The following is a 144,179-nucleotide window of genomic DNA, read 5'->3' as shown; positions in this document are numbered from 1 at the left end:
GCATGCGATGCTCCCACCAAAGCCAAAGAGAGTAAAAAAGGCTCAGCCCAAGCCTAAGGCTACTGACGCCGAGGTTGAGGATGCTTTGCCTATCTCCCAGCTGGCAGAAAACAAAAAATCAACCTCTGCTTCCACCAAGAGGTCTGCTGGAACCCAACCCTCGGGGTCCACACAATCAAAGAGGCCAAGGTCATCGTCTGCGACGACCTCAGCATCCAAGAAGCCCGACGTTCCATGGGCCCCTAATCTAACACTGGAGGATAGGCCTATTATGGCTAGTGAAAGTGCCGACGATATTAACGTTGGTGTCGCCCTCAGCACTGCTCTTCTCCTTCCGAATGATTTGGAGCGAAATGCTAAGCTTAGCGGGTATGAGAATTACGCTCTCATGCTCCAACACTCCGTTCAAGTAAGTGTTCCTGTTTGCACTTGCGATTTTTCCTTCTGTTTCCTACTGAGAATATTTTCTAACACTTCTGTTTTTCCTTAGGCCATTCAGCATGCCCATTCATTTTCAATGCAATCTTTTGAAAACCGTCAAAGATTGGTTGATATGAAGAGGGAAGCATCTTCCATGAAGAAAGAGATCAAATCTCTTGAATCAATGATGAAAAAATTGGAAGATCAGGCCGAGGCGGCTACTAAGGCCCAAACTTTAGCTCTTGAGAAGGCCGAATCCGCTGAGGCCGTTAAAAAAGTTGCTGAGGCCGAGAAAAGAGAGGCTGAGGCTAAGAAGGCCCAAGCGGAGAAAGAACTTCAGCAAGCTCTGGCCACCAAAGAGGCCGAAGTCAAAGAGGCCGACGAAAAGGCCTATGCCCAGGGTATGGCCGACGTCGCAGAGGATTATAAACTTCAAGTTAGGCAGGCATGCAACAGGGGATTTTCTCTTGGTTGGATGTCCCTGATAAAGAAGCTTGATCTTCCTGCTGACTCGCCATTGCGCCAGGCCGACGCTATTCCTTTACCATTTCCTCCACCTCCACCTGAAGGCGAATCACAGTCTGAGGCTGATGCCGAGGATGAAGATAAGCAGATCAATGAAAAAGCCTTGGTGAGAAAACCCAAGGATGCCGTCGAAGCCAAGTCCCTTCATCCACCTGAGCAAGTTACGGACTTAACCTTGGATGAGGAGGGTGATGAGGTTGAGGAGGCAGCCAAGGAAATTGTTGTTGAGTAGCTATCGTCCGATCTTCTCTTGGTAGAAAGAACTGTTGAGAAAACATTAGCAGAGATTGATGCCGAGATACAAGCGGAAAAAGTGGCCGAGGAGGTTCTTCCAGAATCGTCCGAGGTCCCAATCCCTGCAGCTGCTAGTACTGAGGAGTCTTGATAACGTCTTTTGTACTTTTTTCTTCTTTTTTCTACACTTTGTACTTTTGTACTTTCTTTTAGTTTCTAGACAATGTAAAACTCCTTTTTATGGCCGACGCAGCTTTTTCAATATGTAACTGCAACTGTGCTTTTTACAGATGTTTTTAATCCTGTGATGTTCTGTTGATTGCTTCTGTCGATTGCTTCTGTCATGGTTCTATATTTAGAAATTTTCCTTTGTGCAATCTTCTCGGGGTTACATACCTCGGGTATAACTGTAAAACTTTTATTTCGGCAAGATACTGACCTGCAAAATTTTAACAAGTATAAAACATATACAACTCAATGTAAACTTTGCAGGCTTCTTCTCAAGTTTCAACAAGTATTAAACTGTGACTTCGGTCTGACTTACTTGTAAATTGCTACAAATTTCAACAAGTGTTAACATATAATGTAAGCTTTTCTAAGTGTTAAATAAATTTCAACAAGTGTTTGAACAATATACTTAGCCTTTACTTCAACTTGTAAGTTTCTGTATATCTCGGCTGGTGACCATATGTCGGCATAACATAAACTTGTAAATTGCTACGAATTTCAACAAGTGTTAAGCATCTTCCTTAAGGTTTAAACAACCCACATATTGCTATGAGAACTTAAGTAATAACCTCGGCTTAACTTCAACTTGTAAATTGCTACAAATTTCAACAAGTGAAGATAAGGAATCAGCTTGATTCCAACTTGTAAATTGCTACAAATTTCAACAAGTGAATTAAGGAATAATCTCGGCTTAACTTCAACTTGTAAATTGCTACAAATTTCAACAAGTGAAGATAAGGAATCAGCTTAATTTCAACTTGTAAATTGCTACAAATTTCAACAAGTAAATTAAGGAATAATCTCGGCTTAACTTCAACTTGTAAATTGCTACAAATTTCAACAAGTGAAGATAAAGAATCAGCTTAATTCCAACTTGTAAATTGCTACAAATTTCAACAAGTGAATTAAGGAATAATCTCGGCTTAACTTCAACTTGTAAATTGCTACAAATTTCAACAAGTGAAGATGAGGAATCAGCTTAATTTCAACTTGTAAATTGCTACAAATTTCAACAAGTGAATTAAGGAATAATCTCGGCTTAACTTCAACTTGTAAATTGCTACAAATTTCAACAAGTGAAGATAAGGAATCAGCTTAATTCCAACTTGTAAATTGCTACAAATTTCAACAAGTGAATTAAGGAATAATCTCGGCTTAACTTCAACTTGTAAATTGCTACAAATTTCAACAAGTGAAGATAAGGAATAATCTCTGTCTTTTCTTTGCTCCCAATGTGAACCTGAGTTTGACTTGGGTTCACATTAATTATGTCTTCAATAAACATCAATGCATAACTTTCTCAATCATATGTGTTGAAAGAATTCTGAAATGACTTTATTGATGATATCGGCCAAAATATGATGCACATCTAATGATAGAAAAATTTCAAATTACAAGTATTCCAAGGTCTGGGCAATGCTTTGCCCTCATTGTCCTCAAGCCGATAAGCTCCATTGCCTAATACTGAAGTAATTCTGTAGGGTCCTTCCCAGTTTGGGCCAAGCTTGCCTTCCCTGGGATCCTTCTTGTTCCCGACGACTTTTCTCAGGACTAGGTCATCGACTTGAAAATCACTTGGATTGACCTTCTTGTTGTAAGCTCTGGCAAGCTGTTGCTGGTATACTGCAAGCTGAATTGCAGCTTTCTCTCTTCGTTCTTCCAACAAATCTAGATCTCGGGCTAAGAGTACGTCATTGGTGCCATTCTCTACTCTCTGGGTTCTGATCCCTGGGATGCCGATCTCCAATGGGATGACTGCTTCTGTGTCATAAGCCATGGCAAAGGGGGATTCTCCTGTCGATCTTCTCGGTGTAGTCCGATATGCCCAAAGTACGTTAGGCAACTCGTCTACCAACTTTCCTTTTGCTGCCTGTAGCCTCTTCTTTATTCCATCCAGTATTACTTTGTTGGATGCCTCTGCTTGCCCATTGCTTTGAGGAAAACTTGGTGTTGAGAAATAATTCTTGATTTTGAATTTTGCACAAAAGTTCTTGATGAGTTTGTTGTCAAACTGTGTTTCGTTGTCGGCAATTATTGCTCTTGGAATCCTAAATCTGGTGATAATGTTTCTCCATATAAAATTCTTGACGTCCACATCTCGGATTTTGGCAAGAGGTTCTGCCTCTATCCATTTTGTAAAGTAGTCTGTTGCTACTAGCAAGTATTTTCTCTGTCCAGTTGCCTGGGGAAGTTGTCCAACCAGATCCATGCCCTATTGGGCAAACGGCCAAGGGCTGGATACTGGGTTTAGGTCAGCAGCTGGCTGATGTATCAAAGGTGCAAACCTTTGGCATTGTTCACACTTCTTCACATAGGCTTCGGCATCCTTTTGCATGTAGGGCCACCAATACCCCTGGGTAATGGCCCTGCGGGCTAATGATCTGCCCCTAACATGGCTTCCACAAATTCCTTCATAAATTTTGTAGAGAAAATCTTCAACCTGCAAAGGGTGTACGCACCTTAAAAGCGGCCCAGTGAAGGACCTTCTGTAGAGATGGCCTTCTGCTGTTAGACTGAATCTGGCCAACTTCAGTCTGATTTTATGTGCTTCCTTATGGTTTTCTGGCAGCTTCCCCTCTTTTAGGAATGCAATGATTGCATCCATCCAGCTTGGTCCCAAGTCTACGCACATTGCTTCTTGTTTGGTGCTCTGTTTATCTATGCTCGGGGCCGACATGTAGTCGATCATAATTGTCCTTGTTCTTCCAGTTTGAATTGAACTGGCCAGGTTAGCCAACGCGTCGGCGTGGGTGTTGTCATCTCGGCTAACTTGGAGTAATCTGCAGTTCTGAAATAGGGCTGCCAGTCTGATGACTTCCTTTGCATATGCCGACATTCTTTCGTCTCTGGCTGCAAATTCTCCTGTTGACTGGTTAACAATGAGTTGTGAATCACAAAAAACAATTACCTCGTCTGCTTCTGCTGCTGCTGCCAGTTTTAGCCCTGCAATTAATGCTTCGTATTCTGCTTCATTGTTGGAGGCTTTGAACCCCAAACGGATGGACTGCTATACTATTTCTCCATCTAGAGATATCAGCAGTACTCCTGCCCCTGCTCCCTGGCGGTTTGAGCTTCCATCGACGAATAGTCTGAATGAATCGCCGATGTAGATGCTGCAGGGTCTGAGCTTCTCTTTCTCTTGCTTTTTTGTCTTTGGCTGGGATTCTTTTTGCTTGTTGGGACAATGCTCATCTTGGCTCGACGGAGCTTGATGTGCGATGGCTTCAGGTGTGAGTTCTGCGACGAAATCGGCCAAAACTTGGCCCTTTATTGTTGTTCTCGGCCTAAACTCCAGGTCAAACTGGCCCAGGGTTACTGCCCATTTTGCTATCCTTCCTGTTAAGTCTCCTTGTTGCAACAAGGACTTCAGTGGGTGCTCTGTTAGGACCACAATCTTGTGTGACTGAAAGTAATGGCTCAATTTCTTTGAAGCCATTACTAAGGCCAGCATTAATTTTTCCAGTGGTAGGTATCTTGTTTCTGCGTCGGCCAAAGTTTTACTTACATAATAAACAGCCTTTTGTTCTCCTTTTTCCTCTCGGATTAGCACTGCACTGACTGCGTGTTCTGAGACTGCTAAGTACAAAAACAGTTCCTCCCCTGGTACTGGGTTGGAAAGAACCGGAGTTGTGGTCAAGTACTTTTTTAGGTCGGTTAAGGCGGCTTCACATTCTTCTGTCCATAGGAAGTCCGTGGCTTTTTTCACCAGGTTGAAGAAGGGTCTGCACTTATCTGAGCTTCTGCTGATGAATCTGTTTAGGGCTGCGGCCCTTCCAGTAAGCACTTGAACTTGCTTTGCCGATGTCGGACTTTGTAAGTTCAAGATGGCCTTGATTTGGTCTGGGCTGGCTTCAATGCCCTTTCTTGTCACCAGATATCCTAAAAATTTACCTGATCCAACTCCAAAGGCGCACTTTGAGGCGTTGAGTTGAAGCCGATATCTTTTGAGTATGTCAAAGACCTCTTTTAGGTCGGCAAGATGACCCTTTGATTCCTTGGTCTTCACGACCATGTCGTCGATGTAGACTTCTACTGTTTTGCCAATCAGGTGCTTAAACATCTTTGTTACTAACCTCTAATAGGTTGCTCCTGCGTTTTTCAACCCAAAAGGCATTACCTTGTAACAGTACAGGCCTTTAGGGGTGATGAACGCGGTCTTCTCCTCGTCTGGAGGGTACATGGCAATCTGGTGGTACCCTCTGTACGCATCCAAAAAACTCATCCTTTCATGTCCTGAAGTGGCGTCTACCAGTTGGTCGATTTTGGGCAGAGGAAAGCTGTCTTTCGGGCAAGCTTTGTTGAGGCTGGTAAAGTCTACGCAAACCCTCCATTTGCCATTCTTCTTTTTTACTACTACTGTGTTGGACAGCTATGTTGGGTACTGGACTTCTCGGATGGCCCTGGCCTCCAGGAGTCTGTCTACCTCTTCTTCTACTGCTTCGACGTGCATCAACGTCGGTCTTCTGGCTCGTTGAATCACAGGTTTTGCCGATCTGTCGACATTCAGTTTGTGGCAAGTGACCTCGGGGTCAATGCCTGACATTTCATAAGGTGTCCAGGCGAACACCTCTATGTTTGCCCTTAAAAAATCTTCTAGTTCTTTCTCTTCTTCTCTAGCTAAGCCTGAGCCGAGAAGAAAGAAACGCTATTCGTCGTCCTCTTGGACGAAAACTTTTTTTAGCGCCTCTTCGCTCTTTTCGGCTGGTTCCTTCCCGACGTCTTCTAGGACCTCCATGTCCTCATCTTCAACTTCTGCTTTCCTTGGCTCCCGTATACTACAGGTGGATTTCATTGCTGTCATGAAGCAATTTTTTGCTTGCAGTTGATCCCCTCTGACTTCTTCAATCCCATGCTCTGTTGGGAACCGCAGTAGTTGATGCAACGTTGAGGGAACTACCCCCATTGCGTGCAACCACGGCCTTCCCAAGATGATGTTGTATGGTGAGGGCGTGTCAATTACCAGAAATTCCGTCTGGATCTTCTTAGTGCCGGCTTGTACCTCCAAGCTTGTTGCGCCCAGTGGCCATGTCGGCGTTCCATTAAAGCCGACCATCGGGCCGCTGGATTGTTCTAAGTCATCAGGGTGAAGGCCCAGCTCCTTGTAACATCTGACATACATGATGTCACAGGAGCTGCCTTGATCTATTAAGATGCGTTTCACTTGGCACTCCCCAACCTGGAGGGATACTACCAAGGCATCATTATGCGGATGTTGGACCAATTCCAGGTCGGCTTCAGTAAAGGCTATCATCGGCCCTTGGCATTCTTCTGGCCGATGTCTCTTCTCCCTGACTTGGTAGATATGCTGTAAATGTCTTACCCTCTGGGTCTCTCCTCTGACTTCGCTTTCGTTAACCCTTGAGTGGATCACATTAACTACCCTCGGTCCTCCTGCTTGTGGTAGTTGTACTGGGGGAGGCGGTGCTGCTGGTGCTTGAGGCAACCTTGCCTGTTCTTCTCTTGTCCTGGCCTCATCGACCAGGTCCCTCAGAAGGCCTTGTCTTACCAGGTCCTCCAAGTGTGCTTTCAAGGCTCTGCAACCTTGAGTTGGGTGCCCTTCTTCATTGTGGTAGGCACAACGTCTACCAACGTTCCTTCCCATGAATTCCCCTGGTGCTCTTGCCGGAGCCCTGAAATAAGGTTGATTTCGAATCTGATCTAAGACTTTATGGATTGGGATCCGGAATACCGTCGTTACCGCCTATTTATTTCTCAACTCTGTTTCTTGTTTGGTCGGCCCATTGTTGCCTCGGCTTCGCTTCGGCGAGCCGTTTCCCTTTTCTTGCTTTATCTCTTTGTTTCCCGATGTATCTTCTTCGGCTCTGGCATACTTCTCAATTCTTGCCATGAGTTCTTCCCTGCTTTTTGGCAATGTTTTTGCCAAAGACTTCCGTAGCGGGCAGTCATCTTTCAGGCCGTTCTTGAAAGACACGACCGCTACCTCTTGGTTGCATTCGGATATTCGGTTGAACACCTCGTAGTACCTCTTCGCATAGGCCCTAAGGCCTTCTACCTTGGTGATTCTTAGAGCCATCAAAGCATCAACCCTCAGGGGTTGCAGCTTGTTGGTCACGAACCTGGCCACAAACATCTCGGCCAGGCCTTCCCATGTCTTTATGCTTCCCTTTGGTAATTTATGGAACCAATCAGATGCAATTTCCCCAAAGGATGAGAGGAATACTTTGCAGAGCAACGGCTCGTTCCCGCTATATAACGCCATTGAATTCAGGTATAGTCCAACATGAAAGTTTGGGTCTGACTTACCATCATAAATTTGAAACCTCGGCATACTGAATCTCTTTGGTGGTTCGAATTTGTCCAGTTCCACCGAGAAGGCTGTCTTCAGTTTTACTGGGGAGTTTACCTCGGCTTCAACATTCTGCTGCCTCCTTTTTAGGTAGTCCCTCAGGTCTTCTTTACTCCTCCCTGGAGCTCGGCTGTCTATGGATTTTAGTCTTTTTGGTACACTGCTTTCGGCCTCATGGTGGGCCCGTTTGGATCTTTCTCCATGGGTTGTGTCAAAGCAGAGTGCTTGCCTTTGAACATGCCGATGTTCTTTGGGCTCTGGATTCTTCATGTGGTGCGTCCTTCGGGACTCCTCTTGCATTGGCTCTTCTTGTCCGACTTCCCTGGAAGGCCGGTGAGAATGTCTTCCGCTCCTGGTATGTTGCGGGACGTCGGGGATTGTTTTTCTTCCGCCCTTCTGGGCGTTGGTTGCTGGCATTGGCATATCTTGCAGCGGGTATGGTGGCTGCATAACATTATTCTGCATCATGAAGTTGACGACTGACTGAAAGTCTGCCAACTTGTTTGCCAATTCTTTTACTTCCTCATCCCTCCGTAGGCATCTGTCCCTCCATACCTGGAGGTTATCTTCATTGTAGTACTTTCCTTGGTCTGTCCTTTTTGACGTGTCGCCTTCCTGGATGACGTTTTTCTCTCTGTGACCCTGGTCACGGGCTTCTGTATTGTGGTTGTCTCCTTCAATGTCAAGGTCAATTGGTCTGCCACTCCCAGCGGGAGCGTCATCCCCAATATTTTCCTGCTCTCCGTTACTGGCCATCTATTCTTCCTTCGTTCCCACAGACAGCGCCAAATTGTGTGGGTGAAAATCTGACCACACTGCCTGCTTAGTGATCAACTGGAGAGCACAAGCAGAATAGATGGCTTTAGCAACCTGAAACAGAAAGAAAAGGCTTCGGCGGTGGTTCTTCCACCCGGAGGCACTCCGACGATCAAGTCAGTATATCTCTCAAAGATAATCAAGTGCAAAACTTAATACTCAAAACATAAATTGCATACCTTAGACCCACGGGGGTGCCTCTCTTTTATAATATACTCAATCCAAGTCCTACTAGAAGTATGACTTCTATGAACTCCAATTTAGTGCTTACTCTGGACTCTTTAAGAGATAAAGATAAACTCCCTAAGAGCTTTATCCTTTTCTTGGTTAAGTCTCCTCTTCGTCTTAGGACTCTTGTTCTTTATTCGCTTTATCTCGGATTCCGATATCTGCGGAGATAACCTCGGCCTTGTCGAGATCACCTCGGCGTTACGACCAGGACACGTGGCACCTCGGCTGACACGTCGGCGTCACCTTGCCACGTGTTGGTACTCAGAAAATATATCCCCACAGTATAAATCTTCATAGGTGCATATTGTGAAAAGTATATATACACAATGGGGAAGTGTTACTATGTAATGCTACACAAGTGTTAATCTATTCACATTTTATTGTTGTTAAAAAAATAGCATGCCAAACAAAATATTGGTATATTAAGTGTTAGGAATTTCATACATACATCTAATTAGGATTGATGAAATGAAAAAAACAGATAAGAAAGACAATACAGATCAAAACAATTACATTCAAGAATCTTAGCTCAAGCCTGAGCCCAAGCCCTAATGAGAGAATTATAGGCCATCCTCTAAGGACTATACTTGGCAAGAAATCGGGGTTGGAAGCAAATCGAGATTGGAATAGATTATCGCGAAATAATATGTCTCAGTAAAGAACCAAACTCCAACCATCTGGATCACAACTTAGCTCTTCAAATTCGGATGATCCTAGATAGAGATTAGGAGTGTCATATAAGCCATATTCCTTGCGAGGCAAATGGCTATGCAGATTAAATGGCAATGGAGGTAGTAAGTATAAAGTGATCCTCAACTTAGATTGGTAGAAGTTACGTTGACAAGTCTGAAGCAATTTTTTACGCAAGAGATGCCTGATTGATAGGTCTTATAGTTTGTGTGTTTGGCTTAAGCCCCCCATTGTAACCGAAAAACAAAACAAAACAAAAATCGAAACAATCATATTATGTGGTTCACTCTAGATGTGTTCAAGATTGCTACAATTTTGCTACAAAGCATGATTTGAAAATGATTACAATTCTCTCACTCAATACAAAAGACACCCCTTATATATAAAAATAAAATTAAAGTAACATGGAAATAGCAAAGAAAATTACCAAAATATCCAAAAAAATGAGGGTGAGACTCCCGAACCCCCCCCCAATTGAATTAAGGATCTAACATCTCGTACTTATTAAGATTCACAATATTGAAAAATTTGAGATCAAAACTATTGAACTCCCATTAAATTAAGGATCTAATATTACGTACTTATCAAGATTCATAATACCCAAAAATTGAGGTTGAAACTTTCTAATTTATATTGAATCAAGGACGCAGGGGTGTTTTGGGAAATTGGTTTTTGGCCACTTTTTTAGGTTTATAACAACAGTCAAAAGTTGGCTTTTTTGTATTTAAAGACATTTGAGAAGTTGGTTTTCAGTCACGGGTGAAATTACAATTCTATTCCTCATGAGTCAAAATGTGCTATATGGATGAAGTTGTAAATATTTTAAATTGAATGTGGGTAGTTTGGTTATTTTATTATGATTTCATATCATAAAAAAATATTAATCAAAAAAATCAAAAATAAATTTGTACCAATTTTCTAAATCATTTATCTAAAAAAATCAAAAATTTAATTAAAAATCAAAAAAACACTTTTACTATCTTTTCAAAATAGAGCTTAATATTCCGTACTTATCAAAATTCACAGTACCAAGAATAACTTCAACCACTCATACATTTTTTATTCAATATTAACAATTAAATTCATACATAACAATAATAAAATAGATAGAATAGTAAAATCGGTGGTCATTGTAATATATTTATTTAAGGATTGTTTAGATATTTTAAATAAATGTATTTTTTAACTTTTTAGATTAAAAAATTAAAAAAAAAATATGATTATTTGGGATAATTTTTTGACTTTTTACAAAAAAATGTATATTAAAAAATTATATAATTTAATGTATATGAAAAGGGAGAAAGAAATAGGCCATACGCTGGGCAGAGCCGTGGCAGACTAGCATATAGGATATACTTGCCTCCTTTTCGGGCATTGAATTAGAAGGTGATGTCAACTTGTGGGGCCATCACGGGACTCGTTTTGGTAATCGGAACCGTTCAATGTATAGAATTCATCGAGTACTATATGTTTATAAAATATCACGTTGATCGAATATTGATAGTTATTTGATCGCTTTAAATTTTTGTCAACCGTTAACTATAATACCATCTTTTTTTATACAAAACTGATTTGATCATGTAGTTAGCAATATCCGATCAACGTGATTTTTTACAAGCATATAGTACTCGACGAGTTTTACACATTAACAGCTTATATTATCAAAATGAGACCCGTGATGGGTCCCCACGGGCCGAACAACATTATCCTTAAGCTTGCCTCCGCCTATGTAATTTGTTCTCACCAAAATCAACAAAAGGCAACTCCCGTCAAACTTGATTTGTACCTTTTTTGTATAAAAATAATTCTTTTATAATTTTTTTATGAATAGTAATCAGTGTGTTTGGTTTGAATTTTCTAGATTAAATTTTTTGAAAATTAAGTTTTTTGGTTTTCGTATTCTTTTGTTTTTAGTGAATATTTTTTAAATTTTAAACATTTTTTTTTACTTTTTTAGATGCACCTTAGTTAGATGTATTTAAAAAGTAAAAAATTTGTGAAAACATATTTTAAAAAATTAATAAATACATAGAAATACAAAAAATATATTGAATTCTTGTATTTTTTTATATTTTTGGTATTTAGTGAATTTTTTTACTTTTTAGGTATATTTATGTTAGGTGTGTCTAAAAAGTGAAAAAATTACTTAAAATATTTAAAAAATCAGTAAAAATAAAAAAATATGAAAAATAAAAAAGTAGAATTTTCTGAAAAATATTTTCTGAAAAATAAAAACAAGCAAACTGAATAATTATTTAACTTTTTATATTTTTTTAAAGATTCCAAATCAAGCCTTAATTAATTATTTGGATTTGGACGAGGGTGATGGGAAAACCCGGAGCGGGAATGCGGAACGGCGGCGGGATGGAAGAAGTTCGCATCCCTAGCGGCATAAGATAGATAGCCTGAAAAATTAATAAATAAATTTTATTAGGCTAGTTTATGAAACATTACTTAAAATTTATTTAAAATACATATTATTTTTTATACTTTGAAATTTTTTAAATAGATCATTGTTAAATTTTTTATTTAATAAAATTAATTAAAAAATAAAATTTTTAATTATTTTCATATATAATAATAAAATAATTTAAATTATTAATTAAAATAAATAAAAATTATTAATTATTTTCTTAATTTATTAATAAAAAAATATTTATTATAAAATTAAAAATTTTAAAAGATGAAATATTATTTTTAAAATTATAAGAATACGAAATATTATTTTTAAAATCATAAGAAATAAATCATATTTTAAGTAATTTTAGGGGTATGGTTGTAATTTATCCATTTTATTTATTTTTTCTTTTTTTTTTATTGAATTTATCGCTACAAAATGCATTGTATATAAACTCAGCATGGTCGAATTCCTTACTCCCACCAATTCCCATTCTTTCCCCCCATAAACCCTAGCAACCCAATTCCCATTCTTCGCTCACTTTCCATCTCTCTCTCTCTCGCTCTCTCAGACTCATACGACGAGACTCGAATACAATACACAACAGCACACGGTAGTGATTCGCCCCTATCAAGAAACAACAACAACAAAGAAACAAAATACAAAAACCAAAGTTTTTCAGCTGATAAAACCACGATTTCGACAAAGAAGAAGAAGTTAGTCTTCCTACTCTTTTGTTTTCTTTCTTTTTTACCCACTCTGTTTATGTCGAAATGCCCAATGCTCGATTTTTCAGTTTAAAATTATAAATCTTTGTTAAAAAAATCCATAGGTGTACAATCAATCATCAGCGGGAAAAGGGGGCTTAATTTGAGTTGGGTTTATCAGATCATCATCATCATCATCATTATCGTCGTCGAGCAGAGAATCAAAATCATTATCATCTTCATCTTCTGCATCTAAAAAGAGAGAAAAATGAAGTATGTGTTGGTGACAGGCGGCGTAGTTAGTGGTCTTGGTAAAGGGGTGACTGCCAGTAGCATTGGTGTCATTCTCAAGGCTTGTGGGCTTCGTGTTACTTCTATTAAGATTGGTCAGTCACGTTTAGTCTTTTTACTCCTTGAATGTGGGTTTTTTGAAAAAAAAAAAAAAAAAAAAAAATAGCTCTTTTACACTGTTGTTACTTTGAATTATGTACAGAACTTAGCTGGGTAATCTGGGTTTTCTTCTTGTTTGTAATTTCTTTGAAAGAAGCGTTTTGTTTCAACTACCCTTGTGAAATGTTCACAATGTTGTGTCTTGTTACTAGTGCTTCCATTTTTGTTAAATTACAAAATCCAATTTGAGAAAACAAGAAGTAGTTATTGCTATCTCACAATTTGCTCTTTCATTCAGATCCTTACTTGAACACTGATGCGGGAACAATGTCCCCTTTTGAGCATGGGGAAGTGTTTGTTCTAGATGATGGCGGCGAGGTAAAATAGGTGCCCTTTATATTACTCTTGCGTATCCACTTTTCCATATATTTTTATTGTAATTTCTTATGTTCAGTGTATCGGGTTATTGTTTTCTTGCTGTTGCTGGAAGTTCAGACCTCTTGAGTTCTCAGCAGGAAGATTTGGTAATTTGAGTTGTCAATTCTATGATATACTGGAAACTTGGTCACTTTGGTGGTGTTGCATTACTAATTAGTTACTAAGGATGTGCTATGAAATTTGAGTTATTTTTGTTTTTTAATTAAACATTTGATTTTCAGGGAACAAAAACAGAACTAAAGAGTCAAATATTATGAAATGTGGAATTTTGGCTTTGGCAACATTTGATTTTCAGGGAACAAAAACAGAACTAAAGAGTCAAATATTATGAAATGTGGAATTTTGGCTTTGGCAATTGCTGTAGCTTTGGGAATTTTGGCTGAGATGATATGTGGGCTTCTGTATGGATTTCCTTATGAAATAAATTAAATGAACTTGATTGGGACACACAGATTAGTTTGGTTTAATAGTTTGCTACTATATGTGCATATTGTCTTGCATCTAAAACGAAGTTTATGTTTTTGCATGAAATGGAGTTGGAGAATGGGGAGTTTTCATGTAATGCTAATTAACTATGATACTATATTGTTTGAAGGTGGACCTGGACCTTGGAAACTATGAGCGGTTCCTAGACATCAAGTTGACACGTGACAATAATATCACTACTGGAAAAATTTATCAGGCAAGTGGGTTAAATTGGGCATGACCTTATCTTCATATATAACTGTTGCTAGAGATTCTTTTAAGTTCCTTGCTTACTCTATTGATTACCTTTTTCATCTTGTGTGATAGGCCGTAATTGATAAGGAGCGAAGGGGAGACTATTTGGGGAAAACTGTTCAGGTTATTCTCTGCCGCTGAATACAAATTTTAACTTTGGTCTCTTAAGAATTTTTGAGAACTATTTTTGCACAGAAATGAAAATGATGGGTACATTCATACATTTTATTGTTTTTAGTTTCTGAGAACACAAAAACAAAAATATTGAAAATGAAAGCAATACCAAACAGGCCCTTTGCATCCATATTCCCTGTTTTTGAGATTTTATTTACCTTGGGCAGGTTGTTCCACACATCACAGATGCCATTCAAGAATGGATTGAACGCGTAGCCATGATTCCAGTGGACGGTAAAGAAGGTCCAGCTGATGTTTGTGTCATTGAATTGGGTGGTACTATAGGTAGATTAACCACTAAGTCTTGATGTGGCAAAATTAGTTGATTTACTGTTTTGGTTAGCTAAAAGTAGTTCTCTGATGCAGGGGACATTGAGTCAATGCCATTCATTGAGGCTCTGGGACAGTTCTCCTACCGTGTAGGTAAGAATGCTTCAACTTATAACACAAATGCAACCTACTACTTGTCAAAGCAAAATGAGTTGTATGATCAACTTACTTTCAGATCTTTAAAGTGGTTAATTTCTTTTCAAAATTTCTCCCCTTTTCAGGTGCAGACAACTTTTGCTTGATACATGTCAGCTTGGTACCTGTTTTGAGTGTCGTTGGTGAGCAGGTAAAGTTGTAATATGCATACTTTATGCACTATAGTTATCCGGTTGATGCAGGGGTGTCTCTATATTCAATTAATAAAATAAGTGAATAATGTTGTCATAATATGACTGAAGTTTGTGTCACATTTAGAAAACAAAACCAACTCAGCACAGTGTTAGGGGACTAAGAAGCCTGGGATTGACACCAAATATTTTAGCTTGCCGCAGCACAAAGGTCTCTCTCTTTCTCTCTCTCTCTCTCTCTCTCTCTCCTTACATGTGTATATTGTGTTGTTTACGTCCATACTCCATACCTTTTTTGTGTGTATGTTTTTGACCCGTGATACCTCAATGCAATTTTCAGGAACTTGAAGAAAATGTGAAGGCAAAACTTTGTCAATTTTGCCATGTTTCGGTATTTTGGTCTGAAGGATTTTTATTTAATTATTTAATTTTGGCTGGCACATTCCTCGGCATATTTATTTATCTGTCTTGCTAGTTTCTACTTTGTTAAACCTGCATGTTTTCCAGGCAGAAAATATCATCTCACTCTATGACGTGTCCAACATCTGGCATGTTCCTTTGCTTTTAAAAGTAAGCAATTCGGTGATAGATTTGAAGCGTATTCTCATCTCTAATTTCCATTTCTTACAACAAGTCTTGGCTATGTGTTTTTCATCTCAATTAGGATCAGAAGGCACATGAGGCAATCTTGAAAGCGCTGAACCTTATAGGGTTTGTCTAATAAGCTTAATTCTTATTTTCATCTTTTGTGTTTGCTTGATTTTTTGGGATTTGATTTGTTGGTCTTTTGCTGGCATGGTGATGTATGTGTTTATTTCATGCAGTGTTGCCAATGAACCTGCATTGGTAGAATGGAAATCTAGGGCTGAACTCAGTGACATGTTGCATGAGCCTGTACGATACTAGCTTTTTTTGGATTCAGATTTGTCTACTATTTGCTGCCAAAATATAAAGAGATATGTCATTTAATTTACAGGTCAGAATTGCCATGGTTGGAAAATATACAGGCCTTTCAGATTCTTACCTATCTGTCCTAAAGGTGAAATCAGCTATTTGTGTCTTGTCTTATTAAGTGTGTCTCATTATCTGGGTTTTAGTTTTGAGAAGTGATAATAACTGTTTGGTCTCTCTCTCTCTCTCTCTCTCTCACACACACACACGTGTGCTCGCGCACACAGATATATTCACTATGTTTGTTCTAATGCATGTCTAAAGATCTCCAAAATCACATTCAGAAATAAATGTTTAGGCTTTGTTCTCTAGTGTTCCATTTACATGTAAGATATATGGATACGTGCATGTTAATCTAATACATTTCCATACATGGTGTAGCTTGTGAGTTTGCAAGTTTGATGTTGTTGCTGATTCATCTATAAGGTATGCTCTTTGTAGGCTCTGTTGCATGCTTCTGTTGCTTGCCACATGAAACTTTTTATCGAATGGATTCCATCCAGTGATCTTGAAGATGCAACGGCTAAAGAGGTCATGATCAATTTCAAGTTCCCAGTCATGTTTCTATGTCTCATATCACCTGACAAATGTTTTCTCTGTGCAGAATCCTGAGTCTTATAAAGCAGCTTGGAATTTATTGAAGGTTTGTATAGATTAGGGTTTAGAAACCTTGGATTAACCGAGTGCAATTGCTTTCCTAGGGATCTAGTTGTTCATATTTCACTATTATGTTGCAGTAGGTTTCTCTATTAGCTCTATAATAAGCCTTTTATTTTTAGGGTGCAGACGGTGTGCTTGTTCCTGGGGGTTTCGGCGACAGAGGGGTGCAAGGGAAAATTATTGCCGCAAAATATGCCCGCGAAAACAAGATTCCATTTCTTGGAATATGCCTTGGAATGCAAATTGCTGTCATTGAGTTTACTCGATCTGTCCTTGGGCTGCAAGATGCAAACAGCACTGAGTTTGATCCTAACACTAGCAACCCTTGTGTTATATTTATGCCTGAGGTTTATATCTCTTAGCACTTGATCTGTAGAGTAGGATAGCTCTAATTAGTTATCTCATTTTACCGTTTGTTTCATTGGAATTCTGATCTTTGTACCATTAACAGGGTTCAAAAACTCATATGGGTGGCACTATGCGTCTTGGATCAAGGAGGACTTATTTTCAGGTTGCAGATTGCTTGTCTGCAAAACTGTAAGTACACTTGGCTATAGTGGCATAGAAACTTACACATGTGCGCACACATACATATATTATGCATCTGTTGAATGTTGTTGGAGTTAGTGTAATGTAGTCAAGTACATAGAAAGATACACATGCTTCAAACAATTCCGTTTTGAATTGTTATGAAGTAAGATTTTTTAAGGGAAAATTGCACTGTCCTCTGCTGAAGTTTGGGATTCAGCCAGCTGGACCCCCTTGTTTTAAAATAGTCAGGGGCTTACCCTTCCGTCGATGACCGTTGGTGGAGTTTTAAATGTTGAGTGGGTTGACTGTATTATTGGTTTTACCCTCAAATGAAATTAAGTTGCATTAATGACCTTACAATGTGACCTTAATGACATTGTTTATTTCCAAAATCAGTACAAGCACCAAACTTCACAACCATTTAAAGAAGAGCTTGCTTTGAAAACAACTATTATTATTCTTTTGATATCAAATGCACCCTTAGTGACCAATTCACAGAGCAGGAGTGGAAGTGAGTGCAAAAGCATGAATAGTGAAAGTATTATGAGAGCAAGAGCATCTCCAGAGTGTCTTTATATATATGAAAGTTATTTAAGTACAGGTGTGCTGAATTAACATGCTCACTCTTAGCTAATTGATTTAATATGGATTCTGCTAGATATGGCAATAAGAGCTTCATTGATGAGAGACATCGACACAGATATGAGGTATTTTCCATTCACAAGTAGTGTCACAGAGTCATTGTTTACTTATTGTTCCAATCTATTCAGTATGTATTTCGGCTAGAGAAATAGTTTTGTTTGTGTAGGTGAATCCTGATATGGTAGCACAACTTGAAGACGCTGGCCTCTCTTTTACTGGCAAAGATGAAAGCGGTCAACGCATGGAGGTAGATATCATGGTCATAGAATTGACCGTGGTAATTGTTGAATTAGTTTACTTTTGTTGGTTTAAAGTACATACTGGTGTATGGTTCTGCAGATTGTTGAACTGTCTAGCCATCCATTCTATGTTGGTGTTCAATTCCATCCCGAGTTCAAATCAAGACCAGGGAAACCTTCGGCTCTTTTCTTAGGTATTTATCTGTCATCTTAAATTCATCTGACGAGGAAACTATGTGAATTCACTAAAATTTCCTTCTGTTATTGTGCATTCATGTTAGGCTTCCCATGTGTATAGATTGATGGAATTGTTCTTGTTTCATCTGATACTTGTGTGATATTTTGTACCGTCTGTTACGGTTTTTACCACTGGGACACTGATTAATGGTCATTAATATCATTAGGCTGCCATACTGACCAACAGAACATTCTGAGATACATTTGCTTTATATTGTGTTCTAAGAAGCGTAGGCACATGACATGACATGGACATATCAACACAGAAATTTTCAAAAAATGCAGGACATGACACTTGGAGGACACATGCAAAATATATAGTTTTATATATTTATTATATGGCATGTGTAAGAGATAAGCAACTATTTTCACTTGAGAGCAGGTGAACCTTGTAGGTTGTAGCATTGATTCAGTGACCAAAGGTCTGACTTTAATAGCTGGTTGAAGGACTTAAAAGTTGTGTGCATACCACATTCCACAAGGATGACTCAAAAACGAGACCTTGGGTTTATTGTTATTGTCCCTTGCACCATCTAATCTGTAGTGATTGGTTATTTTTCTTGCACCAAGTTGCGCCCTCCCAACCCAATTAAATTTGTAGTCCTACGCATAAAGTACTAACCAATAAGCTAAACCAGTTAAGTTCTGCCCATGACATCTTTAGTTCGAGCTCTTTCATGTCATCGTGAATTTTTCTAATAAAGGTCAGAATTTTAGTCCATGTACAATTTCTAGTGTAGTTATGGTGTTTTCATTGAAAGTGCTTGACAACAAGCTCTGAGGATTATACCCTAGGTATCTTTTATGTTTGAACTGCATCCTGCTTGGTTTGGTTTGGTTTGGTTTTATCTAGTCTTTGGAATTCAAAAGTATTTTCTAGTTTAAAATTTTACAAAATTAAGGCAAGGAATGGCAAATATGAAAATAAGAGCAATGTTGACTAATCCGTAGGTGGGGACGAATTATAGTAATTTGTTTCAACTTGAAACATAAACAAAGTCAAAGGATCATCTAAAAGAGACTCTCTGAAAGACCAGATAATACAAATAAAGGATCCATTTTGACAGGAAATGGTATTTTGTTAGTGACCCTTTGGGGCCTTGGCTTGTTACGCGAGTCTGACTTTCATATTTCTGTATGTGAAAAGAAATATAAATATCTCCATATACAAATCTCAAATGAGTACTGCGACTTCATAATTGTAACCTTCCCATGGCATATAAACTACTAATGCTCATTTCCTCAATGTTGGTCATTGACATTGCAAGTATTTCTCACAAATTCTTGTATATGAAATGTTTGTTTTAAGTAGGGCTTATAGCAGCAGCATGTGGGCAGTTGGATGCTGTCTTGAAGAAAAGTGGGACAAAGACAACTGCAATGAGCAACGGTACTTCAGCAATAAAATCTCACCAATATGGAAATGCAGACAAGACTCCCAATTGGTCATTAGGTGTTGTATATAGCAATGGGAATGGTGTTCACTGTTAAAAGGGTAATGGATTTTTGTGTTCGTTTTACTCTCTCGGACCTCTCTGTTTCCGAGCGGCCTATCAATTTTGCTAGGAGCTTTTTTGAGTTGGTATTGGGTAGGTGACTAGGTGTTCTAGCTCTCAGATGAACTCAGTTCATAGAATAGAGCTTGATTCCGGTCTTTTTAAACGGAACAGCCTGTTGTATGTACCAGCAAATTGCAATTTTGATGAGGGAGCAATGAACTTTTTATTAGTTTTATATTTTATATATATTATCACTGTTTTGATTGTTTAGGTCAACAATCTGGCAAGTTTAGGTTGTGACTTTTCTTGTGGGGGGCTTGGTTTGACTGGGGAAAATCTGTCCAACGGATCACGCCCATGAAGGGAAAGTATTTTGTATTGGTTCTACTTGTAATCACATGAAATTTGGTTTGTAGTGGCATATGAAATAACAGAACATAAATTTAGCAATACTTTTCCTCCCTGGACTACAAGTTAATTATATCCTTAATGAAAAGAATAATGATAATTATCAATCAATCATCTTTTTATACATTACTGAGTTTAAAAAATGGGTCTAACTCAAGGGCCATCCCAACAAAATAAAAAATAAACAAAAAAAATAAAAAATAAATTGGCCAAAAAAATAGTTATGAGTCAAGAAAAATTATCGATCTTTGTAAAGATGTATTTTGAAAAGTAGGATCGGTTTGAAAGTTTATCGTCCTTGTTGATGTTGTCTTCATTGTTGTTACTAATTCTGCCGTCGGATATTGAAAGCTTATCGTCCTTGTTGATGTTGTCTTCATTGGTGTTACCAATTTCGCCGTCGGATATTGAATACCGTCAGAAACTAGAGTTAAGAAGGAAGTATACCCATAATGGTATGGGAGAAGATTTGAGAGAGAGAAGAACCATTATGAGTCTCAAAAAATTAAAAATCTATGCTAAAATTTGAGGAGAAAACTTTTAAAACTCTTCTTTTGAACATAAAAAGTCGAGATCTATACTTTAAAAATGTAAAGTGGATTGTCGAAGTGTCACCTGAAATCACCGAAAGAGTGGCTCTTTTGACTCTTTTACCTTGCTTGAGAAAGTAATTATATTATTATTAATAAAACAAAAATACAGATTAACCAAAAAAAAAAAATTAAAAAAAAACTTAAAAGGCCAAATAAACAATCTAATAAAAACTACAAGCTATAAACCCAAAAAAAAAAAAGAAAAACAAAGTTGTCAAAGAAAAAAACTACAATTTGGGAAAAACAATTGATCTACTTAAGATGTAATTGGAAAAACAAGATCTTCATCAAACCCGTAATCTCCGTCATCGTTGCCAAACTCCGAACACTGTCAAAAGCTAGAGTTAAAGAAAAAAAACACCCACAATAATACGGAAAAAAGAAAGAGAGAAGGAACCATTGTAGGTGTCAAAAATTCAAAAATTTATATCAAAATCAGGAAAAAAACACTCAAAATTCCTATTTCCAAATATAAAAAAAAAAAAAAAAAAAAACCTATATCTACACTTTAGAAGTGTGAAGGAGGTCGTTGCAGCTCGGCCAGAAGTCTCTTAGAGAGAAGCTCTCTTTGCTCTCTCGCTTTGAAAATTAACATATGTTAGAGCTAAGGGGTTTACTTGGCCATGTATCGTTCCATTCAATTTTCATATTCTGGATTGTGTTAATCCCTACGGTAAGTAGATGAATTGAGTTGTACTATCTTCATATTTGGGATTGTGTTCATCCCTATATTGATCGGACGAATTGATTTGTAAATATGGACTATCTCACAACCCCCTCCAAATGCAAATGTACCCAACAATTTCACATCCTTCTCAACAATGTACTTTTTCAACGACTTACAAACTGGCCATTAATAATAAAAAAATATACTAACTCTCAACAACGTATTTTTTCAACAACTTACAAACTGGTCATTAATAAAAAATGCCAAAGGAAAAGTAAAAAATAAACTCAACATGATACAAGGAAATTCTTCTAAAAAGTGCTAGAGCCATTCCTTCGGATTGATGCAAGCATCCAGTAGTTTCCATTCTTCGCTTCCTTCTTCTGGTTGCTGCGCGCAAAAGAGGAAGAAATCCTTTCAATCACGATCACAAAATTTCTGTTTTTCAACATCTTAGATTGTACATTCACATAGAAAAATGGACACAGTTGAATAAAAGCTTACATGGTTATATTCCCACCGTGCTGTTAGTGGAAGAGAAACAAGAATACTCTCAATTCTACCTCCCGTCTTGAGTCCAAATGTTGTTCCCCGATCATAGACCTTTACAAAAACAAGACGTAGAAAAAATAAAAACAGATTAGAGAGTTCTTAAAAGAATATCTCTTTGGAACTTTGAAGTTAGTTTTGATACCAAGTTGAATTCTACGTAGCGCCCCCTCCGTAATTGCTGCCATGCCTTGTGTTGATCTGTGAAAGGCATATCTTTCCTCTTCTCTATTATAGGTATGTAAGCAGGAACCACAGAATTTGCACATTCTGCATAATATCACCAATAAATATGTAAATGACCAAGTAACCTTTTATTTCCTTTATTTATTTTATTTGTGCGTGGACCCAGGAAACACTTGAAATTCTCCAACAAGGATGATAGCTCTCTAGGGTTTAACAAGTGAAACTTCCATGATCCTAGTGAAACTACTTCTACAAACACAGAAACAAAATAAATTATATTTTAAGCAATTACCAGTGGCAAAGGAAAGAAGCATTTCCTGATCATAGTCATTAAGATCATCAAAAAATATTCCCCCAAGCCCTCGCCTCTCACCCCGGTGCTGCATACAATGCAAATAGTCAATATAACGCTAAAATATGCAAACATTCTAATAATTTCAAGTCGCAGTCAAGTACAGGAAGTAATCAGAATAGGACATATGGCGAATTTTATACACCATTTTTCCACTAAATGGAGTTGGAAAAAACTATAATGCCTCATGTCTGATTGCCAGTTGGAATTTGCACAAATTTATGCACACAGCTTCATAAAATAGCACAACAGTCAAAACATGTAATAAGAGGCATACCTTGATGTAGAAGTAATCATCACACCATTTCTTGAACCGAGGATAGAAACTAGAGTCAAATTTGTCACAAGCCCTTTTTTGAACCTGCAAAAGACGGCCAACGTTAACATCTCTCTTGGTAAAAATTATTCATGCATCACCAAAGAACAAAGAATTTGGTTTGTGTGTATATGAGTGCAAAAAATTGATGTAAATCGATGTTGTAATTCTTTTTATGGCTGTTATGAATGCATACCACAACTTCAGTTGCAACCAGTTCTTTTACCTTCTTCCACAAACTTATGAATGCATACCACAACTTCAGTTGCAACCAGTTCTTTTACCTTCTTCCACAAACTTAGTTGTAGAAGGTCTAAGAAAGAGTAGCAGTTTGAACTCCTAACACGTGCTATTGGGGAATCATGTTTTGTTCATATGAGCAAGAAAGAAAAATTGCCATGTGAACATGGAAAACTAGTAAAAAGGAGCTTAACATCAGCTTCAGCACAAAAAAACAGAATTCAAGATTGTGATGTGTGCTTATTATACCAAATGGAAGTGCTTGACATCCTCCTCGAAGATGTAAGCAGGTGTCAAATCAGTACCGCCGCCAAACCACCATTGTCTTGGTGCTCCCTGAGAATCTGCAAGCGTAGAAAATAAATAAAAACTTTTTAAACTAATATTAAGCACAAAAACTTAAAAATCTATTACAAAAGATTCTTATGTAAACGTTGATGAGTTCTCATCTTTTCAAAGCTTGTATGATAGTATCATTATCAATGCCATAAAAAAATACCCCTCTCTATGTGTAAAACCAAACTATTGCTCTTCCATTCATCAATAACCAATGAACTGATGCGGTGATATTGAACCTCAACTCTCAGTTGCACATTGCACTAGAGAGAGATGGATCAGATGCTGTGAGTGAGAAAGAGAAACGAGAGGTCCAGCCAGAGCAGGAGGGCTTGTGCCCCTTTAATAAATCAGCCACCGCAATAAACCAATGCAAATTTGCAAGAACCATGTGTGATTTATAATTGAGGCTGCGTGAGTACCTTTTGGGGTTTCAGTCTCAAAATACCGATAATTAAAATGCAATGTTGGGGCAAAAGGGTTCTTTGGATGTAAAACCTGAAAAACAAAGGGAAATTTAAATAATAACAATAAAATTTACATGGCATATGTACAAGGATAACAAAATGACAGCTTGCAATAGTGCATTCAACAAAATAACAAGACAAGACAAACCAAGCCTTGTTTCATACTTTGTATTAACCTTTTTTTATACACAACTTGAGTTAGATGTTGTGTTGTGTTTGTTTGTTCTACGAAACTACAGTTCTGCATCTTTCACATAACTAAGACAAAACAAACCAAGCCTCGTGTCCCAATCAATTGGGGTTGGCTGTCAAGGTTATATGCTCTTTTGCAATCTTCACAAATTTATAATTTTTCGAGCCTTACATATTCTCAATGTGAAGAAAGAATAGGGGTCACATATTTTTATAATTCATTGAGCCAAATGTTGTTGCATATGTGGAGAAAGAATGGAGTTTTAAATCCCAAATAATTAAAGGATGATCAGATAAGTCATTTTCAACAATATCCTAATCAATTCATCCACCAACCTAATCTAATTCGAAATTGGAGTGTCAAACCATAAATTCACAAACCATCCATATCCAAATTACAAGAAGTAAAGAATCACAACCCAATTGATTGCAAATTTGAGAGAAGCAAAAACAATAAATTGACGGAGGATTTACCGAGCTGATTCCAGTAGCAAAAAACGGAACAGGGACAGATGAATTGGCATGATGGGCATGAACAGGGCTGGCGGCTCTATAGGCTTCGGGAGGCATGACTCCATAAACCACAGAAACATTCACGCCAGCCTTTTCCCACACGGCACCGTCCTGCAAAACCCTACTGATACCGCCGCCGCCACCGGGCCTCGACCAGACGTCTTCTTGGAACTTTCCGCCGCCGTCGACGGCCTCAATGGCGGAGCAAACGCTGTCCTGCGCCTCCCTTATCATCTTCTCAAACCGAGCCCTCACAGAAGAATTTGAATCGGAATCGTCGTTCCATTGGCGGAGAAATGTATGGGGGCGTTGGAGCTCCGGTGTCTCCTTGTCGATCATGGACATGGAGGATGAAGAAGATGATGCGTGAAGTCGCAAAAGGCGAGTTCTTTTTGGTGTAACGGTTAGGGTTTTAGGAAAAACTAGGGTTGATGAAGAAGTAGGAGTATTGGTAGAAGAAGAAGAAGAAGAAGAAGAAGAAAAGAAAATTGTAGCAGAATGATACGTGGTGGTGGTGGTGGTGGAAGCGGAGATAATGGTGGTTAGCATTGCGGTTAGTAGAGAGAGAGATCAGAATTTCAGAGAGAGAGAGAGAGAGAGAGAGAGAGAGAAGGTTTGTTGAGAGCGAGCGAGTCTGTGCATGGTCGGGGAAGAAGAAGAAGAAGAAGAAGAAGAAAGGCGCATTGATTGACTAAACAACACAATTGCCAACACTCCCACCGTTTTGTTTGTTGTATATCTATATACGAGGGGCGGGGATTATCGGCCTCATTTAACTTGTGTGCGCTTTTTTAATGATTTATTTATTTTTTGGTACAGGAAAAATAAATGTTTGAATAAAGTTTGAGACCTAAGTGGGGGTTGGAGTCTTTTGTGATTGGTCTAAAAAATAAAATAAAAAAATTTCAACCAACTCTAGGTCGACATGTGGCATTGGGGGGGGTCATTGGGGGTCTCCAACATTGCTGTAAATGTTTTGAGAGGGGTGAAAAGGTTTGATCAAAATACAGCATGTGATTTCAGAAGAAAATTACTAAAAATTACCCAATATATACTCAACATTTTGCAACTCCATGAGTCAAACTTGACTCACCATTAGAAAGGCAATGCCTTCAACACTAGACTATCATTCCAATGATTTTTTAATGATTTATTTAAGGATTAATTTTACTTTAATTCTTAAATTATTAACAATTATGTTTTGGAATTTTTTTTTAGGGTCCCTGATATTAAGATTTTATATCATAAAGGACATTCAATATTTTCATAATATCTAAGATTTCTCAACATTGACCCAGAGAAATTTCAATCCAGATAAATTCTTTCCAAAGAAATTCTGTGATTTAACCAGGTCATTAATAGACTGACTTTTAGGGTGACTAGGTTCTTTGAAAAACAGATTAGTAGTAGTGGATTTAACATAATCAGATCGGGCTGATTTAATAGAATTATGAGGGTATGGAGTAACTGCTTGGCTAGATGAAGCAAAAAGATCAGTAGCCAGAGTAGATGTGTAACTGGGTTTAGGAATGTTTCCAAGAACTTGGTAACGGTTAATCATTTCAATGGGATGGTATTGGGTTACTAGTTCCAAAGGACAAACAAAAGGTTGACTAGATGGGACCAAAGCTTTGGAATGAGGCCTAAGGCGAAACATCTGTTGAATAAGACAAAGGTTAGCAGCGAAGATTAATAACCAGTAAGGAGATCTAAATAAACTTGATAGTAATCCAAACCGTTGTAATAATCAGCAAGTAAATGACGACGAGCTTGAATTTGGTGATAGTTAATATACTGAGCACGTTAAGTAGTTTTCCGAGCAAATTTTAAACGGGCAATGCGATAAGCAGTTTGGTGAATTAACTCACGGTAATGAGAAATTTGGGTTTTATGGTAAGCAATAAATGGAGTGGTCATCTCTCATCTCTCAATCCTATCCCCCTGTAAAAATTCGCGGGTAAGAAAATCAGGAATAGAATTTTGACAACCAGGTATATATGTAATATCAAAATCAAAAATACTTAATATAGATTGTCATTGGGCAAAAATCTACTTACTAGCAAGATTTTGAACATCTTTTTCTAAAATGTATTTAGCAGATTTACAATCAACACGAAGTAAAAATTTTTGATTTAAAATATCATCTTGAAATTTACTGATACATAAAACAGTAGATAAAATTTCTTTTTTAATAGTACTATAATTTAATTGTGCTTTATTCTAAACACCAGAGTGATAACGAATAATTTGTTCAGATGACTGAGGAGTGACTTTCTGAAGAAGAATGCCACCATAACCAATATCAGAAGTATCAGTTTGAATAATTTTGAATGAATTTTCAGTAGGGATACCAAGACAAGGGAGAAACTTGACATATTGTTTGACTTGTTGAACAATAGTAGTATGAGTAGAAGACCAAGGAAGAGGATTGTCTTTTAACCGGTCAAACAAAGGTTGATAAGTTTTCCTAAGGTCTTTATAAAACTCAGCAATATAATTTAATGATCCTAAAAAATGTTGCAACTAGGTTTTATCTAAAATTTCAGCAGTAAACTTAGACGCAAACTCAATGGAACGACTAATAGGTAGGATAGTATTTTGGTGAATATCATAACCTAAAAATCGGACTTTAGTTTGAAACAATTTAATCTTAGGAGCAAAAATGACTAGACCATGACTCTTAATAGTGTAAAAGAAAGCAGTTAAATGTTTCCAATGTTCATTAATAGATTTAGAAAAAATAAGAATGTCATCAATGTAAACAATAGAAAAATGACTAAATTGGTTAAATATATCATTCATGATATTTTAAAATTCACTAGGAGTATTTTTTAATCCAAATGGCATGACATTCCATTCATAGTGACCAAAATGTATAGTAAAAGCAGTTTTATATCTATCTTTAAGATGAGTTTGTATTTGTCAAAAGCCATTTTTTAAATCAAATTTACTAAAAATAACAGCTTGACTAAGCCTTTTAATCAAATCTTTTTTATTAGGGATTAGGTATCGAATCCATTCTAGAACTTTATTTAATGGTTTATAATTGATAACTAAGCGAGGGACACCTCGTTCTAATTCAACATTTTTGTTAACATAAAAAGCAGAATAAGACCATGGTGATTTACTAGAACTAATTATTCTATTTTTTAAGAGTTTATTGATTTCTTTTTTACACATTTCAAGTAATTCATGATTCATTTAAATAGGGCGAGATTTAGTAGGAATTTGTCTTTCATTAAAATCTTTAATGTATGGTAATGTGACTACATATTTTTTCCTATGCCAGAATGCAATAGGTAAAGTAGAACAAACAGTTATTTCTAATTTTAATTTAAATTCTTCAATCTGAGATATAATAATAGGATCAATTAACTGTCGATCAATTCGTTTATAATTGACGTCTTCTTTGAGATATCTTAAGTGTCGAGTTAATCGATTAATAGTTTGAGAAATAGAATAATGTAATAACCCTCATCACTGATCACTGATAACGTTACTGATTACTGCTAAACTGAGACTGATTATGAAAAGTAATTGAATCGACTGAAATACTGAACTGACTGATTGAATGTACTAGTTTAAATGCATTTCTATCTGTTTGACTGTTAAATTATCTGTCCATGTTTTATGTTTAAATTGCGAATTGAAGGCCTTATCGGCGGCCGAATTCGGAATCGATTGATGTTTTCTGATCATTAGAATTAATGTGATTTTATGGCATATTTAATTAAAATGTGATTTGGTATGTTTAAATTAGATTAATTACTGATAAATTGCAAACTTGGACTTAATCACAACTTTGCCATGCCTAGTGACCCACTAACTAAACACTTTGAGCCTCATACACACTTGACTAAAACATTTCATCAGCCTCTTTCCTTGTTATTGCCGACTAGAGAGAGTGAGATAAGGAGTTGGAGTGAATTCATCTTGTATTGCTTGGAATTTGGGAAGATTGGAAGAGTTTATGATCAATTGAGCTCCTAGACCTTGAATACAAGACTTAAGGTAGAACATCCACCTTCTTGAACTTGTTTTTGAATTGATTCTCGCATGGTTCTTGAGCCTCTAGTGATTTAAGCCTAGAATTGGTCCTTATATGTTGAATTGAAGCTCATTTCATGCATGCATATTTCCATTGTTGAAATTTGAGTTGTTTTCATGGAAAATTGTTACTTGTATGTCCAAGGTCTAGCTAAGGTTCATGAATTCATCTTGTTTTTGGAACAATTGGCTCATTAGAGCAATTATTTGAAGCTTGATAGTTGTTTAAAGTCTTGCATGTTCAATTGAAGTTATGTTCTTGAAATTTGGTTTGATATTGAGTTGAATTGATCTTCCTTTGGGAATTTGGTTTTACAATTGACCTTTGAAACATGTTGTTCCATGAGTTTACAAATGTTTTCCAGCAAATTAGCCCAAGAGGATCAAAATTCATGTTTTAAAAGTTAAATTTGAGCTTGAGGTTCAAATCTGGGAATTCTAGATTTTGAACTCATGCTCGAGCGGGTGACTGGCGCTCGAGCGTGGAAATCGTGCTCCTAGCATTTTGTTCTGTTTTTAAGTCAGCTCGAGCGGGGTAATTTACGCTCGAGCGTGGTAATTTGCGCTCGAGCGGGACATTGTGTCTTACGCTCGAGCGGATGTCGAGTGTCCAATCGAGCGTAATTTTCACACATCCAACACTTTTGACTGTTTTGCAGTACGCTCGAGCGGGTAAGTCTACGCTCGAGCGGAAACCTTTGCCTGCATGTCCGCTCGAGCGGAGTAACATACACTCGAGCGGGACCCCTGTTTTCTGAAAATTCTGAAAATGCTTTTAAAGTGCATCTTTGCATCCTCATTTCATCTTAAGTATTCTTAGGCCTAGTTTAAGGCATCTTAATGAGGATATAAATGTATAACCACACCGAGTCAAGATAGGGATTAAGTTATTATTTTTCCAACTGTGAACTTAGTGTGTGTTCACTCTGTAACTGTGTAGGGTTGGCATCTGAGGACGCACTCTAGCTTAACTGTAGCCCAGAACTCTGTGAGAAACAACTGTGTAAAGATATATTCAAATATGATTATCTTCTGAACAATTGAACTGTACTGTTTTCTGAAATGATACTGTTACTGAATGAATGATGTCCTAATTATGAACTGCATTGTGGCATCCTTAGCAACTACTGTTACTGTTACTGCTACTGTTACAGAGATCTCTGTCGATTCCCATGTTGGAACCACTACTGTTTACTGATATGATGGCCATCAACTGACTGTTCGGTCTGATAAGACCTGCTGTACTGTTTTGCTACTCGATGTACCACATATGACTGTTATGAATGAATGACTGATATACTGAATCAATTGACTGTTTTCAATATTGAAAGGACATTCATTCTTAACCTCTTTACGCGTTATGTTATTCACTGGGCTTTAGCTCACTGCTCATATATATATATATATATATAGGTGTACAGGAACCAGACCGTTGCTAGAAGCGTCGGGATAATCTCCAGTTTTGTCAAGCCAATCTGTGTGCCTTACTGCAAGGTTCCGAGCCTGCCAAGCTATGGCTTATGGGTGTTTTAATTTCCCCCATCTGTCTCTGTATCTGTTTTTGTAAGGTTGTATAGACTGATAACACTGTACTGTACTGTCTTAATAGGGATTAAGTCCCTGACCTGGATGATTGTAAATGTTGTACAAACTGTTTTGCACTGATTATATATATGTATGAAAAGTATTTTTGCATATAAACTGTCACAGTTCATTGGACACCTTTTACTTACTGTTTTGGCTTCCGCCATGCCCCTGTACTCTATATTACTGTACTACTGTTAAGCAGGCCTTCGGTAATCTCAGATTACTAGCTGGTTACGGTGCTAAACCCATAGGGGCGGGTTTGGGTCGTGACAGAGTGGTATCAGAGCGATACTTAACCATGAGTTATACCGCACACACGTGTCCAAATGAGCTATAGGGTGTCCTAGAAAAGCAATTAGGGCATCACATGAGCATGAAAAGTGTGTGTGGACATGACATGAATATGTGTTAATGTGTTGAAACATATAACTGCTTATGTTTAAATGTTTAAAGTATGCAACTTCCTATGTTTATTATTATAATGTTGCACATAGTGAAATGGATAATGCAAGCACTGCTAATGAAACTGAATCCTCTGAGGCAAGAATGGCGAGGTTGGAAAGAATGGTGAAACTACTAACCGCAAGACTAGAGCAACAACAGAACCAACAGCCCCCACCTCCTCCAGTACAACCAGAGCCACCTGTTAATGATGATATCATAGCTCTGACACATAAATTTAGTAAGATGAAACCGCCATCCTTTCAGGGAGGCCTTGAACCCTTAAAAGCTTAAGCCTGGGTTCTTGAAATAGAAAAGTTATTTGAAGTGTTCCCGTGCTCTGAAGCACATAAAGTATTGTTAGCTGCTTTCACCTTGCAAGAAAAGGCGAGAAGATGGTGGATGCTAATCCGTGATACCAACACTGTTGTAACTTGGGCTCAGTTCAAGAAGTCCTTTTTCGAAAAGTACTTCCCTCAGTGTGTCAGGGACAGAAAGGTGACTGAATTTGAATAACTGAAACAAGGTACCATGTCCGTGGAAGAGTATGAGACAAAGTTTATAGAACTTGCCCGTTATGCACCACACATGGTTGATACAGATTATAAAAAGGCCAGAAAGTTTGAAGGTGGCCTTAATGTAGAAATACTCAACAGGATTAATGTACTGAAACTGCTCAAACATGTAGATGTTCTTGACCGAGCCATTATGGCCGAAGCAAATATCGAAGCTGTGAAACAGACTGAAACACCCGTAATTGAGTGGCGCGGGAAGAAACAGGGTTTTAAATTCAAGAAAGGCAGGAACAATCCACTGAACAAAAAGCAAAACTCAGGGTTAACTACCAGCTCCAGTCAGGGAAGTGGTTCCATACTGCCCTGCTCCGAATGTGGTAAGAAACACAAAGGGGTTTGTTATAAATTATCTGGTGCTTGTTACAGGTGTGGCAAGGTGGGCCACATGGTAAAAGATTGCCCCTCTGCTCCTCAGGGCAATAGTAAAGCTGCAGCCAGCGGCGCAGCATCAACTGCTCCACCAAAACCTAACCCCAAAGCTACTGGAAAAGAGCCTATAAGGCAAGGCCGAGTGTTTGCACTCGTACCGGGAGACGTACAAAATACCGAGACCGTTGTGTCATGTCTCCTCTCAATTTGTACTCAAAATGCTTATGTATTGATTGATTCGAGGTCTACACATTCATACGTGTCGCATGCTTTTTCGCGAAAATTGAATAGACCATTAGAACCCATGAATTATCTGTTAGCTGTATCTTCACCTGTTGGGGGATCTATGACTTGTGCTTATATGTACCCTGCATGTAAAATTATTGTTGGGGATATGCATCTATATATTGACTTACTGCCACTGAATATTGACCATTTCGATGTAATATTGGGGATGGACTGGTTACAAAAATATCATGCTACTATTGACTGTATAACTAAACAAGTGATTTTCCGTCCACCTGGCTTACCCGAATTTGTGTTTAATGGGGTTGGAGTAGTACCTCCCCCGTATCTGATTTCATCCATGAAAGCCTGTAAATTGATTAAGAAATGATGTAAAGGGTATCTGTGTTATGCATTGACTGTACCTACTGATGATAATGCTAATGTGAACAGTATTCCTATAGTCAGAGAATTCCCAGATGTTTTCCCAGATAGTCTATCAGGGGATTTGATTGATAGGGAGATTGAGTTAACTGTTGATGTAATTCCGGGTACACTGCCGGTGTCTAAAGCTCCTTACCGAATGGCTCCGACTGAACTGAAAGAATTGAAAGTGCAACTGCAAAAACTGTTAGATAAAAGGTTTATCAAGCCCAATACTTTACCGTGGGGCGCACCTGTCTTATTTGTGAAAAAGAAAGACGGCTCACTGAGACTCTGTATCAACTACCGTGAACTGAACAAGGTAACTGTGAAAAATAAATATCCATTGCCGTGTATTGATGACTTATTTGATCAGTTACAGGGTGCTCAAGTTTTCTCTAAGATTGATCTCAGATCTGGATATCATCAGCTGAAAGTTAAACCAGAAGACATTGATAAAACTGCTTTTCGAACGAGGTATGGACATTACGAATTTTTAGTTATGCCTTTCGGAGTTACCAATGCACCTGCTACATTTATGGACCTCATGAACAGAATCTTTAAATCATTCCTCGATGACTTTATTGTTGTATTCATTGACAACATTCTGATTTATTCTAGGAGTAGAAAAGAACATGAATATCATCTGAGACTTGCCCTACAGACCCTAAGAGAACAGAAACTTTTTGCTAAACTATCTAAATGTGAATTTTGGCTTGATCATGTTATATTTTTGGGACATGTTATTAGCAAGGATGGAATTTCAGTTGATCCACAGAAAGTTGAAGCAATAGTGAGTTGGCCTAGACCAACCAACGTTAAAGAAGTCCGAAACTTTTTGGGATTAGCTGGATATTACAGAAGATTTGTCAAAGATTTCTCCAAAATTGCCTTACCGTTGACTCAATTGACTCAAAAGAGGATATCATTTGACTGGACTGACCAAAGGGAATCAGCATTCCAAGAGTTGAAAACTCGACTTGTGACTGCATCGGTTCTTACCCTACCTTCAGGTACGGATGGTTTTATCATTTTTAGTGATGCTTCTCATAAGGGTTTGGGATGTGTTTTAATGCAGAATGGGAGAGTTATTGCCTATGCTTCCTGACAACTGAGACCGCATGAAAAGAACTACCCGACCCATGATCTAGAACTTGTTGCAGTAGTATTTGCATTGAAAATCTGGCGTCACTACCTTTATGGGGCGACATGTGAAGTATATACCGACCAAAAGAGTTTGAAATATTTCTTCACACAGAAAGAACTGAACATGAGACAGCGGAGATGGCTAGAATTGATTAAAGACTATGACCTATAGATTTTGTACCATCCTGGGAAAGCCAACACTATTGCCGATGCACTAAGTCGGAAATCGATCAGGAACTTAGCCTGTTTACTCACTGGACAGAAAGAGTTGCTTTGTGACCTTGAAAAGTCTGAAATTGAAATTGTTTTGCGAGAACAAGGTGGAACAATAGCTGCTATTTCTGCTAAACCGGCACTAATTGAAGAGATTAAAGAGAGGCAGCAACAGGATGACTTCTTGAAGAAGATCATTGATGAACGAGAATCTAAACCGAGATCGGATTTCAAATTTGAGAATAATGTACTGAAATTTCAGGAAATATTGTGTGTACCGAATGACTCTGAACTGAAAAGGAGAGTTTTGCATGAAGGTCATAATTCGAAACTGTCTATCCACCCAGGAAATACAAAAATGTATCAAGACTTTAAATTGAATTTCTGGTGGCCGGGAATGAAGAAGGAGATTGCTGATTTTGTATCAAAATGTCTTCATTGCCAACAAGTTAAAGCTGAACATCAACGACCCGCAGACTTACTGCAACCCTTACCTATACCGGAATGGAAATGGGAACATATCACCATAGATTTCATTGTTGGTTTACCTCGCTCCAGTAAAGGTATGGACTCAATTTGGGTTATTGTTGATAGGCTAACTAAATCTGCTCACTTCTTACCTGTTAAAACAATTTATAATGCGGACAAATTAGCTATACTCTATATTGATGAGATTGTTAGACTACATGGAGTGCCTGTGTCCATTGTTTCTGATAGGGACTCGAAATTTACATCGAGATTCTAGCAAAGCCTACAGACTGCATTGGGTACCGAATTGAGACTGAGTAGTGCATACCATCCTCAGACAGATGGCCAGTCAGAAAAGACTATCCAGACTTTGGAGGATTTACTGCAGATGTGTGTTCTTGATTTCCAGGGAAATTGGAAAAGTCATCTACCGTTAGCTGAATTTGCCTACAATAACAGCTTCCATTCAAGTATTGGTATGGCGCCTTTCGAGGCATTGTATGGCAGAAAATGTAGATCTCCGATCTGCTGGGCAGAAGTTGGAGATGGGCCTTTGCTTGGGCCCGAGATTGTGTATGAAACTACAGAAAAAGTAAAACTGATCTAACAGAGACTGAAAACCGCACAGAGCAGACAGAAAATTTATGCGGATGTCAGAAGACGAGACAGAGAGTATGAAGTAGGTGATCACGTTTTTGTGAAAGTGACACCGATGAAAGGCCAGACTCGTTTTGGAGTCAAAGGCAAGCTAGCACCGAGATATGTCGGACCGTATGAGATTATTGAGAAAATCAATCCGGTGGCGTATCAAGTAGCGCTTCCTCCTGAAATGGAGCATATGCATAACGTCTTCCATATTTCTATGTTGAGGGACTACCTCCGAGATCCTTTTCATGTGATAGAGCCGACCCGTGTAGTGCCAAGTGATGACTACACTTATGAAGAACGGCCTATTCAGATTGTAAATAAACGGATCAAAAAGTTGAGAAACAAAGAGATTCCGTTAGTGAAAGTTGACTGGCAAAACCATGGTGGCGTGTACGCCACTTGGGAAAGGGAAGACGACATGGCCAAGAGATATCCTGAACTGTTCCCACTGAATCCTGTTTTCTTCCAAACGAAGGTAATTCGAGTTTGGAGGACCAAACTCTTTATAAGGAGGGGAGACTGTAATAACCCTCACCACTGATCACTGATAACGCTACTGATTACTGCTAAACTGAGACTGCTTATGAAAAGTAATTGAATCGACTGACATACTGAACTGACTGATTGAATGTACTAGTTTAAATGCATTTCTATCTGTTTGATTGTTAAATTATTTGTCCATGTTTTATGTTCAAATTGCAAATTGAATGCCTTATCGGCGGCCGAATCCGGAATCGATTGATGTTTTCTGATCATTAGAATTAATGTAATTTTATGGCATATTTAATTAAAATGTGATTTGGTATGTTTAAATTAGATTAATTACTGATAAATTGCAAACTTGGACTTAATCACAACTTTGCCATGCCTAGTGACCCACTAACTAAACACTTTGAGCCTCATACACACTTGACCAAAACATTTCATCAGCCTCTTTCCTTGTTATTGCCGACCAGAGAGAGTGAGATAGGGAGTTGGAGTGAATTCATCTTGTATTGCTTGGAAATTGGGAAGATTGGAAGAGTTTGTGATCAATTGAGCTCCTAGACCTTGAATACAAGACTTAAAGTAGAACATCCACCTTCTTGAACTTGTTTTTGAATTGATTGTTGCATGGTTCTTGAGCCTCTAGTGATTTAAGCCTAGAATTGGTCCTTATATGTTGAATTGAAGCTCATTTCTTGTATGCATGTTTCCATTGTTGAAATTTGAGTTGTTTTCATGGAAAATTGTTACTTGCATGTCCAAGGTCTAGCTAAGGTTCATGAATTCATCTTGTTTTTGGAACAATTGGCTCATTAGAGCAATTATTTGAAGCTTGATAGTTGTTTAAAGTCTTGCATGTTCAATTGAAGTTATGTTCTTGAAATTTGGTTTGATATTGAGTTGAATTGATCTTCCTTTGGGACTTTGGTTTTACAATTGACCTTTGAAACATGTTGTTCCATGAGTTTACAAATGTTTTCCAGCAAATTAGCCCAAGAGGATCAAAATTCATGTTTTAAAAGTTGAATTTGAGCTTGAGGTTCAAATCTGGGAATTCCAGATTTTGAACTCACGCTCGAGCGGGGTGACTGGCGCTCGAGCATGGAAATCGTGCTCCCGGCATTTTGTTCTGTTTTTAAGTCAGCTCGAGCGGGGTAATTTACGCTCGAGCGGGACATTGTGTCTTACACTCGAGCGGATGTTGAGCGTCCAATCGAGCGTAATTTTCACACATCCAGTACTTTTGACTGCTTTGCAGTACGCTCGAGCGGGTAAGTCTACGCTCGAGCGAAACCTTTGCCTGCATGTTCGCTCGAGCGGAGTAACATACGCTCGAGCGGAACTCCTGTTTTCTGAAAATTCTGAAAATTCTTTAAAAGTGCATCTTTGCATCCTCATTTCATCCTAGGCATTCTTAGGTCTAGTTTAAGGCATCTTAATGAGGATATAGATGTAAAACCACACCGAGTCAAGATAGGGATTAAATTATTATTTTCCCAACTGTGAACTTAGTGTGTGTTCACTTTGTAACTGTGTAGGGTTGGCATCTGAGGACGCGCTCTAGCTTAATTGTAGCCCAGAACTCTGTGAGTAACAACTGTGTAAAGATATATTCAAATATGATTATCTTCTGAACAATTGAACTGTACTGTTTTCTGAAATGATACTGTTACTGAATGAATGATGTCCTAATTGTGAACTACATTATGGCATCCTTAGCAACTACTGTTACTATTACTGTTACTGCTACTGTTACAGAGATCTCTGTTGGTTCCCATGTTGGAACCACTACTGTTTACTGATATGATGGCCATCAACTGATTGTTCGGTCTGATAAGACCTACTGTACTGTTTTGCTACTGGATGTACCACATATGACTGTTATGACTGAATGACTGATATACTGAATCAATTGACTATTTTCAATATTGAAAGGACATTCATTCTTAACCTCTTTACGTGTTATGTTATTCACTGGGCTTTAGCTCACTGCTCATATATATATATATATATATATATATGTAGGTGTACAGGCACCGGACCCTTGCTAGAAGCGTCGGAGTAAACTCCAGTTTTGTCAAGCCAACCGGTGTGCCTCACTGCGAGGTTCCGAGCCTGCCAAGCTATGGCTTAGGGGTATTTTAATTTCCCCGGTCTGTCTCTGTATCTGTTTTTGTAAGGTTGTATAGACTGATAACACTGTACTGTACTGTCTTAATAGGGATTAAGTCCCTGACCTGGATGATATTAAATGTTGTACAAACTGTTTTGCACAGATTGTATATATGTATGAAAAGTTTTTTTGCATATAGACTGTCATAGCTCTTTGGACACTGTTTACTTACTGTTTTGGCTTCCGCCATGCCCCTGTACTCTATATTACTGTACTACTGTTAAGCAGGCCTTTCGTAATCTTGGATTACTGGCCGGTTACGGTGCTAAACTCACAGGGGCAGGTTTGGGTCGTGACAAATAATCTTTTAATTGATTTAATTCCAACACTTCAGGTGGAGATAAGAATTTAAAAGTAACAGGTTGACCTAAAACATGAGTAGTTATCCATTCACTAGAGGTCGTAAAAGGATAGAGTAAAAATATAAATGGTGTGCCTAAAATAACTTTATCAGTCATGTTTTTTACTAAAACAAATGAGGTTTTAAAACAAACATTATTTTGACATATATAAGCTTTGGGTAATTTATATTTAATATGCATTTTACTACCATTAGCAGAAGTTAATTTTTCTTGACATTTTTCATAATATTTAGTAGAGAGTAATCCTTCTTGAATACAATTAAGATCAGTACCGGTATCAATTAAAGCAATGATATTTAATTCAAAATCATCAATTACAAGTTTGACCTTTGAATACCATTTTTGAATATGAATTTTATTGAGAAGATTTAACCTTCTGTTTTCATGATTATGAGATTGATGTGATCGATTATCAAATAAAAGATTATCAGGATTAATATGTTGAGATTCATTATTAGATTCTTCGGGGGAAATGGCATCATTAGCTTGGAAATTATCTAAACTTTTATTAATTTTTAAAACAGTAATCTCATCTTCTAATAATTTATCTTTATTTTGTAAATCTTTGATGGTTTGTTTAATTTGATTAATTTCATGTTGTAAATCCTGTAATGTAATTTCTTTTTGTTTAGTTTTAAATCTTTCTAAGGTTTTAGATAAACTAATAATTGGTTTATCAAACTTAGGTTTCTTATCATGATTGGTTAGAAAAAATTTTAATTTATCAGTATATTTTTGTTTTAACTCCGGATCTTCTAAACGACTAATTAATTCAATAAGAGCAGTCTTTTCTTGATTTTGTTTAGTAAGAACAGTGATTTGTTTAACTGGTTTACAACAAACATCATTACATCTTAATTCAATATTATTATCAGAAGTATCACTAGGTGAATGGTAATCAGATGAAGTATCAGGATTATCAGAAGAGGAATTACTAACAGATTGGTTTAATTGGAAGATTTCAAATAATTGGTGTTTGGATTCATCATTAATTTGAAGTTGATTAATTTTCTCTTTTAATTTTTATTTTTCTTTACATTTGTTAGAATAATGACTTTTTTGACCACAGTTATAACAAGTAATATATTTATTAGATCTAGATTTGGGATGTGGTTTCTTATAATTTTTCTTTTTTGATTTAGTATAGAATTTATCAGTTGATTTGGAAGGTGAATAATTCTTTTTATATTTATTAAAATATTTGTAAGATGATTTATTTTTAGTATACTTATGTTTTTTACGGCGAGAAGGTGCTACTGGAGGTAAACCATATTGTTCGCAAATGTTACCTAATTCATATTTAGCCTTATGTTTATCTTTAGTAGCTTTTTGACTAAGTTTAAGATCAATACACATTCTTAGACCTTTTTTTGAATGGTACTAATAATATCACCATAAGTTAGATTATCATATTCAATAACACCAGTAGGTTGACTAAGGACATCTCTAATTTATTGAGCAAAGAGACTAGGTAAACCATTAATAAATTTTTCTTTCCAAAAGGATTTAGTACAATCTTTTCTTAACATAACTCTAGAGGTAAATACATCTTTATACCATCTAAAATCGCTTAATGTTGGACAAGTAAGGTTACTAAGTTGATCATGTATGCGAGAATATATATTAGTAGGGATACCTATGAAATGTCTGACTATGGTGTAGATAAATGTATTAATATCATCGGGTTTATAATAGCAAATAGTTTCATCAAATATAGGTAAATCATTTTCATCTTTTTGATTAGCATGTAAAATTGATTCGCATTAATCTTCATTAAGATATTTTTCCCACCAAGATTTGAGCATACCAGTAAAACCAGAGGTAATTAAGGAAACAATTTCAGGCTGAGTATAATCAAGGTAGTTAATAAGATAACTATTTGTAACCATAGATAAATGATTTAATTTTTACAAGATTTGATATTCACTAAGACCATTGATATTCCATTCGTATAATTTTTTAGCAGATATAGAAAATTGATTATTAAGATTAGTTTCTTCATATTGGGGATCTGGGGGAGTAGACCGTGAATAGCAATTTTTGGTAAGAGTAATAGGATTAGGTTTGAGACAATGAATTTTATTAAGAGTAGAGGGTTGAAATTGTTGGGCTAATTAATTAATATCATTATCAGTTGTATCAGTGTTGGATTGATTAGAAACAATGTTTACAATAGTGAGAGGGAGATTTTATGAGCTGAAATGGGCCATGGCAAAGACCGGACAAGTTGAGTGCCAAACATGTTTGGGTCGCGGTATCTTGGGCTTGTCGAGAGAGGTTTTGCTTGGTTAAGGCACAAGGCTCATTTGTGCAGAAACTGGGCTGCTTGAAGTTGCTTGGCCGAAATGACTGCCTGCCATTCCGGATTCCATGGTTCATGTGTTCAGCTCGGCAAGAAGGCCTACAGCTAACCGGTTCGACCTACCTCGAGCTCGGCTTGCCGGAATGCAACCAAGCTTGGTCGTTCTGGGGCTCGGTGAGTGGATCAGTCAGATACGCCGTGCAACACGGTCATAAGAAGCTGAGGTGGTTCCGCCGGGCTCCGCCAAGATATCCCGACAGTTTGGTTAGGTGGAGATTGCTGGATTTGTGCTGACAGATGGGATAGCAGAACCACGTGTCGATGACTAATGGGAGAAAATTTGGGGCGTAGAAGGTATATAAGCGTGTATGCGCCCCCCATGCTGAAACAGATGATCATTTGGTGAGATACACTTAGACATTCAACTCTCTCCTCTCTCTCTCTCTCTATCCCTAAGTGTGTGCTAACTTGACCGTCGGATGGGTTTTCCGGCCACACACCGTCGGGTAGCTCACCGCCGTTGTGTTCGCAGGTCGATCGGACAGACAGGGAACTTGGAAGAAAGGAGTACGGGCTTGCCGGAATATTTGCTCCCCGTACAAATAGGTTGTTGGTTTAAAATAATAAGACCTTTTTGAATAGAATGTGAAGCTTGTTCAGAGGTAGTTAACTTGGTAAGTAATTGTTCAATAGCTTTAACAGTAGAATTATTTGGGTAACTAAACTATTTCTTTTGGAACGATTACTAAGTAAGTTAAGCAAAGGTTGATCTAAAGATTTAGTTGAAGTCTGAGTAATGGAGTAATCATCTAAATGAGTTTCTATCCTATCTAACTGTTTACCAATTGTTTTTAAACATTGATTAGTATAATTATTTTGTTCAATAACTTTTTTGATTTCCAGGTCAGTGCCAGGCAACTTAAATAGAGAGGCTGGGACATCAGATCCTTTATGTTCAATAATTATATTAGATAAAGGAGGATGACTAGAACTAACAGTAGTATTAGGAGAAGTTTTCCATTTATGTTTTGTGATTGTATTAACATTTTTGTAATAATTTTCTAAATATTCAAAGAAAGGAATTTCCATACTATATTCAATCATAAAATTATACCATTTGCGAGTAATTGTAGATTGTTGATTCGAATCATATTTAGAACAATAATTATGACGTTTAGTCCCATTGGCTTTGGATTTAAATTCAACATGTAGTGTATCAAGATCACCTTCTATAAAGAGCCAAGTTATGATATTCACCAAAATACTATCCTACCTATTAGTTGTTCAATTGAGTTTGCGTCTAAGTTTTCAGATGAAATTTTAGATAAAACCCAGTTGCAACGTTTTTTAGGATCATTAAATTATATTACTGAATTCTGGACTTTTCAAAGAATTTCTCTGGGTTCATTTTGACCAATTTTCTCTGGGTTCAAATTCAAATTCAAATTTCTCTGGGTTCATTTTAACTAATTTTCTCTAGATCATAGAGAAAATTCAAATTTCTTTGGATTCATTCTGACAAGTTTTCTCAGGGTTTAAATTCAAATTCAAATTCAAATTTCTCTGGGTTTATTTTAACTAATTTTCTCTAGATCATAAAGACACAATATTATATTATGAAATCCAGAGAAATTTCCGAATACATCCTCAAAAAATATCAGAGAAAATTAAACAAGGCGTTGCCACAGCCCAGACCGTTAAACAACAAACCGGTGTCGGAAAAAAAACCAGACGTTCCTTCTATGATCTTCACCATTAAACCCACGATCTTAACAATTGAAACTCTAATTAGCAAAAGCTTTTCCCAAGACACTTTTAGCATCTTGTCTAAGCACCAAATATACTTAGAACTCAACCCAGGACAAAACACTTAGGAACACATCAAGCACAGCCGGTTGGACGTCTACTAAAAGACCATAAACCAAACCATACTAATCGGCACTTCACTCTCTTGTACAAGAGCTTGAATCACCGACCGACAACATAACTAGACCAATACCATGGACGGCAAGATTTCCGAGATAGAACAAAAGAACCAGAAACCTCCAACTTATCCACGATTCTTGATGTTAACTGGGAGTTGAGATCGACGAAAGAGAGAGAGAGAGAAGAGCAGTGGGAGAGAGATATTAAATTTCTCTGTGAGTGACCTTAGACATTAAATAATAATATTGTGGATCTCTTTCATTATCAAAAATGGGAGAGGTACCTTAGACTAATTTTTCCTTATATTTTTTTAAAAAAATTTAAATTACCATTTTTATTTATTTATTTAAGTTCCAAACTTTTCTCCACGTGCCTTAATTTGACATGATTATATAAATTAATAATTATTAAATTTTAATCTAATAGTTAAAACAAAAATGATACAGACCCTCTTTTTCCTTGACTCCCACAACTCTCACAGACACATGTTCGTGAGTGATAGGAGAAAAAAAAACCAAAAAATTGACCAATCCCAATACATTGGGGGTAGTGGGGGTCAAAGAAAAAAGGGTCTCAACTTTTTTCCTAGTTAAAATGTTATTTTAAAATTTGAGTAACTTAAATTATATAATTAAATATGTAATTTTTTTTGTTACTATTTTGTACCGACTATACTTTGCCACCAATTTAATGATTGTTTGGTTTTATAATAAAATTGTTCAAATTCTAAAACGACTTGTTTAACTACAAATTAGATTTCCATGACTATTAATTAATTATCTCTAATCAGACTACTTCAAAAACTAAAATCCACAACTTTCAAAAACTAAATAAAATAATAATAATTTATTAAAAAATAATAATAATAATTTAAGAAAATAAAAGTAAAATTAATTTAAGAAAAATAATAAATTATACTTTTTTCATATCCTAAATATTTTTTACACATTCTACAGTACTATAAAAAGTCCTAAAATTATTTTTAACATTTTTTTTTATCTATCTATACTATTATTAAGTGAATGTTTAAATTAGTTTAGTGAAACTTTATTTTTCTCATATTACGTGAAAACTCTATAGATACTAAAATAAAAAAATTACTATACATAATGATGATTCATCGGGTTCCAGACGGAACGGGTCGGACTGATCCACGCTTCTCAAGCCGCTGTCCAAGTGACCAAGCCCACAGAGGAACCTGCGCAAGAGTTCAACGGGGAACGGAGAGTCCCCCAGCGAACCCTTCGACGAGGAAATTAGAGAGAGAGAGGTGGAATGTAGAGATAGATTGGAGTTAGAAAGCTTAACCTTTTTCTTATCTTCGACGTCTGCTTATATCCTGTGATAATCATTTCGTTGTCCCTTCCGACCTGTCACCTTGGCCGAAAGTCTATGCTCTAGCTTACCTTGTTCATGGTGAAGGCGCTCTGTGTCGATGGAGAGGGGTTGTCGCAATAAATGCTGTAAGGGGCTTCATTAATGGCGATGTGCAGTGGCAATAACTTTGCAGATCTTTGTCTGCTTATGTGACTTGCCTTTCTCTTGCCATGTGTCTTGATGTCATTGGTTCTTATTGCTACGTGGGGCATCAGCAATGCTGGGCTTTAGTATTTGAGTTATGTACTGGGCCCTAAATGGTGGGCTTTAATCTTTATGGGCTTACCCATCTCAGTAGTCCCCCATTCCCAAGTGCAGCTTTAGTCCAACGAAGGGAATAATGAAGAAAATGAGGGTTGTGAGAGATTGGCAGGGTAAAGGTCGACCGAGAGAGGTGACCGACTATAAGGAAGGCCGACCGCGAAGGGCGGTTGAGTGGAGGGACCGACCATGAGAAGGGCCGACCACGAAGGGTGGCCGAGTGGAGGGGCAGTCCATGAGGAAGGCCGACCACGAAGGGTGACCGAGTGGAGGGACCGACCATGAGAAGGGCCGACCGCAAAGGGTGAGCGAGTGAAGGGACCGACCATGAGGAGGGTCGACCGCAAAGGGTGACCGAGTGGAGGGATCGACCATGAGGAAGGCCGACTGCGAAGGGTGACCGAGTGGCGGTGTGCGGGGCTCGAGGGGTGGCAAGGCACATGGTGATTTGAAATGGAAAAGACAGGGTAGGATAAATGGATAGTGGATCGTGGGCGTATACATGGCGGAATCCCATGATGGGGAAGGCTAGGCGTTGAGCAAGAAATGAAACGATAGGTCAATATAGGGTGTTGAAGAGACAGTTTTGGCAGATTTTTGAAAATTTTCGAATTGGCGAAATTTAATTGTGACCCTTAAAATATAGGCAAACCTTGGGCGTTTGGTATTATCCGTTTTATATATCTCTTTGTAAACAACCAAAATATTCCAAGTGTAAACTCCTTTGTGTCAAGTGATACCCCTTTACAACATTTTGTGGACTATCTCGCACCAGCATCTAAAGCTATTTGCAAACACACAAGAGGGATGACCCAAGAAGAAGCAACAACTGCGAGGGTTGATCCATTGGGCTACGACGATGCGGTGGATTTGGTAGAACAATACCGGATAGAGAAGCGAGTGAGAAGTGAAGGAGAGCCGGTGGGGCGACCTCGTTCGTTCACAATGATAGCGGCTGCGCAGCCAATCAGCCAGGTTGAGCCAGATCACTGGCATACGAAGGCCGACAAGTTGACTGTTACTGCGGAGGAGTTGGTGGGTATATGCAAGAAATACCAGATTCCCGCAGAAATAGAGTTAAAGCTGCCGATAACGAAGGAGAGGCCATCCGACGCCCGACTGGGGGATTTTGCCCTCTATGAGGAGGCGTTGAAGGGAGGGTTGAGGTTGCCGCTTCTGCGGGTGGTAGTGGATGTCCTAAACCGGTTGGAAGTGACGCCGGGTCAACTAATGCCCAATGCGTGGAAGATTGTATTGGCCCGTGCAAGCGCGTGGCCGAGAGCGAACGAGGGGGCGGCTATGACAGTGGACGAGTTTTTTGCATGCTACAAGGCCTCGGGGCAGCAAAAAACTTGGGTCACTTTGCAGGCGGCGGAAGGGAAAGGCCTGGTGACGAGGTTGCTATCATCAATAAACGGGTGGAGGCCGCGGTGGTTCTACGAGTCCGCAAATGGAGGAGTTGGAGTACGCACGGTGTGGAGAGTGCCCACCAAGTCTGTGGAGCCAAAGCTGGGGGCAGCAGCTGAGGAGAGGGTGAAGAAGGTGAAGACATAGAGGGAGAAGAATGGCACCAAATGGGACGAGCTCGTTCAGCCGTCAGCCTTGTTTGTCGCAAGGTTGGGCCCTCAGCCGACCGGTAGAAACCTGGAACCGGCGGAATTAGAGGTGAGAAGAAAGGCGCAAGAGGCGGAGGATAAGACCATTCTCGCCAAGGCCAGTAAATTCAAAGAGTCACAGGCAGACCGGCTGCCGAAGCCGATCGCGAGGGAGAGGATCTGACCGCGCCCCAAACCGCTGGGGGAAAAGGACTTGGGTGAATTTGAGCCACGACTGCCCCCAATTGATCCTTTGAAGGAAAGGGCCAACAAGGAGGTGGAGGCTGTGACGAAGAAGAATAGAAGGGTAAGGGGGAGGGAGGAGGGGCCAGCCCTGAAGAGAACAAATGGGGTGGTGCTAGAAGAGACCTCTAATGTGGGGCGGGAGGAGGGGGCGAAGGGGGGAGAGGGTTGTGTGATTATCCCTGAAAGACAAGTGGAGGGTGAAGAGACTGGCCCCTTGGGAGGGGTGGAGCAACAGCCCAAGGGGGGTCTTGCGCCCCAAGGAAAAGAAGGGAGGGCCAGGCTGAAGACCACTTTTTACCATGCCTCTGCAGTGTTTGGGCGGCTGGGAGGAGAAGGAATAGAGGCCAGAACCGCTGCAGATCACCTCTTAGGAGTAGTGGAGGATGCAGCCGTGCACTCAATGGCCAGTTTCACTAAGGCCGAGCTACTAAGGGGGTTGTGTTCTGCCCAAATGGAGGCGACTGCCCTAGCAGGGGCCCTACTGAACAAGGCGGCGGCTGCAAGAGGCAAAGTGAGGCCACTGAAGGTGAAATTGGAGGGGGTGGAGGCTTAACTTGAAAGCTTAAGGGGGGGGACTGCAAGGTGGCGTAGGGCCACGCGAAGTGCGTGTGCTAGAGGGTTGGAAGAGGCTCAGAAGGCCAAGAAGATGGAGGTGTTAATGGTAGTGCAGGGCAATGTTGCCGATCGTGCCCATGTTAAGCTACTCGCGGCCAAGTTAGAGTTGGAGGACGAACGCCGCAAGGTGGTGTCGCTCGAGCTCCAATTGGTTGGCGAGTAGAAAAAGCTGGAAGAGGCCCAGAAAGCCTGCACCGTCGCCAACGAACGGTGGGATGAGGCGATGACTTGTAACGAGGATCTGCGCGCCCAATCGATCAAAGAAAAGGAAGAAGCAGATCTGAAGATCGCGGGGTTGGAGAAGGATCTGGCAGACGAGCGCGCCAGGGCAGCGGCAGAGAAGGCGAGGTTGGAGAAAGAGTTGGAGGAAGAAAGGACCAAGGCAGCCTCTAAAAGGGCAGCATACCCCGACTTATGCATCGCAGCAGTAGAGCAGTTCAAGGGGTCTGTTGAATTTTAGATGGCTGTCGATGCCGCGATTGCAAACAACTTGGTGAGAGAGGGGTCTGGGGGGCTGGCCCGTCAGGGGCGATCGCTGGGAGTAGGAGTGAAAAAAAAGTGATCCAGAGCTTCCAGCGGTCAGATTTCTATAAACACGAGATGACTGAGTTCTGGGACAGCGGCTGGAAGATGTTTAAGCGCAAAGCAGAAGAGATGTTCCCAGACTTAGACTTCAGCAGTGTAAAGATTGATGAAGACGACGTGGCCCAGACCCCCTTAGATGAGGGTGTTGAAGAAGAAGACCTCGTCTCAAGTGAAGAGGAATGAATGGCGTGAACAAAATTTGTACTCAGAGTTTTGGTTGTTTTGTTTTGTTTTGTTTTGTTTTTTTTTTTTTTTTTGGAATTTCTGTAATAAACTTATGTATAAGTTTATGAATGAATAAAATTATGAGTTGTGTTTGTGTTTTTATGCTATTGTCTATATTGTTGAAGGATCTGCAAAGAATGAAAGTGGTGACTTACACAGGGCTTGTGTATAAATTATTGTGAAGTTTAAAATGTAAGAAAACCTCAACGCAAAGTGAAGTTTAAAATATAGGAAAACCTCAATGCAGAGTGAAGTTTAAAATGTAAGGAAAACTCAATGCAGAGTGAAGTTTAAAATGTAAGAAAACCTCAATGCAGAGTGAAGTTTAAAATGTAAGAAAACCTCAATGCATAGTGAAGTTTAAAATGTAAGAATGTTAAAAACGTGAAGTTATGAATCATGACCCAGCGAGGAGCCATTCTGACTTGGAAAACGTTAAACTGGAATTTGACTAAGTATGGCAACTATGCCACAATCATGAAGTTGCAAGAATGGCCTTGGCTGAGCGCTTCATTCGTGCTCAGTTCGGGTTGAGCCATGATTAACTCGATCGGGCTATCTCTTCAAGCAACTTAGTCTGGTTGAGCTCTTCATGCTCAGTGTGACCGAGGCTTTAAGTGACTCAGTCTGGCTGAGCTCTTCATGCTCAGTCTGGCTGAGGCTTGTCGTGCTCAGTCTGACAGAGGTTTTAAGTGACTCCGTCTGGCTGAGCTCTTCATGCTCAGTCTGGCTGAGGCTTTAAGTGACTCAGTTTGGCTGAGCTCTTCATGCTTAGTCTGGCTGAGGCTTGTCGTGCTCAGTTTGGCTGAGGCTTTAAGTGACTCAATCTGGCTGAGCTCTTCATGCTCGGTCTGGCTGAGGCTTTAAGTGACTCAGTCTGGCTGAGCTCTTCATGCTCAGTCTGGCTGAGACTTGTAACTGAGTGCTGCAATCAAAACGTTATTGAGATACCACACAGATAATTGAGATATAAGATTGTTGTTGTGTAAAGTGTAGCCCATTTGATCAGAAATTTACAGCATGTGAGAGAAGAAGAAAAACATTCAAGGGTGTAGATTGTCAAGAAGGAAAATATAATAACTGATCAATACAAAAATAGAGATTTATTGAAAATAACGCTTCAAGTGTTCGGCGTTCCACGGATGGGGGAGGTCTCGGCCTTCCATGTCCTGAAGTCGGTAAGTGCCCGGACGAGGTCTGGCTTTGACAACGTAAGGTCCTTCCCGCTTGGCTTCCAATTTGCCCTCAGCTGGATTTTTGGTGGCAAGGGTTAATTCGCGCAAAATAAGGTCCCCTACGGCGAATTCCCTCGGTCGAACTTTGCGGTTGCAATGTGTTCTCATTTTCTGTTGGTATGAGGCCCGTTTCACAGCAGTGGTTTCTCGAAGCTCTTCAATTAGGTCTAAGTCTGCCCGACGCAGCTCCTCAGACAGTTCTGGATTCGGATGTAGAATTCTTGGGGTAGGCAGACCGATTTCCACTGAGATGACCGCCTCAGCGCCGTATGTTAAGCGCAAGGGGTCTCCCTAATAGGGGTTCGAGCGGTAGTATGGTAGGCCCAGAGTACATTCGCTAATTCCTCAGCCCAGAGTCCCTTAGCGGCTTCCAACTTAGTTTTGATGATCTTAAGAAAAGAACGGTTGGTAACCTCAACTTGGCCATTGGATTGGGGATGACCTGGAGAAGAGAAACATGGTTGGATTTGAAGTTCTGCACAGAATTTCTTGAACTTGGCATTGTCGAATTGTTTGTCATTGTCGGAGACGATGGCTTGAGGGATGTCAAATCTGCATACGATCGACTGCCAGATGAATCTGGTTGTGTTCCGCTCGATAATTGTGGCAAGGGGTTCTGCCTCCACCCATTTAGTGAAGTAATCAATGGCGACAATGGCGAATTTGATTTGGCCTCGGCCAGTGGGCACTGGGCCAACTAGGTCGATCTTCCATTTGGAGAATAGATAAGGACTGCAAAGTGTGATCAATTCTGTAGGAGGAGCATGAGGGATGTTGGCAAAACGCTGGCACTTATCACATTTGAGCACGAAGTCTGTCGCATCTTGATTGATAGTAGGCCAGAAATAACCAGTGCGAAGCATTTTGTGGGCTAGGGCCCGGGCGCCCGAATGATTACCACAGATACCCTCGTGGACTTCCCTCATCAAGTAGGTTGCTTGAGTAGGATTGAGGCATCGTTGGTATGGACGTGAAAAACCACGTTTGCACAAGAGGCCACTGACAATAATGTAGTTGGACGATCGGGCCCTGACTTTTGGCGGCCTGTTGTTTGTCGGCTGGCAATTCCCTCATTATCAGAAATAGAAAGATGTCAGCCGCCCATGGAATAGGTTCATATTGGAGGAAATAGACTTGCTGCTGAGTTGGAGAAATGACAGGGTAGGCCAGGTACTCGAAGCAGACATCGTGGCTGAGGTCTGACTGGTCTGCCGAAGCTAACTGAGCCGTTTCATCTGCTTTGGAGTTTTTCGTCCGAGGGATGTGTTTGATGTGAAAATTATTGAAGATGCGAGCAAGAGGGAGTGCGATATCCCTATAAGCCCGCATTGTGTCTTCCTTGGCATCGAATTCCTCCGTGATTTGTCTGACAATGAGCTGGGAATCGCTGAACAGTTGGATGTGGCTGACACCAATGTCTCTGGTGAGACGAAGACCTGCAATCAATGTTTCATATTCAACCTCATTATTGCTTGCGTTGAACTAGAAGCGGAGAGCACATTTGAAATAACCAACCTCAGGGGCGGTGAGGATGAAACCAGCCCCACTGCCTTCTTTGCGAGATGATCCGTCGACGTTGAGGGTCCAAGAGTGGGGGTCTTCTGGCTCAGTGGGGGTGGCGGGGGTGGAGGAGTTGTGGTTGGAGTGGGATTAGTGAATTCCAGGATGAAATCTGCTACAGTCTGCCCTTTAATCACTGTTCAAGGCCGGTAGGAGATGTTAAATTAGCTGAGCTCAACCGACCATTGCATAAGTCTGCTGGAAAGCTCTAGTTGTTACATTATCTTCTTCAATGGTTGGTCAGTGAGGACCACTATGGAATGGGCTTGGAAGTAAGGACAGAGTCGTCTGGAGGCAGTGACCAAAGCCAAGGACATTTTTTCTAACAATGGGTAATTTTGTTCCGTGCCTCTGAGAGCTCGACTGATGTAGTAGACCGGTCGTTGGACATAGCTGTCTTCCCTTATGAGTGCTGCACTAACTGCGGTGTTTGATACGGCTAAATAGAGGAAGAGGGGTTCGCCCGTGATTGCCTAAGAAAGTAAGGGGGTTGGCCATGCATTGTTTCAACTGCTAAAAGGCATCTTCGGACTCTGCCGTCTACTCAAAAGTTTGCCGAAGAACTTTGAAGAATGGGAGACACTTGTCCGTTGCGCGGGAAATGAAACGGTTGAGGGCGGCAACTCGGCCAGTAAGCCTCTGAACCTCCTTAACCGTTCTAGGTGACTGCATTTCAATTAAGGCCTTGATCTTTTCGGGGTTAGCTTCGATGCCCCGCTGACTGACTATGAAACCTGAGAACTTTCCAGATGCTATGCCGAAGACACATTTCTTCGGATTGAGCTTCATTTGATGCTTTCATAGGGTGGTGAAGGTCTCCCGCAAGTCGGCTAGATGATTAGTGGAGAGCTTGCTCTTGACTAGCATGTCGTCGACATATACTTCCATGTTCCGGCCTATCTGGTGATGAAAAACGGCATTGACCAACCGTTGGTAAGTGGCTCCAGCATTTTTCAACCCAAATGGCATCACATAGTAATGGTAGGTGCCTCGATCGGTGATGAAGGAGGTGTGTTCCCGGTCAGACAGGTGTATCAGAATTTGGTTGTTTCCAGAGAAGGCATCCATGAAACTGAGCATTTGATGGCCGGCCGTGGCGTCAACCAGCAGATCTATGCGAGGAAAATGATAACTGTTTTTGGGGCAAGCTCGGTTGAGGTTAGAGCAGTCGACATAGAGTCGCCATTTACCGTTGTTTTTACGAACCAGAACTATATTCGACAGCCATCTAGGGTAGTCCACATTTGTGATAAACTATGCCTCAAGGAGCTTATCTACTTCAGAAGCAATAAGGTTATTGCGCTCTGGGTGAAAGATACGCTGCTTCTGGCGGATGGGTCGAAAATGGGGCTCAATGCTGAGACGGTGGGTGATGAAGGAGGGGTCAATACCTGGCATGTCGGAGTGGGTCCAGACAAATATGTCGTTGTGCTCAATCTGAAGAGAGGTGAGGTCGGCCTTGGCCTGGAAGGATAGTTGGCTGCCGATCCTGGCAGTTTTTGCTAGGTTGGTGAGATCAATGAGGACCTCGACAAGCTCTTCCACTGGTTCTCCCCTAACCAGCTCGTCCTCGTCTCTAATGTCGAGTCCTTCAATGATCATGGCCTCCTTGAGCTTGACCTCTTTAAGTGAGGCAACATAACATTCCCTGGCCACAGTCTGCTCTCCCCTGACCGTGTCGACCCCAAGATCGGTGGGGAACTTGACGGCAAGATAGAAAGTGGATGTAATAGCTTGGAAGACATTTAGGACGGTGCGGCCGAGGATGATGTTGTAGGCGGAGGGACAGTCGACGACCAAGAAAGTAAGCAACTTGGTGGTCTGCCGTGGGTATTCTCCGATGGTGATGGAAAGATCGATGGAACCGATAGAGGTCACCCGGTCTCCAGTGAAACCGACCAACAGGGTTTGGAGAGGAGACAGACTTTCTTCCCCGATCTTGAGCTAGTGGAAGGCATTTAGGAAGATGATGTCTGAAGAACTGCCATTGTCGACGAGGACCCGTCTGACTTTATAATTGGAGAGGAGGGCAGAAATGACGAGGGGGTCGTCATGGAGGTAACGGATGCCTGTGCAGTCGGCTTTCGTAAAGGTGATGGGCTCCATCCACTGCTTAGGCTGTTTGGGAGGGCGATCTAATGTGGCAACTTCTTTGTTTGAGCCCTGTCTTATCTTTCTGAGTTCTACCCGCTGAGCCGAGCGGGATGGACCTCCACAAGCAAGCCCGCCAGTTATGACTCTGATTTCTCCGACAAGGGGGGCAGGGCTACCTTGTGCTCGGGGTTACTGTGGAGGGCGATCATGGCCAGGGTTAGGTTGTGCTGGCTGCTGGGGAGGAGTGCGCCGACGGTTGTTTCTGATGGGTTCGGTCCTTTGCCTTTGCTGAGGGCAGGTGTCCGTGAACTGACTGAGACGTCCCTGACGTATCAAGCTCTCGACCTGATCTTTGAGGTTAACACACTCCTCAGTATTATGACCGTGGTCCTGGTAAAAACGACAATATTTGGACTGGTCTCGCCGATTGAAAGGAGACTGTGATGGTTGGGGCCATTTCAGGGGGTAGTCTCTGTTGGATCTGATTGAGGACTTGTTCCATGGGGGAATTAAGGGGTGTGTATCGTTCGAACTGGCCGGGCGGTCAGGCTGGTGCCGACCGGTCGGCTCTGGGGGGTCGGTCGGTATACTGAGATGTTTGGTTATTGTATTGGGTGTTTCTGATTTCTGAGTCCTTTCTCTTCTCTCTGGGGGTCGGGTTTTTGGCTATACGGTCCTGGCGAGCAGCTAGGGAATATTTTGCATTCATGTATTTTTAGGCTTTGAAAAGAAGGGTTGCCATGGAGGTCGGGGGATTTTTTGAGAGGGAGAAAAGGAAATCAGATGATCATAGGCCGGCCATGAATGCCATGAGGATGACCTTGTCATCGTTTTCCGCCACCTGCAGGGCTTCGGTGTTGAAGCAGGTGACAAAGCTACGCAGCGACTTCCCCTCAGTCTAACGGATGTTGAAGAGCTGGGTTGCCGGACGCCGCTGGCGCTGGGCTCCAATGAAATGGCTGAGAAAGGAGTCACTGAGATGCTGGAAAGTGGAGACAGAGTCTGCTAGCAGTTGACTAAACCAGAGTCGAGCTGACCCCTTGAGTGTCACGGGAAAAGCCCGACACATGATTTTCATCGGGGAATGCATGGAGGATCATGAGGGTTCTATAGGTCTCCAAGTGATCGACTGGGTCCGTTGTACCGTCAAAAGAGTCGATCGTGGGCATTTTGAACTTATGAGGTAGAGGTTTGTCCTTGATGGAGGCAACAAATGGGGAGTTGGTTGTAATAAATGGTTTATGTTGTATGTTCTGCATGACCCCTTGGAGTTGGAGCTTCATGGCTCGAAGTTCTGCGTCCTAGAGAGGAATGTTGTCACCACCGGAAGGCAACAGGGGCTAGACGCTACTGGCCTCTCCTTTAGGGGTTGGTGCCGGGATCGATGGATGCGGTCCCTGGGGCGGCAGGTTTATACCTGGAGAGGGGGTTGCAAGCCTTCCAAGTTGAGTGGATTAGGCTGCTAGATAGTATGGCTCGGGGCTCGCTTTTGGTTGGGTGGGATATCTGGAGGTAGTGGAGGAGGCATAGAAAGGTTTCTTTGCAGTAGAGTATTAATCGGGGCTTGATTTTGCTCGGCCAGGCAGTTAATGCTGTTGGTGGGCTCGGTGAAATACTGTGGTAGGTTGTTTGGATTGGGAGGGTCGACTTGATGATCGGCAACATTGGGGTGAGAAGCCATGGATCTAGTTGTGACCATCCACCTTCATAGGGTCTTCGGCGATAATGAGCACAACAGGCGCGCGGAACAAAACCTTTCCCACAGACGGCGCCAACTGACGATTCATCGGGTTCCAGACGGAACGGGTCGGACTGATCCACGATTCCCAAACCGGTGTCCGAGTGACCAAGCCCACAGAGGAACCTGCACAAGAGTTCAACGGGGAATGGGGAGTCCCCCAGCGAACCCTCCGACGAGCAAGTTAGAGAGAGAGAGGTGGAATGTAGAGATAGATTGGAGTTAGAAAGCTTAACCTTTTTCTTGTCTTTGATGTTTGCTTATATCCTTTGGTAATCATTTCGTTGTCCTTTCCGACCTGTCACCTTGGCCGAAAGTCTATGCTCTACCTTGCCTTGTTTATGGTGAAGGCTTTCTGTCCCAACGGAGAGGGGTTATCGCAATAAATGCTGGAAGGGGCTTCATTAATGGCGATGTGCAGTGGCAATAACTTTGCAGATATTTGTCTGCTTGTGTGACTTGCCCTTCTCTTGCCATGTGTCTTGATGTCATTGATTTTTATTGCTACGTGAGGGTTCAACAATGCTGGGCTTTAGTATTTGAGTTATGTACTGGGCCCTAAATGGTGGACTATAATCTTTATGGATTTATCCATGTCACATAATATAAAGTAAATTTTAAACCTAAGATTTTAGGTTTATTAAGAACATACTTATCATTTTAAAAAAATATATATTATAATATTAAATTATTTATTATTAATTATCTAAATTATACGTTTTGCTTGTGCTGATCGCTAATACTTTGAAGGGCAAATTAAATTAATGGTCTCTATAGTTTGAGTTTTGTGTCATTTTAGTCCCTGACTTTTCAATTGTGACATATTTGACCTTGAATTTTGAATTTTGTTCTAAATAAGTACAATTAAAGATATCATTGCTTAATTTCAATGGCAAAATTGCCAATTTGATAAAAATATAAACTAATTTGACAAAAATAAATGTCAAAAACATATTTTTTAATTTTTAAAAATTATTTATACCCACTACAGATAAAATTATGTAAAATTGACAAATCTTTTATATATTTATTTATTTATTTTACCAAATTAATTTTTATTATGTGTTTGGATGATGATCATGTAATAGGTGATTGTTCTTATTTTCATTAAATTAGTTTCTATTTTTTCAAAATTCAAATATGGAGACAACTTTAATATCATTATTAAATCAACCCATTAAATCAAAAATTTTAAAATTAAAAATATTTCATATATTAAATATAAGAAAATGAGTGGGAGCACTAATTAGTGCCACCACTAATGATGTGACAATGGATCATACCCACTGTCACAATATTGTTGTGTGTGTTTTTTTTTTTTTAAATTTTTTTTTTTATAAAAAAGGTGGATGCCACATCATTAGTGGTTATTTTAGAGCACCACTTTTAGTGGTCTTTAGGATTGCATTTAAATATATCGATTACACATTAAAATTCTAACTACTTATTACATGATCATTATCAAAACACATAATAAAAATTAATTTGGTAAATAAATAAATAAATGTTTAAAATATTTATCAATTTTACATAATTTTATTTTTGGTGGGTAGAAATAATTTTAAAAAATTTAAAAATATTTTTTGATATTTATTTTTATCAAATTAGTTTATATTTTATCAAATTAACGATTTTACCTTTGAAATTAAGTAATGATATTTTCAATTATCCTTATTTGAAATAAAATTCAAAATTTAAAATCAAATATATCATAACTGAAAAATCAAAACCAAAATGACATGAATCCTAAACTATAAAAACTCTTAGGGGTTGTTTAGAATGATCTAAATAAGTGCATTTTTTAACTTTTTATGAAATATGGGTTGAGTTTGAAGTGATGTGTCAAAGAGGTGATGTGACTAAGACTTGGTTTGACATATTCAAAAAAATCAAAAAGTCACTATCCTATTTAAGTCACATCACCTCTCTACCACATCACTTCAAATCCAACTCATATTTCATAAAAAGTCAAAAAATATATTTATTTATGATATTCTAACCAACCCGTTAAATAAGATAATAATTTTTTAATTTTTTTTTAAACATGTCAAACCAATCCTGAGTGTAATTCGCCCACTTTTGAAAGTAAACCGTGATTAATCGGGCGAAAGGGGCCCCAAAATCTAGAGCCCAAAGATGATGCAATGCACCCAAGAAACACTACTCCGACCGACCAGGGCTCGTTAATTCAAAACCCAAAAAAAAGGGCGGCAGAGAGAGAGATACACCCAACACAGAAGAGACACTCCTCCATTTTCTCTCTGTGATAAGGAAGGGGTTCGAACTCAGAAGATGTCGGTGGGAGTTAGGGAGCTCACGGTGCTCGGCGTGTTCAAACCCTTTGGCTTAATCGCCGAAGCTCTCGACGGCAAGCCCACCCATCAACTCCCCCATAACTACTCTTACTTTCTTTTCCATCCCCAACTCACCAAACAAAGAGACGAAGCCGATGGCTTCAATGCTTCGTCGTCTTCCACCGACCGCAGCGATCACGAGCTTTTCTTCAGAGCAAATCGGTATTCTTATGTTTTTTTCATTTGGGTTTTCTGTAGCTGAAATGGGTCCAATTGGGGGGTTGGCATTGACGAGATAGCTTGTTCGGTTTCTGCATTTTCATGTTAATTTAACTTTAGTTTACAGTGGTGGGATAGTGGACAAGTGGTGATTATAATTTTCAACTGTTTTATTTGGAATATGGTTTCTCAAGCTATGCTATTAGGGCAACATTGGTTGAAGTTATTGAGAAGTAGGCAAGTATCAATATTTTTTTGGGTGATCTTTAGGCTTTAGCAGTGTTCATGAAGAAAAGATTGGGTTTTAGCCCTGAATTTTTGGGATGGTTTACACGAGAAGTGTTTTATTTTAGCCCTACATTCCATTTGGGAATCAATGAGTCAAAATAAAAGAAAGGATTTTTTTTTTTTTTTTTTGTTGGGGGTGAAGAAGAAAGGATTACTTCAGTTAGGAGAGAAAAGAAAAAAAGAGACATTTGTGTTTTCTCTCCAAGAAATGTCCCATCCCCCCATTTCATCACCCCCAATTGCACCTCTAATGAGGTGGCAAACAATATCAACCAATCAACTTTCTTCAAACTTTTCTCTCTCCTTTCAAGATTGTTTGCTACCTCATTAGAGGTGTAATTGGGGGGATGAAATGAGGGGATGTAGCAAAACTCTCTCTCCTATCTTATTTGGTTAAAGACTACATAAGAGAAAAGGAAAGGAAAGGACTTATATTGTTTCCCAAAATAATTATTTTTTAAAATTTATTTTGTATTTAAAATTCAATATTATGAAAATTCAGCATTAGCTGGCTTCTTTTCTCTTCAAATCTTTCTACTTTTGAAGAGATTAAAAAATTGGGTTTGAAAAGAAAAAGCATTTGACTCCATTTCTCTCATCTTTTAATTATCCAAACAGGTAATTAGGGGCAAGAGATTTCTATTTATTTTCTTTTCTTTCCAAATCACCTAATCTAAACGGGTGGCTAATGAAGATTTCCATAATGTCCGTTAGACAATCATTGGGAGGGTTTGGGATTTAATCCCCTTCAAACCTTAAGAAGAACAATTTCTTCTTTTCCTTAGATACACGTTACGAAGAATAAGTTGTCAAACATTTTTCAAATTAAAAGTATATTCTAAAATCTTATTTTGTATTAGTCACATAACTATTTATCATATTCACCAAGAGGCAAACTCGTGCAGAATCATTGGCAATCCATTTCGAGCAGCTTCTCTAGTTATAAGGAAAACCAGAACTATAGTTTCTATCGTAGGATTAGAAACTTTGAAGTGGAGTTTGCACTTAAGAAGATGAAATCGAATAAGGCTTTAGGATCCGATGATATTTCTATTGAAGCGTGAAATGTTTGGGTAAGAAGGGGAGTTGTTTGGTTAATTAGGTTATTTAGTAAGATTTTGTTGACTAAGAAAATGTCAGAGGAGTGGAGGAAGAGTATTTAAGTGTCAATATATAAGAATAAAGGAGATGTCGAAAATTGCAATAACTATAGAGGAATTAAGTTAATGGGTCATACAGTGAAAGTGTGGGAGAGAGTGAGGGAACGTTGATTGCGAGATGTAACAGAGGTGTCAGAGAATCATTTTGGGTTTATGCCTGGTAGGTTAACAATGGAAGCGATATATCTTTTGAGGAGAGTAATAGAAAGTATAGAGAAAAGAAAAAAGATATTCATATGGTTTTTATTGATCTTGAAAAAGCATATGATAGAGTGCCTCGGGATATAATTTGGTGGGTGTTAGAGAAGAAATGGGTGACAAAAGATTACATTGATGTGATTAGAGATATGTAAGAAGGTGTGGTGACCTCTATTAGATCGCTTGTTGGAGAGATGAGTCAATTTTCAATTACTGTAGGGTTACACTAAGGATCAAGTTTAAGTCCTTATCTTTTCGCTCTAGTTATAGATGAGTTAACGCGCCATATTCAGGATGATGTGTCATGTTGTATGCTTTTTGCAGATGATATCGTGTTAGTGGATGAGATTAGAGAACGAGTTAACACTAAGTTGGAGATTTGGAGAAAAACACTTGAATCTAAAGGATTTAGGATAAGCAGAACTAAAACAGAGTATATGGAGTGTAATTTTAGTAACAATCACAATGGAAACAGAGGAGAAGTGGAGATTGAGAAACGAGAACTACTTAAGAGTGAACATTTTCGTTTTTTAGGATCGATTATCACAATGACTGGAGAGATTGGAGCGGATGTGGTCCATAGAATTAAAGCGGGGTGGCTTAAGTGGAGGAGTATGTCTGGAGTACTGTACGATAAACAAGTATCCATTAGACTAAAAGGAAAGTTTTATAGAACTGTTATTAGATTAGTGATGTTGTATGAGATGGAATTTTGGGCAATTAAGAAACAACGTGTAGATAAGATGAGTGTTGTTGAGATGAGGATGTTAAGGTGGATGTGTGGCAAGACTAGAAAAGATAGAGCTAGGAATGAGTATATTCGAGAATGGGTAGGAGTAATACCGATAGAAGATAAGTTGAGAGAGAATAGATTGAGATGGTTTGATCATATACAACAGCGACCAATAGAGGTAGTAGTTGTTAGAATATATGCTGGAATCTATGAAGCACGGATACTTCAAATAGGAAGACGTATCCATATCGTATTTGTATCGGATACCGATACTCCTCGGATACTTACGGATATGTATCAGATACTTATTAAAAGTATCGGATACTTCTTAATTAATTTTTCATTAATTTTGAAGTATCGAATACTTAGTTTTGAAGTATCGGATACTCTAACTCACATATTATCGGATACTTCTTAATTAATTTTGAAGTATCAAATCCTCCAAGGCACGTATTACTCTTTTTACGAAATTAGAATTGTATTATTTCTTGCATAACATCATGATATAATATAATTGCGAGAATAAATAAAATATTTTTACAATACTTTGCTTAGTTTTTTTTTTTTTATATAAAAATAACATAGTAAGCTCAAATAATAGAATTCATCAAATTGGCATATCTTCACTATATAATGCGTGTCCCCTATAACTACATAGAAGTAAGGATTAATAAGATAATATAACAATAGTAAAATTAAATATCAATAAATAAATAAGAAAATAAATAAGAAAATAAACTTGCATAGAATATTTTTGATTGGTGCAAAAGGAAAAAACATAGGGTCAAGTTATGGATTGTTTGGATATTATAATATCAACATATTAGACTTGATATTGAAATGAAATATTTGCAAGACCTATTGAAAATTTAAAAACTAAACTAGCTATTAGCTTAAATTAATACCTAATTCTTAAAGATTAGTATTTTGCATTATAAAGTTACTGTGATTTCTCAACATTCCTGAGCTTATGCGTAACTTATTGCTAATAATTTATTTATTTTTTATTTTTTACAAACGTATCCTAGCCGTACCCGTATCCTACTTTTTTAGGTTTTGCTGTATCGCCGTATTCGTATCGTATCGTATCCATATCTCGTATCTGTATCCGTGCTTTTTAGGCTGGAATCAATCCATTCTTTTGTTTCCTTATTTAGATTATATTTTGATTCCTTAATTAGGGCCTTAGGACTTCCTTTGTAACAGTTTTTGGTTGATTATTATAAAAGGGAGTGATATCATGATCATACCCTAAGTCAGTTTTCTCTCAAACAGACATGGTATCAGAGCTACAGAATTTTTACCTCATCGCCGATCCCTTCCATCATCATCCGATAGCCATCCAGGTCCAGCCGACTACTCACAGGTGTTTTCGGCTCTTCTTCAGTCCTTTTAGGGCAAGCCGACAACCTCTCTAGGACTTTCGGACCTCCTAGAGACTGCCTAGGGCAAGCCGATAGCCACTCCAACTCATTCGGACCTCCTAGAGACTAATTTAGGCAAGCCGACTGCTCGTCTGTGTGTTTCGACTCTTTCTTAACTACCCAGTGCCAAATAGGACATTCTATGGTTTGAGCATCCTTGTTTGGTATTTGTCTCTCATTCCAGTGGCAATCGTTGTTGATCTGGACTCTAAATTCTGTTTTGATTGGCCCTGAGTCTCTTAGTTCTCTTTTATTTTATTTTTATTTTTTGAGTCAATATATGGCCTGCTTTCTTGGTGTGCCTATCCCTCCAGGATTTGTGTTTGTTTTAGGTGACTTGATCCCAATTATTTTTCCTTTTCCTCCAGCAGCGGTGATTATTGTAGGGTGTTGTTTTGATAGTAGCATTTTAAGATGGCTGAAATTACCAGTGAATCCACCACTAGTTCCCAACCACCTATTGGGATGTGTTCCATTATGACTACTACATCCGAAAACCTCAACCCTAGCCTTAAAATCACCACCTCTCTATTTAATGGTTAGAATTGTCTTGCTTGGTCACAAAGTCTGACACTTTTTAAAAAAAGTCGGGAAAAGATGGGTTATGTTGATGGGAGAATCACAGCACCTAGCATCACTGATCCTGGATATGATTAATGGGAGATTACCAACTCTTTGATTATGGCTTGGCTCATTCATTCCATGGTTCCTGATATTGGTGAAGGTTATTTAGCTATGGAGACTGCCCAAGATGTTTGAGAAGCAGTAGCTACTACATATTCTCGGAAGGGGAATTTTTCTCAGTCATTGAATTGCCCTGGTCTATTGAGCGCTCAATACAAGGGGAGCAGACAGTTCTTCAGTATTACACCTTTCTGACTAATGGTTGGAAACACTTAGATCATCTCCTCGACTATAAGTCTATGCTGGAAATTGTGTTCATGCATATAATATGATAGTGGTGTTGGTGGTAGATAGTGGCATGTATAGAATATGATAGTGGTGTTGGTGGTAGATAGTGGTATGTATAGAATATGATAGTGGTGTTGGTTGTAGATAGTGGCATGTATAGAATATGATAGTGGTGTTGGTGGTAGATAGTGGCATGTATATAATATGATAGTGGTAGATAGTGGTAATATATAATATGTAAGTGGCATATAATGGGTTATGATGATGTTTGTAATATCTCCTATATAAGGAGTGTCATTTGGTCTTGTAAGATAAGAAGTTTTGAATATAACAGAAATATATTCCTTCTTCCTCATATTTTCGGAGTTCTTCTTCTTCATATTTTCTAAGTTGGTATCAGAGCAACAAAAAACACAGCAGCCCTAAAACCGTCATAGCCATGTCGGAAGTCACGTCCGGAACCACTTCAACCCCTGCCGCTGCCATTCCGGTGAAAACGTCCAACTCTCGCTCTGTCCAAATCACCACCATCCGCCTAAATGGTGATAATTTTCTCCGCTGGTCACAATCTGTCCAGATGTATATCCGTGGGCAAGGAAAGATCGGTTACATCACTGGTGACAAGAAGGCTCCTGCTGTGAATGATCCGCTGTTCGACAATTGGGACGCTGAAAACTCCATGGTTATGACATGGTTGGTCAATTCCATGGAGGAGGATATAAGCTCTAATTACATGTGCTATACTACTGCACAAGAATTGTGGGATAATGTTAGTCAGATGTATTCTGACCTAGGAAATCAATCTCAAGTTTTCGAATTAACTTTGAAATTGGGAGAGATTCGTCAAGGAGATGATTCCGTCACCAAATATTTCAATTCGTTGAAAAGGTTGTGGCAGGATCTTGACATCTTCAACACATACGAATGGAAATCGGTTGACGACTGCAACCACCACAAGAAAACTGTGGAAGACAGCCGTATTTACAAGTTTATTGCCGGCCTCAACATTGAGTTCGATGAAGTGCGAGGAAGAATTATTGGCAGACCTCCTCTCTCATCCATTGGCGAAGTATTTGCCGAAGTCAGAAGGGAAGAGAGCCGAAGGAGCGTCATGCTTAAGAAAAAAGGTAATGGTGAATCAATTGAAATTTCTGCTTTAATTAGTGATGCTGCGGCCAACAAGGCTGCAAGTTACCAGCGCAGGTTTGATGATAAGCCACGGGTCTGGTGTGATTTTTGCAACAAGCCTCGCCATACACGCGAAACGTGTTGGAAGATTCATGGCAAACCTGCCAACTGGAAAAGCAGCAAACAAGGAGAGAAGAATCGTGGCTTTCCTACCGCTAATGAAGCCGATTCAGGTCCCTTCAACAAAGAGCAGATTGATCAACTCTTAAAGCTGATAAAATCCAACTCCTCAACCGGTACTCCTAGTGTTTTGTTGGCACAAACAGGTAGAAATCCTAAAACCTTCTCTTGCCTAAACTTCTCTCCGTGGATCATAGATTCCGGTGCCTCCGATCACATGACTAGTTTTTCCCATTTATTTAGTACCTATTTCCCTTGTTCTGGTCATGACAAAATCAGAATAGCCGATGGTAGTTTTTCACCTATTGCAGGAAAAGGATTTATTAAACTAACTGAGAAAATTAATCTCAATGCTGTTCTTCACGTCCCCAACTTAGCCTGTAACCTTTTGTCTGTCAGTAAACTATCTAAGGATTCTAATTGTCGTGTTACATTTTTTGAATCCCATTGTGAATTTCAGGACCAGAACTCGGGGATGATGATTGGGCGTGTTAGGATGCTTGAAGGTCTTTACTACTTTGATGAAGTACCTGTTAGTAATAAAAAAGCTCAGAGCTTTAATAGTACCAGTTCAATCTCTGTTCGAGAAAAAATAATGCTATGGCACTATAGGCTAGGACATCCTAGTTTTCTTTATCTGAAACATTTATTTCCAGAATTATTTAAAGGGATTGATTGTTCTTCTTTTCATTGTGAAAGTTGCATTTTTGCAAAATTTCATCGCTCTACTTATTTGCCAAAACCTTATCAGGCTTCAAAACCTTTTTATTTGATTCATAGTGATGTTTGGGGCCCTTCTAAAATCACTACTCTTTCTGGTAAAAGATGGTTTGTTACATTTATTGATGACCATACCCGCTTATGTTGGATTTATTTGATGAATAAAAAATCTGACGTGAGAAATTTATTCACAAATTTTTACAATATGATTGAAAATCAATTTCAAACCAAAATTGGTATTTTACATTCTGATAATGGAACAGAATATTTCAATGAGCAGTTGGGTGAGTTTTTGGAAAAAAATGGGATTTTTCATCAATCTACATGTCGGGATACCCCTCAACAAAATGGCATTGCAGAACGAAAAAATAAACATCTACTTGAAGTAGCACGTGCTATAATGTTTTACATGCATGTTCCTAAATATTTATGGGGTGAAGCAATTTTAACAGCCTCTTATTTGATAAACAGGATGCCTACAAAGGTGTTAACATACAAAACACCTTTTGATTGTCTCAACTTTTTTTCCTGACACGAGGTTGTTTTCTGATTTACCCGCCAAAGTTTTTGGATGTACTGCCTATGTTCATGTTCCCAGTCAATTTCGTTCAAAACTTGACCCCCGTGCTATAAAATGTGTTTTTTTGGGTTATTCCTCAAACAAAAAGGGGTATAAGTGCTTCGATCCTCAAAACAAGAAATTTCATGTGGGTATGGATGTGTCATTTGTGGAAACAAAATCCTATTTCCCCAACACTTCTCTTCAGGGGGAGACAAGTGGAGTAGAAGACTGTTTTTGGGATATTTCTATCCCGCTCCCCAATGTCATTTATCCTACACAAAAACCACATCTGTCTGATAATGATCACTTAGGAGAACCAAGTTCTATGGTGCCTAGTCAAGAAGATTCTTGTTTAGGGGGAGAAGTACTACAAAATGATCTAAATCCTGAGCTTCAGGTTTATACTAGGAAGCGATTTCATCTGAGGAATAATGACCCGAATGTCCATCCTAATGACCCGAATGTCCACCCGAGTTCTGACATCGAAATTTTAGGTAATCCTATTCCTTCTATTTCCGACCTTGATGTACCTATAGCAATTAGGAAAGGTGTCCGAAATTGCATTAAACATCCTATTGCAAATTACCTCTCCTATCAAAGACTGTCTAAAAACCATAGAGCTTTCACATCTAGGATTTCACACTTGTTTGTTCCAAGGAATATACAGGAAGCATTGGATGATCCGAATTGGAAATTAGCAGTCATGGAGGAGATGAATGCTTTAAGGAGAAGTGGTACTTGGGAGATAGTTGATCTACCCAAAGACAAGAAAACAGTTGGGTGTAAATGGGTGTTTACGATAAAATGTAACGCAGATGGAAGCGTTGAGAGATACAAGGCGAGACTGGTAGCTAAAGGCTTCACTCAAACTTATGGGATCGACTATCAGGAGACGTTTGCTCCTGTTGCTAAAATTCCATCAGAGTACTGTTATCTCTTGCAGTAAATTTAGATTGGCCTCTACATCAACTTGACATTAAAAATGCATTTCTCAATGGTGATCTTGAAGAGGAGGTGTTCATGAGCCTACCGCCGGGATTTGAGCAGAGACTTGGAAGTGACAGAGTATGCAGATTGAACAAGTCATTATACGGACTCAAACAATCACCAAGAGCGTGGTTTGAACGCTTTGGGAAGGCAGTTATCAGTTGTGGCTTCTCGCAGAGTCAAGCAGATCACACAATATTTTATAAACATTCAAAAAACAGTAAAATTGCAATTTTGATTGTTTATGTTGATGACATCATTTTAACTGGTAATGATGAAGCAGAGTTAGCAGCCCTCAAAGAGAAACTCGCAAAAGAATTTCACATTAAGGATCTGGGAGCCCTCAAGTATTTCCTCGGAATGGAATTTGCAAGATCCAAGGAAGGTATATTCGTTAATCAGAGAAAATATGTTCTTGATCTCCTTGGAGAAACAGGTATGCTTGGTTGTAAGATGGCGGAGACTCCGATCGAGCCTAACTTGAAGTTACAAGCTGCTAAGGCTGAAGAAGTCAAAGAGAGAGAACAATATCAGCGACTTGTAGGGAAATTGATTTACTTGTCTCATACGCGGCCTGATATTGCCTTTGCAGTCAGCATGGTAAGTCAGTTCATGCACTCACCAGGGGCAGAGCACTTTGAGGCCGTTTATAAGATCTTAAGATATTTGAAAGGAACTCCAGGGAGAGGCTTACTATTCAAGAAACATGGACATCTTCAAGTTGAAGTATACACAGATGCAGACTGGGCAGGAAGTGTTACAGACAGGAGATCAACATCCGGATACTGCTCCTTTGTAGGTGGGAACCTAGTTACATGGCGGAGTAAAAAACAGAATGTGGTAGCTAGAAGTAGTGCAGAAGCAGAGTTCAGAGCTGTTGTCCATGGAATCTGTGAAGTAATGTGGATTAAAAGAATTCTTGAAGAATTAAAGCTTTCTCACCCGACACCTATGAAGGTCTATTGTGACAACAAAGCAGCTATATCTATAGCTCATAATCCAGTTCTACATGATCGCACAAAACATATAGAAGTGGATAAACATTTCATCAAGGAGAAAATCAATGCTGGCATAATCTGTATGACCTACCTTCCAACAGGTGAACAATTAGCTGATGTGCTAACGAAGGGACTACACAAGAAGCAATTTGATAAGCTGACTAGCAAGCTGGCTATGGAAGATATCTTCAAACCAGCTTGAGGGGGAGTGCTGGAAATTGTGTTCATGCATATAATATGATAGTGGTGTTGGTGGTAGATAGTGGCATGTATAGAATATGATAGTGGTGTTGGTGGTAGATAGTGGTATGTATAGAATATGATAGTGGTGTTGGTTGTAGATAGTGGCATGTATAGAATATGATAGTGGTGTTGGTGGTAGATAGTGGCATGTATATAATATGATAGTGGTAGATAGTGGTAATATATAATATGTAAGTGGCATATAATGGGTTATGATGATGTTTGTAATATCTCCTATATAAGGAGTGTCATTTGGTCTTGTAAGATAAGAAGTTTTGAATATAACAGAAATATATTCCTTCTTCCTCATATTTTTGGAGTTCTTCTTCTTCATATTTTCTAAGTGTCTATCTGCACAGTTGACTCAGTTGATTATCGGAAGTTTCTTACCCAGGAGAGAGTTTTCAAGTTTCTGGAAGGCCTCAATGTGGAGTTTGATTTGGTCCAAAGTCGTGTCCTTGGCATGGATGTTCTTCCATCTCTTCAGGAGGCCTTTGCTTATGTCCAGAATGAAGAGAGTCGTTGGTTTGCTATGTTACCATCGCCTCCTATAGACCGTTCAACATTACTTTTTGTACCTTCTCGAGATGGAATTGGCTTGTCATTTCTTTCCTCTCATTCTTCCGGGAAGGATAATTTGTTCTGTGATTACTGTCGTCGACTGAGGCATACCTGTGAGACTTGTTGGAAACTTCATGGTACTCCATCAGGGGGTCGTGGGGATCGCTCTGGTCATAAAGGCGGTCGTTCTAGTCAGTCGAGAGGACGTGGGTCTCACTCTCGTGCTCATTAGTCCAGTGTTGTAGAGACACATGATTTAGCTTCGGTTATGCAGACTTCTGATCTGGTCTCTGGTATGTCATCTTCTGAGCTTGAGGATGCTCTATGCAATCTGTTTGATCACCGGTCTTCTGTTCCTCCAGATGCATCTTCTGCCTCTTATTCGTTTGCTTGTTCAGGTAACTTAGCCACATCTTCTAGTGCTTTTCTATCCCAATAAGGCTTTGCCATGGATTATTGATTCGGGTGCCTCAGATCATATGTTTGGGTTTTCTGATCTCTTTTTAGACTATACACCAGCCTCTGGTCAGGATAAAGTTAGGATAGCTGATGGTACTATTTCTTCTGTCTCCGGGAAAGGCTTAATCCGTGCCACTCCTCTACCTTTGTCTTCTGTTTTACATGTTCCTATTTTTCTGTTAACCTATTGTCGTTAAGTCGTCTTACTCGTGATTTGAACTGTAGCGTAACTTTTTTCCCTGATTCTTGTCTTTTTAAGGATCTTATCACGAAGAAAACGATTGGCAGTGGTAGAACAGAAAATGGCCTCTATATCCTCGATCAGACTGACCAGCTGGCTTATCATTCCATCCAAACTCCTGACACCAATGCAGATTTATAGGTGTGGCATCGGCATCTAGGACATCCATCTATTTTATTACTTAGACATTTATTTCCTTCTGTTTTTATCAAACATAAAGTCTTTGAGGTTTATTGTGAGTCCTGCCAACTTGGCAAATAACACCGAGCTTCTTTTGCTCCTAGTACTAATAAAAGTTCGGTTCTTTTTTTTCTTAATTCATTCAGATGTTTGGGGCCCAGCTCGTGTGATGTCAATGAAGGGTTATAGATGGTTTGTTAGGTTTATAGATCTCATGCTACTTGGGTGTACCTCATGAAAGACAAAAGTGAGGTTTTCTCTATGTTTCAAAACTTCCATAAGATGGTTAGTACCCAATTTGGGGCGGTTGTAAAAATATTTCATTCTGATAATGGAGGTGAGTACATTGATTCTGGGTTGGCGAAATATTTTTCCAGTCATGGTATTATCCATCAAACATCTTGCACTGACACCCCTCAATAGAATGGGGTTGCTAAGCGCAAGAATCGTCATCTTCTTGATATGGCTCGCTGTATGTGTTTTTCTATAGGCGTACCTCGGGCCTATTGGGCTGAAGCTGTTCTCACCGCTGCATACCTCATTAACCGTCTTCCTACACAAGTCTTACAAAAAGAGCCCCTCTCCAAGTTCTTTTTGGATCTGAGTCTCTATTTTCTATTTCCCCAAAAACCTTTGGCTGTATATGTTTTGTTCACAATCATTCTCTTTCTCGGGGTAAGTTGGATCCTCGTTCTCTCAAATGTGTGTTCTTGGGTTATTCTCCCACCTAAAAGGGGTACAAGTGTCATCATCCTTCCTCTCGTAAATGGTTTGTGTCCATGGATATCATCTTCTTTGAGTCTCACTTCTATTTCTTGCTTAGCCTAGTGTCCCAGTCACCTCTTCAGGAGGAGTCTTGGAGTGAAGAGATTCCTATTGCTTTTATCATCCCTGGCCCAGTACCGCCACTAGTGGTACCTATTACTAGCAATAAGAGTCCGATGTTGTCAAGAACAAAGAAGGGCAAGTCTATGTTTGGGATTAAGAAAGGCAACAAATTACTTGGATACAAGAGACCACTTCTGATCAAAATTGCCATCTCCTTTTTCTGATGAAGGTCCAAGTAACCCTGAAACTCCTTATATTACTACCTCTGAATCTGAGTCTACTGATCTAGATATATCCATTGCAAAGAGAAAGGATGTGAGATCTTGTACTCATCATCCTATTTCAAACTTTGTGTCTTATTCTTATTTGTCCCTTTCATATAAAGCCTTTGTGTCAAAACTTTCCTCTGTTAGTATACCTAATCATTTTCAGGATGCTCTTACTATTCCTGAGTGGAAACTGGCCATGGTGGAGGAAATGAAAGCACTTCATAAGAATGACATTTGGGATTTGATTGAGTTACCTAGGGACTAACGACTTGTGGGGTGCAAATGGGTGTATACTATGAAGCACAAGGCAGATGGTTCAATTGAGCGGTATAAGGCTCGACTTGTGGCAAAGGATTTCATTCAGACCTATGGGGTGGATTACCAAGAGACATTTGCTCCAGTTGCAAAGATGAATTCAATCAAAGTACTTCTTTATCTAGCAGCTAATTTGGATTGGCTATTTTGTCAGTTTGATGTGAAGAATACTTTCCTGCATGGTGACCTAGAAGAGGAGTTATATATGGACATTCCTCCTGGCTTTGAAACTCTTCAAACCAAAGGTAAGGCGTGTCGACTTCAGAAGTCATTATATGGCTTCAAACAATCCCCAAGGGCTTGGCTTGAGAGGTTCACTCAGGCAATGCTAAAATACGGCTTCAAACAGAGTCAGGCTGATCATACTCTGTTTGTTAAACATTCCTTTCATGGCAAGACTATAGCTCTCATTGTATATGTGGATGACATAGTACTTATAGGAGATGATGTAGAAGAAATCCCTTTGTTGAAAAAGTATTTGGTTAGTGAGTTTGAAATCAAAGACTTGGAGAACCTAAAGTACTTTTTGGGGATTGACGTGGCTAGGTCCAAAGATGGGATTTTCATCTGTTAGAGAAAATATATCCTTGACCTGTTGAAGGAAACAGGGATGGTTGGAAGTAAAGCCTGTGACACATTACTGGAACCTAATCAGAAACTTTGTGATGATAGTGGGGGAGCAGCCGTTGATAGGAGGAGTTATCAAAGACTAGTGGGTAAGCTCATTTTCTTATCCCATTCTTGTTTTGATATTGCTATTGCCGTTAGTGTGGTTAGTCAGTTTATGCATGTTTCTCATGAAATACACTTGGCGGCAATTATGAGAATTTTGAGATACTTGAAATCTTCTCCTGGAAAAGGTCTTTATTTTTCCAAACAGGATCATCTTAGTGTGAAAACTTATATAGATGCTGATTGGGCAGGATCAATAACTGATAAGAGATCCACTTCAAGGTATTATAACTTTGTTAGAGGCAATTTGGTTACTTGGAGAGGTACGAAATAGAATGTGGTTACTAGGTCTAGTTCAGAAGATGAGTTTAGAGCTATGGCACAAGGTGTGTGTGTGAGCTCTTGTGGATCAAGTTGTTGCATGATTTGAGAATTGACCAAAAAGACTCCATGCGGCTATATTGTGATAATAAGGTTGCCATCAATATAGCTCACAATCCAGTTCAACATGACAGGACAAAGTATGTTGAGATTGATCGTCACTTCATCAAAGAAAAGCTCACTAGTGGCACAATATGTACTCCATTTGTGAAGTCTGGTGAACAACTTGCAGTTTTTCTCACCAAGGGAGTAGGGAGTAAACCATTTCATGATATTCTTGGCAAGCTGGGCATGAGAGATATCTTTGCATGAGCTTGAGGGGGAGTGTTAGAATAACTGCTAAAATCATTCCATTCTTTTGTTTCCTTATTTAGATTATATTGTGATTCCTTAATTAGGGCCTTAGGGCTTCCTTTGTAACAGTTTTTGGTTGACTAATATAAAAGGGAGTGATATCATGATCATATCCTAAGTCAATTTTCTCTCAAACAGACAGTAGTGAAGAGGTGCGATACAATGATGGTAGTGTTAGGGGAAGGGGTAGACCTAGATTGTCGTGGACCAGTGTAATAAATAGATATATGAATCTCCTTAATTTGACTAACAAAATGATCTTAGATAGAGTCGAGTGGAGAAGAAGGATTCATGCAGTCAACCCCATTTGAAGGGACTTAATGCTTGGTTTGGTTTGGTTTGATTTAATATAATATATAAACAATTTACTTTGGTTTCCAAGTTTGAATCAAATAGTTCATTATATTTCTGGATTTGTTATTAATTCAATTTTGAACTTCGCCACAGGATAATATGGAGTACGGGTTCACGAGTGTATAAGAGGTTCACCTTGCCCTCCTCAGTGATTATGGTACTTCTACTTTGCAGTAACTAAAGTTTCTTACCTCTTTTCCTTTCATAATAAAACTTGGTAGATGATAGCATACACCGACAGTTTTGCTTCTTTATAGATTTTTTTAATCTCATATAAAAGTTTTGGGTGCATTACAGAACTGTGACAGTGTAATTATTAGCTGTCTGGGTTAATCTTTTCCCTTTCTAACATCTACATCTCTTTGTACTTTACGTCAAGTGTGTGGAGTCATTTTTCCAGTCCTTTCCTCTTCTTGTTCAGTTAAGCTTCCAAATTAACAGGAAAAAAAGTTGTAATACCGAATGGAGTGACTGTTATGTTATTGCTACAAACAAAATTGTTTTTGGGAGTATGGTTATTCCAGTTTTGCAGTCACCAAACGGTTTGGTTTTTGTATGGAAGAGTGATATGTCTGATTACTTTTGTGGGTTTATCTCTTACTTCACGATCTTATGGGTGATTTAATTCCATCTAGTCAAGTCTGTGGCTGGGTTGCAGCAGTGCTTGTCTTTCAAAGATACAGAGGTCTGTGGCTTGAATTGGATGTATTTGTCATAGAATGTAATTATACAGTTTGTCTCTGTTAAAAAACTTGATTAATTATCCTCATCAATATGTCTATCTTATATATTATACTTTCTTTTAAATCATTGTTTGATTTTACCAAGTTCAATCATTTTCACAAATATTTTAATTCAAATTCTAGGCATGCTGGTGTCCTATGGGTGATATGTCTGAGGCATCACTTTGTGTTCTACAAAGTGATAGTTTGACAATCTATAATACAACAGGTGAGTAGTTCATTATCTCTTCTTACATTTTTTTTCCCTCCACAATTTGCATTTTATGTCATAATTTGAATTATGATATTTACTTGTTCTTCTATTTCCTTTTCTTTTTTAAATATTATTTTGCAATTTTTAGGCAGTTGGACATTTTTCTTGTTTATAATTTTGTTTTGACATTAAATGACTTGGCCACTGATTTTTCATTTACACCTGAAAATTTGCTACCCTTTGGTGATATGCTCTCCTGTAAGTACTTTTCATGATGTCAGTATCAACATAAGGTTTGGATGGGTTACATGGGTTTCCATTTTTGTAGCTCTGTAGGATACATATGTGCAGAGTGGGTGCAAGTGCCAAAGTGAGAGTGACAATATGAAAAATCTCATGTAGTCCAGGCATATCTGAAGAGTTGATGCATGTGTACTTTTGGACATTGGAAGAGGTTGATTAAAAACTGTCACAAAGCCTTACAAAACAATATGATGATTGATCAGTAGTTCTTTCTCAAGAAAAGTGACCCAGTGCCAATCCTCACTCCAGCAAAACAATTAATCTTTTGGGCAACAAATGGTATGGTGCTAAAACAATGAAAATTTTTATCCATAAGCACTAAAAGATAGTGTAGGTGGGACAACAGGGATTTAAAAAATAAGCATGATGCAAAATATGCACAAGGAGTGGGCTTGTGGCTGAAAAAGTCAAGTTTGTGATTGATGTGGTTAAATTCACAATTTTTGACCTAGTCAAATTGAGAAGTGACACAATTTCTGCCTTGCATCCACGAACTCACGAACTAGAGGGCAGCGTTGTGACTGTCCACTTTTAGGTCACACAACCTCAAGTGCTAGGTAGTTCAAGCATCATTAGTCATCCAGGTTTGAATATTACAACCTTTGTACTTTATTCAAAATATGGAACGGCCAATGTACTTTGTAGAAAAGAGTTCAAATATTTGTGTTCTCAGTTTGCACTATCAGTGTCTCTTATTGTATGTCCCCAGCCTTCCCCTTTCCTGTTCAGCTGGAAACCAAATGCCGACACCCTTAGCCAGATTCAAGATGATTGATTTTCGTGAAAGCAAATTTAACTTTATTTTTTCTTTATCATTTTGTTCTCATTTTTTTTTTTAATATTTATGTTAATGCTAATTTGTTGATTGGAAATATCATGCTACTATGTACAGGTGAAGAAGTATCAATTCTTCTTCCCCGTATTGTCACATCAATATGGCCTCTTCCATTTGGTTTACTCCTCCAACAGGCAACTGAGGGGAGTTTACCAACATATGCTCCTTTTCCATTGTCAAGCCCGCCATCAAGTGCTCGTGATATATTATTCCGTCCAAAAGGAGACATTGGAGACAGTGCTCAACATAATTATACTTCACCGTGCATATTTGATTGTATTATTAAGGGAGATGAAGCTTCAGTCTCCTCGCATCTGATTTTGAAGGATCTGCTGGAAGAGCCTCAGGTATGCATAATACTTCCTTTTGGTTTTGTATTTATCTTCATGTTTATTCATGGCTGCTTATTTTCTTGTTTCTGAGCTCATATGGCTTCTCATTCCATGATTTTCTCAGGTAACTCATATTGAGGAAAGGGGAAAGGTGAGCATAATGAGGGAATTTGACGAAAGAACGATTTGGACTAGTGATCGTATTCCTCTGATGGCATCATTTAATAAAGGTTTCTTCTATTTATTTGCTTTTGACTAATGTAAGCTCCTCCCCCCTCTAACCCAAGGAAAGAATCAAATTCATTATATAATTTTATTGGCAGGGAAAATGCAACACTCTCTGTGGGTTGTGGAAGTTGTTAACTCTAACCTTGAAATGGGAAATTCTAAATCATCCGATGTAGTTCCTTCTGGGGTGTTACCAAAACAGTTCTCCTTCAGAAGGATATGGCAGGGCAAGGGTTCCCAGACAGCTGCTAGTGAGGTGCTCGACTTATTATCCTTTTCTTTAATGTCTGTCTTTTTGATGAACTTTGGGTTTGGAATGTTGTTAGAATTTACCATCACCTACCACCACTACCACCTCACCTACTCCACTAAACCTAACCCACTACACCACTACCACCTCACCTACTCCACTAAACCTAACCCACTACACCACTATCACCATCCACTACACACCATCTACTACACCTACATCTATATAAGGAACCATTTTGTAATAGATTTGTAATAGACAGAAAATATCAACATACAATCAATCAATAATACAATTCTCTATTTCTCTTTACATTATATTTCTACAAATGTCAAGATCTCCATCATTCAGAAATCTTTTCATCTTATCTTTCATGTTCTGTTGTTTTTCATGGTGCAATTTTTTCAAGGAATATATATAAATGAATATGCAATTTTAAATGATGTGGGGACTAATGCCCCACTTAGAAAATATGAGGAAGAAGAACTCCGAAAATATGAGGAAGAAGGAATATATTTCTGTTATATTCAAAACTTCTTATCTTACAAGACCAAATGACACTCCTTATATAGGAGATATTACAAACATCATTATAACCCATTATATGCCACTTACATATTATATATTACCACTATCTACCACTATCATATTATATACATGCCACTATCTACCACCAACACCACTATCATATTCTATACATGCCACTATCCTTCACCAACACCACTATCATATTATATACATGCCACTATCTACCACCAACACCACTATCATATTCTATACATGCCACTATCCTTCACCAACACCACTATCATATTATATACATTATCACAAATTTCCAGCACTCCCCCTCAAGCTGGTTTGAAGATATCTTCCATAGCCAGCTTGCTAGTCAGCTTATCAAATTGCTTCTTGTGTAGTCCCTTTGTTAGCACATCAGCTAATTGTTCACCTGTTGGAAGGTAGGTCATACAGATTATGCCAGCATTGATTTTCTCCTTGATGAAATGTTTATCCACTTCTATATGTTTTGTGCGATCATGTAGAACTGGATTATGAGCTATAGATATAGCTGCTTTGTTGTCACAATAGACCTTCATAGGTGTCGGGTGAGAAAGCTTTAATTCTTCAAGAATTCTTTTAATCCACATTACTTCACAGATTCCATGGGCAACAGCTCTGAACTCTGCTTCTGCATTACTTCTAGCTACCACATTCTGTTTTTTACTCCGCCATGTAACTAGGTTCCCACCTACAAAGGAGCAGTATCCGGATGTTGATCTCCTGTCTGTAACACTTCCTGCCCAGTCTGCATCTGTGTATACTTCAACTTGAAGATGCCCATGTTTCTTGAACAGTAAGCCTCTCCCTGGAGTTCCTTTCAAATATCTTAAGATCTTATAAACGGCCTCAAAGTGCTCTGCCCCTGGTGAGTGCATGAACTGACTTACCATGCTGACTGCAAAGGCAATATCAGGCCGCGTATGAGACAAGTAAATCAATTTCCCTACAAGTCGCTGATATTGTTCCCTCTCTTTGACTTCTTCAGCCTTAGCAGCTTGTAACTTCAAGTTAGGCTCGATCGGAGTCTCCACCATCTTACAACCAAGCATACCTGTTTCTCCAAGGAGATCAAGAACATATTTTCTCTGTTTAACGAATATACCTTCCTTGGATCTTGCAAATTCCATTCCGAGGAAATACTTGAGGGCTCCCAGATCCTTAATGTGAAATTCTTTTGCGAGTTTCTCTTTGAGGGCTGCTAACTCTGCTTCATCATTACCAGTTAAAATGATGTCATCAACATAAACAATCAAAATTGCAATTTTACTGTTTTTTGAATGTTTATAAAATATTGTGTGATCTGCTTGACTCTGCGAGAAGCCACAACTGATAACTACCTTCCCAAAGCGTTCAAACCACGCTCTTGGTGATTGTTTGAGTCCGTATAATGACTTGTTCAATCTGCATACTCTGTCGCTTCCAAGTCTCTGCTCAAATCCCGGCGGTAGGCTCATGAACACCTCCTCTTCAAGATCACCATTGAGAAATGCATTTTTAATGTCAAGTTGATGTAGAGGCCAATCTGAATTTACTGCAAGAGATAATAGTACTCTGATGGAATTTATTTTAGCAACAGGAGCAAACGTCTCCTGATAGTCGATCCCATAAGTTTGAGTGAAGCCTTTAGCCACCAGTCTCGCCTTGTATCTCTCAACGCTTCCATCTGCGTTACATTTTATCGTAAACACCTATTTACACCCAACTGTTTTCTTGTCTTTGGGTAGATCAACTATCTCCCAAGTACCACTTCTCCTTAAAGCATTCATCTCCTCCATGACTGCTAATTTCCAATTCGGATCATCCAATGCTTCCTGTATATTCCTTGGAACAAACAAGTGTGAAATCCTAGATGTGAAAGCTCTATGGTTTTTAGACAGTCTTTTATAGGAGAGGTAATTTGCAATAGGATGTTTAATGCAATTTCGGACACCTTTCCTAATTGCGATAGGAACATCAAGGTCAGAAATAGAAGGAATAGGATGACCTAAAATTTCGATGCCAGAACTCGGGTGGACATTCGGGTCATTAGGATGGACATTCGGGTCATTATTCCTCAGATGAAATCGCTTCCTAGTATAAACCTGAAGCTCAGGATTTAGATCATTTTGTAGTACTTCTCCCCCTAAACAAGAATCTTCTTGACTAGGCACTATAGAACTTGGTTCTCCTAAGTGATCATTATCAGACAGATGTGGTTTTTGTGTAGGATAAATGACATTGGGGAGCGGGATAGAAACATCCCAAAAACGGTCTTCTACTCCACTTGTCTCCCCCTGAAGAGAAGTGTTGGGGAAATAGGATTTTGTTTTCACAAATGACACATCCATACTCACATGAAATTTCTTGGTTTGAGGATCGAAACACTTATACCCCTTTTTGTTTGAGGAATAACCCAAAAAAACACATTTGATAGCACGGGGGTCAAGTTTTGAACGAAATTGACTGGGAACATGAACATAGGCAGTACATCCAAAAACTTTGGCGGGTAAATCAGAAAACAACCTCGTGTCAGGAAAAAAAGTTTTGAGACAATCAAAAGGTGTTTTGTATGTTAACACCTTTGTAGGCATCCTGTTTATCAAATAAGAGGCTGTTAAAATTGCTTCACCCCATAAATATTTAGGAACATGCATGTAAAACATTATAGCACGTGCTACTTCAAGTAGATGTTTATTTTTTCGTTCTGCAATGCCATTTTGTTGAGGGGTATCCCGACATGTAGATTGATGAAAAATTCCCTTTTTTTCCAAAAACTCACCCAACTGCTCATTGAAATATTCTGTTCCATTATCAGAATGTAAAATACCAATTTTGGTTTGAAATTGGTTTTCAATCATATTGTAAAAATTTGTGAATAAATTTTTCACGTCAGATTTTTTATTCATCAAATAAATCCAACATATGCGGGTATGGTCATCAATAAATGTAACAAACCATTTTTTACCAGAAAGAGTAGTGATTTTAGAAGGGCCCCAAACATCACTATGAATCAAATAAAAAGGTTTGGAAGCCTGGTAAGGTTTTGGCAAATAAGTAGAGCGATGAAATTTTGCAAAAATGCAACTTTCACAATGAAAAGAAGAACAATCAATCCCTTTAAATAATTCCAGAAATAAATGTTTCAGATAAAGAAAACTAGGATGTCCCAGCCTATAGTGCCATAGCATTATTTTTTCTTGAACAGAGATTGAACTAGTACTATTAAAGCTCTGAGCTTTTTTATTACTAGCAGGTACTTCATCAAAGTAGTAAAGACCTTCAAGCATCCTAGCACGCCCAATCATCATCCCCGAGTTCTGGTCCTGAAATTCACAATGGGATTCAAAAAATGTAACACGACAATTAGAATCCTTAGATAGTTTACTGACAGACAAAAGATTACAGGCTAAGTTGGGGACGTGAAGAACAGCATTGAGATTAATTTTCTCAGTTAGTTTAATAAATCCTTTTCCTGCAATAGGTGAAAAACTACCATCGGCTATTCTGATTTTGTCATGACCAGAACAAGGGAAATAGGTACTAAATAAATGGGAAAAACTAGTCATGTGATCGGAGGCACCGGAATCTATGATCCACGGAGAGAAGTTTAGGCAAGAGAAGGCTTTAGGATTTCTACCTGTTTGTGCCAACAAAACACTAGGAGTACCGGATGAGGAGTTGGATTTTATCAGCTTTAAGAGTTGATCAATCTGCTGTTTGTTGAAGGGACCTGAATCGGCTTCATTAGCGGTAGGAAAGCCACGATTCTTCTCTCCTTGTTTGCTGCTTTTCCAGTTGACAGGTTTGCCATGGATCTTCCAACACGTTTCGCGTGTATGGCGAGGCTTGTTGCAAAAATCACACCAGACCCGTGGCTTATCATCAAACCTGCGCTGGTAATTTGCAGCCTTGTTGGCCGCAGCATCGCTAATTAAAGCAGAAATTTCAATTGATTCACCAGTACCTTTTTTCTTAAGCATGACGCTCCTTCGGCTCTCTTCCCTTCTGACTTCGGCAAATACTTCGCCAATGGATGGGAGAGGAGGTCTGCCAATAATTCTTCCTCGCACTTCATCGAACTCAATGTTGAGGCCGGCAAGAAACTTGTAAATACGGCTGTCTTCCACAGTTTTCTTGTGGTGGTTGCAGTCGTCAACCGATTTCCATTCGTATGTGTTGAAGATGTCAAGATCCTGCCACAACCTTTTCAATGAATTGAAATATTTGGTGACGGAATCATCTCCTTGACGAATCTCTCCCAACTTCAAAGTTAATTCGAAAACTTGAGATTGATTTCCTAGGTCAGAATACATCTGACTAACATTATCCCACAATTCTTGTGCAGTAGTATAGCACATGTAATTAGAGCTTATATCCTCCTCCATGGAATTGACCAACCATGTCATAACCATGGAGTTTTCAGCGTCCCAACTGTCGAACAGCGGATCATTAACAGCAGGAGCCTTCTTGTCACCAGTGATGTAACCGATCTTTCCTTGCCCACGGATATACATCCGGACAGATTGTGACCAGCGGAGAAAATTATCACCATTTAGGCGAATGGTGGTGATTTGGACAGAGTGAGAGTTGGACGTTTTCACCGGAATGGCAGCGGCAGGGGTTGAAGTGGTTTCAGACGTGACTTCCGACATGGCTATGACGGTTTTAGGGCTGCTGTGTTTTTTGTGGCTCTGATACCAACTTAGAAAATATGAGGAAGAAGAACTCCGAAAATATGAGGAAGAAGGAATATATTTCTGTTATATTCAAAACTTCTTATCTTACAAGACCAAATGACACTCCTTATATAGGAGATATTACAAACATCATTATAACCCATTATATGCCACTTACATATTATATATTACCACTATCTACCACTATCATATTATTATATACATTATCACAAATTTCCAGCAGCCCCTATAGCAAATTTGTATTACATCTCAATTCACTTTTCCAAGGTTTTAAGTTCTGGGCAAATGTGTTGAATTTAAGCTATTTTTTAGTTAAATTGTGCTGTGCTACTCATTGAAAATGCTACAATGACTTGATGGAGTATAGGAATGTGGGTTAGAGGTGGTGGTAAAAATCATGATGCCCTGCATGTGATGGAGCATAAAACGTGGCACTAGCTGGAACTGAAAACTGAAATAGGATTCCTGCATTCAGCACCCAAGTGATAAAGAACATTGAAACTAGAAAAAAGTAAAATTTAAGAATTTAGGAGAAAGGTTTTGTTTGTCCTTTTTTTTAAATATATATATATATATATATATGTGTAATTTCTACTCTCTTGTTTCCAAATACTATATTTTGATCACCAAACCAACTTTCTTAAATTATAATAAAACTCTAAACGTGTCTTATTATTGTGTGTCCGAACACAAGACACACATGTCCTTGATGTGTCTGACATTTGCTTGATCTGATTTCTGTTGTACTATTTTCTGTTGAACCTTTGTCATTCCAATATTTGGTCTCATTATTCATTTTCATTCTCTTTTGACTCCTGCCCTCAAATGATGTTATCAGGTATTTTTGGCAACTGATGATGATGCTACACCTATTATTTGTTTACTTCTCCAAGAACAAAAAGAGTTGTTGTCAGTGAGGCTGCAGAGTGTAGAGATAAATAGTGAGATTCTCTATGACATAAAACCTGACATGAGTTGGAGTGTACCAGCAGTTGCTGCAGCACCTGTTATTGTAACTTGTCCGAGGTAGAGTAACTTTGTTTCTTTGTTCTTGTGTTTGCTAGTTGCTCAGTGATCTTTTGAACATGACTCCTTTACTTTTTCTTATTCAGAGTGAAAGTGGGACTGCTGCCATGCGTAGACATCATGGCTTTGACATCAGAAAATGCCCTTCTTCTTTATGTAAGTTGTTTGATTCTTTAATCAACATTATTAGGCTGTCTCCACTTATAAGTTGTTAGAATAGGAATTATGTTAGAATAGGAATTAAGTAAGAATCGGAAATACGTGATTGTGTGATTGTGTTTCCTTATACTATACTCAGTATTATCAATATAAAAGGGAATGAAGTCTAACTCATTCCCTAACCTTTTGTCTTCTCTAAACGTTCATGGTATCAGAGCCTCAACCCTAGCCTATCCCTCCTTACCTCTACCGGCAGCCTTGTCTTGAGTCCAGGAGACCCGACATCCACTGTAGACCCTCAGATAGCCACCGTCGATCCTTCGACAGTCCAAACCACACCTTTGTCAGCCTTGCCCAGGCCGTCGGCAGCTTCTCTGAGTCCCTAAGGGCCTATCGGTAGTCCCTTTGACTATCTAGGGGCCTGTCGACAGTCCCCTTGGCCTTCGTGGCCCTTGTCGACAGCGTCTCTGGTATGCGTGACTCCGGTCAGCATCTCTGAGTGTCGGTTTGCCTCCTGCCTTAGTCTTCATCTGTCTTGGTTGGATAGTCAACACCCTTTTACTTCTCTTTTAAAACACAACCAGGAAAAAAATAAAATAAAATTGGCTTCTTAAATTCTTTATGCTTTTCTTATCATGGTTCCTCCACTCTCATCTTTCGGGTTTGTGATTGACTTTGTGATTGAGGACTAGTGAGTAGAGTCTCCATGGCAGATTTGACTAGTGAGTCTACTACCTCTCAACCATCTCAGGGCGTGAGTTCGGTTATCCCTTCTCCTATGACTGATAACCTCAATCCTGGCCTTAAAATTACCACCTCTCTATTTAATGGTTGAAATTTCCTCGCGTGGTCGTAGAATCTGACTATTTTTTTGAAAAGCAGAGGGAAGATGGGATATGTGGATGGAAGGGTTCATGCACCCAATATTACTGACCCTCATTATGGCTAGTGGGAGATCACTAATTCTCTAATTATGGGTTGGTTGATCCATTCTATGGTTTTGGAGATTGTAGAGGGTTACTTGTCTATGGACACTGCCTAGGATATTTGGGAGGCCGTAGCTACTACTTATTCCAGGAAAGGGAACTTCTCACAGGCTTTCGAGTTATGTCACTCCATTAAGCGGTCGGTGCAAGGTGAGATGATTATCCTCAAGTATTTTACCTTCCTTAGCAATGGATGGAATCGTCTTGATCACCTTTAGGATTACAAGCTTGGATGTCCCACCGATTCTGCTGGTTACCGGACATTTGTAGCGCACGAGCGGGTCTTCATGTTCTTGGAAGGCCTGAATGTAGAGTATGATCCTGTTCGAAGCCGAGTCCTTAGCATGGATGTGCTTCCTTCTCTTCAGGAAGCCTTTGCTTTTGTGTAAAATGAGGAAAGTCGCCACTCTGCTATGCTTTCTCTTGTCACTAGTGATCGCTCCGCCTTGGTTTCTACCCCTCCTCGAGATGGAATGGCTTGTGGTTCTCGTCCCTCCTCTGAGAAGGATCAGCTTTACTGTAACTACAGCCGTAGACCTCGCCACACCAGAGAAACTTGTTGGAAGCTGCATGGCACCCCTTCTGGTGGCTGAGGAGACCGTCCTGGTACTCGCGGGGGTCGGTCTGGTCAGTCGAGAGGCCGAGGGGCCAATACACGGGCGCATCTTTCCGACACGGTTGAGCCACCACCTTCATCTCTAGTTGTCTCACTAGCTGCTGATGTTTCGGGATTGCCTGCCTTGGATTTTGAGATTGCTCTTCGCCCCTTGTTAGACCGTCGAGCCTCTTTTTTTGCTATAGGTGCACCTTTTTCTTCCTTTGCCAATTCAGGTAACTTGGCTTCTGTGACGCCCCAAATTTTTTTTTGGACATCATAATAAGATTTAGAACTTAAAATCAATGTTGCCACCAAACATCACTAATATCCATTAATTAACAACCCAAAATTTAAAGTTTTCAAATTATAATTCTAATAAAACTTAAAATTTAGTCTCGGTACACAAAAAGAAAATAGAACAATTACGAAAGAAAAACTAGAGAAAACTAGGAAATATAAGAAATGGTTCGTGGAATTTGGGGACTCTTCAAGCTAACTAAGGCTGAATGTCACCTTGCAAGGCCTCGGTGTTTCTTTCGTTTTCTTCAGTACCTGGCATAAAACGCCAGGGCAACGAGAATGCCAATGAGTGACGAGCTCAGTAATAGACTACAACCCGAAAATACCCACCTCGATAATAATATTTACAATTAATGAATAATGCGTAGTAACAGAATAACATGTAGCATTTAATAAGCATGACAAGAATGCCAACAATTAAAATAATAACAATAGATAAATAAATAAGTAAATAAAATGGCGAACGGAAATAGTGATTCATCATAAGGAAAATGCACGCGTTTCTTTTTAAATTCCCATAGATTTAGTTTATCAGATAAATTTAAGTAACTTCCCGCGTAGCACTATTTCCACTCAACCGCTGAGCAATGGCCACGGGCAATTCTGACTCTCCCTTGGTCAAATATTCAATGTTACTTGCTATAACTACCAATGATGCCCGCGCACTAGGGTTACGTACTCGAGTCGTGACATCATGGTCTGCCCCAAGGGAACGGTCTATGTTGTGACACCCGCACCACCAACCTTATATCGCCTACACCGATAAGAGCCGAAATACCTTCCCGTGCCATGTTAGGGTTCGCAACTCATTGCGCAAGATTCTAAACCGAGCTCGCCCCGTCACTTTTAAATTTTTAATGTATCATCAGTTTAATTTCGTATTTCTTTACTTCGTTGAATTCACATTTTTATGCATGTGTGAGTTTTAGTTCGAGAATCACAGTGATATAATGTTTATATAGCACAACACAATCATATATGGCAACCAAAATAAATGTGATAGAGTGTCTTAGGAGTCAGCACAAGATTTCTTAAGAATTCACATACATTTCCTTTCAGCACTGTATGGTCAAACAAAAAAAATATGAAATCCATACCAAACGATGTTCAACCATTATAATATTTTAACTGGTGTTAGTTCATCGAGTTAGGAAAATATTTCGAGAAGAATACTAGGGCTAAAAACGATTTTAAAATGGAGGAATAATTTTTGGAAGAAAACTGGTTTGCTGGGACAGTGAGTTACATTCACCTCCAGCACAGGTGATCCGGGTTTGAAAAATAAAAAGGGGCCTCAAACGGTGTTAAAAATAGGCATGGTCAGAACAGTTTGCTAAATTTTTGAGTTTAGAACATATTTCCAGAAGAGTGCGAAGGCTGAAAACCAGCCGAAGATGGTCAAATGATTTTTATAAGAAAACTGGACAGATTCTGTCACCTTTTGGAAAAATTGGTGTTTCTCTCTCAATACTTAGAAAAAAATTATGAAATCAGCGGCGTTTGAAAGGTAACTTAAAAATCTAACTTTTCCAATTTGAATCACTTGAAAATTCATTTTGTGGAATAAACGGTGACCTGGTAAAGTCAGCGTTGCTGCTGCCTCCAAACAGCAATGAGGTTAAAAATATATTCAGGCCATGAAAACGTTGTCAAATAATTTTTTTCAATATTCTAGTGTCATGAAAACATGCTAAACTAACTCTAGTAGTTTCGAATTTTATGAAAGTGTTCTCATGAGTTTGTTTAGGGTTTATTCAAAACGGATTAAAACCTGTTTTTGCTGGAAGTTTATTAGTTTTGCAAAAAACACACTTTGTGTCCACCATGAATCACATGCAAGACAAAAAAAATGTTTCTTATTATTATTCCCGTGTGAAACTCTAATCCTTCATATTTACTTTCATTAGTGATTACAAAAATTAATATTGATGAAGAGTAAACATAAATTCATAAACATGCGAGATTGATTCAACAATGGAGAATACTAGATCACATAAAGAGCAAGATCATTAGCTAAACCACTTAACCCATATTTGTAAAAAGGACAGAAATCACATAATCATGAGATTATCCTTCTAGCCAAATGTAACATGCATTGAGCATTTGTGTATTATCAATATGCACTCTTGCATATTTCTAATGTGTAGGTTTAAGAAAACATCTAAGGAAGGGTAGGGTTGAGTATTTCTTTACCTCAATAAAGTAAAAAAATTCTCAAGTATTGAGCCCTTTTACTCCTCTCTTCTCTCCTTCCTCTCTTGCTTTCTCTCCCTCTCTCCCTCTTGTTTGCTTAGTTACGTATGTGTGTGCAAGGGACTGCTGAAGAATGCTCCTAAATGTAGGAGTTTGAGGCCAAATTTATTATTATTATTACTATTATTATTATTATCACTTTAGTTTTACTTTATTTCTCTTTTGGGCTTAGGAAATACCACCTAATAGGGTAGCTTACAGCTGCTGCATATCGTGGCTGCTTTGGCAAGGTCTTGCAATTGGCCATCTATGCATGTGAGCATAGAGTGGCAGCAAGCAAAGGCGTGCTTGGCATGCTTGGGTTGACTTTCTCTTCCCAAAATAAATTTTGATTTGATTTGATTTGATTTTTTTTTTTTTAAATCAATTGAATAAATATATATAACCTAGTCCCTAGATATTTTGCTCCCCACTATCTTCTGATTAATTCAGTTACTATTTATTTAACTCATTTAGTTTCCACAACTGTATTTTGATATAGAAATTTAATCACAGCAAGACAAAAAAATTTATTTAAAAGAATTTAATATTGGTATTAATTATGGTGCTATTAATATTGTAACATTATAATTTAATAGCTTAATAATCACTATTAATTAACTAATTAGTTGTCTAAAAATTCAGGTTCTTACAGCTTCATTCCCATGTGCATTGCTATCTCATACGTCTGTACCATGGATTATTGATTCTGGTGCTTCCGACCATATGCCTGGCTCCTTTAATTTATTTTCAGAGTATAACTCCACCTCAAGTCAGGAAAAAGTGCGTATTGTTGATGGTACCATTTCGTCTGTGTCAGGAAAAGGTTTAATTCATGCCATATCTTCCCTTTCTTTGTCTTCTGTCCTCCATGTTCTCAATTTCAGTGTTAATCTTTTATCTTGGAGTCGTATAACTCATGACTTAAGTTGTAGCGTGACATTTTTTCCTGATCATTGTCTTTTTCAAGACCTTATCACTAGGAAGAGGATTGGCAGTGGTAGAGAGGAATATGGGCTTTACATTCTAGATCAGACAGGCAAGCTAGCTCATTCATCTATTCAGTTACCATTCACTGAGGAAGACATTTGGCTGTGGCACTGTCGCTTAGGACACCCCTCTTTTTTATTACTTATGCATTTATTTTTATTTGTTTTTGAGAAAAATAATGTGTCAGATTTTCAATATGAATCTTGCCAACTTGGAAAACAACATAGGGTCTCTTTTGCTCCTTCACTTCATAAAAGTTCAGTTCCCTTTTCTTTGATTCATTCTAATATATGGGGTCCCTTTTGTTTTGTGTTTGTAACCGGTCACAAATAGTTTGTTATCTTCATAGATGATTGTTCCAGGGCTTTTTGGGTCTATTTGATGAAAGATAAAAGTGAGGTGTTTTCTCTGTTTCAAAACTTTTATAAAATGATTTGTACTCAGTTTGGGGCGGTTGTACAAATTCTACGTTCTGATAATGGGGGAAGGGAATATATTGACTCTGGCCTTGCCACTTACTTTGCCACTCATGGCATTATTCACCAGACATCTACTAATACCCCTCAGCAAAATGGTGTTGCCAAACGCAAAAATCGCCATTTCCTTGATGTCGCTCGTTGTCTATCCTTTGAGATGCGGGTTCTTCGTTCCTATTGGGGGAAAGCGGTTCTTACTACTGCTTATTTGATTAATCATCTTCCTACCCAAGTCCTGCAAAAACAAACACCTCTTTAAGTTTTGTTCAAGTCTAGCTTTTTCGGATTCTCCATTTCTCCTAAGACTTTTGGCTGTGTTTGCTTTGTCCATAATCATTCACCCGCTCGTGGTAAATTAGATCCTAGGTCCCTTAAGTGTGTTTTTCTGGGTTATTCTGTCACCAAAAAGGGTTATAAGTGTTATCATCCTCTCACTCGCAAATGGTTTGTCTCTATGGATGTCACTTTCTTTAAGTCTCAGCCTTACTTTCCGACCTCCCCGGTATCCCAGCCATTCCTTCAGGGGGAGCCTTGGTGTGAAGAGATTCCTGTTCCACTTTTGCCTGTGGTTGAATAGATATAGGATGATGAGCCAGCAGTTGTTGAGGAAAAGGAAGCATGCAAAGTTTATATCTGGGAAAAGGACAAACAATGAGTTATTTGGATGCAAGAGACTACTTTCCTTCCTCTACTGCCAACTTTTTCTCCGGATAAGTGTCTAGAGTCAACCCTTTCTCCTGAGAGTCCAGGTAATTTTGATTCTAGTGCTTTTATTCTTGCTTTTTCAGATCTTGATATTCCCATTGCTAATAGGAAGGGAGTTAGGTGATGTACTCAGCATTCTATTACTAATCACGTCTCTTATTCTAATCTGTCTTCGTCATATAAAGTTTTTGTGCCTAAAGTGTCTTCTATGAGTCTACCAATCAATTTTCAGGATGCTCTCTCTATTCCTGAATGGAAGCATGCCATGATGGAAGAGTTGAGAGCTCTCAGCACGAGTAGCACTTGGGAGTTAGTGGAGTTATCGAGAGGCAAAAATTCAGTTGGGTGTAAGTGGGTGTATACGGTAAAACATAAAGCAGATGGGTCCATAGAATAGTACAAAGCAAAATTGGCTGTTAAGGGCTTCACTCAGACTTATGGGATGGATTACCAAGAGACATTCACACCGGTTGCTAAGATGAATTCTGTGAGAATCTTACTCTCTCTTGTTGCAAATTTGGATTGGCCAATTCATCAGTTTGATGTAAAGAATGCCTTCCTTTATGGAGATCTAGCAAAAGAGGTCTATATGGATATTCCTCCTGGTTTTGCGGATGCTAAGTCTAAGGGTAAAGTATGCAGGTTCCGAAAGTCACTTTATGGGCTAAAGCAGTCTCCTAAGGCTTGGTTCGAAAGGTTTGCTTAAGCTATGTTGAAATATGGGTTCAACCAAAGTCAAGTTGATCACACCTTGTTTGTGAAACACTCCTCACGTGGTAAGACCATAGCTCTTATTGTCTATGTTGATGATATTGTTCAGACAAGAGATGATGTTGAGGAGATTCCTCGTTTGAAAGAATACTTAGCCAAGGAGTTTGAAATCAAAGACTTACGTTATTTCAAAGTATTTTTTGGGCATTGAAGTAGCTTGGTCCAAGAATTGCATCTTCATATGCCAAAGGAAGTATGTACTTGACTTGCTAAAGGAAAGTGAAATGCTTGGAGGTAGATTATGTGATACACCTCTAGAACCGGGCTAGAAACTGAGTGAGGATCAAGAGGGAGATCCTGTGGACAGGGGGAGACATCAGAGACTAGTGGGAAAGCTTATATACTTATCCCACTCATGACCTGACATTGCCATTGCCATGTGTGTGGTGAGTCAGTTTATGCATGCTCTAAGAACTTCCCACTTAGAGGCCGTTATGAGAATCCTGAGATACCTGAAATCTTCTCCTGGAAATGGTCTCTATTTCTCAAAACATAACCATCTCAGTATGGAGGCATTTACTGATGTAGATTGGGTTGGATCCGTTACTGACAGACGATCAACTTCCGAATATTGCACATTTGTTGGTGGTAACCTAGTCACATGGCGAAGTAAGAAACATAATGTGGTTGCTAGATCTAGTGCTGAGGCAAAATTCAAGGCTATGGCACAAGGTGTATGTGAGTTACTATAGATTAAATTATTGTTGGGAGACTTGGGAATCCATCCGAATGACTCCAGGCGACTATACTGTGACAAGAAGGCTGCAATCAACATAGCTCATTGTAGAAATTTAATGTATAAAGAGAAATGATTGTATTATTGATTGTAGTATCTTTTCTATTACAATGAGTCCTATATATAGAAGATTAGAGGAGGTAGGTATGTAGTAGGTGGAGTAGTAGGTGGAGTAGGTGAAGTGGTAGGTTTTAACAGCCCCCCGCAAACTCAAGGGGGATAGGAACTGACCAACTTGAGTTTGGAGAGAGTAACAAAATAAGAAAATAGACTAATACATAAAATAAAAGAGGATAAGAGACACTATATGGTCGTGTCAAACCGTTGGTGAAGACACTGGATGGTTGTGTCATAACGTTGTAGAGGACACTGGATGGTTGTGGCAGACCGTTGTAGTAGATAAAGTCTGGACAGTTAACGAGGTCACACCGGACCGATGGAGAAGCTAACCGGAATCAATGTCGGGACAGTTTTATGGGGTCATGTCGGACCGATGGAAAAGCTAATCGGAATCAATGTCGGGACAGTTTATGGGGTCATGTCGGACCGTTGGAAAAGCTAACCGGAATCAAATGTCGGGACAGTTTTATGTGGTCATGCCGGACCGTAGTAGAGTACACTGGATGATGGTGTATATAGGCTGCCCAAATATATATACATGGATATATATATATCGAGCCCTCAAAAGTCGCGCCCTCAAAAGGCGCGCCCACTTCATCAAAAGTCGTGCCCGACAGAAATCATCGAGCGGCGAGCCATCAAAAGGGGCGCCAGACACGCGGCGAGACACTTGATCGACAGAGCGCGTGTCGGCCCCTTCGTCATGGTCTTTATAAACCGAAGCGGAGGCTGAGGCTTGGAAGCATAACAAACCAGTGAAAACCTCTTCGTTCTCTGAGAGCTTGTCTCGAAGAGCTGCAAATCTTGAAACACTCTGTAACCAACCCTGCGCTGAAACACTCAGCAACCCAAAACATGGCCTCTTCTTCCTGTGGTCTGCTCACTCTCTTTCCAGACCTCAACGAGTCCACAAGAGAAATAACTGGTGCGGTGGCACGTGAACCTCAACCAAACACCTCTGGTTTTGCTCCGTTGAACTTTCCGATGCGGTCTGTGGAGCAAAAAATGGCAGTGCAAACGGATATTGAGGCCAATTAGTATACATTGAAGTCATGTGTGGAAACTATGACTGCGGTCACAAATTTGTCGCACCGGCTGCAGAGTAGGACAAATGAGGTGCAGCAGTTAAACGCCTAACTGGCTCTGCTCCAGCGCATGTATAAGGATGCGCGAGCAGAGATAAGTGTGCTAAAGGCGGAAAATAAGGAGCTGAAGCGGAAGGCCACCGTTATGTTCCGATTTGGAGGGCCGCCATATGCTGCAGTGCAGGAGCAGAGAGTAGTGATCGTGCGCAGTGGAGTAGGAAACACGGAGGTAACACCATCAAGGGCCGCCCAGGACAGAGGCAAGAAGAAGAGACCGGCGGCAGAGTAGAGAAGAAAAATCTCGCCTGTGGATGTGGTTGTTTGGGTTTTGTTTGTGTTTTTTTTTTTTTTTTTTTTTTTGTTTTGTAGTGTAAAATGGTGATCGGGGTTGATCCCCGGCATGAAGAAATGACAAGGGTGTGGAATGTTTGTGGTGTTATTTTGTGGTGTTGTTTTGTTTAAGAATAAAAATAAAATAAAATAAAACAACGGATAAAGAAAATAGATAAAAATATTTGGGGATGGGTCATATGAAAAACATCGGTGTGATTGTTTTTTTTTTTTTTTTTTTTTTTGGTGGAATATAAAAAATAATAATAAGATAATGGAAAAAGGGTGATGCTCACTACCGAGTTGTAGAATAAGGAAATATGGATGGAAAAAGAAAGATAGAAAAAAGAAAAGAAAATAAAATAAAATAAAAGTAGGGATAAGGAAAATATATTATAATAAAAAAATATAGATATATATATATATATATATATATTAAAATAAAAGAAAAGTGTTAAATTTAATGTATAAAGAGAAATAGAGAATTGTATAGATATTGATTGTATTATTGATTGATGTTTTGAATGTTATGTTGAGCTCTCTCCTTTATAGAGGAGAGGGAGAACAATTACAAACCGAAAGTAGAAGCACAAACCAAACAACATTATTAAAGGTACATTATTAAAGCATACTAATTATTATACTAATTATTATACTAACCTAATTATTAAAGCAACATTTTACATATTATATTCTAACAGCCCCCCTCAAACTCAAGGAGGATAGGAACCTACCAACTTGAGTTTGGAGAGAGTAGAAAAATAAAATAAAATAAAAATAGGATAGGAGACACTGTATGGTCGTGTCAGATTGTTGTTGAAGACTGTATGGTTATGGCAGACCGATGTAGACGACAGTTTATGGGGTCATGTCGGACCGTTGTAGCAGACAATGTTGTGACAGTTGTTGTGACAGTTTACGGAGTCTTGCTGGACCCTTGTAGAAACTAACCGGAATCAATGTCGGGACAGTTTATAGAGTCTTGTCGGACCCATGAAGGAGCTAACCGGAATCAATGTCGGGACAGTTTACAGAGTCTTGTCGGACCCATGAAGGAGCTAACCGGAATCAATGTCGGGACAGTTTACAGAGTCTTGTCGGACCCTTAAAAAGTCGCACCCTCAAAAGGTGTGCCCAATCTTTCAAAAGGCGTGCCATCAAAAGGCGTGCCCAATCCATAAAAAGGCGTGCCATCAAAAGGCGCGCCGAAGTTGTCGGCGAGCACCGAGAGGCGCATGATGCGCGTGTCTGCCTCTTCATCATGGTCTTTATAAACCGAAGCGGAGGCTGAGGCTTGGAAGCATAACAAACCAGTTGAAACCTCTTCGTTCACTGAGAGCTTGTCGCTAAGAGCTGCAAATCTTGAAACACTCTGTAAACACTCTGTAACCAACCCTTTTCTGAAACACTCAGCAACCCATAACATGGCCTCGTCTTCCCGTTCAGCTACCCAGAATATGGCCTCTTCGTCCCGTGGTCTGCTCACTCTCTTTCTCGACCTCAACGAGTCAACAAGAGAGATTACTGGTGCGGTGGCCAGTGAACCTCAACCAAGCGCCTCTGGTTTTGCTCCGTTGAACTTTCCGATGTGGTCGGTGGAGCAAAAAATGGCGGTGCAAACTGATATTGAGGCCAATCAGTATACTTTGAAGTCATGTGTGGAGACCATGACGGCGGTCACAAACCTGTCGCACCAGCTGCAGAGTAGGACAAATGAGGTGCAGCAGTTAAACGCCCAACTGGCTCTGCTCCAGCGCATGTATAAGGATGCGCGAGCAGAGATAAGTGTGCTAAAGGCGGAAAATAAGGAGCTGAAGCGGAAGGACACCGTGATGTTCCGATTTGGAGGTCCACCGTATGCTGTAGTGGAGGAGCAGGGTGGAGTGATCGTGCCTAGTGGAGTGGGAAACACAGAGGTAACACCGTCAAAGGCCGCCCAGGACGGAGGCAAGAAGAAAAGACCGGCGGAATAGGCGAAGAAGTGAGGTCGGTTGGTGGCCGGCTGCAGAAAAGAAAACAAAGCTGTTTTTTTTTTTTTTTTTTTTTTTTTTTTGTGTGTGTAAAATTGCGATCGGGGTGGATCCCTGAGATGAATAAAATATGGTTTGGTGTGCAAAGTTATATGGTATGAATGGAATTGGAAAAAGATTAAAAATAATGTGAAAGAAAAAATAACAAAAATATATGTGAAATCAAAAATGAAAGATGGGGGAAATAAGGAAAGTGGTTTGGAGAAAATAAATAAAAATAATGGAGTTGGAAATCAAACGGAGGAGAGATGATGATGTTTTTTTTTTTTTTATTTTTTTTATTTTTTTTAAAATATAATATAATAAAAAGAGATATATATATATATATAAATATAATAAAGAAAGTGGGGAACAAGAGTGTAATGAAAAAGAAAAAGTATAGGTTGGAGAATTGAGCATCGTGGGTCACATGGGTGAGTGGTGGAAAATGTGATGATGGTTTTGGGTGGAGAATATTTTAGAATGGAAAAGTGTATATAATAATAATAAGAAAAGGGAATTGGGTGGCCCGAGGAGGGTTCAATTCTTTTTGGTATAAATAAATAAATAAAAGAAAAAAGAAAAGAAGAATGGTTGTCCTACCAATAAAGTAAATGATAAGATGATAGATTATTGTCTAGGTGGGCACAGGATATAGATTATTTAAATGATAAGAAGAATTATTTTATGAGAGAGTGGGAGGAAGATAATGAAAACAATGTGTGGTGGAAAAGGTGGGACACTCAAACAACTGTGTTTTCACCGAAGTTGTTTTTTTTTTTTTTTTTTTTTTTTTTTTCCAGATCGGGCTCTGCGAAAGCTCTTTCTTTACTCGCTGCGACGGCTTGCAACTTCGACTGAACAGACAAAGCCTCAAAGCCCTAGCCATGTCGCTGGTAGCGAATGAAGAGTTCCAGCACATTCTGCAAGTGCAGAACACGAACGTGGATGGGAAACAGAAGATCATGTTTGCAATGACATCCATCAAAGGTATCGGCCGTCGTTTCACCAACATCGTCTGCAAGAAAGCCGATGTCGACATGAACAAGAGGGCTGGTGAACTTTCAAATCAAGAAATTGGTAGAGTGGATCACATGGGTTTTGCTTCCTTGTTAGTGTTTTTTTTTTTTTTTTTTGTTTGTTTGTTTGTTTTGTTTTGTTTGTCAGAAACCACTCGATTATTGCCACCACCCACATCCAGCTTTTCCTCCAATTTCCTTTCCCTGTATTCAATATATTCTCCAGCAGTGGAGATGTGTAGAGCGACACTGACCAGTCCCCAAATTTCGCTCTTTCGGCACAACAATGCAATGCAAGAAATATGAGCTACTGGAGTTGCTCAAATAACAACAGTTCCTTATAAAAATGATCCAAAAAAGAATTGAGTGAATAGTTGTGCCTCCTTTCCTCACCGGATTCGATTGGGGTTGGGTTGGACGGCTCCAGTGGTTGCGGCAATGGCGATTGCGGGGGCGAGATGGGATTGCGTCGGTGGGTCGGGGAAGAGTTGTGGTGGGCAGTCGTTGTGGTCACAGCTATAGGCAGCGGTGGCATGGCTGTGCAGCCGCAACGGTGATGGTTCTTGATTCTTCTCCTCACGCTCGTGGGAGAAAGAGAGAGAGAGAGCCCGAGAGCAGATGTATGTGTGTATGCGTGTGATCTCTTCATCTCCGAACCAGTTCATGCCAGAGAGGGAGAGACCAGGTGCAGAGAGAGAGAGAGAGATATCAAGCATCTCTTGTGTATATGAGCTGGTCTGTGTGGAGGATGGGTCTGGAAAAGCTTGGTCTTCGTTGGCAGCCATTGTAAAGGCAGAGAAGAGCTTAATTATGGAAGAAGGTATGTGTAGAAAAACAAGCAGACTAGGTTGAGGTCCGGCGGGCAGCTAAGGTGAGGTTGCCGCCCGCCGGAGAAGCGAAAATAGTAGATTCTAAACCTGCTCTGATACCATGTTAAATTTAATGTATAAAGAGAAATAGAGAATTGTATAGATATTGATTGTATTATTGATTGATGTTTTGAATGTTATGTTGAGCTCTCTCCTTTATAGAGGAGAGGGAGAACAATTACAAACCGAAAGTAGAAGCACAAACCAAACAACATTATTAAAGGTACATTATTAAAGCATACTAATTATTATACTAATTATTATACTAACCTAATTATTAAAGCAACATTTTACATATTATATTCTAACAAAAAGTGTGAAATAACGTGGGTGGTGGATGTGTGATAGATGAGAAAAAGAGCGTGGGTTCATATCCCACAGTTGTCACCAACACAAACCTGCAACAAGAAGAATCTTTTGTTGCTTTTCTTATGCATCTTTTGTCTACACACTCTGAGTCTCACTACAGGTTCAAATTCAGGAGATTGGTTGAACCATGGCGGTGATATATATAACCAGAGACATGCCCATGGAGAATCCAAGATCAGCCCATCAACTGTTTCAAACCTAAGTCTCAAGTGGGAATTCAAAACAGGGAAAGACATAAGTGCAACACCTGCAATATTCAACGGCACGCTCTTTTTCTCAAAAATCTGTATCTTCTTGCAACAAATCGAAGCGCTATCCAGGGCATCGGACATGGCTGCCCAAGAAATTGCAGAGTTACAAGCAAATGTAAGCTTAAAAACAGAGCCTTGAACTTCATCATCAAAAACCTCTTGAATCAAAATCGCCGGCTGATCATCCACGGAAGCTTGCTCTATCAATTTGATATGCATAAACACATCTTTCATATCAAATCCAGCCTGTGCATAGCTGAGTGGTAATGAATCGTAGTGTTTGCGGATGTTGGAGACGAGCTTCTCTGGAAGCTGACTACCGGGATAGAGTTGAGTCAAGTTCCTCACAACGCTGCCCCAGACGACTTTCCGGCAGCTCTCGATCCGAGACTGTGGCGGCGGAGGCGATTCACGAGCCGAGTCGAGATTGAGTGAGTTCTTGAGCGAGGCGATGGCCTCGGAAACGTTGCGGCTCAGCCTCTGAAACCGCTTTTGCATCGCCGACGACTCCTTGACGCCGGCGATAGCGGCGGCGGTGGCGGAGGAAGAGGAGGAGGAGGACGACGACGATGAGGGTGTAGACGAAGTGTTCGACGAAAGTCCCAACCGAGTGGGTCTTGTTGTTGAGCATACAGTGGTGGTGCAAAGGCAAGGCTTTTGCTCCTTGATCTTAGAGCAGCACAGCTTTGATGGAGGTGTGTTTGATGTGATTGCACCCACGCAAGAGCTCAGCTCTGTTGGGTTGTATGTCACTGCCATGGAATAGGTTGAGGTCCGGCGGGCGGCTAAGGTGAGGTTGCCGCCCGCCGGGGAAGCGAAAATACTAGGTTCTAAACCTGCTCTGATACCATGTAGAAATTTAATGTATAAAGAGAAATGATTGTATTATTGATTGTAGTATCTTTTCTATTACAATGAGTCCTATATATAGAAGATTAGAGGAGGTAGGTATGTAGTAGGTGGAGTAGGTGAAGTGGTAGGTTTTGGTCCAGTTCAACATGATAGAACTAAGCATGTGGAGATTGATAGGCACTTCATCGAGGAAAAACTCACTAGTGGTATCATATGTATTTCATTTGTGAAGACTGAAGACCAACTAGCTGATGTTCTCACCAAGGGACTAGGGAGCAAAACATTTCATGGCATTCTCAACAAGCTGGGCATGAGAGATATCTTCGTACCAGCTTGAGGGGGAGTGTTAGAATAGGAATTGTGTTAGAATAGGAATTAAGTAAGAATAGGAAATGCGTGATTGTGTTTCCTTATATTATACTCAGTATTATCAATATAAAAGGGAATGAAGTCTAACTTATTCCCTAACCTTTTGTCTTCTCTAAACTTTCATAAGTGTTGTACGTCTCATCTACGTTACACGGACTCGTTCATTTTTGGGAGGTACCCGTGTCGACACGACACGACACGGGTACGGGTACGGGATACGGCTGGGATACGGCGAAATAAAAATGGATATGGCTAATTGTTGTTTTATAATATTTTTGTTACAAAATTTCTTTTTTGTTCTTGGTTTGAACAGGAAGAGGGTAAGATGAGAAGAAACAAACCAAGGAAATCCAGAATTTCACAACTTGATTTGAATGGAAAGGAAAAGAAACCTGAAATGTTGACGCAAAGTTCAACACGACGAAGTCGAAGTGCGAAGTCGATCTCATCTTCCTTACATGTACTTGTGTCGATCTCTTGTTCTTCTCTCTCCAGTTGCGTTCTCAATCTCTTGTTCTTCTCTCTCCAGTTGCGATCTTGATCTCGTGTTCTTCCCTCTCTCGATCTCTCCTGTTCTTTCGTCTCTCGATCTCCTCTTCTCTCTCCCTCTCTCTCTCGATCTGTCATTCTCTCCCGTATCGTTCTCAATCTCTCTCTCACCCCAATATTATTTAAAGATAAGAATGACTCTCTCAACTCAGCAAGCTACTGACTACTCTACTTCTATTTAAATAATATCTCACCACTATGCCTTTTTTATTTAAATATAATGACTCTCTCTCTCCCTACTATTATTTAAAGACAATAAAGACTCTCTCTCACCTCATTACTTTTAAAATAATAACTTTACAAAGATAATAATTTTATTTTAAAATGTTTTTATATTATATTTAATTAATTAAATATTATTTAAAAATATTTTTATACTATTTTAATCAATTAAATATTATTTAAAAATTTATTTAGATAAGTTTTTAACATGATAATTTAATAAATATTTTTTAAAAATAACTATTTACCGTATCCCCGTACCCGTATCCAAATTTGGATCCATATCCCCGTATCTTTCATTTTCAATTTTAAGATGTCCGACCCTTAGATATGCACCCGCACCCGATATTCGTACCTGAGTCCGTGTAACGTAGCGTCTCGTTGAGTCCATATGATGTCATTTGTCAAGATAAGTTTTTTCATGTTTGCAGTCTTGCATACACTACTCCTTGTTAAGCCACTATTTCTTGCCTTTGAAGGGTTGATATATATGTGTGTGTGTGTATAGGTTAGACAGCACGCCCCCTTAAATACTAATATCATTTTACACATTTTTTCTTGCACAACCATAGGTCTTCATCTTGCTTGAATGTAATAAGTTTTGATCTTCATTATTTTAATTGTGGCATGTAAGAGCCTTCCAGTTCCAACCCTTCATCTTATTTATTTATTTATTTTTCCGTTAAACTTGTTGAAGAATTTTAGTTTAAAAACTTGATTTGATATAGCTCACTCCAATGGTGAGAATCAAAATTTTCATCCGAGGTTTTTAAATATACCTCACCTATCCAAAAAACTTACTTCAACAATTCTGGTGAAACCAACCCCCCCCCCCCCCCCAAAAAAAAAAAAAAAAAAAAAAAAAAATCTTCAAACCTTCATCTTTTAACAATTTCATCAAACTTAATTCAAAAAAGGCTTGTTGAAATTTGGTGAAAGATTTGATCATCCTTGATTTGGTCATCCTCCTCCCAAATCTTCAAACCTTCGTTTTTTAACAATTTCATCGAACTTTATTCAAAAAAGGCTTGTTGGAAATTTGGTGAAAGATTTGATCATCCTTGATTTGGTCATCCTCCTCCCTTGATTTGATACAAGTTTGATGAATGGATTGGACCTCATTTTCATCAAATTTAAATTTGATGGAGGATTTGGTGAAGGATTAGAGATGCTTAACCATAAATGGAAATGTTGAGGGGAGGGGAAAACTAAGTTGTCATGGGATGCGGTAGTAAAAAGAGGATAGGGGTTTAGGGGTTGTTTGGGGTGTTTTAAATAAGTGCATTTTTGACTTTTTGGACTAAAAAGTTGAGAAAAAAAGATGGTTGTTTGGGATAACTTTGACTTTTTATGAAAAAATGTGTATTAAAAAATTGTATAAATTAGTGTATAGGAGAAGATGAGGATGGAATAGGCGGTACGGTGGAATGAATTCAGGATAGCGTGTGCAGAGTGTAGGCTGGGATATGATTCCCTGCTTTTCGGGGATTGAATTGGAGGTGCTACCACGGGTCCCGTTTTGCTAATCAAAACCGTTCAATGTGTAGAACTCGTCGAGTATTATATGCTTGTAAAAAATCACGTTGATCGGATATCGATAGCTATCGGATCGAATTAGTTTTTTTCAACCGTTAACTATAACACCATCCATTTTATAAATTTTAATTGATTTGATCATATAGTTACCGATATCCGATCAACGTGATTTTTTACAGGCATATAATACTCGACGAGTTCTATACATTGAACGGTTCAGATTATTAAAACGGGACCCGTGATGGCCCCCACGGGCCGAACAACACCGTGTTATTTGTGCACCTAAATAAGTGCAATTTTTCCAAAAAGTCAGCTCCGCCTGTGGGACGTCAGAGTTGTTTGAAATTTATGTGTAAAATTAATTTTTTAATATTTTTTTTTGGTGAATAGTGATAACTTTTTAACTTTTTGAGTAACTTTTTGGCTTTTTTAAGACATGCCAAACCAGGCCTTATTTAATTTAGCTAACTATATAGCCCTTGACAAAGCGGAATGGTGAAGAGAGATTCATGTTGCCGAACCCACTTGATTGAGACACAAGGCTTAGTTTGGTTGGTTTTATAGTTCTAAAAGCATCTTAACTTATTATTTTCTTTCTTTTCTCTATCTATTGAAGTATTGTTTGTAAAAGTTTGCTGTGCCTGTTGCTTAATAGTATGATGTTAAAATCTACGTCTTTAACATATGTGAGCTTTTCTAACTGCAGTCTGGGAAGCAATGCCTGTGTAGGTATGTGTTGCCTTCTTTTTTGGGAAAAGATCCGGTTTCACATACTTTGGAGCCTTCAGAAATAGCCTCTGCTCTTCGTGATCTAAAAATTGTTGGATTGGCTGATGCTGTTGAAGGACGTGTCAATGTAATTGTGAATAATGGGCAGGTATGCTAATAGATTTTGTTGTCTATGTTTTTTTTTGGGTTACCTTAAGGTGATGTAAGTCCAACACGGCTTCTTTACAAATGTTAATCTTGATAATTTTTTATGTTGTCAATTTTTAATTGCTTTGTTTGGTAAGCATATAGCTGTAATGATGTTTTTTATGGTCCAAGATTTACAGATGTACATTGAGAAGAAGTCCTTCGTCATCATTGGCAACTGATTGCATTGCAGCAATGGCTGAGGGGCTCACTTCTAGTTCCTATAATGAATTTCTTTTGCTTCTATGGGGCAATGGTGATTCTGCTTATTTAGCTAAGCCAGATTCTAGTGTTGATTCAGAGTGGGAGTCCTTTTGTAGTGTTATAATGCAAATGTGCAGAAGGCCTATCCCCCAAAGGATTTCAGACTCAGGTTTACAGTCATCGTGGGAGTTTCTTATCAACAGTGATTTTCACAAGAACTATAAAAAGAAATTTTGTATTGGATTTTCTCCCAGAACATCACTTGATCTGAAGGGATCAGATTCATCTGAATTATTTCTAGATAGTGCACAGTCCCCTGCTAAATCATTATACACTGAGCTATTGATGGAAACTCTGGATGCTTTACATGCATTATATGAAAGTCTGAAACTAGACAATCTTCGCAAACGGTAAACTCTGATTTCTTATGTATAATTGTGGTGATAATCAGTTTTGGTAAAGAACTTTTTATGTGTGTATGCAACCATTTCTGTTTCTTTTGAAGATTCTTGATTTGGTGCTTCCTTGGTTCTATTTGCTTAGTCGTGATTCAATATATATATATATATATATTCTGTATTCCTAAAAATGTGTTTATGTTTTGGTTGATAATGATGTATGAACATCTATATTCCATCCTATATGGTTGTTTGATGCCTATCTCTAAATTTCCGAAGGAGTAAAATCATGATAACTAGTTTACCTGGATAATGCAGTAACATACCCCCATCACCTGGGAAAAAAATGGGAAATTAATTTTCTATTTTTCTGAATTTTGTATCGCATGTTGGATCGTGTATCATAAGATATTTTAAAATCTTAAAAATAAATTTGTTTAAAATAAAATCTTAAAATTTTAAAATATTATTGTAAATTTGTTTAGACACATGCTGCCTATTGTGCTCTGAGTTGAATATTTGAATTTTTCATTACAGGGACTTGGGTCTTCTGGTGGTTCTACTTTGTAATATAGCTCATTTCCTAGGTGAAGACAGCTATTTGGACCATTATATACGCGACTTTCCTCGTCTATCAAAAAACTTTGGGATATGCCGAACCTCATTTTCCCAGAAAACTCCTCCTAGTTTATTCAGATGGCTTGAAAACTGTTTGCAACATGGCTGTAATGCTGCTAATATTAGTGATCTTCCACTTCTCGTTCGTAAAGATGGAAGTTCTGCAGTAAGCTGGGCCCGGAAGATAGTTGCTTTTTATAGTCTATTATGTGGTGCAGAACAGATAGGGAAGAAACTCTCATCTGGTGTTTGCTGCAATATTGCCTCTGGATCTTCTTGTACCCGTGAGGAGTTAACAGTCTTGGCATTGGTTGGGGAAAGATTTGGGTTGCAACAGCTAGACTTGCTGCCTGCTGGTGTCTCTCTTCCTCTACGACATGTATGCTAATACCTAAAATTTATTTTTGATGTTAAGATGCTAATTTGTTAAGACTTTGTGCTTCGCATTCATGGAAGTGCATAATGGTTTAAGTTTCCCTGGTGGTTCTCATCAAAAGGATATGTGTAGGCTAACATGGGGAGTTGTTGACTAATGACCTAAAAAATGTGTGACATTTGGGAAGCATTAGCAACCCATCATAATATTTTACTATCAGATCTAAATGAATATGTTACATTTATACTTAGAAAATATGAGGAAGAAGAACTTCGAAAATATGAGGAAGAAGGAATATATTTCTGTTATATTCAAAACTTCTTATCTTACAAGACCAAATGACACTCCTTATATAGGAGATATTACAAACATCATTATAACCCATTATATGCCACTTACATATTATATATTACCACTATCTACCACTATCATATTATATACATGCCACTATCTACCACCAACACCACTATCATATTCTATACATGCCACTATCTTTCACCAACACCACTATCATATTATATACATGCCACTATCTTATTATATACATTAACACAAATTTCCAGCACTCCCCCTCAAGCTGGTTTGAAGATATCTTCCATAGCCAGCTTGCTAGTCAGCTTATGAAATTGCTTCTTGTGTAGTCCCTTCGTTAGCACATCAGCTAATTGTTCACCTGTTGGAAGGTAGGTCATACAGATTATGCCAGCATTGATTTTCTCCTTGATGAAATGTTTATCCACTTCTATATGTTTTGTGCGATCATGTAGAACTGGATTATGAGCTATAGATATAGCTGCTTTGTTGTCACAATAGACCTTCATAGGTGTCGGGTGAGAAAGCTTTAATTCTTCAAGAATTCTTTTAATCCACATTACTTCACAGATTCCATGGGCAACAGCTCTGAACTCTGATTCTGCACTACTTCTAGCTACCACATTCTGTTTTTTACTCCGCCATGTAACTAGGTTCCCACCTACAAAGGAGCAGTATCCGGATGTTGATCTCCTGTCTGTAACACTTCCTGCCCAGTCTGCATCTGTGTATACTTCAACTTGAAGATGTCCATGTTTCTTGAACAGTAAGCCTCTCCCTAGAGTTCCTTTCAAATATCTTAAGATCTTATAAACGGCCTCAAAGTGCTCTGCCCCTGGTGAGTGCATGAACTGACTTACCATGCTGACTGCAAAGGCAATATCAGGCCGCGTATGAGATAAGTAAATCAATTTCCCTACAAGTCGCTGATATTGTTCTCTCTCTTTGACTTCTTCAGCCTTAGCAGCTTGTAACTTCAAGTTAGGCTCGATTGGAGTCTCCACCATCTTACAACCAAGCATACCTGTTTCTCCAAGGAGATCAAGAACATATTTTCTCTGATTAACGAATATACCTTCCTTGGATCTTGCAAATTCCATTCCGAGGAAATACTTGAGGGCTCCTAGATCCTTAATGTGAAATTCTTTTGCGAGTTTCTCTTTGAGGGCTGCTAACTCTGCTTCATCATTACCGGTTAAAATGATGTCATCAACATAAACAATCAAAATTGCAATTTTACTGTTTTTTGAATGTTTATAAAATATTGTGTGATCTGCTTGACTCTGCGAGAAGCCACAACTGATAACTGCCTTCCCAAAGCGTTCAAACCACGCTCTTGGTGATTGTTTGAGTCCGTATAATGACTTGTTCAATCTGCATATTCTGTCGCTTCCAAGTCTCTGCTCAAATCCCGGCGGTAGGCTCATGAACACCTCCTCTTCAAGATCACCATTGAGAAATGCATTTTTAATGTCAAGTTGATGTAGAGGCCAATCTGAATTTACTGCAAGAGATAACAGTACTCTGATGGAATTTATTTTAGCAGCAGGAGCAAACGTCTCCTGATAGTCGATCACATAAGTTTGAGTGAAGCCTTTAGCCACCAGTCTCGCCTTGTATCTCTCAACGCTTCCATCTGCGTTACATTTTATCGTAAACACCCATTTATACCCAATTGTTTTCTTGTCTTTGGGTAGATCAACTATCTCCCAAGTACCACTTCTCCTTAAAGCATTCATCTCCTCCATGACTGCTAATTTCCAATTCGGATCATCCAATGCTTCCTGTATATTCCTTGGAACAAACAAGTGTGAAATCCTAGATGTGAAAGCTCTATGGTTTTTAGACAGTCTTTGATAGGAGAGGTAATTTGCAATAGGATGTTTAATGCAATTTCGGACACCTTTCCTAATTGCTATAGGAACATCAAGGTCGGAAATAGAAGGAATAGGATTACCTAAAATTTCGATGCCAGAACTCGGGTGGACATTCGGGTCATTAGGATGGACATTCGGGTTATTATTCCTCAGATGAAATCGCTTCCTAGTATAAACCTGAAGCTCAGGATTTAGATCATTTTGTAATACTTCTCCCCCTAAACAAGAATCTTCTTGACTAGGCACCATAGAACTTGGTTCTCCTAAGTGATCATTATCAGACAGATGTGGTTTTTGTGTAGGATAAATGACATTGGGGAGCGGGATAGAAATATCCCAAAAACGGTCTTCTACTCCACTTGTCTCCTCCTGAAGAGAAGTGTTGGGGAAATAGGATTTTGTTTCCACAAATGACACATCCATACTCACATGAAATTTCTTGGTTTGAGGATCGAAACACTTATACCCTTTTTGTTTGAGGAATAACCCAAAAAAACACATTTTATAGCACGGGGGTCAAGTTTTGAACGAAATTGACTGGGAACATGAACATAGGCAGTACATCCAAAAACTTTGGCGGGTAAATCAGAAAACAACCTCATGTCAGGAAAAAAGGTTTTGAGACAATCAAAAGGTGTTTTGTATGTTAACACCTTTGTAGGCATCCTGTTTATCAAATAAGAGGCTGTTAAAATTGCTTCACCCCATAAATATTTAGGAACATGCATATAAAACATTATAGCACGTGCTACTTCAAGTAGATGTTTATTTTTTCGTTCTGCAATGCCATTTCGTTGAGGGGTATCCCGACATGTAGATTGATGAAAAATCTCCTTTTTTTCCAAAAACTCACCCAACTGCTCATTGAAATATTCTGTTCCATTATCAGAATGTAAAATACCAATTTTGGTTTGAAATTGGTTTTCAATCATATTGTAAAAATTTGTGAATAAATTTTTCACGTCAGATTTTTTATTCATCAAATAAATCCAACATATGCGGGTATGGTCATCAATAAATGTAACAAACCATTTTTTACCAGAAAGAGTAGTGATTTTAGAAGGGCCCCAAACATCACTATGAATCAAATAAAAAGGTTTGGAAGCCTGGTAAGGTTTTGGCAAATAAGTAGAGCGATGAAATTTTGCAAAAATGCAACTTTCACAATGAAAAGAAGAACAATCAATCCCTTTAAATAATTCTGGAAATAAATGTTTCAGATAAAGAAAACTAGGATGTCCTAGCCTATAGTGCCATAGCATTATTTTTTCTCGAACAAAGATTGAACTAGTACTATTAAAGCTCTGAGCTTTTTTTATTACTAACAGGTACTTCATCAAAGTAGTAAAGACCTTCAAGCATCCTAGCACGCCCAATCATCATCCCCGAGTTCTGGTCCTGAAATTCACAATGGGATTCAAAAAATGTAACACGACAATTAGAATCCTTAGATAGTTTACTGACAGACAAAAGGTTACAGGCTAAGTTGGGGATGTGAAGAACAGCATTGAGATTAATTTTCTCAGTTAGTTTAATAAATCCTTTTCCTGCAATAGGTGAAAAACTACCATCGGCTATTCTGATTTTGTCATGACCAGAACAAGGGAAATAGGTACTAAATAAATGGGAAAAACTAGTCATGTGATCGGAGGCACCGGAATCTATGATCCACGGAGAGAAGTTTAGGCAAGAGAAGGCTTTAGGATTTCTACCTGTTTGTGCCAACAAAACACTAGGAGTACCGGATGAGGAGTTGGATTTTATCAGCTTTAAGAGTTGATCAATCTGCTCTTTGTTGAAGGGACCTGAATCGGCTTCATTAGCGGTAGGAAAGCCACGATTTTTCTCTCCTTGTTTGCTGCTTTTCCAGTTGACAGGTTTGCCACGGATCTTCCAACACGTTTCGCGTGTATGGCGAGGCTTGTTGCAAAAATCACACCAGACCCGTGGCTTATCATCAAACCTGCGCTGGTAATTTGCAGCCTTGTTGGCCGCAGCATTGCTAATTAAAGCAGAAATTTCAATTGATTCACCAATACCTTTTTTCTTAAGCATGACGCTCCTTCGGCTCTCTTCCCTTCTGACTTCGGCAAATACTTCGCCAATGGATGGGAGAGGAGGTCTGCCAATAATTCTTCCTCGCACTTCATCGAACTCAATGTTGAGGCCGGCAATAAACTTGTAAATACGGCTGTCTTCCACAGTTTTCTTGTGGTGGTTGCAGTCGTCAACCGATTTTCATTCGTATGTGTTGAAGATGTCAAGATCCTGCCACAACCTTTTCAACGAATTGAAATATTTGGTGACGGAATCATCTCCTTGACGAATCTCTCCCAACTTCAAAGTTAATTCGAAAACTTGAGATTGATTTCCTAGGTCAGAATACATCTGACTAACATTATCCCACAATTCTTGTGCAGTAGTATAGCACATGTAATTAGAGCTTATATCCTCCTCCATGGAATTGACCAACCATGTCATAACCATGGAGTTTTCAGCGTCCCAACTGTCGAACAACGGATCATTAACAGCAGGAGCCTTCTTGTCACCAGTGATGTAACCGATCTTTCCTTGCCCACGGATATACATCCGGACAGATTGTGACCAGCGGAGAAAATTATCACCATTTAGGCGGATGGTGGTGATTTGGACAGAGTTAGAGTTGGACGTTTTCACCGGAATGGCAGCGGCAGGGGTTGAAGTGGTTTCGGACGTGACTTCCGACATGGCTATGACGGTTTTAGGGCTGCTGTGTTTTTTGTTGCTCTGATACCAACTTAGAAAATATGAGGAAGAAGAACTTCGAAAATATGAGGAAGAAGGAATATATTTCTGTTATATTCAAAACTTCTTATCTTACAAGACCAAATGACACTCCTTATATAGGAGATATTACAAACATCATTATAACCCATTATATGCCACTTACATATTATATATTACCACTATCTACCACTATCATATTATATACATGCCACTATCTAACACCAACACCACTATCATATTCTATACATGCCACTATCCTTCACCAACACCACTATCATATTATATACATGCCACTATCTTATTATATACATTAACACAAATTTCCAGCATTTATAGTATTTGGTCAATAATAAAGTCTGGGTGTTTTATTGTCATGTTCATCTACCTTTTATGGAGACATGTTGGTGTCAGTTACTTTTCTATTCTGTTGCACTACTATGAGCTTTCCTTTGGTTTTTCCTGAGGTATGTTAGATTTTCTCAATTTTTTTGTCTAAATCAAATTGGCTGTTGCTTTCTGCACCTTTTAGGCATTGGATAACTGTCGGGAATCTCCTCCCACTGATTGGCCTGCTGCTGCATATATTCTTCTTGGTCGGGAAGACTTGGCTTTCGCTTGTTTGGCACATTCAAGAAAATATAAGGAAATCGAACCTCATACAAATGTGAATTTAATTTCTATGTCTACACCTTATATGCTACCTCTGCATCCAGTGACGATGCCTTCCTCGGTTTCTGATACAAACGGATTAGAGACTACCAAACTCGAGGACTCAGATTCTGTTGATGGAACTGCTACAGATGGTATGGAGCATATTTTGAACTCTAGCACACAGCTGCGGTATGGTCGTGATTTGCGATTAAATGAGGTCAGTTGTGGTAGTCACATTTAGCCAATAATTGTAGAAATATTTGAACAAGCATGTTACGAAGCCATAAAAGCAGTAGGCTGTCAATTATTATTATTATTTCCATTTCAAATTTGAACTCTTATTGAGTTTTGGGAGTTAAGATTAACATGGTGTATATGTATATATTATAGCTGAATAGAGATTGCATTCACATCTTCACTTTTTTACGTCCTTGATTCTTGAATTTCAGTTTCTTCATTGTTGTTGTTGACTACTCTCACTTCTTTTAGGCTAGAAATCTTTTATGCTCTGCTAGACCCGTGTCGATTCAAACACCTGTCAATCCTACTGCTTCTGATCAGGACCTCCAACAGGTAGATGATAAATTTTCAGTTTATTTTACATGCTAAATATTTGTTGCCTTTAAAAGATGATGTTCCCCTTTTTTAGCTAATTGAAATGGAAAAAAAAGAATGTTTGGAACACATTCTTTCAATGTTGGCATTTTTTATGTTCTTCTATTAGTAGTCAGAATAAAATTGCTGTTTGTTAGGAAGAAGACAGTCATACATCTGTGTCGAAGTCAACTGTCAGTGTTCCATGCCATATCTGGTTCAATTTCTAGGTTACCTGACCTCTGGTGATTAAAGCTCTATCGCAAGTGAAAGTTCAGACGATTTCAAAGATGTTTGGTGATTCTGTCGTCTCTTTTTTGGAAGGCTTGGATATTCCTCTGGTATTTGGAGTGGGATCTATCACCTGTTGTGCCCTTGGAAATTCTGATTTTGATAAGAACTAATGGGCAATTATAATGTTGTGGTGTTAACTATTGTATGATGTTCCTAAAATTAATTATTGTCTGAAAAGTATGTGATCAACTAAGATGGTATTAATAGTGTTGATAAATGCAGTAGTAAATTTTAATCTTTGGGTTCTATATTCTAACATTCAGCAAGTGTAAGCCAATGTCCCTGTATAGCTATCATGCACAGAATAAGTATCCTTCATCTGCAGTATATTGGTTTTTGATGGGAAAGCATTCAGCGTAGGTAACAGATTGAGTTGTTGTCAAATGCAACATTACCAGGAAAGTCATATGAATATTAGCAACCACATTGTGACGTTGCATTGTTGTGTTGACAAAAGAAGTCTATGCCTTTTCCAAACACCCCAAACTTTATTACCTAATTGGATTGACCATAATTTTCTTTTGTTGTCTTGTGAATTATGATGACTCTAACATAATAGCTATTTGTTTTTTGTTATGTGTTACTACATTTATGATTGTTCCTATATACCCGTTTCCTTGTTCTCATGTAATTGTTTCTTTTTTGTTCCATTGGTATAGGCCCAGTTATGGCAGCTTGCTCAAAGGACTACTGCACTTCCTCTTGGCCGTGGGGCATTTACTCTCGCCACCATGCATACTCTTCTAACAGAGGTGATTTCCTTTTTGTTTACACTAAGCTATTATATCGTCAAAATTGAGATTTATTTATCTTCCTGTGAGTAATAAAGTCCAGTGTCCAGTAATGGGTTTCCTTTTTTCTCAAGGCTATGCAGTGATGTGCTCTGGGATTTATTGCTTAAATATGTATTGTTGGTTCTAATAGGATCCTTTGAAATCTCTTGTAGGCACTCACAGTCCCCAAGCTTGTTTTAGCAGGTCGGTTGCCAGCCCAGCAAAATGCTACGGTATGTGCACAATAAGTGTGAAGCAAAGTCCCACATTGCCCAAATACTAAAATAATATTAAGCATATAAGCGTAAGGGCACCCTCACCTTTTTAGCTAGCTTTTGGGGTGTGTTCTACCCAAGACTGTGTAACATGGTATCACAGCCAAAGTACTTAGGGATGGGTAGGGTGCGTGTCTCTACCCTGCATGCCTCAGGTGCTATTGAGTGAGCACACTGGGCGTGAGAGAGGGTGTGAAGCGAAGTCTCACTTCGCCCAAGTACTAAAATAATATTAATTATATAAGAGTGAGAGCACCTTCACCTCTTGAGCTAGCTTTTGGGGTGTTCTACCCAAGACCGTGTAACAATAAGGACTTGAAGAAATTTGCATGCACTTTGTGTGTGTTTGTGTCCTTATTTTGGTTTGCTCATCACATTCTTCAAAAACTTGTTAGGTACTGGGTAAAATGTTTCCTTTTTCCCTTTGATAGCCTGGGACTGAATATTTATTTGGTGAAATACAATGTACTTTACGTTTTTATTTTTTTATTTTATTTTAAAATTTTGTATTAAAAAGGCCATACCCTGTGCACCTGGCTCTACTGGGTCTGGGACTCTGGGAGAGGTAAGTGGTAAGTACCTTACCTCCATTTAGAAGAGCCTGATTAATTTCTGGTCTCAATTGAACTTTTTTTTTGGGGTACCCGTCACGTGACTTTTCCTGGTCAGACAATCCTTCTTACTCTTGTTTGACAGTGTTTATGGTAATAACAATTTTATCTGACCTCTCAATCAACAATTCACATATTTGTATCTGTTGGGGAAAAAAATTCACATATTTGTAGATCCTATTTTTTTTGTGCGTGTCTTACATGCTTTTATAACTTGGCAGGTTAATCTAGATCCAAATATAAGAAATATACAAGAACTTAAATCGTGGCCTGAGTTTCACAATGCTGTAGCTTCTGGATTGAGACTTGCCCCTCTCCAGGTTTCCTATCATGAATTTTTGATATTAGCTGTTGCAAAAGTTATTCTTGTGACTGAATGGTGTTTACTTACTGAGGAATTTCTTTTGAAATCATTGCTGGTCTTTTGTTTTTATTTTTATATTACTTCTACCTTGTGATTGATGTGAAGTTGCTTTTATGTATCATTTTCAGGTGTCTGTTACATTTAGGGCTTGTTTGGTTTGTATTTGAGAAACATGTTTTCAGATAAAAAGTACGAAAATTTGTTTGGTTTGGTTTTTTTTCAAAAGATGTTTTGAAAAATTATTTTGAGAGAGAGTTTTGGAAAAAGTGATTGATTTGATGTGTATGAGAAAGAGATTTGTTTGGAAAACTTGTAAACCAAACAAGTTTTGGAAAATTTTTTTGGGAAAATTTGTTTGGTTTGATTACTTTTGAAAACTTATTTGTAGAGAATTTTTCCCAAATTTTTTTGAGAAATACAAACCAAACAAGGCCTTAATGTTTGGATTTAGTTAATTCAAAATTTCTCTCTGTTTTCCCCTCTCGTCTTATTACTACTATTGGAACGTTTCTCCATAATTGATACTATGGCTTGAATGGTATGTGACGCATTGTATTTTCTTTTGCAGGGTAAAATGTCTAGAACATGGATAATATATAACAAACCTGAAGAGCCAAATGTTGTCCATGCAGGACTTCTCCTGGCACTGGGGTTACATGGACATTTGCATGTCTTAACTATAACCGACATATATCAATATTATTCACAGGTAAGCATTCTATTTGTATATAACTTGTCTGCTGTTGCATTCCATTAATGTTTTCTCCCCTTGTTCTTCTTTGGGTACTTGTTTACTTTAATAGTTAATTTGAGTTATTTGATGGTGTGTATTTTGTTCTTTAGAAAACAATAGTTCGGGTTGTGTTTTTTGTTGTGTTTAAAAAACCTTTCCTCTAATTTAGCTTAGATCATTTTGCTGTTAAGTTTCTCCTCTTGATATTTATGTCTTTCTTTGCATCTTGTCTCGGTCTTTTGTTTTTGGGGCTTCTTTAGTCTTTGGTTAGTTTCCTTTCTCTAGGGTTTCATTTGTCATAGTCCTAATATTCTAATTCACTTTGGTTTTTGTTTAGAGTTTCTTTTTTTGGCCTCCACTTTGCTTGTCAATTCCTTTGAGCTCTAGGGTTTTATTTTTTCTTCCTTCGCCTGTTGCTGTTCTTGATCATTGTTTCTCGATTTTGTGATATTCAGATTTTGGTAGTCAGGATTTCTCTTGCTTCGATATGTTTGGTAATGCCAGTGCTATTTTTTGAGGTCTTCTCCCGTTGAGGCAGTGGATGGCTTACTTTGACAGATAAGAGGTTTGGTGACAATGGTGGATGTGCCAATGGTGCAAGCCAAGGTAGAGGAAATTGTTCTCGAGGATGTTGGTGGAGGAGGTATTCTTGATGGCTGGATCTTTGAGGAGAAAGTAGAGGCGGGTTGTGTGGGGAATGATCTGTTTTCTATGTTGGTGCAGAGTTGTTCAGAGGAGGTCAGTGGTGGGGGAGTTGAGAGGTAGCTAGTGGAGTGTGATAATCACAATGGGTGTGTGCATGGCTCTGTGGTGTAGAGATCAAGGGTATGGCAGTTGGTGGGTCGGTGGATGTATCTAGGAGGGATTCGAATTTGAAGAATAGACGGGGAGGTGCCATGTGGCATCATCTGGAGTTGGGAAGTGGAAATTATCTGATGTTGAGAAGTGATTTTGTAAATTTGGGCTTCTAGGCCGAAAAGGTATTGGGGCTGTTGCTCAGTCTTGGGAGGCGGTTTTGTGGGCACAAAAAATTTGCCTGTGGATTTGAAGCAGCATTGGGAGGGTTGGGTTGGGTTGGTTGCTTGGCTAGCCTTTTCTTCTTGTTCGGCTTATCAAGGGGTGGTGTATGGTGCATGCCTTTAGTAGGGGTGCTTCTAAAGCTCAAGGGTAAAGGGACCAACAAGTGGAATAATTGATCTGCATTTGGGCCTCTTGTTTTAAATATTTTAGGCATGCGCTTATCTTGTTTGATCCATTTGAATTGAAAAGATGCTGACAAAAAAAAAAAAAGAATTGGAAAGCTGTCATGAGTTGATTTTGGTAGTACTTTGTTTTGTTTCTTTGTATTTCATTGTTTTTAGTGCACTGGGGGACTCCTTGTCCTCCAACCCTTTGTAATATTATATTTTTAATCAATACAAATTCTGTTTCTCATAAAAAAAAGTGTTATAGATTTCAATTGCTTGCTTGGCTCTCAAGTTTGCTCCCTTTGTTATCTTTAAACATTTCCTTATGCATATGTTTTTATTTGTTTGTTTTTTTGCTGTTTGGCACTTTTTTTTAAACTTCTACTCAGTTTATTTTGCGTTCCTGATGTTTTCGTTCTTAGGAACATGAAAGCACAACCGCAGGATTAATGCTTGGCCTTGCCGCATCATATAGGGGAACTATGCAACCAGCAATATCAAAGGTAAAAATACATGTGCCTATTTAACCTTATCTGGTTGCTTTTTTATTTTTTTATTTTTCCTTTTTCCTACTCTTCCTCGATTATGATAATCCTGCAGCAAAGAATCTGAAATAATATCTAATTAGCGGAATTTGTAGATGCTGATTTATGCACTTATGTATAGTAATTATATGGTTAATTTAATTTTAAATCAGATCATGGTTGCGTGGAATAGATTACATCTTTATTGGATTGCCTTGTCAAGTAGGAGATGTTATAGTAGATTGTATGGGAACTCCATATTTATGTCATATTACTTGTGGGCTCATAGCCCTTTTTATCTGCTTGTTCTGATTATTATTTTCAGTGCTTTATTTTTCTTGCCTCCCCACCAAAATAAAAGGAAAGGAGTTGTTAGAATTTCCTATTTGTGTTAAGAGGTATGTTATAGGCTTACCTTACGTCCTTCTAGTGTATTTAATCCCTATATCGGACCCTAAGTAGAGGTTTTGTTAAATTAAGTTTGTTTTTCCCTTTACTTGCTTTTTGAACACAACTCTCCTTTTGAGTGAACCATTTTTCTGTGAATGTATTTTGATTATTTTGGATTTGTTATAAGGGTATTTTAGACTTCACATTTAATTAGTGTCGTTCTTTGTTTATTTTGTATAAAACTATGCAACCATGTTTAGAGATACCAAACCAAGCCTTAAATCCCAACATTTTATGAAACAATACACAACATTTTATTTTCTCTTTTGTATTTGATAACAGTTTACAGGTTATGAAACAATTGAGATTTGCAGCACTAATAGCATGTTAGATTGTACATATCTTAATTTTTGTTTTATTAAGAAGTTGATTTGAGATCTAAGAAGCACAGACACTTTTAAGAAGGTGGCGTATCTGTGTTGTGTCTGTGTTAGACACCGAAACTCTTTGGACACTTCCCGACACGTATCCGACACTCTTCAAAACGTATCCTATTTTTTAAAATTTTTTAATGACCCAGACATTCTTTGGACACTTATGGCATGTTTGATTGGAAGGATTAAAGCATGGGATTAGGATTATTAATCCGTGGGCCCAATCATCCTATGTTTGTTTTGACATTTTGGTTTAGGACTATTAATCCAATGGATAATTAATCCAACAAATTTGTAGGATTATTAGTAATGGGGTAGGGGTGGGATAGTTAATACCACACTAATTTGATAGGATTATTAATACCTCACTATTAGTATTGTGAATCAAACATGACCTTAGAGGATACATGTGCCTATTGCTTAAACATACGTGTCTATCGATTAAACACAGATTAAATTAATTATAAGTTTAAATAAAACAACTTAAGATACAATAATAAAGCAAAATCATATAAAGTTACAGGAATCAGTGTCATATTATATTTTTTTATTACCTTTGAATGATATATTCATATATAGAACATATGATAAACGTATAAAATTATATATTTCATGCGTGTTCTTCATATGTCGTTTCTTGTATTTTTTGAAAATTGGCATGTCGATGTGTGTGTGTTGTATCGGTGTCATGTCGTGTGTCCGTGTCCATGCTTCTTAGTTTGAGATACTTTTAAGGCAAATTGGTATTTTGGAGGTGGTTATGCGGTTAAAAACTCCATCATGGAATCCAGTGTTGCCATTAGAAATCTTTTGCTTATGATTTAGTGATGATGTTCTGCTATTTTTTATATTGCATATACATTTGCTGTTAATGGTTTATGTTGAATTATTTACATTGTTCATTGGCAGTCCCTTTATGTACATATACCAGCTCGCCATCCGTCTTCCTATCCAGAATTGGAACTACCAACCCTTCTTCAGGTATTTGTCACTGTGCGGCCGTCAATGTTGTGTCCTCTGCAAATTTGCCTCGCATGTTGTGCTTCAGAAAAAAAACAAAAAAATATCGTTGAATATAAATCTTTTACAGTGAATATCTTTTATTGTCTTTTTATCATTCTTATATGCATATGACACATTATCCAACTCTACATTTTCGAAGCTTGAAATCTTGGATTTCTTTAAGTTTGATTCACAACATTTTTTCTGTTGGTTGGTTTCACTTAATTACTCTGACGATTGTCACCTTTTAAACATTTCATCACTTTCTTTTTGAGGTTCTAAATATTTGTTTGCTAATCTTTGAATTTGTGCCTCGCAGGTAAGAATGTGCATGCAGTTGCAGAACTTGGTTTGGTTTACTAACCCTTAAAAAAATTGCAGTTGGATTATATTTTAACTGGACACGTTTCATCCCAATTGTTGTTTCATTTACATTTATCTTGTAGTCAGCCGCAGTTTTGTCTGTTGGGCTTCTTTACGAAGGCTCAGCACACCCCCAAACGATGCAATTTCTTATGGTACAGTACTTATTCTACTCTTATGTCCAAAGCTGATATTCCTCATATTATAGTTTTAATATTCTGTATGTGGACATATAAATGTGACTCAAACTTATAGGATTCAATGCATTGTTAATCTTTCCATGAATTAAGATGGAAAAAATGGCAGCCCGAACATTGACTTGGATGGGATCTGATTGAGACATACCTTCATTGTGAAGTTTGAAACATAGTCTTATGCTGATTTTTTATCCTTCCCTCTTTTGGTTTTGTATTTTCTTCTCATGGAGATTTGATTTTTCTTTTTCATGCATTCTTCTTCTTTTGTTTATTTGTATATATGTATTTCCTTGATTCTGCTGTTCCTGTGTTGAATGAAAAATGATATATGTACATAGTTGTCAAATCGGGATTCGCAGAATTGAAATGGTTTCATACCGAATTGCGAATCGAATTGTAGATCGTAAAGATTCGGTCACTTTTTCTAAATTACGTAAAAACATATGTCTGTACATTTAGATATTAAATATATCTAATGAATATGAAATATTTAGACTCAAATCAATGAAAATGTTATTTTGAATGATAATCACCTAGTTTAATAGGTAGAAGTTAACAAAAGTTCCTATATAAAATCACCATCTTACCTTTTTTCTTTTTTAGATATTTCTTATCGATCATTCTTAATAAAAATAATAATCAAATGGGTAAATTACACTGACCTCCCCTGAGGTTGACCTTAATTATAGGGACCTCCCATGTAGTTTCAAAAATAACACTGACCTCCCTTACTTTTGAAAATAATATACAGATTCTCCCTTCCCGTTAAAAGAGCATGGACGACGTTAAGTTCACAGCCGAAATGACCATAATACCCTTGATAAACAAACAGAGGAATTAACCCATTTTATCAACACCGTCCATCATCTCGACCAAACCGGTTCTTCCACGATTGTCTCCAACAACGGTTTCCTCGACCTGTACACGGGCAACCTACGCTTCATAAACTCCGCCGCATAACCATCTCCCATGTCCTCCTCCTCCTCATTCTTCCGCTCCGGCGTCACCCTAACAATTTTGCCGTCGCCGGAGATTTTTTTGGCCGCGAGGAAGAGTGGGCCCAAGTTGGCGGCATTGATGACGGAATTGAGTCTCTTCATGGGGAACACGAGGTAAACGTTGGAAGCCTCAAGGTCTTCGTCGGCGTTGAGGGCTCAGAATCTCCTGCCGATTTGGCTATTGTAGGGTTTATGTTGACCATCAATAAAGAAATAGACCAGATCTGGAGTTGCAGATCTAATCACAAAAAAACTTGAACAAAGAGAGAGAGAGAGAGATTCAACATATCAAAGAACAAAGTGGTGGCGACGGCGTTGCGAGAGAGACGGCGAAAAGAGGAGAGAGAGAGAGAGAGTCGCCCTCTGCCCCGTTGTTGGTCGTGCCATCGGACATCATCGGTCGATCAGCGTCCTCTGTCGCACCAGCGTCTTCAATCGCACTGCCGTCACAGAATTGCGGCCGAAGCAAAGGAGTAGTGGTCGGTGACTTAGTTGTCGCCATAAAGGGATTGGAATCCGCTGTGGAGGCATCAGTTGTGATTGAAGAAGACCCTTTCTCTCTCTGTCTCTGTCTCTCTCACTTGATCATGAGTTCGGCGGCTTTGATGGGTTGGTGGAATTGTTAGGTTTTGCCATTTGGGAAGATTACTGTTGGAGCTTTGCCTGGTGAGGACGATAGGGTGCAAGAGATGCAGTTTCCCATTTTAGAGAGAGAGTGGGTTTAAAGAGAATTGGAAATAAAGAAGATGAAGTGTTCAAAGCTTTTGGGAGATGGAGATGGAGATGGGTAGGATTGTGATGGATGTGCAATGTGTATAGGGGGACGAAGAGAGGCTGTTTGAAACATCCATGATAGGGACAAAGCTTTTTATTATTATTATTATTATCATAGTTAGAAGTGGGTGTATTGACAGGGGTATTTTGGGCATTTACATGTTTATTGTGACTGATTTCATTGTTTTTGTTACTTTATTAACGTTCTTCTAACAGCAGAGGGGAATCTGTATATTATTTTCAAAAGTAAGGGAGGTCAGTGTTATTTTTGAAACTATATGGGAGGTACTTGTAATTAAAGTAAACCTCAAGGGAGGTCAGTGTAATTTACCCTAACCAAATAGACAAACAATCAATTTTCAAAGTAACAATAATTAACAACGATATTGATATTTGGAGAATAAGCATACATACTTTTGTAAGTAATAGTGAACAAATAATAAGAAATAAATATTTAGAATATTTTATTTTAAAGCCTAAAACATTTTAAAAGGTATAACTGACTCCACACATGTAATATTCAATTATATTCAATTTAATAAAATAACAATAGATAATTCATAGTGTAATTTTAATCTCAAACATCTTTAGAAAATATATTGTAGAAATTTAATGTATAAAGAGAAATAGAGAATTGTATTATTGATTGAAATTTGTTGTGTTTACAATGAGTCTTATATATAGAAGATTAGAGGAGGTAGGTATGTAGTAGGTGGAGTAGTAGGTGGAGTAGGTGAAGTGGGTGGAGTAGGTGTAGTGGTAGGTTTAGGTGAAGTGGGTGGAGTAGGTGTAGTGGTAGGTTTTGGTACATTTTAACAGCCCCCCGCAAACTCAAGGGGGATAGGAACTAACCAACTTGAGTTTGGAGAGAGTAACAAAACAAGAAAATAGACTAATACATAAAATAAAACAGGATAGGAGACACTGTATGGTCGTGTCAGACCGTTGGTGAAGACACTGGATGGTTGTGTCATAACGTTGTAGAGGACACTGTATGGTGGTGTCATAACGTTGTAGAGGACACTGTATGGTGGTGTCATAACGTTGTAGAGGACACTGGCTCGTGTTAGACCGATGTAGAAGACAGTTTATGGGGTCATGTCGGACCGTTGTAGCAGACAATGTTGTGACAGTTGTTGTGACAGTTTACGGAGTCTTGCTGGACCCTTGTAGAAACTAACCGGAATCAATGTCGGGACAGTTTACAGAGTCTTGTCGGACCCATGAAGGAGCTAACCAGAATCAATGTCGGGACAGTTTACAGAGTCTTGTCGGACCCATGAAGGAGCTAACCGGAATCAATGTCGGGACAGTTTATTGAGTCTTGTCGGACCCTTAAAAAGTCGCACCCTCAAAAGGTGTGCCCAATCTTTCAAAAGGCGTGCCATCAAAAGGCGTGCCCAATCCATAAAAAGGCGTGCCATCAAAAGGCGTGCCATCAAAAGACGGGCCATCAAAAGGCGCGCCCATGTTGTCGTCGAGCGCCGAGCGGCGCATGATGCGCGTGTCTGCCTCTTCGTCAGGGTGTTTATAAACTGAGGCGGAGGCTGTGCTTGAGGCAAAAGCGAAGACAAAAAAACCTGGGAAAAAACTTCTGAAAAACTCTTCATTTTCTGAGAGAGATATTCGTTTTCTGAGAGATTGCCTCTAAGAGCTGCAAATCTTGAAACACTCTGTAACCAACCCTTCCGAAGAGTATCAGTCTGAAAGTGCTATTTCGCTGAAACACTCAGCAACCCAAAAAACATGGCCTCTTCTTCTTCCCGTTCAGCTACCCAGAATATGGCCTCTTCATCCCGTGGTCTACTCACTCTCTTTCCCGACCTCAACGAGTCAACAAGAGAGATAACTGGTGCGGTGGCCCGTGAACCTCAACAAAACACCTCTGGTTTTGCTCCGTTGAACTTTCCGATGCGGTCGGTGGAGCAAAAAATGGCGGTGCAAACTGATATTGAGGCCAATCAGTATACTTTGAAGTCATGTGTGGAAACCATGACTGCGGTAACAAACTTGTCGCACCGGCTTCAGAGTAGGACAAATGAGGTGCAGCAGTTAAACGCCCAACTGGCTCTGCTCCAACGCATGTATAAGGATGCGCGAGCAGAGATAAGTGTGCTAAAGGCAGAAAACAAGGAGCTGAAGCGGAAGGCCACCGTGATGTTCCGATTTGGAGGTCCACCATATGCTGCAGTGGAGGAGCAGGGTGGAGTGATCGTGCCCAGTGGAGTGGGAAACACGGAGGCAACACCGTCAAGGGCCGCCCAGGACGAAGGCAAGAAGAAAAGACCGGCGGAATAGGCGAAGAAGTGAGGGCGGTGGGTGGCCGGCTGCAGAAAAGAAAAACAAATCTGTGGGTGTTGTTTTTTTTTTTTTTTTTTTTGGTGTAAAATTGTGATCGGGGTTGATCCCTGAAATGAATAAAGCAAGTGTGTTTGGCAAACTCGAATGGTAGGTGTGGTAATGCAGAAAAATCAACTAGAATGAATTTTTTTTTTTTTTTTTTTTTTTGTGAAAATAATAATAATAATAATATTGGTATCATGGAGTGGGCGGTGGTACAAAAATATTGTGTAGAAAAAGAGGGAGATGGTGGAAAATTATTGTGTAGACAGAGAGAAGGCATGTGAGGTGTAAAGTGGAGGACAAAATAAAAGAAAAAAAGGTGAGAAATGTGATGATTTCTGTCCCTTCGCACAAAAACAGTACCACTACCACTCTCTCCCCAACCACTCTCTCTCCCCAATTCACTATGATTTCGAGGAGAGAAATTGAGGCTGTGAAGATGACGCTACTTCCGCCCTACTCTTGCTGGCGGTGCCGCACCTGCGCTGAAGGTTGCCCAATTTAGGCGGAAAGTTTGCTCGGTATTTGGCATTGTAGTACCATTGAAGCTCTGCAGAACTTTCTCAGCTGCTGCGTGAGAAAGGAGCTCAATAAACCCATATCCCTCTGACTGACCAGTCTGCTTACTGCGAATAACCTTGACAGAGTTAACCTCGCCAGTGTGAGCAAAGCAGGTGTTGATGTAACCTTGCCAATTGAAAGATGTTGTGGCTGCAAAGCCTGAAAAACTCAATGCATCAGTGGGTGATGGCGGAGACAATTGGAGTGTGGGACAGAGACAGCTTCTGTGCTTGGGGAGAGTCATGCTGAAACACAGCAAGATTCTGTTTATGGACTGGTACAAAGTGATGGTTATGGATGCTGGATGGGCAAGGGAATATGAAGCCCCATCTCAGTTGCTCGAGAGGCCTTCGTTATTAGCCTAGCAATACTCAGATTACTATGCATTTAGAGGCCATGAGGTGTACCAAACACCATTCAAGGAGGGGAAGAAAAGAGGGTCTGAGAAGCTTGATCAGAAGCAGGTTGTCCATAGGAAGTCCATTGATGCATTTGGACAGAGGACTTCACAGTATAGAGGTGTCACAAGGCATAGATGGACTGGTAGATATGAAGCCCATCTATGGGACAACAGTTGTAAGAAAGTTGGAAGAGGCAGGAAAGTGAAGGTATGTGTACAAAATTTCAGCGGGCAGCGAAGGCAAGGTTGCCGGCCGGCTGCCCGCCGGTGAGAAAACAAAATACGGGCCTAAATCTTATGGCTCTGATACCATGTAGAAATTTAATGTATAAAGAGAAATAGAGAATTGTATTATTGATTGATATTTGTTGTGTTTACAATGAGTCCTATATATAGAAGATTAGAGGAGGTAGGTATGTAGTAGGTGGAGTAGTAGGTGGAGTAGGTGAAGTGGGTGGAGTAGGTGTAGTGGTAGGTTTAGGTGAAGTGGGTGGAGTAGGTGTAGTAGTAGGTTTTGGTACATTTTGAAGCTTGAGTAACCAGCTTAGGGTATGATGAGATATCATCCCTTATTTATAAATAAAGATTAGGGTTTACAAGGTAGACAATTACAAGATGATCCCTGAGTGCATAAAAAATGATTACAGACTCTTTCGGCTAATATAATATGCTAAGTGACTTTCGGTGATTATAATATGCCAACACTCCCCCTCAAGCTGGTGCGAAGATATCTCTCATGCCCAGCTTGCCTAATATGTCATGAAACGGTTTATTACCAACTCCCTTGGTGAGAATGTCAGCAAGTTGGTCACCAGACTGAACAAAAGGAGTACAAATGGTACCACTAGTGAGTTTCTCCTTAATGAAGTGGCGATCAATCTCAACATGTTTTGTCCTGTCATGTTGAACTGGATTGTGAGCAATGTTGATGGCGGCCTTATTATCACAGTATAACCGCATGGAGTCCGTCTGAGCAATACCTAGATCACTCAACAATAATTTGATCCATAAAAGTTCACACACACCTTGTGCCATAGCTCTAAACTCAGCTTCTGCACTTGACCTGGCAACCACATTCTGTTTCTTACTCCTCCAAGTAACTAGGTTGCCGCCGACAAATGTACAATACCCTGAAGTTGATCTCCTATCAGTTACTGACCCAGCCCAGTCAGCATCTGTATAGGCTTCTACACGAAGATGATCATACTTTGAAAAATACAGACCCTTACCAGGAGCAGACTTCAAATACCTCAAGATTCTCATGACAGCCTCAAGGTGAATCTGATGAGGAGCATGCATAAACTGACTAACTACACTGACAGCAACAGCAATATCAGGACGGGAGTGAGATAGGTAAATGAGCTTACCCACTAAACGTTGATAGCTCCCCCTATCCACAACTTCTCCTCCTTCATCATCTCCCAATTTCTGATTAGGTTCCAGTGGGGTGGCACATGCCTTGCAGCCAAGCATCCCAGTTTCCTTCAACAGGTCAAGCACATATTTTCTCTGTGAGATAAATATCCCATCCTTAGAGCGAGCAACTTCAATTCCCAGAAAATACTTCAAGCTTCCCAAGTCTTTGATTTCAAATTCTTTGGCTAAATATTTCTTCAACAGAGGTATTTCCCCACTATCATTGCCTGTAAGAACTATGTCATCTACATAAACAATAAGTGCTGTAGTCTTACCGCATGAGGAATGTTTCACAAATAATGTGTGATCTGCCTGACTTTGTTTGAAGCCATATTTAAACATAGCCTGAGTGAATCTCTCGAACCAAGCCCTTGGAGACTGTTTGAGACCATATAATGACTTCCGAAGTTTGCATACTTTCCCTTCTGTTTGATGATCCTCAAAACCCGGAGGAATGTCCATATATACTTCTTCTTCGAGGTCACCATGGAGAAAAGCATTCTTGACATCAAACTGATAAAGCGGCCAATCTAGATTAGCTGCTAGAGAGAGAAGTACTTTGACTGAATTCATTTTAGCCACGGGTGCGAAGGTCTCCTGATAATCAATGCCATATGTCTGAGTAAACCCTTTTGCCACAAGTCTTGCCTTGTAACGCTCAATAGACCCATCTGCTTTGTGTTTCACAGTATATACCCATTTACAGCCCACAGGTCGTTTGCCCGTAGGTAACTCAGTCAATTCCCAAGTGCCATTCTTCCTAAGTGCTTTCATTTCCTCAATCATGGCTAGTTTCCACTCAGAGATAGCAAGAGCATCCTGAAAATGGTTAGGAATGCTAACAGAGGAAATATTGGACACAAACGCTCTATATGAGGATGACAAATGAGAGTATGATACAAACTGGGAGATAGGATGTTGAGTACAAGATCTCACACCCTTCCTTTTGGCAATAGGAACATCAAGATCAATGGACTCACGAGATTCAAAGTTACCTAGACTCTCATCAGAAGCAGGAGATGGCAGTGGAGTAGCAGAAATGGTCCCGTGTATCCAGTTAACTTGTTTTCTGTCGATGTCCCGGACATAAACATGGCCATCCTTATTCTTGGTGACAGTGGGTTCTATAGTTCCAGTAGAAGAGGGAGTTCCAGTAGAAGAGGGGGGTGCAAGAACAACTGGTTCTATCATAGGAGGCACAGGACTCACTTTTACCATAGGAGGAGGCACAGGACTCACTTCACACCAAGGCTCCCCCGGAAATGAGGACGGTGACACCGAAGAGGACAAGAAATAGGACTGGGACTCAAAGAAAGTGACATCCATGGACACAAACCACTTACGAGAAGAAGGGTGGTAACATTTATACCCCTTTTGAGTAGGAGAATAACCAAGGAAAACACACTTGAGGGAGCGAGGGTCCAACTTACCACGAGAGGGAGAGTGATTATGGACAAAACAGACACAACCAAATATTTTGGGAGGAATAGAAAACAAGGACTGAGAACCGAGGAGGACGTGAAGTGGAGCCTGTTTGTCCAAGACCTGGGTAGGGAGACGATTAATAAGATGGGCAGCGGTGAGAACGGCATCGCCCCAATAGGGTCGAGGCACGTTCATAAAAAAACACATGCACCGAGCTATGTCAAGAAGATGCCGATTCTTGCGTTCAGCCACCCCATTTTGTTGAGGGGTATTGGTACAAGAGGTCTGATGGATAATGCCATGAGTAGAGAAATATTGCCCTAACCCAGAATCTATGTATTCCCCGCCATTATCAGAACGAAATATTTTGATAGTGGCCCCAAACTGAGTACAAATCATCTTATGAAAAGTGCGAAACACAGAGAAAACTTCACTCTTATCTTTCATGAGATACACCCAAGTAGCACGAGAAAAATCATCAATAAATGTAACAAACCAGCGATGACCTTTCACAGACAGAACACGAGAGGGACCCCAAACATCAGAATGTATTAATGAAAAAGGAACTAAGCTTTTATTCAAACTGGGAGCAAAAGAAGCTCTATGTTGTTTTCCAAGTTGACAAGACTCACAAAGAAAGTCAGACACATGATGATTTGCGAAACTAGAAGGAAATAAATGCTTAAGTAAATGAAATGAGGGATGCCCAAGACGCCGATGCCACAGCCATACATCAGCGGGGGTAGTAGAAGACGTGGTGGAAGAATAAGCAAGTTTGTCCGGTTGATCTAGGAAGTAGAGACCATTTTCTGCACTACCACTGCCAATCGGCCTCCCCGTGACAAGGTCCTGAAAAAGACAATGATCAGGAAAAAACGTCACACAACAATTCAAATCCTGGGTAAGACGACTTAAGGATAACAGATTAATAGAAAACTTGGGAACATGGAGAACAGAAGATAGATGCATGGTAGGAGTGACTTGGACTAAACCTTTTCCAGAAATGGAAGAAACAGTTCCATCGGCAATCCTAACTTTGTCCTGACTTGAAGAGGGCTTATAGGCAGAGAAAAGATCAGAGGAGCCAGACATATGATCTGAGGCACCAGAATCAATAATCCAAGGCAAAGATGTATGACACAGGAAAGTACAAGGAGAAGATGCTAAGTTACCTGAGCGGGCTAAGGACGAGGAAGCGGTACTGAGAGTAGTAGAAGATCGGCGGTCCAACAATTGGCGCAAAGCATCCTCCAGCTCAGTATCAGAAGCCTGGGTAACAGAAGTGGAATTAGAATCAAGGGTATCAACGGCACTAGACTGATGAGCCCGGGAATAGGAACCACGTCCTCGAGAGTGGCCTGACCGACCTCCTCGAGAACCAGACCGATCACCTCGACTCCCAGATGGAGTCCCATGAAGCTTCCAACATGTCTCACGAGTATGCCGCGGCTTCTTGCAATAATCACAGAATACAGACTCCTTAGCAGCAGATGGAGGAGGCAGGCTGAGGCCATCTCGAGGAGTAGACAGTAATGCGGAACGATCAGTAGAGACAGGGGACATCATAGCAGACCGACGACTCTCCTCATTTTGTACATAGGCAAATGCCTCCTGTAGTGAAGGAAGAGTGTCCATACTCAGAACTCGACCCCTAACTGGATCATACTCCATATTTAGGCCGGCCAAAAATTTAAAGACCCGTTCCCGTGCGATGAACTTCTTGTACCCGACAGAATCAGTAGGGCAAACGGGCTTATAGTCTTCTAGGTGGTCAAGGCGTTTCCAGCCGTTGGTGAGGAAAGTGAAGTACTGAAGAACAGTCTGCTCCCCCTGAAGTGTGCTCTCAATAGAGCGACGCAACTCAAATGCCTGTGAAAAATTTCCTTTGCAGGAATAGGTAACAGCCACAACCTCCCAAATGTCCTGGGCAGTCTCCATAGACAAGTAGCCCTCACCAAGTTCTGGAACCATCGAATGGATAAGCCAACTCATAATCAACGAGTTAGTAATCTCCCATTGGTCATAACCTGAGTCAGTGGTACTAGGTGCCTGTATCCTGCCATCAACATACCCCATCTTCCCTCTGCTTTTCAAAAACAAAGTCAAACTTTGAGACCATGCTAGGTAGTTCTGACCATTAAATAGAGAGGTGGTGATTTTCAGACTAGGGTTGGAGTTCTCAGTCATGGTAGTAGGTAGAATGAGACTCTCACTTTTTGGTGTTTGAGACGAAGAGGACACACTAGTGGAATCTGTCATGGATACAATACTACCAAACCCGCAACAAACTAGTGGAAATCACAAACCCAGAAGGTGGAAGTGAGATATCAGGTACAATGACCACTATAATGACATAACAAAATTACGAAACCATTTAATTTTTTTTTATTTTTTTTTTTTGAATTAATTAATTAATTAATTTTTTTTTATTTTTTTTTATTTTTTTTTAAATTGAGTTATTTATGGATACATGTCTTTATATATATAAATATCTCTATATCAGGCTATATTTATATAAATATTAGGATATATATGTATATATATATATATATATTTATATATACCACAGTGAGATCAGAGTCTGAGGAAGACGAGTGACGAAGAAGACGAGGGACGAAATGGCTGGAGGAGATCGCCGAGATGGCTGGAGGAGATCGCCGAGATGGCTGGAGGAGATCGCCGAGCTGAGGAGCTGACGGCTGAGTGATGATCGACAGAGGAAGGCGAGGAGGTCGACTGAGGAAGACGGCTGAGGAGATCGACTGAGTTGCGGAGATCGACTGAGGAAGACGATCCACCCAGGTAAGCTTCGAACCCTAGAGTGTTGTTGGTGAAGAAGGTCTACCAACGAGGGTGAACCGAAACCCTATAGGTTCGGCTCTGATACCATGAAGCTTGAGTAACCAGCTTAGGGTATGATGAGATATCATCCCTTATTTATAAATAAAGATTAGGGTTTACAAGGTAGACAATTACAAGATGATCCCTGAGTGCATAAAAAATGATTACAGACTCTTTCGGCTAATATAATATGCTAAGTGACTTTCGGTGATTATAATATGCCAACACATTTTAACATATATTATGATTTTTTAAAGAGAAAAAAAAAATGAGAAGAAAGGTTAAAAAAATATGTTGAGTTTGACTGAATTTGATTGGATCCTATTAAAAACTCCATGATCACTAAAATAACAACAAATCATGTACACATGTTGGTTATTTTGGTATTAAACGCTATTAGAAGTTATATTATGTCATTTTCACCAAAAAGATGGAGAAAAAAAGAGTCGAAAATATGTCGGACACAATAATTTCAACAATTGCATGAATTGTAAAAAATGAATCGAATCGTGAGTCGATTGTGAATCGTGCGATTCATTAGAGATTCACTTCCAAGAATAGATTCACCCATATATTCGTATCGATTTTACAAAAATTGTAAATCGAATTGTGAATCGAATCACGAATCCTAAGATTCTGATGACGGAGTATATGTACCTCATTTTCTACACATTATTTCACACACTCACATGGGTGTGGGCCCCCATCCTTCTGAGTTTGTGTAAAAAATTGTGTAGATTATGAGGTTCCCCTAGCATTGTTGGTGTTGAATACATCTGCACACTTTGATATTTGTAAATGAAATTTGATGCTACAAGTATGGATTAATCAATCCAGTACCTGTATCATGTGGATTTGGAATTGAATACTGGACTGATTTTACTTTAAACAAATATGGAGTTAAGCCCTTGGGTTTGCATGTCAAACCTATGCTTGAATTTATGAAAATGCTAGTATATTTCTTGTTATGGAGAAGTGACCATCCATGATTGATGCCGATGCTGATAGTTTAACCTTTCTTTTAAGGGGAGAAACCAGAATCAGATAGAACATTGTTAGTAATTTTGACAATGATCTTCTGACCTGGAACCTAGTAGCCACTCACTATCAGCTATTTTATTATCTTCACGATGCCTATTAGACATACAGTCTGCATGGTTTCAGGATTCAAGGAGGGATAACATATCCATTGATTGAAGAGTTTTTAAAACCATAGTCACCTTTATACAATGTCGATATTATTTGGCAACATATACGTATTGTTTTCTGCTTCTTATGATATGGCACGATTGTTTTCTTCTTCTTGATTCTTTTTCACGAGATGGAGTGTTGGCAACATATGTATGTAATTGTTTTACAGGGTGAAATAGGCCGCAGAAGTGGAGGAGATAATGTACTTGAAAGAAAGGGTTATGCAGTTTCTGCTGGATTTTCATTGGGACTTGTTGCTTTGGGTATGATTGTCAGATACGATAAAATTTATGAAAACATTGCTTGTAGCTAACCGTGTTCTCTATGACTGAAGGTCATGGGGAAGATGCACTTGGTTTCATGAACACTCTGGTTGATCGATTGTTCCAATACATCGGAGGCAAAGAACTTCAAAATGTACATGCTCTTGCAATATTTGTTTTCTTATTGTCCCATTAAGATTCACATTATCTTGTTCTAAGATACTAAAAATGAATTTTCAAATTTCTCTAGATGACATAATCTATTCTTCTTCAGGAGAGATTCTCAGCATCAATTGATGATCGCAATCACAGTGCTGGGCAGGTCATGTAAATTTGAACCTAATGTTTGGTGCCATAATTTCACCTTGATTTTGGTGGCCACTAGTTTTCTCAAGTTGGAACATATATATTTATTTTTGTAGCCACTAGCCTACTAATGCTGTTGCAATTTGTTTTTTCTAGTCCATGTGTTTCTATCTGAATTGTTGCTACTGTTGTCATTTTTAGATGATGGATGGGACTCCAGTCAATGTTGATGTCACTGCTCCTGGAGCTATAATTGCTCTGGCTCTGATGTATTTGAAGGTAACTCTGGGAGTACAGTGAGTATTAGATATGTGACCTTTCCACAAAAGTCACCAGCTTGTCCTTCGTTTTTGGTCTTAAAGGGGTTCAATGCCATGAAGGGGATGAGAGAGTGAGCCTCTTGCAGGCCACCAGAAGCCAGCTGAGCTAGGCCTGTGGTGGTCTAGCTTGTCCAATGTTTACTTTAAAACCTTTAATTCTTGATAATTTCTTTTTAAGAATTTGCTTATTTAGCCCTGTGATGTTGCAGACTGAATCGGAGGTGATCGTGTCGAGGCTTTCTATTCCATGTACTCATTTTCAGTTGCAATATGTGAGGCCTGACTTCATAATGCTTCGTGTCATTGCACGGAATTTAATAATGTGGAGCAGGTAAGTATTATTTGCGTAAAGATAGTGTAAAAAGAAATGTATTATTGATTGATGAGTTGATTGATGTGTTACAAGATTGATAATATTCTGTATATTACAATTCCTATATATAGAGGAGAAGATGGTAGTGGAGTGTGTGATAGTGGAGGTGGTAGGTGTGGAGAAAGATAGTGGAGGTAGTAGGAGTGTGTGATAGTGGAGGTGGTAGGTGTGGAGAAAGATAGTGGAGGTAGTAGGTGAGTGGTAAATTCTGGTAAATTCTAACAGCCCCCCGCAAACTCAAGGAGGAGAGAAACTAACCAACTTGAGTTTGGAGAGAGTAACAAAACAAGAAAATACATAAAAATAAAAAAGGATAGGAGACACTGTATGGTCGTGTCAGACCGTTGGTGAAGACACTGTATGGGGTGTCATAACGTTGTAGAGGACACTGTATGGTGGTGTCAGACCGATGTAGAAGACAGTTTATGGGGTCATGTCGGACCGTTGTAGAAGACAGTTTATGGGGTCATGTCGGACCGTTTGTAGAAGACAGTTTATGAGGTCATGTCGGACCGTTGTAGAAGACAGTTTATGGGGTCATGTCGGACCGTTGTAGAAGACAATGTTGTGACAGTTTACGGAGTCTTGCTGGACCCTTGTAGAAACTAACCGGAATCTATGTCGGGACAGTTTACAGAGTCTTGTCGGACCCTTGTAGAAACTAACCGGAATCTATGTCGGGACAGTTTACAGAGTCTTGTCGGACCCATAAAGGAGCTAACCGGAATCAATGTCGGGACAGTTTACAGAGTCTTGTCGGACCCATAAAGGAGCTAACCGGAATCAATGTCGGGACAGTTTACAGAGTCTTGTCGGACCCATAAAGGAGTTAACCGGAATCAATGTCGGGACAGTTTACAGAGTCTTGTCGGACCCTTAAAAAGTCGCACCCTCAAAAGGTGTGCCCAATTTTGTCAAAAGGCGTGCCATCAAAAGGCGTGCCCAATTCATCAAAAGGCGTGCCATCAAAAGGCGTGCCATCAAAAGGCGTGTCCACTTTATCAAAAGATGTGCCATGAAAAGGCGTGCCAGTTTGTCGGACGGCAAGAGGCGCGCGATACGCGTGGCTGCCGCGGCTATTTAACCAAGACGAAGGCTGAGGCTGAGGCTGAGGCATACCATTCTGAAACCTCTGAAACCAACCCTTCGCTGAAAAACTCTGCCTCTGCGGAGAGAGAAACTGTGGAACACTTTGTTGCCATTCTGTCACCAACCCTTCCGAACATTACCAGTCTGAAATTGCTATTTCGCTGAAACACTTAGCAACCCAAAAACATGGCCTCTTCTTCCCGTCCAGTTACCCAGAACCTGCTCACGCTCTTTCCAGAACTGAACGAGCCCACAAGAGAAATAACTGGTGCGGTGGCCAGTGAACCGCAACCAAACACCTCTGGTTTTGCTCCATTGAACTTTCCGATGCGGTCGGTGGAGCAAAAAATGGCGATGCAAACTGATATTGAGGCTAATCAGTATACTCTGAAGTCATGCGTGGAAACCATGACGGCGGTCACAAATTTGTCGAACCGGCTGCAGAGTAGGACAAATGAGGTGCAGCATTTAAATTCCCAGCTGGCTCTGCTCCAACGCATGTATAAGGATGCGCGAGCAGAGATAAGCGTGCTAAGGGCAGAAAATAAGGAGCTGAAGCGGAAGGCCACCGTGATGTTCCGATTTGGAGGTCCTCCATATGCTGCAGTGGAGGAGTATGGGGGAGTGAACGTGCTCAGTGGACAAGGAAACACGGAGACCGGACTGGCACGGGACACCCAAGATAAAGGTAAGAAGAAGAGACCTGCAGTAGAATAGAGAAGGAAAAGAAAAATCCCACTGTGGGTGTGGTTGTTTTGTTTGTATTTTATTTTATTTTATGTTGTGTAAAATGATGATCGGGGTGAGGCCCGATATGAATAAAATGAGTTTGCAGTTCGTCTTCTTCCTCCGTGTTTGTTGTTGTTGTTGTTTTTTTTTTTTTTTTTTTTTATTTTATAAGAAAATAAATAAATAAATAAAGAAAATAAAAGAAAAGAAAGAAAGTGGAGCAACGGGTGAAGTGCAAAAGGTGATGATAATGTTTTGTGAGTGGAGAATAAAGAAAAGAAAAGAAAGGGATGGTGTGCTATTGCTAGTGCTGGTGGTGCTGTTTTCAAGCCCCGTGATGGTTGGGATGATTAAAAAAAGGGACCATGTGCAGAGAAGGGACCAGAGAGAGCTGAGAGAGGGAGAGACTTAGGACCCTTTTGCAGCATAGCCATAGAGATAGAAAGAGGTTGCTTTGGCAGAGATCTGTCTGGCTCTATCCACCTATCGATCCTCACAGAAAATAGAAGGATATAGATGTAGTAACCATCTCTAAGACCACCGAATTTCTCTTGCCCAGCAGTATCCCAGCAATAAAATCGGAGTTTCCCACAGTTTGTGAAGAAGTCCAAAGGGTGAACTTCGACACCAATGGTTGGTTCGTACTTCTTCTCAAATTCACCAGTGAGATGCCTCTTCACAAAAGTTGTTTTCCCAGTTCCTCCATCACCAACAATGACAAGCTTGAAGCTCGGGTAATCAACAGTCTGTTGGTTCGGCAAAGCCATTGGATTTGAATATTCTGATACAGTAGCTTGGTGTGTTGGAGACAGAGACAGAGAAAGAGAGAGAGTATTAGAAAATTTTGGGTTTGTCCGGCGGACGGCCAAGGCGAGGCTGCCGTCCGCCGGTGAAGCGGAATCACTAAATTCTCAACCTTGCTCTGATACCATGTAAAAAGAAATGTATTATTGATTGATGAGTTGATTGATGTGTTACAAGATTGATTAATTACAATTCCTATACAATCTATATATAGAAGAAAATGTGGTAGTAGGTGAAGGTAAAGATGGGAAATTCTAACAGATAGACTAGACAGTCCAATTAGTGGATACACTTTTGAGTTGCTCTCCAAGTTTATTTGGCTCAAGCTTAATATACTCGTATTATGTAGGGTTCATCCTTCTGAAGATTGGATTCAGTCTCAGATTCCTGAAATTATCCAAAATGGCGTCAAAAGGCTCGGAGATGAAATGGGTGATATTGATGAAACTGATGCTGAAGCCTTTGTTCAGGCATACGTCAATATAGTTGCTGGAGCATGTATTTCTCTTGGTAAGTGATCATTTCTACTAATTCATGAAATAATTATTTTGCTTTTCTGTTGCTTTCCTACTACTTTGTTCTGATTATTATTCAGTGGGTCTAGTTTTGGCTTCAAAATTTTGATTATAGGGTGTTTTGTTTCTCAAGTCGTTTTGTACGTTGTTAATTATATGTAGAAATTTAATGTATAAAGAGAAATAGAGAATTGTATTATTGATTGATTTATATTGATATCTATTACAATGATTCATGATTCCTATATATAGAAGAGGGTGAGTGTGTAGTAGGTAAGGAGTAGGTGAAGTGGAGGTGGTAGTGGTGTAGTGGGTTAGGTTTAGTGGAGTAGGTGAGGTGGTAGTGGTGTAATGGGTAGGTTTAGTGGAGTAGGTTTAAGTGGGTGAAGTAGGTGGAGAGTAGGTGGATTTTAACAGCCCCCCACAAACTCAAGGGAGATAGGAACTAACCAACTTGAGTTTGGAGAGAGTAGCAAAACAAGAAAATACATAAAAATAAAAGAGGATAGGAGACACTGTATGGTCGTGTCAGACCGATGGTGAAGACACTGTATGGTGGTGTCATAACGTTGTAGAGGACACTGTATGGGGGTGTCATAACGTTGTAGAGGACACTGTATGGTGGTGTCAAAACGGTGTAGAAGACAGTTTATGGGGTCATGTCGGACCGTTGTAGCATCTTTACCTTCACCTACTCCACTACACACTCCACTTCACCTACCTCTACTCCACTACACACTCCACTTCACCTAACCCACTATCACCTCCACTACACCTACTACCACATTACCTTCACCTACTCCACTACACACTCCACTTCACCTACCTCTACTCCACTACACACTCCACTTCACCTAACCCACTATCACCTCCACTACACCTACTACCACATTTTCTTCTATATATAGATTGTATAGGAATTGTAATTAATGAATCTTGTAATCTATCAATCAAAACATCAATCAATAATACATAAATTTTTTACATGGTATCAGAGCAAGGTTAAGACCTTAGTATTTCTCGCTTCACCGGCGGGCGGCAACCTCGCCTTGGCCGCCCGCCGGACCTCAACCTATTCCGCTTATTTTCTACACATACCTTGACTTCTTCAACATTTTCTTACACCCCTCCTCCTCTATGTCGGCGGCGGCACCCGCATCATTGTCTAGCCTCTATCGCCGTTCACCTCGCCTCTCACATATCCGTGGTTGTACTCTTACTCGTCGTCGTCGTTGGCGTTTCTGGCGCTGCTTTTCTGCTTGTCACTGCTGTTTTTTTTTTTTTCCCGATTTGCTCTCTCTCTCGTAGCCATGGATTTGGGTGTGGGGTGTAGAGCTGTGGCTCTGTTGTTGGTAGCCATGTTTGCTGGCTTGAAGGTTTCAATGGCAGCAGTGTACAAGGTTGGGGACTCCGCTGGTTGAACCATCATTGGGAATATTGATTACAAGGCCTGGGCTGCTTCCAAGACGTTTCATGTTGGAGATGTCATCATTTTCGAATACAATTTTCAATGTCACGTGTTGCAAGTGCCCCACAAAGAATACCAAGCCTGCAGAAGTGTAAGACAGTAACATGCATCTTCACATACAGCTTGGGTAATGTGTAACTATCAAAAGCACAAGCTTCTTGGACATCCCTCTCTCTCTCTCTCCATGGACCCAACATCATCATCATGCACCCACTCTATCTCCCTCTCTCTCATCTTTTCCCACTTTCAAACCCACTTTAATCATATCTCTCCTTTCTCTTAATTTATTTCATCAACAAATATTTTTCTCTATTTTCTTTATCCATTATTTTCTTTTATTTTATTTTTCTTATTAAACAAAACAACACCACAAAATAACACCAACAACATTCCACAACCTTGTCATTTTATTCATATCAGGGGATCAACCCCGATCACACTTTTACATCCAAAAAAAAAAAAAAAAAAAAAACCCACACAAACAAAAACAAAACTACCACACCCACAGTGGGATTTTTCTTCTCTACTCAGCCGCCGGTCTTTTCTTCTTGCCTCCGTCCTGGGTGGTCCTTGCCGGTGTTGCCTCCGTGCTTCCTAGACCACCAAGCAAGTTGCCTCCTCCCTGCTCCTCCACTGCAGCATATGGCGTCCCTCCAAATCGGAACATCACAGTGGCCTTCCGTTTCAGCTCCTTGTTTTCCGCCTTTAGCACACTTATCTCTGCTCGCGCATCCTTATACATGCGTTGGAGCAGAGCCAGTTGGGCGTTTAACTGCTGCACCTCATTTGTCCTACTCTGCAGCCGGTTCGACAAATTTGTAACCGCAGTCATGGTTTCCACACATGACTTCAATGTATACTGATTGGCCTCCACATCCGACTGCACTGCCATTCTTTTCTCCACCGACCGCATCGGAAAGTTCAACGGAGCAAACTCCGGGGCGCTTGGTTGAGGTTCCAGTGCCACCGCACCAGTTATCTCTCTTGTTGACTCGTTGAGGTCGGGAAAGAGAGTGAGCAGACCACGGGAAGATGAGGCCATGTTCTGGGTAGCTGAACGGGAAGAAGAGGCCATATTTTTTGGGTTGCTGAGTGTTTCCGAGAAGGGTTGGATTCAGAGTATTACAGACTATCTCTCGCAACAAAGTGTTCCACAGTTTCTCTCTCCGCAGAGGCAGAGTTTTTTCAGCGAAGGGTTGGTTTCAGAGGTTTCAGAATGGTATGCCTCAGCCTCAGCCTTCGTCTTGGTTAAATAGCCGAGGCAGCCACGCGTATCGCGCGCCTCTTGCCGCCCGACAAACTGGCACGCCTTTTCATGGCACATCTTTTGACAAAGTGGACACGCCTTTTGATGGCACGCCTTTTGATGGCACGCCTTTTGATGAATTGGGCACGCCTTTTGATGGCACGCCTTTTGACAAAATTGGGCACACCTTTTGAGGGTGCAACTTTTTAAGAGTCCGACAAGACTCTGTAAACTGTCCCGACATTGATTCCGGTTAGTTTTTACAAGTGTCCGACAAGACTCTGTAAACTGTCCCGACATTGATTCCGGTTAGCTCCTTTATGGGTCCGACAAGACTCTGTAAACTGTCCCGACATTGATTCCGGTTAGCTCCTTTATGGGTCCGACAAGACTCTGTAAACTGTCCCGACATTGATTCCGGTTAGTTTCTACAAGGGTCCAGCAAGACTCCGTAAACTGTCACAACATTGTCTTCTACAACGGTCCGACATGACCCCATAAACTGTCTTCTACATCGGTCTGACACCACCATACAGTGTCCTCTACAACGTTATGACACCCCATACAGTGTCTTCACCAACGGTCTGACACGACCATACAGTGTCTCCTATCCTTTTTTATTTTTATGTATTTTCTTGTTTTGTTACTCTCTCGAAACTCAAGTTGGTTAGTTTCTCTCCTCCTTGAGTTTGCGGGGGGCTGTTAGAATTTCCCATCTTTACCTTCACCTACTCCACTACACACTCCACTTCACCTACCTCTACTCCACTACACACTCCACTTCACCTAACCCACTATCACCTCCACTACACCTACTACCACATTACCTTCACCTACTCCACTACACACTCCACTTCACCTACCTCTACTCCACTACACACTCCACTTCACCTAACCCACTATCACCTCCACTACACCTACTACCACATTTTCTTCTATATATAGATTGTATAGGAATTGTAATTAATGAATCTTGTAATCTATCAATCAAAACATCAATCAATAATACATAAATTTTTTACACAATGTTGTGACAGTTGTTGTGACAGTTTACAGAGTCTTGCTGGACCCTTGTAGAAACTAACCGGAATCAATGTCGGGACAGTTTACAGAGTCTTGTCGGACCCATAAAGGAGCTAACCGGAATCAATGTCGGGACAGTTTACAGAGTCTTGTCGGACCCTTGTAGAAACTAACCGGAATCAATGTCGGGACAGTTTACAGAGTCTTGTCGGACCCTTAAAAAGTCGCACCCTCAAAAGGTGTGCCCAATCTATCAAAAGGCGTGCCATCAAAAAGGGTGCCCAATCCATAAAAAGGCGTGCCATCAAAAGGCGTGCCCAATTCATCAAAAGGTGTGCCGGACATGATGGCGAGGCACGTGGGCGCCTTGGCTTGCGTGCCCGTTTGTCGGCTGGCAAGAGGCGCGCGATGCGCGTGGCTGGCCCTGGCTATTTAAAAACAAGGTGGAGGCGAAGGCTGTGCATACGAGTCTGAAACCTCTGAACGCTCGGAGAGCTTGTCTCTGCAAAGCTTGAAACACCCGGAAACCAACCCTTCTCTGAAACACTTAGCAACTCAAAAACATGGCCTCTTCTTCCCGTCCAGTTACCCAGAACCTGCTCACGCTCTTTCCAGAACTGAACGAGCCCACAAGAGAAATAACTGGTGCGGTGGCCAGTGAACCGCAACCAAACACCTCTGGTTTTGCTCCATTGAACTTTCCGATGCGGTCGGTGGAGCAAAAAATGGCGATGCAAACTGATATTGAGGCTAATCAGTATACTCTGAAGTCATGCGTGGAAACCATGACGGCGGTCACAAATTTGTCGAACCGGCTGCAGAGTAGGACAAATGAGGTGCAGCATTTAAACTCCCAGCTGGCTCTGCTCCAACGCATGTATAAGGATGCGCGAGCAGAGATAAGTGTGCTAAAGGCGGAAAATAAGGAGCTGAAGCGGAAGGCCACCGTTATGTTCCGATTTGGAGGTCCGCCATATGCTGTAGTGGAGGAGCAGGGTGGAGTGATCGTACCCAGTAGAGTGGGAAACACGGAGGCAACACCGTCAAGGTCCGCCCAGGACGGAGGCAAGAAGAAAAGACCGGCGGAATAGGCGAAAAAGTGAGGTCGGTGGGTGGCCGTCTGCAGAAAAGAAAACAAATCTTGTGGTGTTGTGGTTTGTGTTGTTGTGGTTTTTTTTTTTTTTTTTTTGTTAAAATTGTGATCGGGGTTGATCCCTGAGATGAATAAAAGATGGTTTGGTGTGCAAAGCTATATGGTATGAATGGAATTTGAAAAAGATTAAAAAATAATGTGAAAGAAAAATAAAGAAAGAAATAATAAAAATATATTTGAAATCAAAATGAAAGATGGGGGAAATAAGGAAAGTGGTTTGGAGAAAATAAATAAAAATAATGGATTTTGAAATCAAACGGAGGAGAGAGAGGGGACAAGCCCATGTGAGAGAAAGGGGAAAAATGATAGCCGATGCACCCAAAAATAATCTAGCTGCTATCCACAGGCGCTTAGGGGAAGGAAATGGTAGCAAGAGACGGCCAACACCATATATGGCTATAGCAAAGAAATGGAGTATCAAGCTCAATGGGCTAGGATTTAGACCAGAGAGTAAAGCCACTGGTCCTGTTGAACACACACCTCCAAGGCTCAAATAATCAAAACATGCTTCACGCATTTCCTTCCTTGCTTGATCAGGAGATGCACAAAACACCTTATACAGGGCTCCAGTCATTCTTCCACCAGTTAAAGGATGACGCATGTTGAAAGCATCATCTATTAATAGTGCTCCAGGAGTAGGGTAAGGAGCAGCTGGCATACTTCTATTGGGCATTGTTCTAATACTTCCCTTATCAATTGCAGCTATAAATGAATCATGCAGCTCAGGTGGAACCTGGGGAGCCACCAGAGGGAAGCAAAGCCGAAGGCTGTAAATGCGAAAAAGGAAAAGAAGGCTCCGGCTAAGACAAAAGCTGCTGCGCCAAAAGCTAAAGCCGCTGTGAAGCCCAAGCCAGCGGCAAAGGCCAAGCCAGCTGCGAAGCCAAAAGCTGCTGTGAAACCGAAGGCTGCCGTGAAGCTGAAAGCTGCAGTGAAGCTCAAGGCTGTGGCGAAGCCCAAACCAAAGCCGAAGGCGAAGGATCCTAACAAGAGGCAAATGAGCATGGAGGAGAAGCATAGATTGAGTGTTGGGTTGCAGAGTTTGCCCCAGGAAAAGATGCCACAGTTAGTGCAGATTATGAAGAAGAGGAATTCACATTGGCCTCAAGAGAGAGGATTTAGGCAGTGATGGGAAGGTATGTGTAGAAAATAAGCGGAATAGGTTGAGGTCCGGCGGGCGGCCAAGGCGAGGTTGCCGCCCGCCGGTGAAACGAAAAATACTAAGTGCTTAACCTTGCTCTGATACCATGTAGAAATTTAATGTATAAAGAGAAATAGAGAATTGTATTATTGATTGATTTATATTGATATCTATTACAATGATTCATGATTCCTATATATAGAAGAGGGTGAGTGTGTAGTAGGTAAGGAGTAGGTGAAGTGGAGGTGGTAGTGGTGTAGTGGGTTAGGTTTAGTGGAGTAGGTGAGGTGGTAGTGGTGTAATGGGTTAGGTTTAGTGGAGTAGGTTTAAGTGGGTGAAGTAGGTGGAGAGTAGGTGGATTTTAACATTATAACTATACCAAAGTCTTAAAATTAAGCAGCACTGCAAGGAGTAAAGGTGCCTGGACAACAGAAAAATATTGCTGGAAGTGCATTGTGCCCTCTAATGTTTCAACCATTGTTTTGTGGCACATTGTTTTTTGCTGCACTTGTCTCGTCAGTTTTAAAAAGTTTAGCTCTAAGCTATCTAAACTTTTCAGTAAAATAACTTTAGAGACCTGGGTTTGAGTACCGAATTCCTGATGTTCACACCATTAACTTTGGTAGGGTTGAGATTTGCTGGTACAAAAGATGGAAATGCACACGAGTTGCTTTACAAATATGCTGTCTACTTTCTCAATGAGGTTTGGCCTTGACAGTGAAGCTGCTCACTTCATATATACCACTTAAACGAGTTATACATTCTTTGTCCATGTGTCATGCAGATAAAGCCGGTATCTGATACTAGTGGATATACCTTGCCAAAGGGACTGTCCAACTATGTTGATCGGGGCACATTGGAGACATGCCTTCACCTTATTGTTCTTTCTCTTTGTGTGGTTGGTGTAGTTGGTTATAATTATTATATCACTTTTGCACAATCTATGTATAAAAATGGTGCCCAGGTGTCTGACATTGCTTTCTGGAATGGTAGGTTATGGCTGGTTCTGGACATCTGCAGACATTAAGGTTGTTGAAATTTCTTCGCAGCCGAAATTGTGCAGATGGATATACTAATTATGGTATTCAGATGGCGGTAAGTTTCTTGAAATCTAAGCATCAGATCTCCAGTCACATGAGGCGAATTCCTTATACTCATGCACGGACACGGTCATGGCACAAACACTCCTGACATACAAAAGTCTTATGAAAATTGGACATTGATATTTCCAAGATATGGCTATTTCTATCTGCATCCCATGCTCTCTCTTTTAACTAGATCTTCACATATCTTATTTCTACTTTAAGAATGATAAAAAAAAAAAAATGTTGATATAGCCTTTATGGAGCTTAATTTAGTTGCACTTGCTAATTTTGCTTTCCTGGTTGCTGCGAGAAAGTCATATACTAACTTTCGATTCTAGTGTCCAAGTAACTAGATCTTCACATATCTTAAGATAGTTATTTGATAATATGGACACAACCAAAGAGGTATCAGACGTGTCCAATATCCAAGAAGTGTGGGTGTCTGAGATTGTTCGACATGGTCACAAACTTTTTAGAAATGTATGTAATTTTTATATCACTGTGTGGAATACAAGCCTTGTGGTGATGCAAAATCATAGAAGAGAGCTTTCTTCCTGTAGTTCACTACAATCAAATTCCTAAGTACATGGAAAAATCATAATAAGGAAGACACGAGTTTGTGGAGAACTCTCCTATTCTAAGCCTGTAAATCTTTTGATAGGAAAACAATTACAAAGTTGCTGCTTGAGCAAAACCAAACATTTAAGTTGACTAAAACTCTATATTGGGGTAGCTTCTAGAAATTAGAAGGTTTCCATATCAAATGAAGGACTTCACAGAAATCAGGAGAAATGCAACTGGGAGTGCACATATTTGGCGCACTCACAAAGAAAAAGTAGGCATCCACATTGTTGTACTCCGTTAAAAGAAGGTTTTGCCCAATCTTATGAGGCTCACATTTTAAATTGAAAGCTGTGAATTGGTGTAAAAGATCTGGTTGATGTAACTGCAAATTATCAATCTAATTTAACGAAAATGTGCAAAAATAAAGTTCATGAAAATGACATGATTACATGGGGTAGCATGACAAATGTAGGGACAGAGACAAGAAGAACAAAATTGTAGAAACTTGATCATTTTCAAAGGTGTCTACTGATCAGTAATTGAAGCAATGAAGAGAATATGGAGAGAGGGAGGGAGCGAGGGAGATGCAATCTACATGTATATGCCGTTCTTGTTTGTTATAAAAAATGGAATTTCATGTACATCTTACCGTTAAAATTAAGGTATAACCTATCGAAATTGTCTGGTTTTGAGATCTTCGTATTGGATAATATAGAGATCCTTGCATTTATTTCAGGTAAGCTTAGGTATTGGTTTTCTGTTTCTTGGGGGTGGAATGCGGACATTTTCAACTAGCAACAGTTCTATTGCAGCTTTGTTGATCACCCTTTATCCCCGCTTACCTACTGGACCAAATGATAATCAATGCCACCTTCAGGTAAAGTGCGGAGTAACGACTCTTACTTTTAGTTTTCTTTTCTTTTCTTTTCTTTTCTTTTGAGTGGAGCACAATGAAGGTAATAGGTAGGAGTGAATTGGTATGGAAGTATGTTGTGTGCCCCATTTCAGGCAGTTGCCAATGCTCTGGCTTAGTTTTTCTTTATTTTTTTGGGAAAAGCAATTATTTGGACTTTATAAGATGCAATTCTTCAACAAATCTTTTGTAGTTGGCAAGGCTTTCGTGCTAGAAGTAGCTTATAAGTCAGATGCCCATTCTCTCTCCTTATGGAATTATTTAACTTATTCAAATCTGATATAGCTAACATCTTTTTGTGCATCATATTCGAATGCTCAAACTCCTTAAAGCTGTGTCATGTTGATCGAGAAATCAGTGGATGCTTTGTTTCCTTTTGTGTTCGACTGTATGTATTACTTCTTTAGCATTTTATTACCTGAAGGAAATATGATCTCCAGGCATTTAGGCATTTGTATGTCCTTGCAACGGAAGCTCGCTGGATTCAAACGGTTGATGTAGACACTGGTCTACCAGTTTACGCCCCCCTTGAAGTTACAATTCGGGAAACTGAACATTATGCAGAGACAAGTTTTTCTGAAGTCACCCCTTGCATTCTCCCTGAACGTGCTATTGTAAGTTTTAGTGCTGCTCTTGTGCACAAATAATTTGTCTTCGATAGACTGTATATGATGTCTCTTTTCCTCATTTCATTATTCACTCCCACATGAACTGGTCTCTAGAATATGTTTACAAATTTTTTAACAGACATACAAGTGTTGCTATTGTAGTATTATGCTGAAGTAAATGGTCTTGGATAGATTCTGTAGTGTCAGACTGTCAGTGGTTGCTCATTTCCCTTATTCTCTATCTCTTGAACTGAAGTGATCTATATATCTATACATGTATGCATGCATGTATATGTACAGTGTACACCTAGGTTTATATGGATGGTTGATGAAATAAAGGTACCCATGCCCAGACAGGGAGAAACTGTCAAATGCTATATGCTGGATAATCCAATATGGAAAGTTCGCTTAACTGGAGATATCATTACGTATTAACCTCCTTAATATAATAGTTAATAAGACACCATTTTCTTAGTATAAAGCAACTTCCCCTGATTGTTCAATATGTGCTGCAGTTGAAGACTGTTCGTGTTTGTGGTCCTCGGTACTGGCCTCGAGCCATAGAGCTTACTCCTGAAGGTAGAAGAGATATCATCACTTTACACTTATTACTATATAGTACTGAAGTTTTTATGCCAATGACTAGTTTTATTCTTGTACAGAGAAACCTTGGTGGAGTTTTGGTGACAAGAATGACCCATTTAATTCAGGTGTCCTCTATATCAAACGAAAAGTTGGAGTTTGTTCATATGTGGATGATCCCACAGGATGTCAATCACTGCTGTCACGAGCAATGCACAAGGTTAGTTATGTTTTCCTTTCACACCAAAAGAACATTCAACATCATCCAAACTTTGTGTGATTTCAAAAGTTTGATGCAGGTCTTCAGCTTAACAAGTTTGAGAGCTGGTACTCCATGCAGCAATGATTGTCTTGGTGCATCCACTGTTGATCAGCTGGTCGGTACCTTCTCATCCAATCCAAGCTTAGTTGCTTTCGCCCAACTGTGCGACGACCCTTCCTGGAATAGCAGGTAAGTACAGAAACTTTGTTGCTTTTTGTAAGTGTTCATTTATCCTTTTGTTTAAGCATTTAGTGGGCCTATGATTTTGTACTTCTTTAACAGCTTCCAACATGTTTAAACTTGAGTTTACCTGGCACAATGTAGTTAGTTTAGTTTTGCATATAAGCCTGAGATGGAAGACAAGGAACAAACATACAGTGGCCAATATATGGCCCATTGACATTTTACTATAGCAGAAGGGCATGTTGTTGAACATATGTTTTATAGGTGGGTGAACTTCATCCTGCTTTTACAAAAATTATACATGATTGAATGGGGGTTTATTCGAGGGTGAGATAGTTAGGTCACAATGTAACATGAAGATCTTCCATAGCACTTCATGCTTTCAAGTTGATGTAGGCAGTCCAATGTGATCTCTTTATGGTAGTGGCTCAGGTTCTACCTAAGGTTGCATATACAAGTAATGAAATTAGCATCCTAATGCTAGTCCTAACACTAACCATGTGAAAGCTAGACTTCAAAGGATTTAGGATTTTTGTTACCTTGTACTGGTTAAATGAATGCAAATTGCCATGAGAATTGTAGTTGTAATAATAAACCTTCCATACCATCGTCATGGAAGCGCTGAAATGTGCACCACAATTTGTACCTCTCTCTCTCTCTATTGGTTGACTAGTATGATAACTGTAGTGAAGAATGTATACATCTAATGTGTAATTTTCTTAGTTGATTCTATTTGCATAAAAGAGGATGGCCAGTTCTACCTCTGTTTATACTACCCAACCATTGTCATTATTGCTGTCCCATTGCTGTGATAATTGTGATGATTATGGAAAAGTCTACTGGGGATGTCGCCATGTCATATTTTTTATTGGAAACAAAATTGGATTCTTTACTCTGTTTAAACTAAACCATTGTTGTTCGTAATTATTTTTTGCAAACATGTTTGCAGATCTGACAATAGCTTCCAAGAATTTTGCTTGCAAGTGTTATTAGAGTGTGTGAGCAAAGATAGACCGGCCCTCTTACAGGTAAGTATATTACTTGGTCAGGATAAACTATTATCTTGTTGGTATTTGTTGTTGTGACTGTTCACTAGAGTATTAATTCAAGGAGTGCTTTGGTGATAAATTTGAACTTCGTTGTGCAGGTTTATTTGTCACTATACACAACAATTGGTTCTATGAGCGATGAGGTTACTTGTGGTAGTTCCATTTTAGGTGACTCACTCTTTCTCTCCAGTTTGAAGGTTAGTTTTGTTATCCCAACACTTTCACTTAGAGATCTATCTTCTTTGAAATGCTCTCTTTTTTTGACAATTGAAACTGTTGCTAGGTTTGGTTGCTATACGAGCTATTATCATGTGACTAAACAGCTGAAATATTATTTTTCTTGATGAGAGCAGAAGTATCCAAATGGAATGCTTCCTTTATGTGCGAAGTATGAATTGTTCGATACCAATTTATTTATGTTTATGTCTATTTATTTAGATGGGTGAAAGAAAAAGAACCCCGTGACACAGGCTTAATATGATGCATTGATGTTTGGCCTGAATTAGTTAGGAGATGTTATTTTTGCTTCTCTGTAACATTGAAGGATTTGTTATGAGGAATTATGCCCATGCCCAAACTGCCTAAAGTTGCTAAGGGAGTATTTAGTCCATGTTACAAAATTTACTGTTCAGTGAAGGAAGCATGCATGAGCTTGGTGTTTTTGTTGTAGAAAATTATAAAACAAAGAAAAAATGCTCACCCAACTTGTCAATATATGCTTCATTATTGTTTGATCACCAATTGTCTCAAAAGCTTGAATTGTTAGGAAAACACTCTACATTCCTGTTTTGCATGTGGAGATATGAACAGACATAAAAAGAGAAGCAGAATGCATACGAAGAGAATTAAACTCAAGAGCTTCCCTAACCTATGCTCTAATAGAATGTTTGATCACCAATTATCCCAAAACATCTAAAAATATGAGTAGTGGTTGTCATCTGAATGCTTGAACTGATCTATTGGCTTGCTTTCCTTGACTTGCTTATTACCTGCTTTTATGACAAACTACCAATAAATTTGGTAATTTTTTTATCCCTTTCGTCTGCAGCTTGCAATAGCCTACTATGAAGCTTTGCTATGTGGGAAAATTCTAACTTCAAGAGTGGGCATTGTTCAATCTCATTTCGTGGGTTCACTCAGGAAGCGAGTGGAAGAGCTTCTGAATTGTTTTCCGGGATTGAAAAGTGATTTATGTAATTATTTGGAATCAGGGAGATGGCCAAGTGAAATTTCCGAGGAAGGGAAGGCTTCAACATTTCTTTCTTGGTATCTCCAATGGTACAGCGTACCAGCTCCAAACTTGATTAAAGCAGCAGTGGACAAAATCAAGCCCATGCACACATTCACATCAATTCCAATCTTGCATTTGTTATTCCCTAGAACTCACTTCAGTGCAGTTTGTGAGATCGATAGGTTCTTGCTCTCTTCCTAGGTCAATACTGGGCTTGCTTATATCTTACTGTTGTGCAAAAATGAAACCACTAAATAGAAAGAAAGAAGGAAATTTATTAATTATTTATTTTATATTTTGGAATCCCGCTCTCAAGTCGCAATTTTTTTGTCTACACTCCTAGAAGTCGGCATTCTTTCATCTCTTAGTATAGAGAGTTGTTTTTGGTTCAGCTAAACTCAGTAATTTCAGAAGAGCCTTTTGTATAATTTGGTAGATTGTACATGAAACCATGAAATGATTTTTGCTCATGAATGAATGAAGTTGGGGGCTTTTTCCATATTAAGCCTACCTACTAAGTTATTTTCCAAACTAAGTCTAGTTTGGCCGAAATTTTCAAAATAAGAAGCTGAAGCGTGTTTACAAAACACGCTTTCAGCATGTTTTTGGTTCAGGCACACAAAATGAATAAAATTGTAAAAGCGTGGTTACAAAACACGCTTTTAATTAAGAAAACGCTGTTCCTATTAGCGTTTTCATCTGTAAGTAAAAGCGTTATTTCTAACCACGCTTTTAATATATATTAAAATGTAATCAAAATAAAAGTCAAGTGGGGTTGTAGCTCAAATGGTAGTGCTCCAGGCTTTGCATGGGAGAGGCACGGGATTCAATCCCCCGCATCTGCAAACTCTTGTTATTTTTTAAATTCAATTCAACTCTTTCTTTTTTTTTGGTTTTTCCTTCCACTTACTCTATATTTTATATATTTATCATGTAATTTTTTTATCAAAAAAAAGTAAAACATTTGTTTGGTTAACTTAAAAAATTCTTTATAAAATACAATTTTTTTCAAAATATCAACATAATTGTTTAAAAAATATTACTATTTAGGTCTAAAAGTTCATTTTTTAGACATAGTGATGTGTCAAGAAAATTATTGGTTCAAAATTAAATATTCTTTAATTATCAAACAATTATCTTTTTGACATATCACTGAATTTATAAAGTGGGTCTACTGATGTGTCAAAAGATAATTGTTTGACAATTAAAGAATATTTAATACAATTTTTTTCAAAATGTCAACATATTTGTTTAAAAAATATTACTATTCAATTCTAAAAGTTCATTTTCTAGACATAGTGATGTGTCAAGAAAATTATTGGTTCAAAATTAAATATTCTTTAATTATCAAACAATTATATTTTTGACACATCACTGAATTTATAAAGTAGGTTCACTGGTGTGTCAAAAGATAATTGTTTGACAATTAAAGAATATTTAATTTTGAACCAATAATTTTCTTGATACATCACTAGGTCTAGAAAATGAACTTTTAGACCTGAATAGTAATATTTTTTAAACAATTATTTTGATATTTTAAAAAAAATTGTGTTTTATAGAGAATTTTTTTAGTTAACCAAACAAATGTCAGAAAGTTCTCTATAAAATACAATTTTTTTTTAATAGTAATATGTTAGAAAGTTTTCTATAAAATACAAATTTTGTTGAATAGTAATATTTTATTTAGTTAACTAAAAAAATTCTCTATAAAATACAAATTTTTTCAAAATGTCAACATAATTGTTTAAAAAATATTACTATTCAGGTCTAAAAGTTCATTTTTCTAGACCTAGTCATGTGTCAAGAAAATTATTGGTTTAAAATTAAATATTCTTTAATTGTCAAACAATTATCTTTTGACGCATTAGTGGCTTTATAAATTCAGTGATGTGTTAAAAAGATAATTGTTTGATAATTAAAGAATATTTAATTTTGAACCAATAATTTTCTTAACACATCACTAGGTCTATAAAATGAACTTTTAGACTTGAATAGTAATACTTTTTAAACAATTATGTTGACATTTTGAAAAAAAATGCATTTTATAGAGAATTTTTTAAGTTAACCAAACAAACGTTTACATTTTTTGATAAAAAAAAATTACAAAATAAATATATAAAGTATAGAATAAGTGGAAAGAAAAAACCAAAAAAAAAAAAAAAAAAAAAAAAGAGTTGAATTGAATTTGAAAAATAACAAGAGTTTGGAGAGGAATTGGAGTCACTGCTGTGGCACACGCACAGCAGTGACTGTTGTGCTTCATTTTATGATGCATTATGGGATTATTTTTATAATCTGAACCGTTCATTTTGTAGGGTTTGTTGAGTACTTCAAGCCTACCAAAAATCATATTAATCGGATACCAATAACTATATGATTGGTAACCAAAAAAACAAACAAGAAGTTTTTCTTTTGAATAATAGTATAAAAATATGCAATTCGATCATATAGTTTTTGATATCCGATTAATATGATTTTTGGTAGGCTTGAAGTACTCAACAAATCCTACAAAATGAACGGTTCAGATCATAAAAATAAGCCCATAATGCATCACAAAATGAAACACAACAGTCACTGCTGTGCATTTGCCACAGCAGTGACCCCAAGTCCGTTTGGAGATGCAGGGGATTGAACCCCGTGCCTCTCTCATGCAAAACGTGGTGCACTACTATTTGAGCTACAACCCCACTTGACTTTTATTTTGATTACATTTTAATATATGTTAAAAGCGTG

The 144,179-nt window shown here is 39.1% G+C and overlaps 4 protein-coding genes and 1 long non-coding RNA gene across 22 annotated transcripts; 3 read left to right on the top strand and 2 right to left on the bottom strand.

The window, feature by feature from the left end:
- Nucleotides 1-12,296: 12,296 nt before the first annotated feature.
- On the top strand, nucleotides 12,297-19,889 carry LOC114309289 (uncharacterized). 13 transcript variants are annotated; one of them, XM_082888531.1, is made up of 23 exons: nucleotides 12,328-12,565; nucleotides 12,682-12,942; nucleotides 13,245-13,324; nucleotides 13,401-13,470; nucleotides 13,980-14,066; nucleotides 14,177-14,227; nucleotides 14,446-14,563; nucleotides 14,645-14,701; nucleotides 14,830-14,894; nucleotides 15,023-15,106; nucleotides 15,236-15,286; nucleotides 15,403-15,465; nucleotides 15,560-15,606; nucleotides 15,720-15,789; nucleotides 15,872-15,934; nucleotides 16,288-16,377; nucleotides 16,451-16,489; nucleotides 16,626-16,853; nucleotides 16,958-17,043; nucleotides 17,696-17,744; nucleotides 17,846-17,926; nucleotides 18,019-18,112; nucleotides 19,468-19,889. In XM_082888531.1, the coding sequence occupies exons 3-23, from the start codon at nucleotides 13,311-13,313 to the stop codon at nucleotides 19,644-19,646; spliced, it is 1,686 nt and encodes a 561-aa protein (XP_082744657.1). In that variant the 5' UTR covers nucleotides 12,328-12,565; nucleotides 12,682-12,942; nucleotides 13,245-13,310; the 3' UTR covers nucleotides 19,647-19,889. The 13 variants fall into 13 exon arrangements, 8 of the variants coding, with proteins under 8 accessions (XP_028110796.1, XP_028110795.1, XP_082744657.1 ...); XM_028254996.2 differs by having other exon boundaries at nucleotides 19,465-19,889; XR_003645727.2 differs by lacking the exon at nucleotides 13,401-13,470 and having other exon boundaries at nucleotides 12,297-12,565; nucleotides 16,633-16,853.
- Nucleotides 19,890-21,482: 1,593 nt separating this feature from the next.
- On the bottom strand, nucleotides 21,483-25,218 carry LOC114309290 (oxygen-dependent coproporphyrinogen-III oxidase, chloroplastic). Its single transcript, XM_028255000.2, has 8 exons — nucleotides 24,435-25,218; nucleotides 23,724-23,799; nucleotides 23,215-23,309; nucleotides 22,687-22,770; nucleotides 22,350-22,437; nucleotides 22,017-22,141; nucleotides 21,827-21,925; nucleotides 21,483-21,712 (listed from the first exon to the last, which is right to left on the bottom strand). The coding sequence occupies exons 1-8, from the start codon at nucleotides 25,020-25,022 to the stop codon at nucleotides 21,644-21,646; spliced, it is 1,224 nt and encodes a 407-aa protein (XP_028110801.2). The 5' UTR covers nucleotides 25,023-25,218; the 3' UTR covers nucleotides 21,483-21,643.
- A 30,248-nt stretch (nucleotides 25,219-55,466) lies between these two features.
- Nucleotides 55,467-141,749, top strand: EMB2771 (E3 ubiquitin ligase). Of its 6 annotated transcripts, XR_014340922.1 has the most exons (38): nucleotides 55,467-55,911; nucleotides 70,149-70,212; nucleotides 70,922-71,006; nucleotides 72,187-72,476; nucleotides 72,586-72,691; nucleotides 72,785-72,945; nucleotides 79,015-79,202; nucleotides 79,289-79,358; nucleotides 97,442-97,612; nucleotides 97,783-98,264; nucleotides 98,790-99,249; nucleotides 104,731-105,069; nucleotides 105,342-105,425; nucleotides 106,400-106,492; nucleotides 106,687-106,746; nucleotides 107,621-107,719; nucleotides 108,332-108,472; nucleotides 110,106-110,186; nucleotides 111,941-112,012; nucleotides 112,480-112,551; nucleotides 124,712-124,805; nucleotides 124,877-124,959; nucleotides 125,080-125,127; nucleotides 125,313-125,390; nucleotides 125,641-125,762; nucleotides 128,776-128,936; nucleotides 135,596-135,672; nucleotides 135,754-135,867; nucleotides 135,963-136,064; nucleotides 137,355-137,495; nucleotides 137,972-138,145; nucleotides 138,655-138,718; nucleotides 138,802-138,941; nucleotides 139,021-139,172; nucleotides 140,116-140,194; nucleotides 140,314-140,412; nucleotides 140,499-140,603; nucleotides 141,264-141,404. XR_014340922.1 is itself a non-coding variant. In XM_082888520.1 (37 exons), exons 1-37 carry the CDS (start codon nucleotides 55,688-55,690, stop codon nucleotides 141,645-141,647), a joined length of 5,454 nt encoding a protein of 1,817 aa, XP_082744646.1. In that variant the 5' UTR covers nucleotides 55,467-55,687; the 3' UTR covers nucleotides 141,648-141,749. The 6 variants fall into 6 exon arrangements, 5 of the variants coding, with proteins under 5 accessions (XP_082744646.1, XP_082744649.1, XP_082744647.1 ...); XM_082888520.1 differs by lacking the exon at nucleotides 140,499-140,603 and having other exon boundaries at nucleotides 141,264-141,749; XM_082888523.1 differs by lacking the exons at nucleotides 97,442-97,612; nucleotides 140,499-140,603 and having other exon boundaries at nucleotides 141,264-141,749.
- LOC145798975 (uncharacterized) lies at nucleotides 92,956-94,092 on the bottom strand. The gene has a single exon (XM_082888491.1). It carries the CDS (start codon nucleotides 93,964-93,966, stop codon nucleotides 92,956-92,958), a length of 1,011 nt encoding a protein of 336 aa, XP_082744617.1. The 5' UTR covers nucleotides 93,967-94,092.
- On the top strand, nucleotides 126,147-126,494 carry LOC145799012 (uncharacterized). Its single transcript, XR_014340927.1, has 2 exons — nucleotides 126,147-126,269; nucleotides 126,306-126,494. It is a non-coding gene; the product is annotated as an uncharacterized LOC145799012 (long non-coding RNA).
- Nucleotides 141,750-144,179: the final 2,430 nt, after the last annotated feature.

This window comes from Camellia sinensis, chromosome 9, assembly GCF_055761805.1.
Source record: "Camellia sinensis isolate YWXY chromosome 9, ASM5576180v1, whole genome shotgun sequence".
Taxonomy (NCBI): Eukaryota; Viridiplantae; Streptophyta; class Magnoliopsida; order Ericales; family Theaceae; genus Camellia; species Camellia sinensis.
The sequence above is the reverse complement of the archived record's forward strand: the minus strand, read 5'-3'. Positions and strand labels throughout refer to the sequence as shown.

Bases quoted from the DNA above. Each gene is read 5' to 3' on its own strand.
- LOC114309289 (XM_028254994.2), top strand. From the start codon at position 12,825: ATGAAGTATGTGTTGGTGACAGGCGGCGTAGTTAGTGGTCTTGGTAAA. The intron at 16,378-16,450 runs GTCATGATCAAT...TTCTCTGTGCAG, and splicing joins AAGATGCAACGGCTAAAGAG to AATCCTGAGTCTTATAAAGC. The intron at 18,113-19,464 runs GTATTTATCTGT...GTTTGTTTTAAG, and splicing joins ACCTTCGGCTCTTTTCTTAG to TAGGGCTTATAGCAGCAGCA.
- LOC114309290 (XM_028255000.2), bottom strand. From the start codon at position 25,022: ATGCTAACCACCATTATCTCCGCTTCCACCACCACCACCACCACGTAT. The intron at 22,142-22,349 runs GTAATTGCTTAA...GATATTATGCAG, and splicing joins GCTTCTTTCCTTTGCCACTG to AATGTGCAAATTCTGTGGTT. The intron at 21,926-22,016 runs GTATCAAAACTA...GTTTTTGTAAAG, and splicing joins GCTACGTAGAATTCAACTTG to GTCTATGATCGGGGAACAAC.
- EMB2771 (XM_082888520.1), top strand. From the start codon at position 55,688: ATGTCGGTGGGAGTTAGGGAGCTCACGGTGCTCGGCGTGTTCAAACCC. The intron at 135,868-135,962 runs GTTGGTGTAGTT...CTGGAATGGTAG, and splicing joins TTGTTCTTTCTCTTTGTGTG to GTTATGGCTGGTTCTGGACA. The intron at 138,942-139,020 runs GTTAGTTATGTT...AGTTTGATGCAG, and splicing joins TGTCACGAGCAATGCACAAG to GTCTTCAGCTTAACAAGTTT.
- LOC145798975 (XM_082888491.1), bottom strand. From the start codon at position 93,966: ATGGCAGTGACATACAACCCAACAGAGCTGAGCTCTTGCGTGGGTGCA.